The sequence below is a fragment of the Nyctibius grandis genome, chromosome 2 (genome assembly GCF_013368605.1).
Source record: "Nyctibius grandis isolate bNycGra1 chromosome 2, bNycGra1.pri, whole genome shotgun sequence".
NCBI classification, from domain to species: domain Eukaryota; kingdom Metazoa; phylum Chordata; class Aves; order Nyctibiiformes; family Nyctibiidae; genus Nyctibius; species Nyctibius grandis.
This window is the reverse complement of record NC_090659.1, coordinates 5,588,199-5,730,235: the sequence shown is the minus strand read 5'-3', so window position 1 is coordinate 5,730,235 and position 142,037 is coordinate 5,588,199. Positions and strand designations below refer to the sequence as shown.

At 49.0% G+C, this 142,037-nt stretch overlaps 4 protein-coding genes and 1 long non-coding RNA gene across 8 annotated transcripts in view; 3 read left to right on the top strand and 2 right to left on the bottom strand.

Annotated features, from left to right (window-relative positions):
- BCL9 (BCL9 transcription coactivator) overlaps positions 1–43,727 on the bottom strand; it is a 64,743-nt gene extending 21,016 nt beyond the window's left edge. The window contains exon 1 of one of the 3 annotated variants that reach the window (XM_068395165.1): positions 43,650–43,727. The gene's annotated coding sequence lies outside the window, so the exon portion shown is untranslated. Of the gene's footprint in view, positions 1–13,741; positions 13,797–14,846; positions 14,915–43,649 lie in introns of those variants that run through there. The other 2 variants (XM_068395167.1, XM_068395164.1) reach the window with 2 other exon arrangements.
- Positions 43,728–86,114: 42,387 nt separating this feature from the next.
- On the top strand, positions 86,115–103,015 carry POGLUT1 (protein O-glucosyltransferase 1). Its single transcript, XM_068425145.1, has 11 exons — positions 86,115–86,205; positions 86,545–86,635; positions 88,868–89,011; positions 89,652–89,787; positions 93,207–93,328; positions 94,602–94,661; positions 96,010–96,109; positions 96,875–96,933; positions 98,985–99,152; positions 100,498–100,554; positions 101,176–103,015. The coding sequence occupies exons 1-11, from the start codon at positions 86,115–86,117 to the stop codon at positions 101,330–101,332; spliced, it is 1,185 nt and encodes a 394-aa protein (XP_068281246.1). The 3' UTR covers positions 101,333–103,015.
- A 297-nt stretch (positions 103,016–103,312) lies between these two features.
- TIMMDC1 (translocase of inner mitochondrial membrane domain containing 1) lies at positions 103,313–112,454 on the top strand. Of its 2 annotated transcripts, XM_068425046.1 has the most exons (8): positions 103,313–103,423; positions 103,535–103,700; positions 105,563–105,651; positions 108,227–108,294; positions 109,578–109,656; positions 111,049–111,159; positions 111,479–111,598; positions 112,276–112,454. In XM_068425046.1, exons 1-7 carry the CDS (start codon positions 103,329–103,331, stop codon positions 111,576–111,578), a joined length of 708 nt encoding a protein of 235 aa, XP_068281147.1. In that variant the 5' UTR covers positions 103,313–103,328; the 3' UTR covers positions 111,579–111,598; positions 112,276–112,454. The 2 variants fall into 2 exon arrangements, with proteins under 2 accessions (XP_068281147.1, XP_068281145.1); XM_068425044.1 differs by having other exon boundaries at positions 111,479–112,454.
- Positions 112,455–118,457: 6,003 nt separating this feature from the next.
- Positions 118,458–140,225, bottom strand: LOC137677905 (T-lymphocyte activation antigen CD80-like). Its single transcript, XM_068425591.1, has 5 exons — positions 140,138–140,225; positions 127,203–127,541; positions 124,225–124,506; positions 122,092–122,217; positions 118,458–118,564 (listed from the first exon to the last, which is right to left on the bottom strand). Exons 1-5 carry the CDS (start codon positions 140,223–140,225, stop codon positions 118,458–118,460), a joined length of 942 nt encoding a protein of 313 aa, XP_068281692.1.
- LOC137677906 (uncharacterized) lies at positions 128,883–134,278 on the top strand. Its single transcript, XR_011050338.1, has 3 exons — positions 128,883–128,975; positions 130,154–130,761; positions 133,283–134,278. It is a non-coding gene; the product is annotated as an uncharacterized lncRNA (long non-coding RNA).
- Positions 140,226–142,037: the final 1,812 nt, after the last annotated feature.

Genomic DNA, 142,037 nt, shown 5'->3' with positions numbered 1-142,037 from the left:
TGTACACATGGTGTGTATGCACCTCTCTGTTAGCCTCTAAAACACGGGCAGGTTGAAGCACAGAGAAAGGGGCTGAGCAAAGACAGGATCTTTTAAAATGAACACCTTGATGACCACCTACAAGCATATTGACATGGAAAGAGCATGCAAGACTCTATGCCATACAAGGAAAAGAAGTTTCTTTGAGTAGCTTAGATTAATGTAAGAATTTAGGACCACAGGATAAACCTCCCAGAGACTAAAAGAATATCCTTAATCACCCCCGTGCAAAGGCGGTATATGCCTGGTCATATGAACGTAGCTCCACTGAGCCTACCTGTGCCCGCCCCTCCACATATCTTGAGAAAGACAGTGCAGATACCCTTCCTCCCATGCTTCCCCCCATCTCCAGCTCCTATCACCACACAGATGGACATTTCCCAAAGAACCAGTCTCTCCTGAAGTCCATTCAAAACAGGGATGGCCACAGAAAGTCCAGCCTTTTGCTCTCCATCCTTAAAAAGTGCAGTCAAGACAGCAACTGATAAAGCACAAAACAAGCCCAAAGGCTCAGAGAATAAAGTGGTTTATGACATTTGGCAACGTGCGCTTGCAGCCCAGAAGGCCAACCATATCCTGGGCTGCATCAAAAGCAGCGTGGCCAGCAGGTCGAGGGAGGGGATTCTGCCCCTCTACTCTGCTCTCGTGAGACCCCACCTGGAGTACTGCATCCAGCTGTGGGGCCCCCAACATAAGAAGGACATGGACCTGTTGGAGCGAGTCCAGAGGAGGCCACGAAGATGATGAGAGGGCTGGAGCACCTCTGCTATGGAGACAGGCTGAGAGAGTTGGGGCTGTTCAGCCTGGAGAAGAGAAGGCTGCAGGGAGACCTTCTAGCAGCCTTCCAGTACCTGAAGGGGGCCTACAGGAAAGTGGGAGAGGGACTTTTTACAAGGGCAAGTAGTGATAGGACGAGGGGTTAATGGCTTTAAACTGAAAGAGGGCAGATTTAGATTAGATATTAGCAAGAAATTCTTTGCTGTGAGGGTGGTGAGACACTGGAACAGGTTGCCCAGAGAAGCTGTGGATGCCACCTCCCTGGAAGTGTTCAAGGCCAGGTTGGATGGGGCTTTGAGCAACCTGGTCTAGTGAAAGATGTCCCTGCCCATGGCAGGGGGGTTGGACTAGATGATCTTTAAGGTCCCTTCCAACCCAAACCATCCTATGGTTCTGATTCTATGACATTTCTTCTGTAATCATTCCCTGCTCTCAGACAATGGTATCTTGACCAACTACTGTCTTCCTTCCTCCTTCTGACAAGCACATGGATAACCAACAGTAGCCATGATGTAAAGGCTGTTTAAGTAATAATTCTTTTCAGGTATTTACAAAAATAATTTTTAAAATAGTCTTTTTCAACAGACACATTGTCCACTCCTCTCATAACCATCACTTTTAAGAGTTGTGAGTACCACTAACACTTTATTCAAAAAGACAATATGCCCATTAAACTTTATTTTCAGTGCATCTAACAACACTTCAGTGTGTAATTAATACGATGTCGATGAACAGCTGTCCTAGACAGTGTCTGATTTTGTACAAGTCTTTCCACAACTTCTTCCACCTTTAAGTCTGCCCCTACCTCTTAGCAGCCTCAAGCTTCGCCAGGGGAGGTTCAGGTTGGACATTAGGAAGAATTTCTTCTCAGAAAGGGTTATTAGCCATTGGAAGGGGCTGCCCAGGGAGGTGGTGGAGTCACCATCTCTGGAGGTGTTTAAGAAAAGACTGGACATGGCACTTAGTGCCATGGTCTAGTTGACAGGGTGGTGTCAGGGCAACAGCTGGACTCGATGATCCCAGAGGTCTCTTCCAACCTGGTTGATTCTGTGATTCCCCAAAGTAATGGAGGAGCTGACACTTAGACACTGGTGAGCAGATTCAAGGTGTACACAGCCAGACACTTGAGGCCTATCAATTTCCCAGCTGCTACTATGTAAAAAAAACTCGAAGGACTTGGTCCACCCAGTACTAGAACAACCTCTTGTCCGATTCTGACACAGTTCCAGAAATCAGTTTGGGAAAAAAGCCAAAAGAAAAACTCGAAAAAAAAAACCCCAAAGCCTAAGCTACAACTATCCACTTCTGCAGAGGATTGCTCTGCACGCTTCCCCTTGCTGGTCACACCGTTTCAGCTTCACCAGCACTAGCGGCATTTGGAGGTGCAGGTCAGCCAGACTGCTGCCAGGGCATCAGGCACGCTGTCACGTAACCCGGAGCGCGCCACGACGTCACGCTGACCTCAGCTCAGCCTCGGTGTGCTCCAGCGCAGCTGCCAACACCAGTTCAGCTCCACCTATGTTAGCAATGCTGGGAGCAGTCTATGTACATTAGGACTGGAGTTTTAAGCACTTGACGTGGTGCATCACTTACCTCAGCAGCAGCCTGTCTGCTCCAGAGTTCCTACTATTGTTAATACTCAAAGATCGAAAGTTCTAGCAATAAGGGATTTTCCAATAAGTGTTTAACAGTTTTTCCCTAATATATCACAGGCTTCTGCATCTTACTACACCATATTGTGTCCAGTTCTGGGCCCCTCAGTTCAAGAAGGACAGGGAACTGCTAGAGAGAGTCCAGCGCAGAGCCACGAAGATGATTAAGGGGGTGGAACATCTCCCTTATGAGGAGAGGCTGAGGGAGCTGGGTCTCTTTAGCTTGGAGAAGAGGAGACTGAGGGGTGACCTCATTAATGTTTATAAATATGTAAAGGGCAAGTGTCATGAGGATGGAGCCAGGCTCTTCTCAGTGACATCCCTTGACAGGACAAGGGGCAATGGGTGCAAGCTGGAACACAGGAGGTTCCACATAAATATGAGGAAAAACTTCTTTACGGTGAGGGTGACCGAACACTGGCACAGGCTGCCCAGAGAGGTTGTGGAGTCTCCTTCTCTGGAGACATTCAAAACCCGCCTGGACGCGTTCCTGTGTGATATGGTCTAGGCAATCCTGCTCCGGCAGGGGGATTGGACTAGATGATCTTTCGAGGTCCCTTCCAATCCCTGACATTCTGTGATTCTGTGATGTTAGCGTTAGCCCCAGCATCAGTCAGCGTTACATGCAGGAGTCCAGTGGATAAGGCTGGAACTTTCCGCGAGCTGCTTTCATAGCTTTGCCTTCCGTCAAAACTTTATCTGCTTTTCAGGAAGCAGGTACTGTGTTTGGAGCCAGAGGCAATCTCTTTTCCCTTATTTCTCTGTGTTTATTTTTTCTAAAATGTAAATAGGGACATCAGCATCAACAACCATAGGCAAAAGACACTTGTATCAAGCTTGCCAGCAGCACATTCTTCAGAAACTAATCTGTGTAAGGGGAAGGAGATGGAAGTAATGGATGGGAAGACAAAATTGCGGAGACACCGATTTGTTCTTCAACCTGTAGTAACACCACACTGTTTCAGCAGAAGGCTTGGGAGAAATAAACCACCTATCAGTTCAGCATGGAAAAAAACAAGCACTTTTACTTTTGATTCCAGCATCCCTTCACTAGGCTTCCCGAATGAAAGATAAGAAAGAGTCCTCAGGCGTAACTCCTCAGGCTGCAACCTTGTCAGTTTTCATGAGCTAAGTGGGGCTGGGATGGGTCAGTACAGGCAAGACCTCCTCCGAGGAAAACCCAGTGCTGCAGCAAGCAGTAACTCCCCAGCATGCTGCAAGGGGACACCACATATGATGGCTGTCAGGATTGCTGGGGGCCACCCACACACCTTCCTTCATGTTAACCTTCACCTTAACAGGTATCTGGTCTCTCTCTCATCCCAAATGAGCAGTTTTTCAAGGCTCCCCCAAGCATCGCTACCTTCCAGCACTGCCCACGAGACCAGTTTTCATTCAGGACTGTCACCACCAGCTATCCCTCTGCTCTTCTGCCCTACACAAGCCCTCCTGCTGTTTTATAACACCAGCCACTCAGAACACCTACCACAGAGTAGGCATTTCCACAGGGGCAGAGCTGAAGAATTACTATATCCCACGCAGCTTAGTGCTGGGTAAGGTGTGTGTCAAGGGCTACGTGGTCCTGGTACACTGAACTTCTCATTCCTTTGCTTTTAGACCCACATTAGGCATGTTAGATGTAGGACAACCTTTAGAAACACAGCACAGTGCTTCCATATCCTATACTGGTTTCCTGGTTGTTCAGTGTAAGATCTTCAATAGAGCAATGACTCCGAGGAGTAAGGCACTTCAAAGAACTCCAGCAAGCAAAGACTGCATGTACACAGCACTCCACGATGCTACATGAGTATATCAAAGCTGCTGGGATGAAAAACTGACATTTGATAAATAACATGAGGTCACCTAAAAGATCTCAACACACTGCATGTAAAAGTGTTCTTTTGACAAGAAATTAAGCAATTGTATAATCAGGTCTATTATCAAACCTCCTGCTTTGACATGATCCTATAAAAGTATGAAAAGCATGCAACTCCAATTGCTGCGGGATCCTCCCTCACTCAACACAAGATGTACGTGTTTAATATTCTTCTAGTTAGCCACGCACGTACAGCAGAGCCGAACGTACTTCAAAGTAGTTACTGTACTGTATAAACAGCGCTACTTTCAAAGACTCATAACTGTCAAATCAAAGCTAGCTTTCACGAGAACATTCAGAAGCGTTTCTGCTGGATGGTGGCTATTTGCCTGACAGTTTCAACTTTCTCTCCCCAACCACAAGAAGGTTAAAAATTTTTATATATATGTATTTTTTTTTTAAGAGACAGAAGAAAGCGTTTTCTTGGTAACAAGCTGTCACGCCATTTTGGCCTGAAGTTCACAGAATCACAGAATCAACCAGGTTGGAAGAGACCTCTGGGATCATCGAGTCCAACCATTGCCCTGACACCACCATGTCAACTAGACCATGGCACTAAGTGCCATGTCCAGGCTTTTCTTAAACACCTCCAGAGATGGTGACTCCACCACCTCCCTGGGCAGCCCCTTCCAATGTCTAATAACCCTTTCTGAAAAGAAATTCTTCCTAATGTCCAACCTGAACCTCCCCTGGGGAAGCTTGAGGCTGTGTCCTCTTGTCCTATCGCTAGTTGCCCGGGAGAAGAGGCCGACTCCCACTTCACTACAACCTCCCTTCAGGTAGTTGGACTGCAATAAGGCCACCTCTGAGCCTCCTCTTCTCCAGGCTAAACAACCCCAGCTCCCTCAGCCGTTCCTCGTAGCTCAGACCCTCCAGACCCTTCACCAGCTTGGTCGCCCTCCTCTGGACTCGCTCCAACACCTCAACATCTTTCTTGAAGTGCGGGGCCCACAACTGGACACAGGATTCAAGGTGCGGCCTCACCAGTGCCGAGTACAGAGGGACGATCACTTCCCTAGACCGGCTGGCTACACTGTTCCTAATAGAGGCCAGGATGCCATTGGCCTTCTTGGCCACCTGGGCACACTGCTGGCTCATGTTTAGCCGCCTGTCGATCAGCACCCCCAGGTCTCTTTCCGCCGGGCCGCTCTCTAACCCCTCTTCCCCCAGCCTGTAGCGCTGCAGGGGGTTGTTGTGGCCCAAGTGTAAGACCCGGCACTTGTTCTTGTTGAACCTCATGCCGTTGGTCTCGGCCCATCTATCCAACCTGTCCAGATCCCTCTCTAGGGCCTTCCTACCCTCCAGCAGAGTTCTTTACTCCCTTCTCATAGATACATACAAAATGTGTTGGGAAACTTCAGTTCCACTGGCAAAAGTTCCAAGAAGAGTTTCTCCATACATAAGACTGCCTAAACTCCCCATGGTAACAGCTCTCACTGTAGAAGCTGTGGCTGCTCACCTCGACAGGCTACAGCTTTGTTTTCTATTACACTGTAAATACATTTCTAATAAATCCTCCAACAAACCCAGATTGGTACGTAGATAAAATACTGCCACTGCACAGGCAGCGGAACAGTGATATCGAGACACCTGAAGAAGTCAGTTTAGGAAAATGCAGAAAGCACAGCTCTGAGCAACCTGAAAAAGGGTCTACTGCTTGATCTTACCCAGTGTTTTCATCAGTGAACAACTGAACCAGAATTCTCCTTCAGGTTTTGCATATTCTGCAAAGGTAGCAAAGATGGCTTCATGCAACGTACACGAGCAGATTTAAAGCAATTTGTAGAGCGTAAGTGACATGGTTGAGTAGATAAATCGCAGGCATATTAAGAGCCACCAAATCCAACCTAACCTGGTTTTAAAAAAGCCCTCCTGATAAGGTAAAACAGATACCTGCACCCTTCGTTCAGAAGGCATAGAGGACAACAACAGGCACATGGAGACCATCCGGTGACCAGAGGGGTCAGCAATTTAAAGCTCCCTTGCTCTGCTACTATGCAGAGAGACCCACCAGAGAGCTGAGCAGGAAGACTACAGCGGCACTGCTTTCTTCAGAGGCCAAACAGCCACGAACGCAGGACAACCAGCTCGGAGTAATTGCACGTGCTGGGAGTTGAGCAGGCAGCTGTACAGATACCTGCGCCTGAATCACAACTGCTCGGAACCGAATACAGAATCACAGAATCAACCAGGTTGGAAGAGCCCTCTGGGATCATCGAGTCCAACCATTGCCCTGACACCACCCTGTCAACTAGACCATGGCACTAAGTGCCATGTCCAGTCTTTTCTTAAACACCTCCAGAGATGGTGACTCCACCACCTCCCTGGGCAGCCCCTTCCAATGTCTAATGACCCTTTCTGAGAAGAAATTCTTCCTAATGTCCAACCTGAACCTCCCCTGGCGAAGCTTGAGGGGCAAGCTCCCCCTCAATTCTATATGCAGTTAAATCACTGCATATATCATACACTCCTTTTACCATAGGTTGTACGACTAAGGAGCACTTAAAATCAGTGTTGTTTTCAAGACTACACCACCCAGTTTTCAGTGAACTCTCAGAGGACGTCGCTCCACCACCTCTCAGCCTCACTTTGTCGAAAGAAATTATGCCACTGGTAAAGCTTGCTTTCCATTTTCCCTCCTTCAAAAGCATTTCATTGATTCTGCCTAGGCTTTAAAAACAGACAAACAAGCCAACCACCTTAGAGTTCCACTTTTCATCTCCCTTCCCTCTTCCACAAGCTCTTTCTCAGAGGCCAAAGAAGAAAAAGCTCACCTCTGCTTTTAAGTCTGTCTGAAAAAAAAAAAGGATCTTGGAGCATGCCTATATCTACTCTAAATAGATAACATTCATTCTTCAGATATAATAAACTGCAATTTCATAATAGTCTCTCAAATAAATTCAACGAGTGTTGTCAAAGTAGATCAAAAACAGAGCACTGAAATCCGACTGCTGAAGACCAGTAAGAACAACCCACAGAAGTAGAAGTAAAACAACGTAAAGTCCGGTAGCAGCAGTTCACTTTTCGCAATAGCCACAGTTTACTAGCTCAGATGGGCCACCAGGATCCAACCAGAAGCTGATGCAGTTTAACGGCACATCTCACACACTGGTCTCACCCAAGTTTCCAGAGAAGTGTGTGAGAACCCCACAGCAAAGTCAGGCACAAGCAGCTATTCCCTCCCTCTCTTTCCCAATGTAGAAGCACAGCCGTTAGAGCAGACTAAAAATCAAGGTTTAGACCACAGGCTTAGTGCCTCTTCCAAAATTTCTCCTGTCACTGATTATGGTAATTGAATATTCTTCATATTCCTACAGACATCTGATCCTTTTTAACCCTTGTTGAATTCTTGCTCCTGATGATTCTCACAGCATGAGTTTCACTGCTTAATTGCAGCCACACTAAATAGTTCTATCATGAATTTACATATTCTGTATCATCAGACACTCTTGGAGCTGCGGAAACTTTTCCATAGCTAAACCACCACACTGTTCTTTTTGCCCTGGTTAAAGCTTCTTAAAGAGGGTTTCTCTTTTTATACAGTGCATATACGTTCAGAGATGAGAAACATTTTTGGCAAAAAGAACAAGGTAAGCTGAAAGAACTCTTCTCAGGCAAGGGAAGCTGTAACAAATAGGTGTAAATAACATTTAGCAAGTTTAGCAGACTCTTAGGGGTAGAGTTAGACAAGCACTCCTTTTGGCAGCAACGCTGGCTCGAAAAACTGCTGCTACCAATATTTCCTTCCACCCCTGCACCACACTGTCTGATGTGCCCATACAACCACTCGCGTGGCCAAACAGTGAACCAGTTTGGCAAACTGATGCAGGCTAAGTATATATTTTTCTTTTTGCCAGGCTCCTTATAATCCAGATCAGTTCCTTGAGCCGTTTCAGCACACGGCTGCTCCAGCAAGCAGCACCTGAACGCCACACACAGAGGGGTGGTGTAGAGTTAAAACGGGCAAGTGCCAACGGCTCCTCAAAAGCCAACTCTAACACTGCAAGAAATGCTCACAGGTACACTAACAGAGTGCAGCTAGGCCTATAGGTGATGGTATAGTCACAAAGTATAGCCCCGCTTCTTCAAAAATCTAAATTAAAAGTCAACATTGGAACAGTTCGTTTGGATTCAGCACACATTAAAATGTCACCTTATGTTTTGCTGTCGTTGTTAACTAGCATTCGTAAGGCTGCGTGGTCTTCGAGGCAACTCTTCAGAAATTTCCCAACAGATGGGGTTTTCTGCCCGAGTTCTTCAAGATTATCTGGAATTCCTAATTAGGAATAAAGTTGTTGTTCTTCTGCACTTGTATAGTCCCTACCACAAAGGAGGTCCAGCTCCAAAATCATTAAACTTTTAAAACAGAAAAACCACCTAACACACAAGTACAGGTACAGGGGAGAAGCTAGTTTAAATGGGACAGGCAGAGCAGTGCTCAGACAAAAATTCAGCAATGAAATCTCCTTCCATTCACAAATTGCTCTGAGAACCTGAGTTAACACCTTCATTTTGGCAGCAGGAAGACTAGAGGGACTCCAGCAGAGCTTGTAAGCAGGAAATCCAAGCCCATAGCAAATCTTGCTGGGTTAAAGGACTTCGTATCTACGTAAACAGACCACAGACCTTCCAGAGGCACGGAGATCTCTGTGAAGTCCAAGGCCACGCAAACTAGATGGAAGGATTTTATGAAGGCTGCCTGCATCGCTCTGAAGAAATTCTGGTAAACTTCTAGAAAGCAGAAGAGATCAAACCCTGCTAGGTAACACAGCTGACATTTAAGATGGGAATTAGTTTGAATACTCACTTGAGTGTAAATCACTCCACAAGATAAAGTTGTTGTGCCTTTTTTTTTTTCTTTTTCCGTTGAATTTATAAAAGACCAACAGAATTCCTAAGCCATAGGCATAGTTTGTAAGGCAACGTAATTGACACAGCATGTCAGGAACTCACGAGGAAAATAAAAGTCTCTAAAGAAACATGTAGAAATAGGTATGGAAAGTCAATATATTACAGAGTAGCAAGCCTTTGAATAGCTAGGAAATATGGATCAAAGGGACTCCATTCTTATCCACCTCAAACTTCTAAACTGTTCAGAAAAGCTGTTGTATATTAATATTTTAGCCTTGTGGCTTATAGTTGCCTTAGTTTCTATATTTGGATATTTAGTGACAAATGTAGTTTCTCTGGCTGTGGACTAACCCTAACTGAAAACAATCCAAGTACACGAACTGTGAAGATGAATTGCAAGATGGGGGGGAGAAACACAGGGAAGAAAGAGTCCACACCCGTTGTATTCATAATATACAGAAGAGATCTGCAAAGTTTCTGGTTGTATGAACAGAAACCTATTTATTTTTTTTCCACAATAAAATTCAGGTCCTGCCGAGCTTAGGAGATTGTGCTGACCGATAAACAAATTAACTGATCACAAGAGAAGAAAGCAAAACACCTCCCCCAAACCACAAAACCCTAAAAAGACACCTATACACACACCCCTAAGCCTACAAAAAGGTGGTTACAACAGTACTGTCATGGTCTAGCTACTTCCCTCACACCAGAGTGGATCGCAGTTTCTCCCAAAACATCTTCATTGCATCTATGAGCTAAATAATCTGTACTGGGAAAACTATACTGGGAAGTCGCAACAGAACTTGTACCAAACGTTGCCAAAACCAAGTACACACACACACAAAATACATCCCCAAAAGAATTTCTAGTGTTAACCTGACCAAAGATGAGCAGCTGAATGGGAGGGGGACTTCGACAAAAACTTGTTTAGGGTGGGTTTTTTTTTTGTTTGGTTTTGTTCACACTTATTTAACGTCAATGATTGATTACCATTTTGGATAAAGGAGGTCTTTGTTAGTGATTCAGCATCTCCACCCCTTCAATTAAGGTGTTAAGAGTTCACTACAGTGCAGTGAGACCCAAGATCCCCAGACCCCTGCCACAAAAAAAAAAAAAACACCAATCCAAAAAAACAGATCAACAAAAAAACCACCCACCCCACTCGGAAAACTCCAAAATCCCAAAACTGACTTCGTTGCTAACTCCAGCTTAAAAAAAGAAAGCTGCCTTTCTTTTGTTGTTTGAGGAGGGGCCAGCAAGGGAGACAGGGAAAGAATATGAGCCCCTGAGCCATTTTTATGCTCTAAGAAAAAAAGGACACATTCATTAAAAATAATCTCTTTGGAGATCACTGTCAAAAAGAAAAAAAAACAACCCCACACCACACAACCGAGCCATCATGCCCACTTGTCCCAAATGGCTACAGTACTGTAGACAGCAAGCGGGCATTACAGCCCCTAAGATAAAGCAGGAGAGAGGTAAAGAAAAAGAAGACAGGAATAAAGCTGTTCAGGTATGTTAATTCTCTCGTTCCATATTATCTTCCAACAAAACAACAAAAAAAATCTACATCACTTTTTTTTTCCTGCTTTTAAAGCTTGATACATTTAAGGATGCTTCAGAGCATCCTGTGATGTCTGTGTGGGCTTTTCACAGAGAAATCGAGGACAAAATACTTTCCAGGAAAATAGAAATGTTACTGGAACCCCTGAAAACTGGAAGAACTGTCTCCCCCGCTTCCTCCAACTGGATTTTGGCAGTAGAGCAACTAGTCACCAACAGGGAGGCTTAATGAGACAAACTTGGCTTGGCACAAGCTTTTCCTCTCTGCCCCAGAGTCAGTGAGGCTGATGCCCAAACCAAGGAGAAGATGTTACTTTACAAGGTAAGAGCTACAACGCTTGATGCTCCTCTCCCAGAAAGTGAGGTTCATGGTTATTTCCAGCCCAGTTTCAGAGTCCAAGTTAGGTCTGGCACCTGGAGAATAAAAGCATCTTCCTTTTCACATTGGTGGGCTTTGACTGGTTCCCCAATCAGCTCCCTACTGCCACTTACTATTTCACACTTTCTTTGCTGCGTGACAATTTTCTGATTTCTCTTTTTCACTATTAAACCAGTAACCACGTAATCATCCCACCTTAATATTTTGTATCCAAATAACAACCCACAGTTGACTGTCACATCAGATTCTTCCCATCTGTGTCCTCATGCTTTGTCTACCCTCCCAGAGTAACATCCACCTTCCACATCCCAAACATTCAGTTCTCAGAGGCCTTTTTAGTCTCATCATCCTGTCACCTACACAGTGGCCTCAGGGACAGAAAGTTGGACAGCACAGAAATGCAGGGTGCTCTCTCTCAACCCAGAAGTGGAACCTTGCTGCTTGCATGCATCCACCAGCCCCATCATTTCCCTGTGCATTTGGGGTCTCCAGTGGTTTTTTTTCTCCTTGTCATCCAACCCAAACACATTTTCCCTACCTTGTCAGCTACTGCTCTTCCCCACAATCCCTATATACAAGACCCCCTGCCACACTCTTAGTATCCCACAAACTCCTCTTGCACAACTATCCCACACGCCAGCCCAACACTACACACTTAGGTTCCCTGAACTATCTACACTGCTGCCCAGCTCTGGGCCCCTACAATTCCCTTTACAACCCTATGCACCACCTCCCTCATGCTGAAAGCACTTCCTACCCCATAGTCTGGCTCCCAATGCTTCCCCATACCACAACCCATCACTCAAGTCCCAGCTCCTCACATCCTCCCATCACTACCTCCATCCCTTCGTGTATCAATTTTTCTCCCCAGCATACCTCATAGTCCACATCTCTGCATCTGCCTCTCCTCATCCCTTCCTGCAAACACCCGTATTTCAGTTCTTCCTGCAACAAAGCCCCCCATCCCTTCCTCACAGAACATCCCTGATGACCTACTGTCCCACGTACCTTCTCCCACCCCGCCGCTGCATGCTTCACCTTGTACCCCACTCCTTATATCCCTACCGTAGACCTTTGTGCCCCAGCCCCTCACTTCAGCTCCACCACAGACTCCCCACATCCAGCTCTCACCCCACTTGCACCGGGCTTCTTTCTCCTAGGACACCCCCAATCCCAACAGCCTTGCCCCGGTGTTGCATCCCCTCCTACCTTATGTCCCAGTCCCTCACTGGGATTAAAAACCACCTCTAATCCACCCAATACCACCCTCTCCATACAGCACAGCCCCCAGGGCACCCAAGCACCTACTCATACAGCGTGGCCTCCAGAGCACCCCAGTGCTGCAACCCACAGCACCCCACACCCCTGCACACCCCACACCTCCACGTGGGAACCCAATGCCCCCCGCACAACGCAGGGCAACCCGCACAGTACAGCCACGCGGCCATCCCGTGCCCCCCAGAGGACCCCACACAGCAGAAGCCCTAGGGCATCCCCTGCACCACAGAGCATCCCACACACCCTTCCCACAAAGCACAGCTCTTAGGGCATCCCCTGCACCACAGAGCAACCCAGGACACCCCACACATCCCTCCACGCAGCACAGCCTCTAGGGCATCCCCTGCAAGCCAAAGCACCCCAGACACCCCACCCACACAGCCCAGCACCCAGAGCACCCCCTGCACCACAACGCAAAGCGCCCCATATGCTCCTCCATCCAGCACAGCCTCCGGGGCTCCCCGGGCACCCCAAAGCACCCCGCACATCCCCCCACAGAGCACAGCCCCGGGCACCCCCCGCACCCCACACATCCCTCCGCAGAGCACAGCCCCGGGCACCCCCCGCACATCCCTCCGCAGAGCACAGCCCCCAGGGCATCTCCTGCACCACGGAGCACCCCCCACCCCTCCATTCGGGGCACCCCCCAGCGCACCTCCCGCACGCCGGGGCACCCCCCGCACCTCAGAGCATCCTCCATCCCCCCGCCACGCAGCACACCCCCGGGGCACCCCACACCCCGCCACGGGGCCAAGCAGAGCCCCGGGGCCGCCAACAGAGCCGCCGGGGCGCCGCCGTCCTGGGGGCCGCGCTCCCCACAGCGGCCGCCGCCGGGCCCTCCCTGCGGCGGCCCCCCGGCCCCCCCCCCACCGCCCCCGGGCCTCCCCCAACTCTCAAACTTTGGGCGGGCGGCGGCTGCCGGTGCCGGTGGTCGCCCGGTGCCCGCCGCGCCGCCTCCCCCTCACTCACCGCCGGGCCGTGGGGGAGGGGCGGGGGCCGAGGCTCCTCTCAGCCCCGGGCGGGAGGGGGCGGCGCAGCGTCTCCCCCCGGCGACGGCGGGTCCTTCCCCCTCCCGCAAACACACACAGGCTCCATTGTCCGCCAGCGCCTCCCCCCCCTCCTTCCCGCACACATGGTACCGCCCATCGCAGCCCCTCTCGCCCGCTCCCGCTGCCACTCCCCCCCCCCCCCCGGCTTTTCCCCACATTGCTTCCCCCCCCCCCCCCCGCGCCTCCCCCCTCCCGCCGCGTCCCGCAACCCGGAGAGAGAAATGGTACCGCCCGTCGCGCGCGCCCCGCCCCGGGAATGGTACTGTCCCCTACTCACTCCGCCGGCGGGACCGCCTCTTACTCCCCGTTCCGGGCAGTGGTCTCGCCCGGCCCCCCCCGCCCCGCCCCTCCCCAGCGAGAGGGCGGAGCCTGCAGCCCTTCCCCCCCCCACCCTCCCGCCTATCGCCTACACAGTGGTAGCAGCCGGGCTCTTAAAGGGACAGGCTCGCCGCGGCGAGCGCCCCGCGGGAAGCAAAGCGCCACCCCCTTCCCTCCCCGCTCGCCGCGGCGCCGCCCCGGCTATTAACATAGCCTGGCCCCCGCCTCGGGGCGGGCCCGCCCCTCCGCCCCGTTTAAAGAGACCGCGCGCCCGGGGCGCTTCTTAAAGGGGCCGCCCCTCCCGCGCACACCTCCCCCCCCACACCTCCCCTCCGCCGAGTCGAGCGCCGAGAGTAACCCCCTCCCCCGCGCCCCGCCTGCCCCGGTGCCCGCAGCCGCAGGGGAGGCGCCCGGTGAACCGGGGAGGGGCCGGCGCGGGCCCCCTGTCAGAGCGGGGCGGCGGGAGCCGGCGCCCCCCCCCCCCCCGCCCTGCCCCGCCCGGCGGCGCGCGAGCACCTCGCGCTCCCCGGCGGCGGCGCGCGGGGCCCGCCCCCTCACGGCACCCCTAACGGAAACGGCGCGGGCCCCGCGCTGAGGGGGGGGGGGCGCCCGCCCGCCGCCGAGCCCTGAGGCCTCGCGCGGCCCCCGGGGGGAGGCGCCCGCCGGGACCGGGGGTGCTGCGGGAAGGCGGCGGGTGCCCTGCCGTGCCAGCCCTCCTCACCGCCGTCCTGCCCGGAGCCGCCGCGGCCGGCCAGGGCAGCTCGGCCGGGCGCCGCCTCGGCCTCACGGAGGGGGGTTGTACACGCTGGGAAGTCGGGTGGGCACCGGCAACCAGCAACGGGCGACGTCGTCATGGCGAAAGGGGCAGTGCCCGGCGGTGCCGGCTGGCGGGCGGGCAGGACTAGGCAGGACCGCCGTGGAGCAGCACGCTCGCTCGGCCCGCGGAGCCCGAGCACTGAATTTCCCTTCCACGTAGGTCTGAAGAAGGAAGGGGACGGCTGGGCACGGGCAAGGCAGGAGGAAAGCGGGAGGGAAGTTCTGGAGGCGAAGCACGTTTCTCCTACCTGGTGGCTGAGCAACTCGACTCTGCCCACCAGCTGGCAGCGGGTTGATGGAGCCGCTCTGAGGGATCTGAGGGCCTTTTCTGATGGGAGAAAGCACTGGGTTAAGCAGCAGTTTGCAACCGAACAGGGAGGAACCAGACAGTAATGACAAACAGACACAACCTATCGATTCCTAAATGTGCTCAAGGGCCCTATCCTGAGCAAACGCTCCACGTTTGGGGGATTAAACGTCAATGTAGTTTGAAGCCGGCTGGCAGTTAAGAGTTTTGAAGATTTGTAGCAATCCCCCGCCCTTTTCACTCTTCGACTCACTCTGTGAAAAGAGCACTTTCAACATCCACTGATCCTTCTCCTTCACCTCCACAAGACGTTCTTAAAATGGGCGATCTTGTGGGTTGTAAGGAAGAGCTTTCCAAACCACCGGTGGCACACAGCGGCACAGAACCGCTGCAGCCTGACTAGAGAAAGCAGGCGGGTCATTTTTGCATATCCGCGATGCCTGAATAACCTGTTCTGCCAATACAACAGAAGTGAATAGAAATGCAGAGTGTGTTCTCCCTCTCCCTTTATCCTCAAACGACCCACTCTTCACCTTGTCCAACTTTTAAGCAACTCAGCTCTTTGGAAGAAGACCCTTGCAGCACTGAGCATTCACACAGGGCGTTGCTCTGGCAGATAAAACCACCTCCTCTCTCTGCTCAGCCCCCAACCCCTAAGGGGCTTTTCCTCTCTTTGTCCCTCTCGTCTCCTTCCCTTGTCCATGCCCACTTGGTAACATCGTTACAGAACTCTTCACAGCTTCCTGAGCACTGCAACAGTAGCCAATTCACACCTCTTACTGTAGGTAGATAGATACTCTTCCTTGGAGGCGATACTTCGTAACAGTGGTTTTCAATCCCTTCTCATTTGCCGACCAGAGCCCCTAAACATTTTCCCCTGAACAGACTTTCAGCCCACTTGTGCCTCTTGCTTCTTTCCATCACTTTTACCAGACAAGTCCCTTGGGCTACAAGCTCCCAGGATTCACGACCTGAAGGTGGAAACTGTTGGTCTCTGGCCAGTCCTTCCACCTCATCCACCGACGCCAGCCCTACCTGTACCTTTCCACTGATCATGGCAGTACTTTCTAGAGCTGATGTTGGCAAAACCTGACTGATCAGCTCCACTTGAACCACCGCCACCTTTGTCGCCTTCAATTCAGCCCGCTCCTTTACTTGACGTACAAACCTTCTCTATTTTTACATCGATACGGGTCTTTTTTTGGTGTAACACCTACAATTCCCCCTCTCCTTTATGCATCCCACACCAGCGAAGGCTCAGTGGACTGACCCCAGGGAAGGCTGCAACAGGAGTAGCTGTACAGAGTAGACCAGCCAGGCAGCAAAACACGGTGTGAGGAACAGATATGCCTCACAGTGCCTTAGATGGAAGACCCAGTCCCACTCTCACCCACATCAGGGACCCATCGTGGTTTGCTTAAAAGGAAGTTTGGTTCCCCTGGGCAGTAGAGGCTGGGATTTTTCTAAGGAGCCTAAGGAAGCCAGGCACCCAACTTCCCTTTCCTGAAGGTACCTTTGAAAATCCTGGCCTGTGCTTCAATCCTGACACATCCAGCAGCAGCGATAAAACACGAGGTGTTAGCGGACTGCCTTTTTTGTTTTCCTCCCTCCTCCGACCCGGTACTTTGCTGTCTTGCCCTTTGCGGAGTTCGACCGGGAAAAGGAGTATAAAACGCTACTAGTTCGCAGATGCTGTGGTTCCTCCAGCTCCCCTCCCATCCCCCCGACCCCATCCCCCCACATTTCAAACAGTTATAAATGACTGTGCAACTCTGCAGGCAGCGGTCTCAAATAACCACACCAAGCCTCTCCCCTCCAACGGCTTTATGTCTCTTCCTTCCTCTCTTCGGGGCTCCCAATAGCAACTATCAAGGTGTTTTGCTTCACTCTTGAAGAGTTAAGTTGCTACTTCACCCACCACCTTTGGGAATCTGCCACAGCAAACCGAGAGCAGTGAATTCCCAAGGCAGGGCTTCTCAGCTGAGAAATCCCTCCTGCTGTCCTTGAAGGGTTTTACCATGGGAACTGACAACAACAAGCTCCCAAATGATCTTAACTGCCATGACAGGTTGTAAGGCAGGATTTCAGGTAGCGGAGCCCCAGACCACGGGACTGCCAACCTCAAGAGCATCCCTGCGTACCGGGGCCTGGCCCTCCCTCGGCCAAGCTTGTGAAAGCTGCTCCAGAGAAGCCAGCTGACCCGGCTCTTTAGAGCACTCCAGCATATCCAAGAACATCTTGGAAACATTACAGCTCTCACCACACTGCACTCGCTCTCTGCACAACTCCCTGGCTGCGGGAGGGACAGAAGATCAGTCTTTCTGCTCAAAAGCAGGGTCCTCTGCCATTAGAGCAAACCAAGCCGAAGGAAAGTTGCTACAGGAGCTCCAGTTCTGCAGAGCAGACAGATCAGACGAGACAGGCCAGCCAGTAAAATACATTTGCATTACACTTTCTATATATGGTTTAGAGCACGGCACACCCCAATCGCAGCTTTTATTCTCTTTAAGGGCCCAGCCCTGCAAACACTTGGTTTTACATGTGTAAGTAGAGTCCCACTGAAACACAATGGAGCTACTCATGCAAATAACGTTCAGAGCGTGTAGGGCTGTGGCTCTGTTGCGCTATTCCATCCGCAGCAGACCCAGTTTGAGAGGATCCTGTGCGCTCTCTCACACATTGCCGCTCACTTGTGCCAGTTAAACTGTTTCTGTAGCCACCTCATAGGTGAGCTGTTCAAACGATCCAACTTTTCTCTAAAAGCCCTACTAACAAGAGCAAATCCTTAATGCCAGACCAGCTCCAGTGTAGATTTCATCCCCACAAGCGGCTGAACTAGCACAACTGGAGGAGGTGGAAACATCTGAGGAACAGGAACTTTTGAAGATGAGACTGAGGGCAGGCAAAACAGTGACACGGAGCCTTAGTGTGAGAAGGCTGGAGGCATTACTCTCTTCTGAAGTTATACCCTGCTCATGACCATGCACTCTCTGAAGTGGAGCCTCTTCCCCAGCCGCACAGCCGTTCCACATGAAACGAGTTTCACCTCAAACACAACAGCAGATTGAGCCTTTTCAGTCATTAATGCTTAAAAACCTTCCCTCAAGAAAATCTGTCACCATTAAGAAGAATCTGCCAACAGCCACTACACCCAGGATCAGGGATGTGTGCTCCTCCTCGCAGGTAAAGGCTGTAGTCACCACGTGCATCTGTAGCCCGTACACCGCTGCTTCTGTGGTCAAAGGACCCCTTGCTATTAGCTTTGACATGGCACATTCGGGCCATGCGAAGTGTCCCCTACATTTTTTTTTCAGTTTATGGGCTATTTTATCTCTAGCAACTCTGTGCTGAAATTGCACCACATCTTTCCTGTCTGCTGAGGCAAGATTTCCCTCTTTCAGTGTGATTATAAACTTCCAGCAGGGAAGCTCCACTAACTCCTGAAGAGCTTTGCTCTCCATACTGCCTCCCCACTTCAGCATTCGTGTACACCTGCGCAAAGCGTGTGTACAACGCTAGCACTGTTGGAGGTGAAGAACACACATCATTAGGAGGATGTTTTGCTTTGTTTGTTTGCTTTAGGTTTGGGGTTTTTTTCCCTCTTTTTGCTCTGGTGTAAACGATCAGAGGAGCTGCAGGACGAGAGCGAGATCAGGCTCTGTGAATCTTTTTCTTACGAGCTTTATGTGGCTGCACGCTGTAATGAGCCTTCTCAAAAGGAAACTACCCATTCCTGTGAGGAATCCAGGTGATTACGGTTTGCATACCACCATGATCTCTCTGCATGGGCACAGGGGAGCTGCCTTCATGAACCTTGCTGCAGGATGAAGTCTAAAGCTGGACAGTGTGAAAGAGATGGGAAAAAAACACAGGAAAGGGTAGTATAACATCCACTGCTAACTTGGAAAAAAACCCTTCTTTCACAGAATCACACAGAACCACAGAATCACAGAATGTCAGGGATTGGAAGGGACCTCGAAAGATCATCTAGTCCAATCCCCCTGCCGGGGCAGGATTACCTAGATCATGTCACACAGGAACGCGTCCAGGCGGGTTTTGAATGTCTCCAGAGAAGGAGACTCCACAACCTCTCTGGGCAGCCTGTGCCAGTGTTCAGTCACCCTCACCGTAAAGAAGTTTTTCCTCATATTTATGTGGAACCTCCTGTGTTCCAGTCAAGGGATGTCACTGAGAAGAGCCTGGCTCCATCCTCATGACACTTGCCCTTTACATATTTATAAACATTAATGAGGTCACCCCTCAGTCTCCTCTTCTCTAAGCTAAAGAGACCCAGCTCCCTCAGCCTCTCCTCATAAGGGAGATGTTCCACTCCCTTAATCGTCTTCGTGGCTCTGCACTGGACTCTCTCTAGCAGTTCCCTGTCCTTCTTGAACTGAGGGGCCCAGAACTGGACACAATATTCCAGATGCGGCCTCACCAGGGCAGGGACTTTCAGAAAGTCTTTTATTTATTGTAAATCATTCCTAAAAGACTAGGAAAGCAGGCCTGGGAGAGGGGGGGAGATTGTTGTGGCTTGCTTTCTAGTTCAGTGTCTTTTGGTATTAGACATTGCCCTGAGCCTCCCCAGTTTTGCTGAACCTCAGTCCTGCAAATATCGGAGAACATTGGTAACTTGGTTTGGGTGAACAGTCCCTCTGCGCAGTCCCTCAGTCCTGGCTAACCGGGGAGGTCCCAGCTGACTGGAAGTTAGCAAATGTGACGCCCATCTACAGGAAGGGCCGGAAGGAGGATCCGGGGAACTACAGGCCTGTCGGTCTGACCTCGGTGCTGGGGAAGGTGATGGAGCAGATCATCTTGAGTGCTATCACATGGCACGGACAGGACGACCAGGCGATCGGGCCCAGTCAGCACGGGTTTATGAAAGGCAGGTCCTGCTTGACTAACCTGATCTCATTCTATGACAAGGTGGTCCGTTTACTGGCTGAGGGAAAGGCTGTGGATGTTGTCTACCTAGACTTTAGTCAAGCCTTTGACACTGTTTCCTACAGCATTCTCCTGGAGAAACTGGCGCCTCATGGCTTCAACAGGCATATGCTTCGCGGCGTAAAAACCTGGCTAGATGGCCGAGCCCAAAGAGTTGTGGTGAATGGAGTTAAATCCAGTTGTCCAAAGAAGGGCAATGAAGCTGATGAAGGGTCTAGAGCACAAGTCTTATGAGGAGCGGCTGAGGGAACTGGGGTTGTTTAGTCTGGAGAAAAGGAGGCTCAGGGGAGACCTTATCGCTCTCTACAACTACCTGAAAGGAGGTTGTAGCGAGGTGGGTGTTGGTCTCTTCTCCCAAGTAAAAAATGATAGGACAAGGGGAAATGGCCTCGAGTTGCACCAGGGGAGGTTTAGATTGGATATCAGGAAAAATTTCTTCACCGAAAGGGTTGTCAAGCACTGGAACAGGCTGCCCAGGGAAGTGGTGGAGTCACCATCCCTGAAGGTATTTAAAAGATGTGTAGATGTGGTGCTGAGGGACATGGTTTAGTGGTGGACTTGGCAGTGCTATGGCCTATGCCTAGGCCATGCCAGGCCTATGGTTAAAATACATTTCTGGATCTCCAGAGAGCCTTCCAGTTGATCTGCCCTCCTTCAAGACATTATCCCACATCAAAACTCTGATGTGATGAACAAATCCCACATATTGTAACATTCCAATTGCAGGAAGCTCTTGCCCTATTTAGAAAGTCATCTCTCAAGTCAATAAGCAGGTATGAGGCAAATACCACGCAGCCATAGAGATAAATGCTCAGCTTTATCTGCTATGATGAAAAAGGAAGGAGAAGAAGGAGGAGGAGAGAAGAGATACTGAATCAGAAGGGAAATCGGGTAAACAGAATCTGGGGAAATACATGCTCATGCAACACATGAAAAATATCAATTCATACTAAACAAAGGTGGGAAATTTTGGCATACAGGACACTCCAAAATCAATGTTTGCCCAGGAACACCGCTCCCACTACGCTGTCCCCATGTTTTACAGGGAACCACTAACATACACCAAGTGCTGTGGTGCTGCCAGGAGAATTTGGCTGCGGAATCGCCTGACCCTGGAGCCTTTTAAGATTCTCAGCCATGACTTCACACTCCCTTTGTATGTGCATGACCATCTTTGACTTCAAGGAGAAAGGGCATGGCAGCAGCTCAGAAAATCGCCAAACTCACCTCCTGCTTCCATTCAGCCACCTGCTGAGCCTAGTCCAAGACAGCAAGCCCTTTGCCTAGCCACGCAGCTACGTTCTCTCTAACGCCTGCCCCACAGCGCCAGAGCACACACGTGTGCACTTTCATGGTGTAAAACCAACGAAATGAAATTTCATTCCCAAAGGAATATTTTTGAGAAAGCCACGACCAGCTGAAGAAAGCGCCTTTCATTAGGAGCATCCTTCTCACAGGATAAATAGAAGGAAGCTACGTCTGCCCTCAGACAGACAGAAGAAGTCATCTGTTGCCAACACATACAACAGCCCTCTTGGCATAAGAGGCTTTTTGTGCCTTCCAGTGCTGCTCCTCCAGCGTCCGGCTGCTCAGGGTACCCGCTCGCTGTACGACAGGGCAGCGGCGCAGACTGGTTACACTCACGGACTACAGCTGCCCCTACAGTCAGCACACAGGTGTTGGAGGGTAAAATGTTGCTCATGTCTCTCCTGCAAGGCTACAATAAAATAAAAATAACTTCAGCATGATTTCCCCTCTAGATCGCACAAGAAGAAACTAAGCCCCCACTGTACTGCAGACTGGCCCATTAAAGCAAATGGTTAAATTCTGGCTATGAAAAAGTAGGCGTTGTTGTCTGTTTTGTGAGGCAGAAATCAATATTCCCGCCTCCTCTCCTTCTGTTATTTCACCTTGAGATACTCATGCTCAGATAGAAGAGATCTGCATCTTACTCGCTGTTACCGCAACTTTTCTCTCTCCAGTATTTCACAGGGTCACAAATGTTCTTGGCGTCCCAACCTGCCTGTGATTTACCGCTCAGCTCCCTAAACTGAACACCACTAGTGACTGAAGTAGTGACTGATTTTCCTTCCAAATCACACCATCGCAGCTATTTCTATTTATCTACACCCTCTATCTCAGTCATTTTGCTCCCTGTGCGCTCCAATAACAACCCTCTCTCTGCCACAGCCTCTTTCTTCTCTGGACCCCTATAATTCACTCCCTGGTGCTACCCTCTTCCATACCACGGTCATCTCGTATAAATGATGTTTTATTGTGAAATGCCCCTTCTGCTCTCTGTCTCCCTTTAATCTAACTGTGGGGGGTAGCTTGGTTAAGTCTATGAATTTGGGGGCAGGGGGTGAAGGAGGCAAGTCTGAAGGCAAGTCTGAAGCAATGTTGGCCGGGGAGAGACCAGCAGGGTAGAAGCAGCTAGCGCCATACCTCAACAGCTGCTCCCTCGACCAGGTTTCCCTTCAGCAGTTCAGATTCAGAGGCCTGGACCAATTCCTGCAGATCAGGTAGCACTAATGCCAGACTGACTGGGCTGTTCTGAAGAGCCCTCTTGGATGCAGCTCTGTCTACTATCATGCCTGCCTCTGTCACCTAAGGATTAGACAACTGCAATATGCTCTGTTTGGCACCACGCTTTAAATCCATTCATAAACTGAAGGCAGTGCAGAACACAGCACTCCGTTAGATAAGCCATGTCTCTCACCCACGATCATTCTCACATTTGTGCTCCGTTTTTATGCCATCTGACCACTGGTTTCCAGACAGATTTTAACACGTTCCTGTTGACATCCAGTGCCCTGCATACCAGAACCCTTCCCACCTGAGAAATCACCTCTTACGTTTCCTAGAAGCTTGTAGAAAAGACGTTGGGTATTCTTGCACAGGTACCTAGGAGAGTAGAGTTGAGGGTTGTTCAGTCTTTAATTTGCCATTGTTTGCTGGTGACAGTCAGATCACAGAATCACAGAGTCACAGAATCAATCAGGTTGGAAGAGACCTCTGGGATCATCGAGTCCAGCCGTTGCCCTGACACCACCATGTCAACTAGACCACGGCACTAAGTGCCATGTCCAGTCTTTTCTTAAACACATCCAGAGATGAAACTACTTGAGTTAGAATGAAGACAGTTTTCACTATGTGTCATCTTAAAATGTCAAGGGAGCTTAGACTGAATGGATAGGTGCTACCTGTTGTTTCAAATAGCTTTTGATGAAGAAAATACATTTCAAATCAGTCACTGATTTACAGGTGCTGTACAAAGACTGCATCAAACAGTGAGATGCCTCCAAAGAAAACAAACAGATTTTCCCCCTTGCTCTTTAGACATTGCCTTATCATCAGTGTGGTGCTGACTTTCTTTCTGAGAAGAGAAGGCTCAGAGGTGACCTTATTGCCATCTACAACTACCTGAAGGGAGGTTGTAGTGAAGTGGGAGCTGGCCTCTTCTCCCGGGCAACCAGCGATAGGACAAGAGGACACAGCCTCAGGCTTTGCCAGGGGAGGTTCAGGTTGGACACTAGGAAGAATTTCTTCTCAGAAAGGGTTATTAGACATTGGAACGGGCTGCCCAGGGAGGTGGTGGAGTCACCATCTCTGGAGGTGTTTAAGAAAAGACTGGACATGGCACTTAGTGCCATGGTCTAGTTGACAGGATGGTGTCAGGGCAACGGTTGGACTCGATGATCCCAGAGGGCTCTTCCAACCTGGTTGATTCTGTGATTCTGTGATTCTGTGATTCTGTGTGATTCTTCTGCAGTCATCATCGGCAGCTTTCAGATCTGCAAGATCCGAGATGACAGAGGACTATACCAACAAAAACAGGAGTCCTCATTATTAGAGGGCACTTGAGAGTTTTAGCTTAGCTACATAAATTATTCACTTTTGTCCTTCTGCATTTTAACTTGTGCACTTTTATGGTGCAAACTCTGGACCACTTTAGCAACAGATGTCATGACCGGACATAATTCTGCCCAAACATCTTGCTAGTCCCTCTCTGCTGAAGGTGTTGGCCTCTCACAGCTGAACTGCAGTAACAGACTGCGTGAATGTTCCTAGTCCATCTGAGCACAAAATCTGCCAGTTTATTTTAAATCATATCTGTTTATTCCCTGGCATGAATACATCTGTTTACAATACCTGCCTTGCAGGTCCTGAGAGACATCTAGGACAGCATGTTTCTTTTCTATCTATATCCTTATATTTTAGAGCATCCTTTTAACACGTGAGACGGTGCTGCATAGGGGACCTGCCTTGGTAGTGTAACTCTGATGGGATACACTCCCCGTGCCTTGGCTTGCTTACAAGATGGGCTGTTCCTACACACAACTTGTACCTTTTACCTGTCCTTTCTGTCACACCAAGACAAAATGAATTCCAGCAGGCCAGCCAGTGTGCAAGGAATGCAGGTAATACTCCGGCTACAGTGTCTTTAAGAACCACTTGCATTTTGGTAATTGCTTTTGTGTGAGTATCCAGCATCAAATACTGCAGCACAAATCTCTTGTAAACATTTAAATGCTGAAGTGCGGGTACCTTCCACTTAAGAATCAGATAACAAAGACTGCTGCTGCTTTGTCCAGCTAACACAGCTTCAGCCTGCCTGGGTCCCACGCGAGTCAGCTGCCTTCCTCATCCAGGTCCCTATTTCCCCCATGTGCAGAGACTGCAGTGTCCCCCATGGTGTCCCAGCTCTTGGTGCTGTATATGATGTTCAAAACTAAGCTTTGACGGTAATGAGAAAGGAGAGGAGGACTGAGCCTTACGATGGTGGACTCTGAAGTCACAGATGTGGGGAAGAAATAACAGTTGTTCTCAGACGCTATCAGTTCCGCATCTTGTTTCCATCAGGACAATGCTTCCCAGGCACTTATTCGAGCCATCCTTACAAAGCATCTCCCAAAGAAAAGGGTTTATGTTACTAGCAACACACTCCAAAAAAACATGTCCCCATCTCCCTGCTGCCATAAGCAAGCACAACTCCAATGATTTCAATAAAGCTGCGCTTTCTGCAGCCCTCAGGCTATAACACTCCAGCAAACAAAGCCAAATACTCTAAGCCAGATGCTTTAAGGTCTGAATCCAAGTCTTCAATGTCTCACACATACCATCCACCAAAAGATGGCTGAACCCACACCTTCAGCTGGCTGTCACAGAGCTCTTTCTCCCACCAGCAGAACATGGATCCCAGGGCCTCCTCCTGAGGCCCAGCGATGGCTGGCGGACCTCAGGCTGCTCCTCACGGGCCCTTCCCCTTTGACAGGGCAGCGGTACCTCACTCCTCTAGGCTCTGCGCTGCGTCGGCACTCCCAGCCTCCCTGCTGAGTCCTCTGCCCTCTCCAAAAAGAAACCCCGCACCCCACTCTAATGGCCACAAAGATGAGTTTGAGCAACAAAATGCTGATACCAAAACCAAATGACCTTACAATTTCAGCTGCTTACCACTCCAGTTTCTTCACTTCCCCATCACACAGCTTGTTTTCCCTTTACATCTACAACATCCGAACAAACACCGCTCCCTCCAAGCAAGGGACAGCTCGAGGCTGTTGCCAGACTAGGTTTGGGACCCACTGGCACACGCTGAAAGCATACCCGTGGCTCAGATGACAGCACACACTGTGGAGTAAGAAGGACGTAATGCTGGGTAGTTGCTCAGGACTGAGTGAACACAGCACATGAATGGTCTTTCCAGCTTCAGAAGGGGCCCCTGAAGGCCAGCAATAAGGGACTTTGGCTTGATAGTATAGTCTGGAGAACGTGCTGCACACAGATCCAGTGACTAATGATGAAAATCCGTAGGCAAAGGAAATGTTTTAAAACAGAGGAGGAAAATCTACTTGAAATCAATACCGTGAAGGTCTCTAAAAGAAAACGCTCTGCAAAAAAGGACACATTTGCCACATATCAATCTTTAATGATATCTTGTAGTTCTAACAAAGCCTTTCTTAAAAAAAAAAACAAAACAGATACTGTAATACACCTGATAGAGCAATCATCCTCACGTGGCAAAATATGATTTTCACACCTGGTAAACGAAATGATTCTGCTGCATCCCGAGGCCAGGGTTAGGGCTAAGGTGAGCTGTTAATGGAAGGTTAGAGACCACACAATGGCTCTTCAGGGAGCACCTTTCAGATGTTCTTTTCATGTAGGGTAGCACGCAGTGATCAGAAGGCACTGGCGGCACATACTAAAGTCACTGTCACTGACTGGTTCTAACTGTGCAGTCGCCAGTTGATAGCTGGGGCTAAGATAGCCTGCTTGCACGCCAGAGCTCCTCACACTCAGGATAAGGCTCGCTCCCTTGTAAGAGCGATCCTGTACTCTTTCATCTCCCTCCTGGCACGCCTTCTGCAGCACACCAGGGTTAACCGCTCACTCTCTCCTCGCAGATGAAGAGTGAAGCTATAGAGCAGAGACAACAAACTTCTCAACCGCATACAGCTAGAGCCTCTGACCTATTAAAAGGAAAGCACGCAGTGAAAATCAAGGAAAATCCTGATCACAGGCTGTGCTGGTAGGAACCCAAGGGCATTCAGAATCTGCTCTGTATCAGTGACTGCTAGGTGCAGGCAGGATGGCTACGCAATGTGCCAGTCACTCGGGAAGAAGAGAGAAGTGAGACCTGTGGGAAGCCAGCAGGCCCCGGAGGTACGAATATTTACCACAAAAAATCCGTGTGGAATCAGCAAGAGGAAGGGGCAAGGAGAAATGCACGACATGCTCTAGCACCAAACAAGCCACATGGCTTAACAAGACGCTTTAGAATATCTGGCTCCATAAATTAGACTGTGATTCCCAGTTCTTTAACTCCCAGCTCCTGCTGACTTCTGCAGATAAAGGGGATGTTTGGCACTCCCAAGATCAGACGCCAGATCGAATGCTTTTCAAGAAGTACACAGATGAGGATGTTCCTAGGGAAGAATGAGCTAGAGCGAAGCCTTCAAATAAGCACAAGGAGAACCTCCTGCCCACAGACAGGAAAGTGGTAACCTCCTTCACTTCCTCTGTGGCTTTAACCTAAACCACAACTCCTCCCTTTGGGTTAGGAGTCTCTTCCACTCATTCAGATGTTTGTCAGCTTGTCTCTCTCTAATACCCAGCATCCGTCACTGCCACAGAGGAAAAATAAGCTCTCCTCCTTTTTTCCTCTCTCCCACACCCCTTTGGCAGTTTCTTTCCTAAACAAGAATGGCTTCAATGCACAGCAAAGCAAGTCTAAACTGCAGCTCTTCAGGCACAGGCACAGAAATTAGCAATTGCAACAGGAGGGAGCAGGGAGAAAGGAGACGTTGGCATACAGGCTACACCACCATTTGGGAACGCTGGCAGTGAGGAGACGTTGCTGCCAGCAGGAATAGTGACACCAAACCAGCTCACAGGGCTTTTCCATGAGTGCGAGCACTCCTTCCCAGCCCGGTGTGCAACATCCCTCCTTCTCCCCCAAAGAGCTTCAGAGCATGGACGAGGTGCTGAAAGCAGGGGGCGGAGGGGGGAGAGTGCAGCGAAGAGCTGTGCTGCCATGGAAGAGGCCCTTTGCCCATGCATCTGGAGGTGAGAAGGACAGGCCCCATTATCCCTAGTGTGGAGCATCAATTAGGGAGAGGTGGCAGCTCCCTCCTCACTGAGATCCCATAATCTGCTGAAGGAAGGTTTAACGATGCGAGAGACAGCGGCTCCCACCCAAAACCCTCCTGGTCCAAAGGCTTAACCTTCTGATACCCAAATGAATTAAACACAAGATTTCATTTTACCTTCTTGAAGCACTTCATTTTGTCAGCTTCAAAACTTTTCTCCATTTTTTTTTCAAGATGGGACACGAAACTAGAATCAACTTTTCCCGAAAATAGCAACAGTTTTGGCAAATCAGCAATTTTCTACGAAAAATGTATCACTGGAGGAAAAGCCTAACAAAACCTAGTTCTATCATCTCCTCCCAGCACCGCACGAGAATATGCCTCCGTGGTGTAATTCAGCCTTAAGTTTCATAGCAGCTCTGATTCAGACATATTGCACGCACAGATATTAGAATATGCCTTTGACATCATGAGAGCAATGCAAAATAGTGTATACACAATATGGCCAAGCAATGCTGCTATGGAAACCCTTGCTCTGAATTCCCGTATATGGGCTGTTTAAATTCTTATCCCTAATACTGCTTTAACAGAATTTTGTGTATTTTATTTCCTTGCTCAAGTAGTCTCCCTCCTTTTGGACTCTCCCCCTTGAAAAGTAAGATGGTTTTGTGGGTGAAGAAGAAGGTGATGAGGTCTGCACCGCATTCCTGGTGCTGCCATACACACCAGCTCCATGAGCTAGAGCAAGAGAGCTAACTGGTTTGTGCCTCAGTTTCTGCAGCTGTAAAATGGGAATAAGCTGACATCTTACTTCGGATATGACTCAAACGTGCTTTGAAATCCTTTGTGACAGCCAGAAGATACACGCATCCTTATTCCTATTTGCTACTTTCCGTAGGCGAGGAGTTACTGTCCTCTACAGACCTATGCTGATGATCTCTCTATATTGAAGAACCAAATCAGGAAGTACAGTCGCCCACTCATGTAGCGAACAGATAAGTAATAAAGCAGCACACTTGCCAACTTCTAAGGAGGTGGTTTCTTAAAAAGACATAGGAAGCTTTCATGTTTTGAAGATGACTAATTTCAGAAAGTTCCCGTTTCGCTCTCTTTTTCTTAAACTTATTCAAAAGACGTCTGTTCACCTGCTCTTCTGCAGTGTCTTCTGCTAGGGAGGGTCAGACAGGTGACATTAGAGGTAATGACGCTGGAAGAGGACTCTTTATCTGTCCATCTTCTCCATCTGCAAGGTGCTGCTGGTGATGCTAGCGGTACCTTTAGGGTCTCACCCCGACAAGCAGAGGATGCTGCAGCCATCTCTGCCGACTGCTTCGGGGTGCAGCGCATCGTGGGACACACGGCACCACCTCCTGCAAAATTTGAGCAGAATGTGCAATCTAACAACCATCACCCAGTAGCCAAAGAAACTCACCTGTGCAATCGAGTGATCGCAAATGCAGATTACATTACCTGATGGTGTCATTGCCAGACTGCACATTCAAATAAGTATTTGTTTAACGGTGTGATATACAGATAGAGCTTATGCACTTGTGGCCAAATTCACCCCTGGTGTAATTTCCCTAACTCCAGCAGCAATTACTCAAAGGATTAATTTGGCCCACAGTGTCTCCTAGTATATGTGATTCATCATTTCTTTCCTCTTACAAAGAGTAATACACTGGTTCAATCAGTGGTGATGTCCTGGCCTCCTGGAGGCTGCCGGACTCCCTGTTTAATCAGACATAAAACAAATCACTTGCAGAGGCAGAGGCGTATAAGCGTGCTTTAATTACAATATTGTAACACCAATTAGAGATCTATCTAATCGAGGACTCAGTACTTCCTACTCGGGTATTACTCCCATGTTGGGATAATTACTGCTAATTAAGCTTGGAACTAATTAGGCCAAATGATCTCATTTATACCAACATAGATGACTTCTAGGAGTTCACGCACACAAAAAAAAATCCAGGGGTGATTTTATCATTCCTGGACTCATCAGCACTTTGCTTTTGAAATGGACTGTCCCACCCCAATGGATAAGCCCTGTTAAAACTCAAGTCCCAGATCTCAGATGATCTCAGATTCTTCCCAGGTAGAGAAATGCTCTCTGAAGGCATTTCAGTTGGTTGGCCCAAGTCATCACCAAGACACAGGGGATTAACAGAGCTGTGTCCCATCACGGCCTGGTTCATTCAAAACCTGCAGGCCACTCTCACACAGTTATGGTTACAACCTCTCAGTGCCCTTAGCACTACTTATACCACCACAACCGCTGCACAGAATAAGGAGGTTTGCTGGAGGGTGCTGTGCAGTGGTAAGACTTCCAATAACTTAAAAAAAAAAATTCTTAAACACACCGATAGCCATATGTACTTGTTGCATGATTTGCATCGATGCTGCATATAATTAGAGATTACATCTTTATGTCTCATCACCGTTTAGTAACAGTGGCTCAGCTGTGCTGTATGTGATGGCTGAGGGAAGAGGCTGACTTTAGCTAATAGAGCTCCTCGCAAAGCCCGTCTGTGCTACAAGATTCCCCAAGTCTAACGAAGTTGGCTTCACACTGCAGTCAGAAAAATAAAGGACAGCCCATGAAGATGTGTTTGTGTTGCAGCTTCTCCTCCTCCCCTCCAACCCCAAAATTTCTGCCCCAGCTCAGTGCTGAGGTTCTCAGGTAGAAGAGACACCAAGGCAATGATCATTTAGACCTGCCCTTGGCTTATGGAAACGGTCGCAGTCAATAAGTAGGGTGTTCCCTGCCTAACGTTGACGTGGCTGAGCTGGTGGGTAAAACAAAGCTTAAAAACAAAACCTCTGAGCACTGCGTTTTTGTCTGTGTATTTTGGGGACTATGAGTCGGCCAGGATTTCAGCTGTTGCTTCTCACCCAAAGATGGTTTGCGCCAGTAGCGTGATTTCCTCCTGCAGTGTTTGCTGAGTGAAAGAAGAATGCCACCTGCCAAAATACCAGTCCCATCTCTCAAAGTGACTGGACATCTCTTCCAACCTGATTGATTCTGTGATTCTGTGATTCTGTGACATCTTTCAAATGCAAGGGAGGACTCGTATCCAAGAACTGGCTGGGAGCACCCATCCTGGCATCCACCCGTCTGCACTACGAACTTTACAAACCTACATGGCCTCCTGTCCCTGGGTGGTCAGAGCACCTCAACACCTCTGCTTAGCCTGTCACGTCTGCTGAGGCTGCAACCCGGCACGTCTGTGCTAATGGACAGTACAGGTAAGTCAAGAATGGTTCGGTCACGTTCACTCCACAGGCCATCTCTTTCTGTACATCCCTTCTTCTGACTCCTGCCCCAAATTCAAGCCTTTCAGGATCTGCTTCAAGGCGCAGCATGGAGTAAAATCTGCTTTCTCTTTACTTTTGGCTTCTCTCACCAGCTGCCTTTATTACTCCTAAAGCTTCCTCCTAAACACTTCATTTTTTTTATGCTTTCTTGTACTTCAGGCTGGAATCCTGAAGCTGCTAAAACCAGGAATTCACCATTGTCTGCAGGTCTTCTTCCAGCCTGTCCCTTTATCCTCCCAGCGATCATTGTTCCCTGGTGAGTCACAGGCACCCCTGCTTCTCCCCTCCAAATGCCTCCCGAACAATCTCTTTTCCAAAGCCTGTCAAAACTGAGCCCAGCAGGATTCCCTCCACCAACCTGACCTGGTTACAATACCTCCTGGAACTGATCCTCCAGCTGTCTCTGAAATTTCTGTACAAGTGCCACTTCTTTATGCAGTACCATTAGCAGAAGATTAATAAATAATGCACAGGAATAACACAATCCCCAATAAACAACGTACCACTACTTCTCCTGTTTTCTTAAGTGAGCAACTCGGATCCTAAATCTGATCTCCCCCTCCAGTTGTTACCCAATCCTCATCTCAGCTATCAAACTCTCTCCTCCCTCCCCTGGCAAGCCTCATTCCTTTCTTCCCAGCTGCCAAGGCCCTTGCTGCTACCTCCTCCACCCCAATTATACTAGCAGACACGAATGCAAGCGTCCATACACGTATCAGGTTGCATGTGCAAAACGCACGTGCTTCCATACGCTCCCATACAGTAGCCCACGGCCCCCTGAACCGTATTTATTTGGGTATCATCTGCTGGAACACCTGCAGGAAGGGGTAAGTCAGAGGAGATCTTCTAATGGAAACAAAATCACTGAACGCCAAGTCCGAGCAAGGCAGTGGTAGATGATAGATGATCAGGGCAGTGCTCAGCAGAAGCACACATTGGGCCGCTCTGAATGGCATCTTTAGCGTTAAAAGGGAGGAATTCAGGAGCTTTAGAGCAGAAGTGCATCCCAACCGGGCATCAGACTCTAACAAATAAGACGCTTTACACTGACAGAGTGCCAGAAACCTCCTAACATCCTCCCCAAGCTCCGCATACAGGCGCCTCTTCAGTGGACGGTGGTTTGGATGGCACAAACCAAGCAAACAAGCTCCCTCCGTAACAGAGGAGGGAAGGGAAGCAACATCCTGGTGGAGGAACACCAAGTCACAACCACTACAGAAAGCACCATGAATACTCTCATTTGGGACTACAACAAGTCCTTCAGCACAGGGACTGTCTCTTTCCGCTGTCTGGACAGCACACTGCACAACGGGTCCCCAGTCCCATATCAGCACTTCAGTATGCAGTGTACAAATAGTTACTGTCACCAGTGGCCTGCAAAGAGAGGCCATCTCAGAAGGACCTCCCCAGGGCATCTGCAGGGGATGATGGAGGTTTGAGTCAGTGACCTGAGATCCAGTCCTGGGGAGCTTGCTGTGAGTCACAGTTCAGTATGTCCCTTTCCAGCCAGGATGTCCCCTTTCAACCCACCAATCTGGGAGGTTTAACACACGTTTTCAGAGCAAATCCCCTACTCCCATTCAGGGTCTGCCTACATGCAGAGGTCCAGTTGGTGGCCAGCCCTGTATGGCCCTATATGGCCAACCCTATATGTGAAAAGATGAGGCAGAAAGTGCAAGGAAACAGAACACAGGCCAGAAATAATCAAACTCTTGTTCTCCTGCAGTGCCAGCCACAGGAAAACATCCAAAGTCCCAGCAGCAAGATGGCAGGAGAGCGGGGACACCGGCCCTGTCCCCTCCCATCCTAAATATCTGGGTTGGTACCGGCTGCTTTTCCAAAAGGAAAGAAAAGGGGCTGCTGCTCACTGCAGGCAGCTGCCAGCTTCGTATCCTCAACCCTCCCAAGAGCCCTGGCTCATGCTCTCGTTGCATAAGGCAGGGACACATCCCTAAGTCTAGGGTTTAGAAATAAGATGTATTTATTTGTTATTATTTTCAGTTATCTGAGTGCAGCAAAGGTCACAACACTTATCTTCTGGGGTTGGTTCCTGCTCCCACTCATGTGATTCAAAACCAATTGAATAATTTCTTTTTCTGTACTTCTCAGACAGTAAAAATCCAGTGGGAATGAAATCTGATGCAGGGCATTTTCTAAAGAGGATCTGTGGGAAACAAGGATCCACCACAACGGGAGGAAGGGGAGGCCTGCGGGCAGCCCTGGGTACCTCCTCTCCAGTCCCCATAAGATGCCATGAAACATGAATGAAGATGGGTGGGGATGCGACAGCTTTTTACCTAAGTTCTAACCTAAGCTGATCTCGGGGACTGCAGTGGACAGTGTCACCTACATGATACTCAAGGACATAGCTGCGTGTCCCGTGCCCTGTACGTGGGCTGCTCCATGATCTCTGAGATTAATTTATGCAAAGCACAGGAAGACATGCTTCTTCCTTTTGAGGTGAATGACTTCATTAACCTTTGAGGAGCTTGCCAATAGTCACAGAATCACAGAATCACAGAATCTACCAGGTTGGAAGAGACCTCTGGGATCATCAAGTCCAACCATTGCCCTGACACCACCCTGTCAACTAGACCATGGCACTAAGTGCCATGTCCGGTCTTTTCTTAAACACATCCAGAGATGGTGACTCCGCCAGTCAAGTAGAAGCAATGGGACAATCACTCTTCTCAGCGAAGGGGGCTTCTGCCTCATTGCTAACAGCACATACCTGGGAGAGGCCAAAGACACCAGCAAACAATGGACGTTGATCTAGTAATACTCTGCCTTCCCCCTCTGCTCTCCCAGACACCTTCTGGTCCTTTCCTTGCTCTTGCAACGGTCCTTCTCCCCTAGCTGCTGCCAGCTCACAGCGTGACCAGAGAGACAAGGAAGCCAGCTGGGAAGGCAAATGAGGCAGAGGAACACCATTTTGGAAAGAGTCTGGAGAGAGACCTAGCCCAGAGGCAGAGCGGGAGGGAAAGAGCAGGTAGAACAGGTGAAGCAGGTATGGAGAGAGAGAGAAACAGCTGTGGGAAAAATGGGAAAAGGTGTATGGTACGTTGCATGGAGCGTGAGGGACACCATCTCGGCATGCTAAGCAAGGGTCAGTCTGTTGCAGAGACAGAAGGGAGAAATTGGGAATTCTCTGGTTAGGAGAGCTGAGGCTCGTGAGTTTGATGAGCCTGCAACTGAGACATGCCTGGCACGGGCAAATGTGGTGCTACCCAGAAATGGAGCTAAACTCCACTGGAGGCCCGAAAGTCACCATGCCCTGTCCTGTAGGACACTGGATGAACTTCAGCGCATGGCCATCTGCATGACCTCTTTGTGCCTTGCTGTCAGGAACACCTGATGAGCCCTCATTTGGCTGGCTCTCCCATCAGCCTAGCTGCAGCCGCTTCTCCCTGCCCTGAGGAAAGGACTTCTCCCTGCCACATGTCCCTGTTGTGGGAGGCCAAAAAGCCACCACTTTTCAACTGTTGCTGCTGGCCAGGATCCTTGCAGCCAAAATCCTGTCCCTGCAGGGAGGTGGTTAAATAGGCTGCATCCACTCCATCTGACTTGGAGGAAACTCTATCCCCCGTCAGATAGTGGGATAGCCTCTGCATGGGATCAGGTGGCTCTCTTGGGCAGATGGGAGAGGGCTTCTCCCTAACACTGTGACCCTGCTGCCCCTTAGCCATCCAAAGAGCAACTCTCTTCCCCTGCTAAGCACAGGTCTCCCAGGAAGAGAGCACAGCTGTCCCGACCTGCTGGGCGCTGGCTTGCTGGCTCAATGCAACTCTCCAACAAGAAGCAGAGGCCTCTCCAGACCTTTGGCACTAGTCCTCTCCCCCTTCCATCACGGCTTTCACTGGCAGAGCATGGGACCCTGAACTCAGCTGGGAGCAACGCAGCGGGACAGTCAACCTCCTCCGGACAACCACAGATGTCTCCAGGCAGGCAGAACACAATCCACGTTTTCAGGGCAGAGTGTCTAGAGCCAGGGAGAAGTTGGGGGAATGGGAGTAGCACAATGGGCCAGGACCAGAGCAAGTCACGAGGCCATGTCCAAGGAGGTAAGGTGACATCAGGAGATGAAATTTGAGACTACAGACTTCATCAGGCTCCCAGGGAGAAATAAAGCACGCAGACACTGAAGTGACAACTGTGCTGCAGCTCAGAACAAGACCCGAGGCAGCCCCGTCCAAAGCCGGTGGCACACGAGCAGAGGGAGTCTCACCTGGTTCCATCAGAGGGCAAGCTCCACCATGCCTGGCCAGTGGCCTGGCCATGGCCACGGCGGGGGGCTGTCTGGCCAATCCCATGCCCTGTTCTTCTCGCTCCGGCCCTGGCCAGCCAGGCTGCAGGGACACACAGCCAGAGACAACAAAAAGGGGTCCACAGCAGAGAGACGTGCAAGGGAGGAATCTGAGGAATAAACTAGAGAGAGGCGATAGGAAGAGCGTGCAGTGCATGGATAGTGGGGGAGGGTAGAAGATAAGGGTGAGAGAAGAAAATGACATGAACAGAAGGAAGGGAGCTGCAAATAGAAGGGGATGTGGAAACAGCAGAGTGAGACAGATTGCAGGAGCAGTGGAAGTAGAGGAGACCTAGAGGGACAGAATATAATAAGGAGGAGAGGAAAGGAGAGGAGAGGGAGAGGGAGAGGGAGAGGGAGAGGAAGAGGGAGAGGGAGAGGGAGAGGGAGAGGGAGAGGGAGAGGGAGAGGGAGAGGGAGAGGAGATTTATGGTCTCCCCACCAAGGAAGAAGAAAACCCTGCACATTTTTCTCCTTAGCTTTCAAAGGTTTTCCAAAAGCAGAGTGAAGAGTTGTCATCCTCATTTTAAGAACAGAGGAACTAAGGCGCAGAGAGAGAAAGGCAGTGAGATGGTAGAAAGGGGCTTAGCTCCCTACTTAGTCTTCCATCAAAGATACAGGTGAAGAACAGTCTTGACTTTCTTCCCCTGAGCACACACGAGAGAGACCACTACCCAAAGATGGTAGGAAGGGGGCCTGCTAGAAGAACGAGAGCTAAACCAAAGTAGCGTAGGAAAAAGAGCAGCACCTGTTCTTTTTCACCAACACCAAAGTCTCTGGAGATCTGGATTTAGACACATTCAGAGCAAATTGAACTAGAACACACCAAAACAACGTCTGAGTGCTTACGTGGAGAATTACCCATGGGGAGAAGATGTTTCAGTGTGGGTTCAGGTACTTGCCAACCCTACCAGCTTACAGACAGCTGCAAGGAAAACAGAAGTGAAGTGCACAGGAGGCTGTGCGACAGGGCTCACTGACAGCTTTCATCTGCAGGGGTTTTTTTAAATGTCTAATATTTATCCAGCTTAATTTGTACCACCTTTATATTTCAACCACCACTACAGAAAACAGGGTTTCTGTGCGTACAAGCAAACACCAAGCCCCCAACACCACGTATGCCTGAGCCCAATATAGCTCATAAGAGCCCTGAACGAACCAAATACCTGGTGCCTGTCTGCACTCCCATACACACACGGGCAAACAGAGCTTCCCAGTTACACACTGCACGCAGGAACCCAAAGGATCCGGTATTTTCCTGACCTCAGACAACACCACTTTATGGCTTGCTAGCACAGGAATTGTCTCGGATTCCCTCATCAATGAGTGACGAAGGCCTCTCTGCTATAAACTGATGTTAATGGCAGGTTGGGTACCTTGTTTGTTTATTGCCGAGGAGGAATGTTTGTCGTGGCTGTCAAGCTTATAAAAATATTCCCATGACTTCAGACAGCTTGGCATTTTTACATGCATCTGAGGGAGTGGGTGAATGTACAAATGAAAAATTGAAGAAACATTATTAAGGGAGGAAAGAGAATATCTCCTAACACCACCAAGACAGCTTAGAAAGGCCAGAGAGGTCACAGACATTTCTGAATAAAACGTATTTTTTTTTCCCCTGGGGGTTTCTGAAGAGCTGGCAATAATTAAGCATTACAACACCTTTCTGGAGTAGATAAATCAGCTGAGGCCATCTGAGGTTAAAGGACTTGCCCGTGATCACACACAGCAAACCAGTGGCAGAGAGGAGAATTGAACCCACGAGGCTTAGCTTCCATTACCCAAGTCCTACACACCCGGCTGACGTTCAGATCACAGGACAGGAGCTGTGCCGACTGCGGACCTGCCCGTCAAGCACAGGTCCTCCAAGACAGTATAGCAATGGGGCGAAAAGCTGAGCGGCACGCATCCACCCTAATTTAAAGATGGTAATTGTGAAAACAAGTGACAGAAGGCTGGGAAGCAGTGCCTAGTTACAAACCGTGGTGCCAAGTGGATTAAATATACATCGATAGATTCAGTTACAGCGAACGGCATGCAAAATGGAAGTGACTGCAGTCAAGGACCCAGGATAGCAAGAAACAACCCCAAAATATAATCACAGTTTTCGGGAGGAAGAAGTCCGTGCTTCCGGACCTTGTGGAGAAGGTGCAGCCTTCTGTCTCCAGGGGGACTGTCCCAGGCCACCCCAGGCAGTGAGCGGACAGTGACACCCAAGCCCCGAGGGCTAGTGAGAAGCCTGCTGGGCTCAGGTTTAGTGGGCTGAGAGAGATCTGTATCACCTAATGCCTAATGCCGAGCAGCCCTTTGTCACCGCTGTCACCAGAGAAGCCGGAGAGTGAAGTGGTGGAGAAAGTGAGCTATTCCCTGTCCCCCCCAGCTGCCCCCAGCTCGCCAGGGCAGGGCTGAGACGCACCGGCTGAGTGAGGAGTAGGAAACCTGTTCCACACTTCGATCTGTGCTGCTCTGGGCTGGAATAGCCAAGGACAACCTCACCGGTGTTGATATTCAGCCCTGCATCCATCTGTGCCCAAATGCACGCTCTGTTTTGGGGGCTCTGAAAGTACCGGATCTGGCAGAAGACAAGGCCAGATCCTGACACCGCTGACCAACTCGATGGTTCAATACTCCTTGTCTGCAGCAGGAACAGAAGCTCACCTCTTCACTCCCCTTCTTCACCCATGCATTTCCCCAGGATTTCAAAGAGTTATGAAATTATCACTGTAACTCCCCCCCCCCAACTTCATCCTGCACTTACCACGACACATGTACCACCCCAATCACCAGTAATGATTTAATTTCCTCCTTCTTCTTGGAGCAAAAATAGTAAGGATAATCATTCAGCACTCCATACACACAGCTGCCACCTGAAAAGCGCAGGTGAACGCAGTTAAATGAAAAGGCAAGTACAATCTCAGACCATTTTTTGTACCTGGAGAACTAGACCAGCAGTATTTTGCATGCAAGATTACAGGTCTGTGTGTAGTTGCATTTTCACATTCCATTACTGCAATTGCACACGGCCAGATACGTGCCTTAGCTGCAGCTTACAAAAGCAAATGCTGCTAAACATACAAAATCCAGCCCCCAGATGCACACGCACAAGACTAAAAAACTGGTCCTTATTTTTCTGCTACAGAAAAAACATGTATTTGGCAGCTGCCTGCCCCCTGCGCAAACAACAGACCAGCATATTTCCTTGCACTTACATTTGTGTGTTGATCCACATATTCATCCGAGCCTTCCAACAACCTAAAACGTATACAGCATTTTGCAATTAGAAGCATCTCAAAAATGCAAAAAAGGCCCCAGTTTTTGCATAAAAAATTCTTCTGCCAGCAAGCAACTGCAACCACCTCTCCAGCTAGAACGTACCGTCTGTTTTAAGGCTCCAGAGAAACACCGCGCTAGCGCTTTAAGACAGTAAGAGATGAAGGCTTTTTTTCATTTAAACTATAGGGGAGTTTTACCTAGATAGACTGCAATTTCCTGAGCTCGAGCCTGGCAAAGTGCCCAGGGCTAAGACCACCCCCTCCCGCCCCTTCTTTTGGCAAAAATTACCATGGTGTCTTTAATAGTCAGAAGTAGCTTTTAGGGCTTTGTTTTTACAAAAGATGCCGAGACAAACCTCAGCTGTAAGCGAGCCCAGGTACTGCAGAACTTCTTCCAAGCACTAAACTGATGCACGATGTCCTAAGCGTGCTATCCCCAAATACCCTCCGTAGGGATGGTTCAGTACTGAGTCAGAGGGAAGCGGACTGAATCACTAAAAGCCATTCCTGCAAACTGCTCTCCCCCCACCGCCACCCCAAGTTTACAATCTGAGCAGTGACCAGGTTGCGGTTAGCTTGGGAAAGCTGATGAGATCACAGTCTGGGGAGATACAGCCTCAGACGGCCCCACGTTTTTGTTAATCAGCTCCTTGTTTTGCACGGAGACACGGACAGCAGTTGTTATACCGGCTTTACCATGTGTTTATAATATTGTTGTTATGGGAATACATGTACAGTCCGTGTCACTGGCAAGTTGCGCTGCTTTCTGCTGGAAGGACAAAACAGGATTCACTGCCCAACAGAGCGCCGAGCGCGCACATACTTCTAGCAAAATTTATCGTAGCGTGAGTCACGCTCGGTGCAAAACCGCACGCTTTGTTCGTGCGATGGTGTGCGAGCCCGCTGTGCTGCCTGCACGGGAGCACGCGGCACTTCACAACTGTACGCAACAATTCGGTGTGCCGCTCCTTCCCTGGGAGGTGGGCAAGCACTACCCCCATTTTACAGATTTCAGCAGGAAGATCAGTCTGGGCTTTAAAGCAATTTGCCTAAGGCTGCCCATCAAATCAGTGTCAGCATCTCAAGTTCTGCGAGACCTCCATGTCCGAGGCCTCCGCAACCGAGACCTCCGTGCCCGAGGCCTCCGTGTCCGAGACCTCCGTGACTGAGGCCTCCGTGCCCGAGGCCTCCGTGACCTAAACCTCCATGCCCGAGGCCTCCGTGTCCGAGACCTCCGTGTCCGAGGCCTCCGTGTCCGAGGCCTCCGTCACCAAGGCCTCCGTGACCAAGGCCTCCGTGACCGAGGCCTCCATGCCCGAGGCCTCCGTGACTGAAACCCCCATGTCCGAGGCCTCCATGCCCGAGGCCTCCGTGTCCGAGGCCTCCGTGACCGAGACCTCCGTGTACGAGGCCTCCATGCCCGAGACTGCCATTTCTCAAACGGGACAAGTGAAGGATAAAGCAGGGATGACGTTAACTCAAACAGTTCTGTACATAACTTCGCATCACATAGCAAAAATATTTGCTTCCCCGTGTGTCCCAAAATGGTGTCCTAGGTCAGTGAGTTTGCTTACAGGGCACAGGAATAACGTGTTTGTGTGTGCGAGACTGTTATCAAAGCTATGATGCTCAAGATGCCTGCACCCTTACGGGCAGGGCAGGGAGCACCAGTGGTGCTCGCATCTCCAGTGGGTAGGAGCAATGTCGGTGGCTTGAGTGGCTCTGCCATGCAGGAGCTGCACTGAATAACCGCTGAGGAGAAATCCTCTCGTCTGACAGCTCCCAACGCCACAAAATCCAGGCTGAAGGAGTGAAATACACTTTGTTTACTGCCAGCCCCACCAGCTCCTGAGCAGCCACTGAAGATCTCAGAGGCGAGACCAGGTGACTGGAGCAACGCACAACCAGTTCAAAGGAAAACCGATTTACCCATTTAGTCTCCTTCTAGACATCAGCAAACAGCGTAAGGAACGGCCAACTCCCCTCCCTGCCTCCCCCCCGCCAACCCTGACACATTGCCATTTTCTGTCCCCGTCTCCATGCAGCTAGCCACATCCCATGCCGGAGTTGAGGAGCGGCGTGCAGGGCTTAATTGTGCACGCGCTCTCCAGGGAAGGGCGGCACGGGATGCAACCCGCTGTCCACAAAGGAGCGGAGGCAGGAGGCCAAGGCCGGTTATCGGCCTCGAGTCATACTTGCTGATCAGTGCGTCGAGGATTTTAAAGCGCGTAGCTGATCAGATCAGCAGCTTGTCCTAGAAGGAGAAAAGTGACATAAAATATGCACAAGCCTCCCTTCTGTCCTGACAGCAGGTTGAGTTTTCAGATGATGTGGAAACAGCTGCCTGCTCTCCTCCCCCCAACATGGTCTCCTCTCGCGCCTTTGCTGCAGTGCTGACGTCTTGTTCCCGACTCCAGAGACTCCGCTCCCTCCCCAGCCTTCGTGCCAGGGCTCGGGCCCTGGCCAGGGGGGCTCCACGCCACTGTTTTTATGCCTGCTCAGCCCTTGGCCTTTCTTCTCAGCATGCCAAGCGGGGACTCATTAGCGTTCCCCGTTGTTAAGCTTTTGTGGCTCAAGCCCATCCAGCGCCAAGCTGGAACAGAAAGGGCATCAAATCCCCATCCAAGGGGGTGTAAAAACTTCCCTGCGCTGCCAGCCCAGCTGGAATTCAAACAGGTGAGCCCGGAGAGGAAAGGTGGAGCACGCACGCGTGTGGTCTGCGTGTGCGGGAGCAGCACGCGGGCTCTGTCTGTGACGAGCAGGCGCTGCTTCAGCTTCTTCCCAAAGAGCGACTTCGAGTACGTTTGACCCGAGATCAGTCCTCTGCGTGTTTTTATGGCGCCGCTCGTGCACGCGATGTCTGTGGTATGTGCCTGTTCTGTCACGGGAACGCTGTTGCGAATGGAAAAGCTAAAACATGGCCCATACTGGTTTTAAGTCTCTGCTGCCCTGCACCTCACATCACAATTCGTGCTGATGAGAAATTGGCTGTCGAATACTACCAGTACCAGGCTGATAGAATAAGCTATTATGTAAACTGAGGAAAACACAAGAATTGTGCCGTGTCTGTGCAGGAACCGCACTTACAATATGTGCACGTTGCCCCTCAGGAGGAAAAATGTGCTACACAAGCAGGTGTGTTCGCACAAACTTGCTGTTTCCACGCGTGCAGAGGGTCAGGGTGTGCGGAAGCGCTGATGAAAAAGCTTTATTTCATCCCCACACATATTTTCACCAGGGACGGGTATTTCGTCTTTGCTGTTGCCAGATTCCAACATCATTAACAGAAATTCACAAAGGCATTTTAACAGAAGGTCCCTCTACCAGAGAAACCACCTATGGAAAAAGCAAGCCATAAGCTCTCTCCCCATCCCCTCAGCTGCAATCCCTGCCCGAGTCGCTATGACCCCGTGAGCTGGCTACAAAGATCTCTTCCCCCTACCAACTGCCCCAAACTCTGCCAAGTCAGAAAACTCAACCTCCGTTTTCTTCCATGCCGAAAAGTCCTGCCACATTCTATTCAGCTTAGCTATGCTCCGTCCTTGCTTATGTCCTGATTCAGTTCAAAATTCCCCCTCTTTTTAAAGCCCTCCAAGGAGCTGGTCCATGGTCTTCCTTGGACATCCTTCCTCCCTGCTCCCCATCCGTCAACATCCTCTCTCCGCAGGTTTTCCACCCAGCATTGGAACCGTAGGTGCCAGAGCCACCTCCTCCTCCCCAGGTCCAGCTGCCTGGAACAGGCATTTTTTCTCCCTACCTCATCGCCTGACAAGTCTCCTTTCAAACATGGTCTGATACTTCTCCCCCTCCTGTGACGATAAACCTCAGAGTCTTTCTCCCTGCTTCTCACATCCCTCCATCACTGGACTCTCTGACTCTAAAGCGTGCAGGATAAAGGTATCATGGAAAACGTTACAGCAAATCATGGGGTTTTGCTTTGATTCCTTTTCTGCTTATTTATTTTTTTTTTGAAGGGAGGTAACAAGTCAGAGAGAAGCTGGCTGAGATTTCTGCCGTACATTTTTTTTGCAGCAGCAAGATCCTCCATCTTCCTTGCTGGATTGAACGGGGTCTCAGGACAATTTAGACTCCCTCCCCCCATCTCCCATTCCTGCTCATATTCTTCAACACATGATGCTCTCCTGCCAGCCTGGACTGGGAAAGCACATATCCTCACTCTCTTCCCCCCCTTTCAGCTCCTGCCTCGCTTAGGTTGTGTCAGGACATGAGGATGACGAACATTCGTGCAGCTCAGATTCTTGTAGGTTATTTTTTAACAAAACAACTAGAATCAATGAAACCTGAATGATGGCAGATGACAAACTTAAAAGACCTCGCGAGGATACACCCAGCGTACCGGGAGGCTTTCTGCACCTCACGCCAAAAGGAAAAAATAACCCTCCAAATTTTCACCAGACCCAGTGCCGATGCTGTAACGAGGCCGGGTGTGAGGCTCGGGGTTTCTCTCCCCTCTGCCTTTTTTTATTTTTCGCTCTTGCACACTCTCCCCTCACCAACAGCAGGTTAACAGCCACAAAACCTCCAGCAAGCAAGCACGGCTTCACAGTGCTGCTCTCACCGCCGAGCCACATATTTACTCGCTGATAAACGGCAATTGTAAATACACCTCATTTCATCTCCCAACATCCAGGAGGGAAAAAAAACCATCTCCCATCCCCGCGGCAGACTTCCCGGCCCCGGCCGGCTCCGGAGGCCGGGGGATGGAGCAGTGACAAAAGACCCCGGCTCTCCGCGCTCCCCCGGGCCGCTCCCGCGGGGCTTCACCCCGGCGCAGGGCAGCGGGGGCCCCGGCCCACCCCCCCCCCGCCGCCCCCCCTAAAGCCGCCGGGGCAGAAGCCAACAGGTGGAAGGAGCTTTTTGTCCCTTCCGCGCTCGGTCGCGGCTCTCTTCTCCCCGCGCCGGTCCCGGGATCCCCCCCCGGCCATCGCGGTCCCTTCCCTGCGCGCAGCCGACGGGGGGAAACTGAGGCACGGCGCCGGGGGGGGGGGCGGCCGCCGACCCACCGCGGAGAAACTTTCCGCCCCCGCGCCGGGCCGGGGGAGCCGGGCATCGCGCCGGGGCTGACTGCGGCACACGCAGCCGCCCGCCCGCGCACACACACACACACACGCCGGCGCGCACACGCCGCCCCCCGCTGCTGGCAGCCGCGCCGAGCCGGGGGAGCCGGCGGCGGGGAGGCGGCCCCGGGGGCGGCGGCGCCAGCCATCGGCCCCCCGCCGGCAGCGCGGCGCGCAGGCTGCCCGGGGGCGGCGGGGCCGAGCAGCGCCGAGCCGGGGCTGGGCGGCGGGGCCGGCGCTTACCTGCCTCAGGCGGCGAAGGCGCGGAGCGGCATGTCGGGGGGCGGCGGCGGGGAGCGGGGGGCTGCCGGCGGCGCGGCCTGCGCTCGCCGGGCGCTAGGGCAGCATCAAGGCAACTTAGGGGGAACCCTTGCGGGGCCTATTGTCTGCGCGGGGCGGCGGGGCGGCGGGGCGGCCTCCCCCCGCGGGCGCCGCGGCGCTTGGTACGGCCCAGGCATTCATGCCAAGCGGCTTTCACACATGGAGGCTTGTCTCCAGCGGCTGCTGACAAGCCACAAACAAGACGTCCCCCTCCCTCCTCCTCCTCCTCCCGCCTCCTCCTCCTCCTCCTCCGGCCTCCTCCATGCGAACTCCCAACTCCGGTGACAGGCGGGCGGGCCGGGCCTCGCCGCCGCCTCTCCTCACCCCCCCCAGCCGCGCTCGCCGGGGCGCGGGGGCAGGGACAAGGCCGCCCGCCGCCTCCCCGCCAAAATGGCAGGCGCCGGCCCCGCTTTCCCCCCGCCGAACCGGGCCCGGGCCTCGCCGGGAGGGTGGGGGGTTGCCAGCCTCCCGCCTCCCTCAGCCGGCGTGCGGAGACCGGCGAAGTACCTAACACAAGTCCGCCGCATCCCTCCCTCCAAGCGCCGCCGCTAACGATGCCTTCCAGCGCTCCCGCTCCCCGGGGGTCGTTACCCGCAGAGGGGCCGAGGGAGAGTTTGTCCGATTCCCCCAAAGTCGCACGAATAACCTCGCACGCCCGATGGTGGAGACCCAGCCCCGGGCCCTCGGGGTCAGCTTCATCCCGCAGCCCCGAGCCCTCCTCACGGCGATGTGGTGGCAGGAGGCAGGAGAGGAGGATGAGGAGAGGAATCATAAAAAAAGAGCCCTCGTGAGCTCCCAAAAATTTTTGCAGCCCCCAGCACTGGAATGTCGGGGGCGAGGGAGCCTAGTTCTGCAGTAGGGAAGTCTTGGTGTCTCCAGGCATGGCTGGCTCTGACAACCTGAGACACCTAAAAAGGGTCTCGCCCAACAGCGGGGCCACGTTGGGTCTGGGCTCGCAGAGATTTGGGCAAAGTTTTTTCGGTGGCTTCAGCTCAGAGGGTTCCCTGGACATTTCAGGTTTGTACACTTTCTGTCCAACAAAAGCTAAACCAAAACAGCCGGCGTGAATCATTAAACTCTGTGCTGCCTTACGTATTGGGTTCAGCAGGGTTCACTCGGCCCAAAAAGCAAACCACATGACCGACTGTCATACGTTTCATAACGAAACCACAAAACTCAATCTCAAAAAACACATCCCTGTCCAGGGACAACAAAAGTTTTCTTCTGTGAGTCTCAGCGGAAAAGGTCTGCGGAGCCCAGAAGAGTGTTGCACAAGCATCAGCTGGTTTCGTTTAATAAAAATAATTATAATAATCATCATAATCACCACTTGGATAGCTTTTTTTTGTCCGATGATCTCAAAGACATTTTATTAACCCAGGCAAGTATTTTTATCTAAATTTAACAAGTGGTAAAACAGATTCAGGCAGATGAAGTGACCTACCCAAGGTCATCTTGTGAACCTGTAGCAGAAGGCAGAATGCACATCTTTGAACTCAAGTGCTCAACAGAAATGCCACTTCCCAAAAACAGAGCTCCTACAAGCCCCTCAAACTCAAAAGTTTTATACGAGTCAGGGTTTCACTGTGAGAAATTTTAACCAGGTCTAATTTGTAGCTTGGATACTAGGACAGATGCAAATGAGGTGCTTCCCAGGAAAGAGAAACAGAGGTCAAGCGGGGAAGGAAGACTGCAACCAAGAATGACTGGGGAGAAAAGAGAAGGGGAAGAGCAAAGTCAGGAGAGAAGGCTGCAAAATCAGAGACACTCTTACAAATTCCCCAGCTGGAAGAGCAGGGCAGTGCCAAGACATTGGGGTGAAAGAACTGAAGGCAACATGGAGAATATAAAAAGGGGGAAGAACTTACAGTCTAGAACTGGACAGGCAGGAAAATCAAATCAAACCATTTGCAATCAGGCACTTGGGAGTTGGTAGAGTGCGCTCTCACCAAAGCCTTGGGCAAAGGTGTCAGTCAACCCCACTGAGCGAGCAGGCTGCGGGAGGCAGCGGGGGCAGGCACAGAGTCCTCAGCAGGACTCTCACCTTGGCAAATGCTGGGAGCGTGGAACTACGAGTCCTCAGAAGAGGGTGGCTGCCACACTAATCCTGTTGAAAGTAGAGACTGATTATATGCAGAGTGGTCATCACGTCCAGCTTCATCTTCCGCTGTATCCTCAACGGGACATAGGGCAGCAGGGTCTGTAGCTGTGCATGCTCTCCAGAGCAAGGCTCTGACGCATCTCCTGAGCCTCATATCCAGCTCAGGACTTCTGAGTCTTTTAAGGGAGAACGAAAGCCTCTCCAGGTTGTCACAGGTTGAAGCCTGATCACTTCAAGTACCCACATTCTGCTAATGGGGAAAAACAACCCGGGGCCAAACTTACCTTCTCGGGGAACGGCCTGCTCCCAATAGATAGCCTTTCTCCACTGCTCCAAGTCTCGCTCTTTCAGGTCATTTTTGAACCTCGATGAAGATGACTTGGTCTTCTTTTCCAGTCCCTGGACTTCCTAATGCCTAATCAGCTCGGGGTGAGGCCATATCTTCTTGCAGCTGATGAGAGCTGCTGCTCTTGGCAGGGTGGATTTTCCCTCTTCCTTCATTTCCATAACATTTCTCTTCTGTTTACTTTCCCATTGCTCTCCTCATGGCCCCAATTCAGGACAGCATGTAAGCACATGTTTAATCTCATTGATCTCATGGCACTCCATGTACGAAGGAAAACATGGGTCCCTTTGCCCAGCGCCTGTTTATGAATTTTATGTTAAAGAGACATGACGTAGAAGTCAGAAGTGGTTGCTTGGGAGTGGACTGGAGTGTGGACTTTCCCCTCCTCTCCACCGAAACCCCAAACAGCCAGGCTGGCGATTCCTGCGGGTGCTTCCTCTCCGGTGTGTATGTGTGCCCAGGGAAGCCACAACTCTTTTAAGAAAATCATAACGCCCGTGGCAGATGAGGTGAGCACGTCCTCTCTCTCCAAAACAGCCGGCAGCTCTGGAGCTGGAGCATGTCCATAGGAGACACAGACAGGAAAGCCCTGGGGCAGAGGAGGCAGCACAGGCTGGGTCTTCCATAGCCACCATGGGTGCTTTAACCCCTCTGGACAACTGCACCTTAAAAAGAATCATCAGCCTCTCTGTGGGCTTGCACAGAGTCCATCCTGGAGGCTTGCTCCTTTAGGCAAAGAGGCTTTTCGTGGCCGGCTCCTCCTGTTGCTGCTGTTGTGCTTGGCCTTGTGAAGCAGGAGGCTTTCCCAGAGAGGTGCAGAGCAGAGCTGCTGAAACCGTAGTGCCTCACTGTCAAATCTGGTGGGCCTGAGGGGTCTGGGCATCCCCAGTACCAGGCATCAGCTGGGCAAGGCTTTGCAGGATCATGATTTGCACTCAGATGTCTAAAATTCACCTGTGTCCTGCTTTAGGAGACTAAGAGCTTTCTTTTATTTGGCTCAACATTTGTCAAGCAGGAATTACACCGCCCCTTTCTTGCACTTCTATTAGTTTAGATTATATGGTGGGGGGCTTTTGGGGGGAGCAGGGAAATAACACCTTTTCGCTATGTGCATGTACAATGTCTTGTATAATAGGACCCCGACCCCAGTTATACTGTTTAGGTGGCTGCTGTAAAACAAGTAGCATGTAATGGGATAGTCTAGCCTCCATACACATGAATATACCTACGTTTCCTTGTCTACCGCACTGAAGCATTCAGCTGTTCCCTCCTCTACAAATACATCAAGAATGTGTCAAAAAAATCCCTACGTTCATCCTGTTTCCCAGGCAGGAATACATACACCTGCACCATAGAGATGTTCTGCGCATGCAGGGCAGACCAGACACCTCTAGAGCATGCTGGGCATGCTGTGCATATGCAGATCATCTGCACAGCGTATGCACAGCAGGTCTGACAATTTTTGGATTCGTTAGACATAGTGCACGCATGCTATACAGTTCACCTCCCCAGTGTGCAGTTGACCTATCCTGAATTTCTGGATGCTCAGCAGCTTGGCTATCTGAAAGGCCTGGTGGGCATGTGGAAACTCTGGATAAACGCATGCAGTATTGAGATTTCATCCCAACAAAATTCCCAGGTGCAGAAAGACGAGATGCCCAAGAAATACACACACGTGGAAGCTCACAATGCTGAAAAAGAAGGGGTGGTTCATTCGTGCCTGTGCAGCAACCATCCATACCTCTTCTGATATATGCTGCTCTGCCTTGCCTACTACTTATTCTTCTCAGTCGAGTGCCCAGGCTGTTCTGAAAGATGGGAGTTTTGTGTCTAACTTTGCTACTCTGAACTTCCATGGCTCTCTGTGGTCGCCTGTACACAGAATCACAGAATGTCAGGGATCGGAAGGGACCTCAAAAGATCATCTAGTCCAATCCGCCTGCCGGAGCAGGATTGCCTAGACCATATCACACAGGAACGCGTCCAGGCGGGTTTTGAATGTCTCCAGAGAAGGAGACTCCACAACCTCTCTGGGCAGCTTGTGCCAGTGTTCAGTCACCCTCACCGTAAAGAAGTTTTTCCTCATATTTATGTGGAACCTCCTGTGTTCCAGCTTGCACCCATTGCCCCTTGTCCTGTCAAGGGATGTCACTGAGAAGAGCCTGGCTCCATCGTCATGACACTTGCCCTTTACATATTTATAAACATTAATGAGGTCACCCCTCAGTCTCCTCTTCTCCAAGCTAAAGAGACCCAGCTCCCTCAGCCTCTCCTCATAAGGGAGATGTTCCACTCCCTTAATCGTCTTCATGGCTCTGCGCTGGACTCTCTCTAGCAGTTCCCTGTCCTTCTTGAACTGAGGGGCCCAGAACTGGACACAATATTCCAGATGCGGCCTCACCAGGGCAGAGTAGAGGGGGAGGAGAACCTCTCTCTACCTGCTAACCACACCCCTTCTAATACACCCCAGGATGCCATTGGCCTTCTTGGCCACAAGGGCACACTGCTGGCTCATGGTCATCCTGCTGTCCACTAGGACCCCCAGGTCCCTTTCCCCTACGCTGCTCTCCAACAGGTCTGCCTCCAACTTGTACTGGTACATGGGGTTGTTCTTGCCCAGATGCAGGACTCTACACTTGCCCTTGTTATATTTCATTAAATTTCTCCCCGCCCAACTCTCCAGCCTGTCCAGGTCTCTCTGAATGGCTGCGCAGCCTTCCATTGTGTCAGCCACTCCTCCCAGTTTGGTGTCATCAGCGAACTTGCTGACAGTGCACTCTATTCCCTCATCCAAGTCATTAATGAATATATTGAATAGAACTGGTCCCAGTACCGACCCTTGAGGGACTCCTCTAGACACAGGCCTCCAACTGGACTCTGTCCCATTGACCACCACATGCATCCCATCTCAGAATCACAGAATCACAGAATCAACCAGGTTGGAAGAGACCTCTGGGATCATCGAGTCCAACCGTTGCCCTGACACCGTCTCATAATGGTTGTGATGGCTGGTCAGGATTTTTGCCTGTCCCTGTGTCCCTTGGAGCAGATGTTTTGAAATGCTGTGCTTGGTCACATTTTGCAGCACTTTGGAGAGTCTTTTGCTCAGCCCCACTCATTTTTCCCATTGTCAGTACAACCCATCTAATTCATTTGCCGTAGATGCTTCATTCCCGGTCAGACCTCAGACAAAATATTCTTAAGAAAATCTCAGGAATCCCATTATTGCCAATTTTCAAGCCATCTGTTACTTTTCTTAAAAGCCCCTGATCTTGGATTCATGGGCTTATGCAAGAATCTCAGCCTTCACTAAAAAAGTGACTTTTCTATCTCATGAAAGGCTCCGACACTGGAGTAGCAGGAAAGGACTCGGAAGCGATCGTGCATTTATTTTCAAGCCAGATTTCTGAGCTCATGCCCTGATTTGCAGGTCCTGCCTCTCAGCATTGCGTTCTGGGGGTGACGGTGCGCTGTTGGGCTGGTTTTAGACCTTTCTGCTGCAGACAGAGGATGCACCATGGAGTGTGGTGAGAGGAGGAGAAGGTCGGCTCTGGAGCAGCGCACTAGAGAGGTATCCTGAAGTCTTCCCAGCCGGAGCGGGGACTGTTCCTCTTGTTTTATTGTGGTGTCATGCAACGAGATGGTGCCGGTTGTGGCTGTAACCAGCAGGCGGAGCTGAGCTGAATAAACACGAGGGAGCTATTCATAGCCATGAAGAGGGCAGAGCACTCTTCTCCTAGCAACACAACCAGAAGAAGAGCAGAAGAGCTCTGCCCAACTGGTGAAGAAACGTGAGCACAAAATGTTGATGTTCCTCCCTTCCCCATCAGTTCCTGCTCCATTGCTGTGCGGTGCCTGGAGACCTCTCACCTGCCCTGCTCCCTTTCTCCAAACCCCTGATCTTAGTGATGTGCAGATGGTGTCAAGGTCTGTTTTCTGGGGTTTGGTCTTTGGGTGCAGGTATGTGATAAAGCCCATGGCAGGGGAATAATACCAGGTAAATGTGGAGGGATGTTTTGCAAAGGAAGCTAGCACACCCAGCCACTTGAAAAATTAGGCATGTAGTAGCAAGGTACCGACAAGTGTTCCACACACCTGTAACACCGCCAGTAAATCAGGCGAAAGCATTTGTCAGCTCGTCATTAGGAGAGTAATGAGGTAAGTACAACAGAATTTAGGGCAAGCAAAGAGGCCAGCATCCGTCACAGGAGATATCGCCAGAGACAAAGAGGAGTCAAAGTTTAAAAGAAAATGTATAGACTCCAAACAGAGGGAACCCAGTCCCTGATGAAGAGCATCCCTTGCTCTGACCTCTGCGTGGTGAAGACATACAGCCTCTGGGAAGGACCAAGCCTGCCTTCGTCCTGCTACTGCCACGTAATATCACTTCACGGCTTGGAAGTGATCGTCCCTCTGTACTCGGCACTGGTGAGGCCGCACCTTGAATCCTGTGTCCAGTTCTGGGCCCGGCACTTCAAGAAAGATGTTGAGGTGTTGGAGCGAGTCGAGAGGAGGGCGACCAAGCTGGTGAAGGGTCTGGAGGGTCTGACCTACGAGGAATGGCTGAGGGAGCTGGGGTTGTTTAGCCTGGAGAAGAGGAGGCTCCGAGGTGACCTTAGTGCAGTCTACAACTACCTGAAGGGAGGTTGTAGTGAAGTGGGAGTCGGCCTCTTCTCCCGGGCAACTAGCGATAGGACAAGAGGACACAGCCTCAAGCTTCGCCAGGGGAGGTTCAGGTTGGACATTAGGAAGGATTTCTTCTCAGAAAGGGTCATTAGACATTGGAAGGGGCTGCCCAGGGAGGTGGTGGAGTCACCATCTGTCACGGTTTAAAGCTGGGCCAGCTATTAACCAGGTGGCAGATGCTCTCTGTTAACCCTCTCCCCCCCCCCCAAGGGAAAGGGAAAGGGAAAAGGGAGAGAGACTTATGGGTTGGAAAGTTAAAACAGTTTTAATAAACTATAATAATGAAAAAGAATATAATAACAATAATAATAGAAATAACCAAATATATACAAATATGTACAAAACCAAGATCAAGAGCTTGGAAATCCTCCTCAGGCAGAGTTGCTCCCCCCAGCACGGGCAGAAGGGAAAATGCAGTAGCTCCCCCCAGCACGGGCAGAGGGGAAAATGCAGTAGCTCTCCCCAGCACAAGCAGAGGGGAAAATGCAATAGCTCCACTGCTATCACACCTGCAGGCTTTTAACTGGAGATTTGGTAAAGCTGGTACCAATCAGTGGGAGACAGGAGGGCCCCTCCCTCCTGGGCCCCACCTCCAGGAGGCAGTGGGTTAGTGATAAACAGGAAAGTGAGAATGACATGTATGGGATGGAATACCTTGCTGGTCAATCCTGGGTCACCTGCCCTGTCCACTACTCCCTGCAGGTACAACCCCCTTCGGCTCTTTACATGTAAGCAGTGACCTTGGGTTCTCTAAGACTATTTGGCCTGGTTTGAGCCAAACCAGGACATTCCACCCCTTATTCCATACCATTCATGTCATACTCAGATCACCACTACCTTTTCATTTTCAAATATATATATACATATCACTAGTCTATGAATCATCTTTATGCGAAAAGTCCATCAAGTTCATTTGGTTCAGGATTGTGGGTTTCCATCTGGTTAGCAGTCTCTCAGCAGTCTTTCTGGCTAGCAGTCTCTCTTTTGTCATGGTTCGTGCCCACGGGTTGCAGGTTAAAGATGTCAGACTCGATGAGGTTACTGGACGCCACTTGATGAAGCTAGCTCCGGTCTCATCACCACTATCTTAACCTGAAAGACACTTATGCAGCAACAACATAAAGTTCAGAATTAAGTAGTCTCACCCAGAATCAGATCACCTTCAGGGACACATCGGACTTCACCATCTTGCAACATCACCCACCAAGTACATCCAGGTCCCTGAGCAAAAGCAATCCCACGAATGGGTTTACCTTTGCCCGTTACAGGAAGAATCCAGACAGTTTTTCCCAATAGATTCCTTTCATGCACCACCGGGACTTTATCTCCTTCTACTGTATGTAGAAGGTCTGACTGAGCAGGGCCAGCTCGATTGATAGATCCCCTGGTGTTAACTAACCAGGTAGCTTGTGCCAAAGGCTTATCCCAGTTTTCAAAGGTTCCACCCCCCCATTGCTTTCAGGGTAGTTTTTAACAGCCCATTATACCGTTCAACTTTCCCAGATGCTGGTGCATGATAGGGGATATGATACACCCATTTGATGCCATGCTCTTTGGCCCAGTTGTCTATGAGACTGTTTTTGAAATGAGTCCCATTGTCCGACTCAATTCTCTCTGGCGTGCTGTGTTGCCACAAGATTTGCTTTTTGAAGCCCGGAATAGTGTTCCGGGCAGTGGCATGGGGCACAGAGTATGTTTCCAACCATCCAGCGGTCACCTCCACCATGGTAAGCACATAACATTTACCCTGGTGGGTTTGAGGCAGTGTGATATAGTCAATTTGCCAGGCCTCCCCATATTTATATTTCAACCACCGCCCCCCATACCACAAAGGTTTTAACCGTTTGGCTTGCTTAATTGCGGCGCATGTTTCACAATCATGGATAACCTGTGCAATAGAGTCCATGGTTAAGTCCACCCCTCGGTCACGAGCCCATCTGTGTGTTGCATCTCTCCCTTGATGACCTGAAGTGTCATGAGCCCACCGAGCTAAAAATAGTTCACCTTGTCCTTCTGTGGCTTCTGCGACTCGTCGTATGGGACTCCATACAGCAGCTTTCCACTTCCGATGCTTTCCTACAAGACGGCAGGATCCATTGGTGAACAGGGCATACTGCTTCTCATCCTCTGGTAATTCATTATATGGTGGGGCTTCTTCAGCACGTGTCACCTCAATTAAGAAATGGATTCGTGCTGCTCACAGGGACTGGACCTTCATTTCTCCTATTCACACTTGGGAAAAAGTGATTTGAGGCCCATCTACCCTGACTGGGGTCCTGCTCACTGGTAACTGGAGCAGCCATCCTCCTAGAAAAATTCTCTCTGGTATTTCTTTTAGCTTGCAACTCACGTACTCGTGCCTGTAGGGTACTGGTAGGTTGTCCATGCCATCTGCTCATGTCCTCCCCATAATCACGCAGGGCAAACCACAGGATACCTCGTGATGTGTTCTGTTTCCTTTGAGCTGGTCCTGTAGGAGAACGTTTTCTCTTAACAGCTGCAACGTGCGTCTGTGTAGGTAGAGAGTCAAGTTTATTCTCGATCCTGGACAGTTTGTCTGACAGTTGTTTAAATGAGTCCTTGTTCTCCTTAGTCAGTTTTTCCACAGCCGAGATGCGTGCCTGCAGTGGGGAAGAAATACTATCTTCATACTGTCGCATACAGTTAGCCATTTTGCCCACAGTAGAATGTGCCATATCATCTTCTCCCCATACTAATATTGACAATGTATGGGTATATGTCGGTGGAGCATTCTTCACAACCTTCCGGAACATGGATCGGTTGCATTCCACTTCATCAGGATCTACAGGATCTACAATGTCCCGTGGGTGTCTATAAATGATCTCTTGCACAGCCAGTTCTCTAAGGTAGTTAATACCTTTTTCTATAGTGGTCCATTTGCTCAGGTGGCTCATAACATCATCTTTATAAGGATACCTGCTCTTTACAGCTGACAAGAGTCGCCTCCAGAGACTGATAGTGTTTGACTTTCTTGCGAGCGCCTTATCAATACCACCATCTCTGGACAGGGATCCCAACTGTCTGGCTTCTCTGCCATCTAATTGCATGCTATCTGCCCCATTATCCCAGCATCGGAGCAACCAGGTAATAATAGGTTCACTGTCATAACGGCTGAAGTCTTTCCTTATATTTCTCAGGTCCTTCAGGGATAAGGAGTGGTAGGTTATCTCTACGTCCGAGTCCTCCTCTTGTGATAGTTCTGCTTTAGAAGGACCTTTCTTCTGTGATGGGTCTGCTTTAAAAGGACGATCGAGGAAACCCCCATCTGTGTTGGGCCCTAACTCTGCCTGAGAAGGGCCCTCACCTGGGTCAGGTGATGGCTCTGCCTTAGAAGGCTCTGAGTCATCATCCTCCTCTTCATGAGCTGATTTCTTTTGGTATTTCTTCCTGGTTACAGGAGCAATTGGTAGAGATTCGATAGATGCTGGAGTCTGAGTAGATGCAGTGGCTGTCTTGGGAGTGCTGAGAGTCTGAGTAGCTACAGTGGCCATCTTGGGGGGTGTAGCAGCTGTGGTACAGGCTGCCGAGGTTTCAGTGGGTTTAGGGGCTGTAGCGGCAGTACACACTGTAGGATCTGAGGTGGCTGCATAACACCTACAACTGTCCCTGCACCGATATTTAATCTTATCCCACATCAGAAACACATTCAGGACAACCAAAAATAAAAACATGCCACCTAGACAGCAGCATCCGAATTTCGCAAAATCTAGTGGAATCAGCTTGGCAGAAAAGGAGAAGGTACTATTTCCCAAAGTAAAACTGGAAGTGTAATCATTAACAGAATCTGCTAAAGGACGCCTGGAGCGTGCAGATGAAGTTGCTGCTACTGATTCGCGATTAAAGCTGCCCATCATTGTGTCATAGAGATAAGAGATCGGAATATTAACTGCCCAGTTTATCACAGCATAAATCAGTATCAAACCCCATACCAAAACAATACATTTCGACCAGCGCCCACTGCTAAACTGCATGTAAACATTCATAAGAAGCAAGCAATAACACAGTGCCCACGGCAGGTAAGGCATCATTGCAATACTCAATTGTGAAAGAAACTCCATAAAAAGATGAGATAACACAGCATTCAAAAATGACATCACCATCTTCACTATCTGTTTTAACTTTCCAACCCCTTGTAAATCTCAAAGGAAGAAATCTGATATTCTCTCAGCTGAGCTCTCCAGGTCTCCTCCCACCAGAGCCAGGATTCAACTTATCAGAGCAACCTGTTGGAGCTTCTCTCGTGCCCCACGTTGGGCACCAATGAATCTGTCACGGTTTAAAGCTGGGCCAGCTATTAACCAGGTGGCAGATGCTCTCTGTTAACCCTCTCCCCCCCCCCCAAGGGAAAGGGAAAGGGAAAAGGGAGAGAGACTTATGGGTTGGAAAGTTAAAACAGTTTTAATAAACTATAATAATGAAAAAGAATATAATAACAATAATAATAGAAATAACCAAATATATACAAATATGTACAAAACCAAGATCAAGAGCTTGGAAATCCTCCTCAGGCAGAGTTGCTCCCCCCAGCACGGGCAGAAGGGAAAATGCAGTAGCTCCCCCCAGCACGGGCAGAGGGGAAAATGCAGTAGCTCTCCCCAGCACAAGCAGAGGGGAAAATGCAATAGCTCCACTGCTATCACACCTGCAGGCTTTTAACTGGAGATTTGGTAAAGCTGGTACCAATCAGTGGGAGACAGGAGGGCCCCTCCCTCCTGGGCCCCACCTCCAGGAGGCAGTGGGTTAGTGATAAACAGGAAAGTGAGAATGACATGTATGGGATGGAATACCTTGCTGGTCAATCCTGGGTCACCTGCCCTGTCCACTACTCCCTGCAGGTACAACCCCCTTCGGCTCTTTACATGTAAGCAGTGACCTTGGGTTCTCTAAGACTATTTGGCCTGGTTTGAGCCAAACCAGGACACCATCTCTGGAGGTGTTTAAGAAAAGCCTGGACATGGCACTTAGTGCCATGGTCTAGTTGACATGGTGGTGTCAGGGCAACGGTTGGACTCAGTGATCCCAGAGGTCTCTTCCAACCTGGTTGATTCTGTGATTCTGTGATTCTGTAATGATAGACGCAGAGTCCTCAGCCCTCAGGACCACACGCTTGTGATTTCACCAGTCCATACACATAACAAATGCCCCTCAGATCAGCACACACGTGTGTTGATCTCTGGCACACCACGAAGAGCAGATTGTTGACAGACATCTTAGTTTTCCAGCAAGATTTCAATCTGCGAATTTACTAAATCATTGGGAACAAAAAAGGAGGGGGGGAATCAGAGGCACAATTACAATGTCTATCTGAAAGATGCATACTAGGCTCCCAGGTCTCTCGCAAAACATGCCACCACTTGAACTCCAGGAGCAATTATCTTTTATGAAGTTTGGCGAGGAGAGAGGGCCTCGACTCATGGTTTGCCATTTGGTTACAAACTATTTGCTAAACAGCAGGAGAATGATCAAACCCAGGAATCCTGGGTTCTGCTCCTAGTTATAGGATCTAAAGGTTAAAATAGCAGAGGGGCCAACTGAGTCACATCGATTTAGCCCATCCAGATGAAAGGCAGAGTAGCTGAAGGGGTAAGAGAACTGTACTCTAGTCTCTCTTTGTTTAATTGGGCATTACAGGAGGGTTAGACATGCAGGGGGTCACAGACCGAAGCCTTGGTCAGCAAATAAGGTTAGGAAGTGCCCTGAAATATAAGTGAAATAGCAATAGGGGAAAGGCAGCGATGTAAGGTGTGCTCCCTCCCTGCAGCCTCCCTGAGTCCGCAGGAAATTCAGCCTGGGACTCCCACTTCGTACACCTGATTCAGCTGAAAAAGCAAAAGCCTGGTACAGCTGAGAGTATGTGATAGAAACAATGATAAGAGAGAGCAAAGAAAAGGAACAATTGATTTAACACCTTCTTCATTTGTATTTAAATAAATAAAGATGCCAACAGAAGGCTCTAGGCACCTTACCACACAATTAACACAACTAAAGAGAAACCAAACTACGCACCACTCCCAAGCAGCATGAAATGATGATCCAGAATGTGCTCTGTCACCTCCCAGAGGAAAAAAAAGACTTGCTCCAGCCCTCCCAACCTCTCTCTCTAAAGGGTGCCATTTGTGGTATGTTTGCCCTGTGGACTTCTGCTGGGAAAGAGGGGCAGCACACCCCCGAGAGCCACTGCTGCCCTGCCAGGGACACCCCTCACCCTCTGCCTGCCCACGGACCGAGGAGACGGGCGATGCCCCCTCCTAGCGACTAGCGCATGGGAAGGGGGTACAAAGTGCTGCTCTTCTTTCTTTGGTAGTGCTTAGCAGGAAAATGTTGGCTCGCCCAAGACCCTGTTGACACTGAAGAATTTTGTTGGCCCCAGCATAACAAGCTGGAAGACTTCTGTGTCCGAATGGAAAAAAAAAAGAAAAGGAAAAAAAATTATTATTTCACCAGCAGTTATTTCACTAGCAGGACTGTTACAAGCTCCAGGCTCATAATGTTGTTAGTGTTTCCCCCACCACCATGCAGTTTGGATTGTTTCTGTTTTCCATTAGCATCTCTTGCCCAACGCTGCAGCTGCACACACACCCCTCTCCCCGCTGGTGGGGCCGGGGCTGGAGCTGACCGTTCTCCCTCTCCCAGCCCTCAGCTGAGCAGGGACAGCCAGCTGCCTTCCCCCTGCCTGCGCCCAGCACTGGCAGCGGGCGACCAGCACCAACACCGCTGCCCGTGCCGGGCACACATCAGGCAGGACAACAGATCAGGGACTGGGATGAGGCAGAGGAATGGCATGTACCAGTGTGTGTGATGGTCCAAAGAAACCTAGCAAAGCTGGAGTGTACACCTAGGGCCCGGGGTAAGGGGGTGCCGAGGCTGGGTGCCACAAGTGGGGACAGACATTAGGAAGCATTTCTTCTCAGAAAGGGTCATTAGACATTGGAAGGGGCTGCCCAGGGAGGTGGTGGAGTCACCATCTCTGGATGTGTTTAAGAAAAGACTGGACATGGCACTTAGGGCCATGGTCTAGTTGCCAGGGTCGTGTCAGGGCAACGGTTGGACTCGATGATCCCAGAGGTCTCTTCCCACCTGATTGATTCTGTGATTCTGTGTAAGGGAATTAAAACTGCAAACTGGTGTTTTATTGCTGATTTTTTTCCTGCCCAAATATCTGTTGCTACTATCAGACAAATGAACAACCATGGTCGTTGGAAGAAAACTCTGTTGCAGTAATGTCTCTGCTGTTGTTAGCCTGAGCTACCTCCTCCAGATTCAGCACGAGCTGGTATCTAGACTGTCTAGGTTCTTGCAGAGACACCGGGTGGCAAGCCCAGACTGGCATAATGCACGGTGTTGAGCACTGCCAGGTCAAAAGAAAGAGCCTACCTGTGTGGGCACAGTAAGGACCAGCGCAGTGGCTTGTTCTCCAGCCCTCTTGCAGATCTGGTGTGAAAAGGAGCGCAGCCTCTGAGGCATGTGTGAGCTGGGTACACGAGACTGACATCACCTCCAGCCTCGGTAGCCTGGCAGAGCTTGAAAGTACAAGTGGTCTTGAACCAGAGATAGTGGTTTTGCTAGGTTAATTCTTACATCTCCTCAGCTCTGGCTCTGCCCTCGTAGTTGACCTCTGACCATCTGCTCTGACAAACGTGTGAAGTCCTGCAGGATTCAATGACAAAGAGGAGGCTTTCAACACTCCAGTTACTCCCATTTGTCTCTGGGTTCTCTGCAGGTTCACAGTCACCGAACACAGCAATAACCAGAGTGATCCTTATGAAGCAAGGTAAGGTTTCCAAACTGGGGGCAGGTCCAAATGTCTTTGGAAGTCATAGTTGGATACATGCCTACAGTGATGGGGATGACACCTGGTGACAAAGTAGTCCTTTTGAAAGCTACACCTCATGCAGCTGGCAGGTCAGCCAGTGTCCCAAAGAGTCAAACTGCATGGTCCTGCAATGTTGGCCACCTCGGTGACACCGACACCTATGTAGTACAGAGAGTTAGCACTGCCGCTGCTAACTGTCCTGGAGCATACAGGCATAGCAGAGCTGGTGGGACATGAGTCAGCTTTAGTTCAGCACTAGTCCTGGTTCCTCAGTTCAGCAGTGTGCCTTCTGTAACAAGCCTTACCCTTACTACTCTGTGCACAGCTTCAAAAAGGGACCATGGCTCCATGGGATCAAGACCTGAGCTATGGAGGCTACCAGGCTTCATGGTGCTTGCACAGGCATAGTGGCTTAGGTCTTCAGCGGCGTGGACATCCTTGTACCACCTTTTGCATCACGGTGTCAAGATGTTTGCGATATCCAGGGGGAGCACACGGAGGAATGAGTGACATCAGGAGATTTGTTTCTGGGGCAGGAGAATCCAGAGGGCTTGCCCCAGAATGACCTTGGGTATGCTTTGTCACCTGCCCCAGTGCCAGGTATGCCTCAGCACACACACTCACATACTCCCAGCCTGGCAGTCGTCACCATATGTCCTCTCAGTGAGCGCTGCCCGGCTCTGAGCCTTCTCCTCGAATTTCTGTCACCCGCCAGGAAAGCTCCCGCTCTGTGGTTCCCAGTGGCCAGAGCTCACATCCAGCAAACACAGCCCAGCAATCCTGCAGGAAGGCAGCTTAAGTCAAGGAGCTGAATACATCTCCTCCCTCATCCAGCAATTATTCTGCTTCCTCTTCTCATTCTAGGTCCTCAGCTTGAGTGCCTCTGCCTCCTTGAACTCTGGATGCAGTCCCAGCAATGCTCAGCCCTGTGTGTCAGCTGGGAGCGCACACAGCCACAACACCAGGCACCATCCCTGATCCCAAACAGCACCAGCTGTCACCGCCTCGTCCCACTGGGACTCACTGGAATGGGGTTTCTCTAGTTCACGTGTTCTGGCTTCCCCAACCCTCAAAAACCCATCCGAGCTGTGCGTTACTCAGCAAGCCCCAGTCCTAACCACTGTCCCAGCAAGGACAAGCCACAGTTATTGTGCTGCCTGCTCGGGGGCAGGTGGTGGGCAGAACGAGGGGGTGACCCTCCCGTGGGACAGGGAAACTCCTGGCAGTCTCTCAGCAAGCCCCTGGGCAACGGGCTTGCCCTGTCCACATGCTGCTAGCGATCACTGCCCAGATGCCCAGCGGAGCTCCCCAGGGAGCTCCAGAGGCACGCGTGGAGGGGAGGGTGAGCCAGGGAGGGTAGTGTGGATGTACCAGACTTCTGTGGGAGCATGCATGGATAGAAACCTCTCCTATCAAGCATCTAGCCTTGAGATAGTATAGGCAACCTCGTCTGGCTCCCAGAGTACTCTAAACACTGACGGGGTGGATGTCAAAACTATGCCGCTTAGGGTGGAAAAGCCTGGTCTGCTTCCAATGTATGTCCACAGGAATCTCTTTGCTGGCTCCAGGGAGGACTGGGTTGGGGCCCAAGGGAAGGAGAAGAGACGGGATGCAGTGCCACTGTGGAGGAATCAACCTGCTCTTGTCAAAGCTGTGCAGCCGTTCTCCTGGAGGCAGAGGGAGCAGAGGGAGAAAATCCAGAAAGGGACAAACTGACATCTGGAGCTATCTGGCTCCATAATTCTTTGTCTCTTCAGTATTTATTGTTTGCACAACAGCAGCGATTAGTGCCCCTGCCAATGTCAAGGCCTCCCTGTACAAGGCACTGAATAGGCATAATGAGAAACAGCTCCTGCCTTGAGCAGCTCGACTGAAGAAGAGAGCGAGGGCACAGGGAAGGGGGACAGGGATGGGAAACAACTTGCTCACGGTGGCAGGGGCCAGGAGAAGAGCTGGGATCACAGACATGGGTCTCTCCGCCTCCCTTCTCTCCCTCTCCCCCAGCCCAGTGCCCTCGGCGATGAAACCACACTGACACTCCTCCACAGCTCCACACGGCTGCAGAGTTAATTAGTTAGGTCTGTGAATCTGTTAATTTCCAGGAGCGGTTCTTCCCTTACAAACTCCACACAGCAGGCATTTTACATCTACAGCTACAAGAGAAGCCTCTAAGCCCACAAACCTGTGTCAAGATTAAAAATAGGAAACAGTCGCAGTAGATGGGAAGAGAGTCGGGAATAAGGCAAGGGCAGGGCAAGATGGAAGCACTACAAGTTCTGCAGAAGAACGGCGGCTTCGAAAATATCCAATTATCTCCAGAGCCTGAGTGTGCTGCACGCTTGGTTCAGCACAGCAAGGTGGTAAAGAGGGTGGCTCAGGGCTACACAAATCCATCTCTAACAGTTATTTGGATTCAAGCACCTTAGACTCATCATTACTAAATAATTAGGGAGCCCATCCTAGCCCAGAAGTCACATCTTTCCACGTTGACTTAAGCTGAACAAGGCCCTTGCATTTCCATCCCACAGAATCACAGAAGCACAGAATCAACCAGGTTGGAAGAACCCTCTGGGATCATCGAGTCCAACCGTTGCCCTCACACCACCCTGTCAACTAGTCCATGGCACTAAGTGCCATGTCCAGGCTTTTCTTAAACACATCCAGAGATGGTGACTCCACCACCTCCCTGGGCAGCCCCTTCCAATGTCTAATAACCCTTTCTGAGAAGAAATTCTTCCTAATGTCCAACCTGAACCTCCCCTGGCGAAGCTTGAGGCTGTGTCCTCTTGTCCTATCGCTAGTTGCCCGGGAGAAGAGGCCGACTCCCACTTCTCTACAACCTCTCTTCAGGTAGTTGTAGACTGCACTAAGGTCACCTCTGAGCCTCCTCTTCTCCAGGCTAAACAACCCCAGCTCCCTCAGCCGTTCCTCGGAGGTCAGACCCTCCAGACCCTTCACCAGCTTGGTCGCCCTCCTCTGGACTCGCTCCCACTGGGGTCCAGCTCTGGGGCCCCAGAGGCAAGGAGCAGACAAGGCAGAGGAAGGCAACTGTGGGCAGGGGAGGTGGAGAGGGGCAACAACTGCAGCCCCCAAGAGCCCCTATGGAGACACAATGGGGTGTACTGGGGCAAATACACCCTTGGGGAAGGAATCCTCTGGGGGATGAGAGGCTGCAGGAGGGACCCTCAGAGAAGAGGGCTGGGAAGGGACGGCTAAGGCATGGGCAAGTGTTGGGCAGTGGGAAAGAGGGAGACAGAGAAGATATTTTGGAAAATGATGGAAGGGAGAGATTAGGAATGGAGAAAAAGGAGATGGATAGGTCTCTAGAAGATAACGCAGTAGGGAAGGAAGATGCTTTGGTGACAGGTGGTGGTGGAAGAACAAAGCAGAATAAAAGAGAGGCGGTGTGAGAAAGAGAGCATGACCAAAGTCAGGCTGAAATGAGAGACTGAAATAATGGTGGGGAGAGCACACCTCAGACAGCCTTCAAAAAGGAAGTGACAAAGAGAAAAAAGGGAAAAAAACCCCATAAAATGCAAGGGAAAGAAGAGGGGATATTTTGTCATCGAGTGTAAGGTGACACTGGAACCCAGTGACTGAAAACCACAGGTAGAATGGCCAAATTCCCCAACATGTGCTTGCACACCGCAGACACAAATAACCAGGGGATGCAAGGACCGCGTGTTAAACTGGGGTGATCCCCAGAAGAATGGCCCACGAGCCTTTCTACTGTGTTTTTGTGCTGGGCCTAGAGCTCAGGCACTGATCCACCCCAGGCAAGAAACCCTGTGTTGGTGCCCCCCGGCTCTGCAGCCTGCTGGGGGGAGGATGCTGCTGCCCTGCGTCTGAGGATGCCAGCCTTGGAAGCGCAGGGATCCTGCCTGCAGGAGCCAGGGCGCTGAAAATGTCAGACTGCTTTGAACAGCGAGGAGCTTCGTCTCCTCACCTCGGGTGCTCTGCCTTTCGCCTACGCCGAAGGCTTAAAACAGCCGCAGGGAGACAACGTGAACAGGACTTGGGGTCTGCCTGGGCTCCCCAGGATAAGCGCGAGGCTGGCCTCGACACGTAAAGAGAGGAATCCAAACGCCACACGTCTGTGGTCCCTGCTCCAATGCTCCTGGCAAGGGTATTAAAATCAATTTTCCCCTATAACTTCTTTTTTAATATTGCCAGCTGTTTGGGCTGGAAAATGTGACACAGGAAGAGTCTGTGGACATCTTGCTGAACAGGGAGGAGAGCGGCGAACATCAGAGAACAGCAATCACATCCCTTGTCATACAGACACCACCCAGGAAGACCAGCCTGCTGCTGCTCTGGAGGAGGGCTTGGGCAGAGGAGGGTTTGTGTGCTCTGCCACATGCAGTGGATTTCTTCACTGAGGGGATCAAACACATCGTTTACAGCTGCCCTTATCAAAGCCAATCTTTCGGTTTCGTTGGCCAAACTGGGGAAATCTCCCAAGTGCTTGTACTGCTTAAAATAAGATCTTATTCACTGGAGATTACGCAGAGCCATCTCTTTCCAGGCATATTTTGTTAGCAAGGGATTAACTAGGAATGTTGACATTTAAATTGTTGTCACTGCGTATTTGAGGCTGAGTGTACATTAATTACAGGGCAGTATGGCTCCCAGCCTCAAAGCTCCTTTCTACCAGGAGGAGGGACACAGGGCTGTGCATCCCCTGTGCCTGAGAGAGGTTCCAGCGGGGATTTCAAGGGGGCAGAGCAGGGGACAAGAGGAGAGTCCTGTGCTCCAGAGGCAGCCACTGCTAACACCACGTGAAGGTGAATGGGGCAGTGTACACTGACCGCAGCCACAGCCATTTCAGGTGCCCTGCAGACACAGGCAGGCATCATCTTTTCATATTTAAGGAACTGGGCAATTACTCGAGGTTCTTTGATTGCAGAAGCATTATCTATCTCAAAAAAGAAAAGGAAAAAAAAAAAGAAAGGATGATGTCGCTTCAGTGACTCGGTACGTCCTCTCGGTGCTCGGATGGCAGGTAACATTCGGGGCAGCGCTCTGCTTTCCTCCTGAAAGGTCTTCCCACCAATATCTGGCCTGGGCATCTCATGATTCTGAACTAAACCAGCTCGAAATATCAGTACAACCATCCATCAAACCTCATTCACGCCAGATTTCCAATCTCATTACGATCCGAAAAGTCACAGGGCAGAAATCCACAGCTTTGTTATTGTCCTAGTTATTTCCAGCACGAACGCGCTCAAAATACGGCCGGAGAAATGGTGCCTCGGTGCACGGACACCAGAGCTGCTCCGGTGCGGTTGTGCAGCTCCATTTCGTGGAGAGAGCGGCAGGGAGGGAGGCAGGGCTGCGTGCGGGGGGGGGACACGGAGCGGGCAGCGGGAGCGGGGGGGAACGGAGAGGGCAGCGGGAGAGACGGAGGCAACTCAAGGGCAGAGGCGGCAACAACGACCCCCCCCCGCCCCCAGAGGGAAAAAACAAAGAGAAACCGGGGAAAATTGAAGGGAAAAAAAAGAAAAAGGGGGGGAAGGGAGGCAAAAAGCGGGGCGGAGGGGGAAAGCCCGGTGCCTGCCCAAGGCTGCTGCGGGCGGGCACCAGCCCCGGCCCCGCCGCGCCGCGGGAGGCGGCCCCGCGCCTGCCCCCTGCCGGCCCCGGCGCGGCGGGACCGGGCGCCCCCTGCAGGGCCCCGCTGGCACCGCCCCGCTCCCCGCTCCGTCCCGGGGACACCCTCCGGGCCCGGCACCCACCGTCCTCGGCCGAGCCCCCCCCCCCGCTCCCCGCCGGCGGCAGAGCCGTGGCGAGGGGCCTCGAGAAGGCCCCGCAGCGCTTCCTGACGGCTGGCACCTCGTCCCCTGCAGCACCTGCCGCGGGAGGGCCTCCCGCTGCCTGTCCGGGACACGGTAGCTGCACGCTGCTGGCCAGATCTGGGAAGGAGCCCTGGTTGCCCCATGAGGGGAGCTAGATGGGTCCAGGAGCCCTGGTTACCCAGTAAGGGAAACTTTTTGGGTAGGTAAGACCCCCCTCAAGGGCAGTGAAATGGGAAAACAGACTGGGAGAGAGCTAATCACAGAATCACAGAATGTCAGGGATTGGAAGGGACCTCGAAAGATCATCTAGTCCAATCCCCTGCCGGAGCAGGATTGTCTAGACCATATCACACAGGAACGCGTCCAGGTGGGCCTTGAACGTCTCCAGAGAAGGAGACTCCACAACCTCTCTGGGCAGCCTGTGCCAGTGTTCGGTCACCCTCACCATAAAGAAGTTTTTCCTCATATTTATGTGGAACCTCCTGTGTTCCAGCTTGCACCCATTGCCCCTTGTCGTGTCAAGGGATGTCACTGAGAAGAGCCTGGCTCCATCCTCTTGACACTTGACCTTTACATATTTATAAACATTAATGAGGTCACCCCTCAGTCTCCTCTTCTCCAAGCTAAAGAGACCCAGCTCCCTCAGCCTCTCCTCATAAGGGAGATGTTCCACCCCCTTAATCATCTTCGTGGCTCTGCGCTGGACTCTCTCTAGCAGTTCCCTGTCCTTCTTGAACTGAGGGGCCCAGAACTGGACACAATATTCCAGATGCGGCCTCACCAGGGCAGAGTAGAGGGGGAGGAGAACCTCTTTTGACCTGCTAACCACACCCCTTCTAATACACCCCAGGATGCCATTGGCTTTCTTGGCCACAAGGGCACACTGCTGGCTCATGGTCATCCTGTTGTCCACTAGGACCCCCAAAGTCCCTTTCCCCTACGCTGGTCTCCAACAGGTCTGCCCCCAACTTGTACTGGTACTAATGTGTCCCTTTCACTATGCAGGCAACGTAGCACCACCACCAGAGAGTGAGGACAGGGTTGCCCGAGGAAGACGGACACAAGCTCACAGCCCACGTCAGCGTCAGACCTCAGCCTGCCCTGTACCTTTGCTCTCAGCACGTGTAAGGCAAGGATGATCCATAGGACCATCTTGAGGGATACGGGCCATGAAGCCCGGGCAAGGGGCTTGGGCACTGTGATGAGAAAGGCCACCAGAACTGAACAGGTCTTCCTACTGCCAACGGTGGAGAGGAGCATCTTCACTTACAGGGATAACCAGAAGTGGCCAAGGTGTCTGGAATCATTAATCAAGTAGTACAAGCTTTATGCATTTTATTTTATTTATTTTTTCCCTCTCTGTGTAGGGGTCTCCCTCACTACTCCTCAATCACCCTCAGCTCGGTGCTGGGTGCCCTTGCGCTGAGCACTGGGCACAGCAGCAGCAGCATGGTGGTTAACTGCCTCCCCAGGCCCTCTTGCCTAGGTGCAAAGTGAAGGCAGCAACTGCCTGTTTACAGGGGGAGGGTGCAAATTAGCCTTCTGGGAGAGCCACCCCGCTAATTTCCCTGCAGCTTGGGGAGGGGGGGGGGCGGGGGGAGACTTCCAGCTGAGGAAAACAACCAGGAAGGCGAGTATCTGCCATTTCCTAGGGGGAAAGGATTCAGAGGAGAACTGTCTAAGTCTATTAACTGATACTGGTTCGTGTGGAGAGATGGTGGCACACTGGCTTACTTCAAATAAATAGTCTGTTTCCACCTCTAATACCACCTTCAAGCATTCAAACCCAGCCACATAAAACTCCCTTCTTGCTCCCTTCTACATCAGTCTCTCACTGATGATTTTATTTTCATAACGGGAGACCTGAAGCGAGGTTTGCAGTAAATGAAAAGAACCGTGTCCATTTGCATGGTTGCATAATCACGTTATACAGGGATCTTTCAGACGCTGGAGAGCAGAGAGAGAGGAGAGAGAGAGAGAGAGAAAAGTGGGACGTCACGAGCGGGAGCTAAAAGCCAAATCTCTCGATGAGATCAAGGAATAGATGTGAAGTCAGTCAGATGGAGAAATGTCTGGATAGCTCTTCCGAACAGCGAGAGTCGCAGGCTTAGCTCGGAACATAAACAAAGCAAGATGTTTCTGGGGGTTGGGCTAGGTTTTGTATAAACTCTGTTTCCTCTTCCATCATTGAAACGGGATGAGAACAGCCTGTAGCCAGGATCCTTTGCCTCTCTGCTGAGGGCTTCCACAGGGCTCAGTTCCCAGGGCGGTCAGGCCAGGACCTTTCACCAACATCACATTCGCTGCAGAGCGAAAGAAAAATCACTCACGTCCCTGCTGCTGAATGAGAAGCTGAAGCCAAGCATTGCTGAGGAGTAGTATTATGTATTCCAGAACATACGTTTTCCTCTTACTAAACGGTAATTTACCAGCCCTGGCAATTTGCTCTTCCGGATTCCCCGGTGACCATCGGTTAGCCCAAGCCTCAGCCTGGGGTCACCAGAACCGCAGCCCTCTGAGACGGAAAGCATCACTCAAAACATAAACGCTATTAAACTGAAATGGCAAATTTCCACAGAAATGAAACATCCCCTGAAACAAAGGAAACCAAAACCAGGCAAGTGTAGCATGTCCTTTCTAAGGGTGAGAAATTAATTTTGAAACCTAGCATCACCCATTTACTTTCCTGCTACCCTAAAATTCCCTCCTCCCCTCCCTTACCCTGTTATTGAAGTGTTGGAGCGAGTCCAGAGGAGGGCAACCAAGCTGGTGAAGGGTCTGGAGGGTCTGACCTACGAGGAACGGCTGAGGGAGCTGGGGTTGTTTAGCCTGGAGAAGAGGAGGCTCAGAGGTGACCTTAGTGCAGTCTACAACTACCTGAAGGGAGGCTGTAGTGAAGTGGGAGTCGGCCTCTTCTCCCGGGCGGCTAGCGACAGGACAAGAGGACATAGCCTCAAGCTTCGCCAGGGGAGGTTCAGGTTGGACATCAGGAAGAATTTCTTCTCAGAAAGGGTCATTAGACATTGGAAGGGGCTGCCCAGGGAGGTGGTGGAGTCACCATCTCTGGATGTGTTTAAGAAAAGACTGGACATGGCACTTAGTGCCATGGTCTAGTTGACAGGGTGGTGTCAGGGCAATGGTTGGACTCGATGATCCCAGAGGTCTCTTCCAACCTGGTTGATTCTGTGATTCTGTGATTTGTTCTGATGTCAGTAGCAGGAGGGTAAGAACATCTCCACAAACATTTCATGGTCCACTTTGTAACTCAAGTACTTCTGCAAAATTTTTACAATCTAGGACATTTACCCATCCAAACCTTTTGAAATGTTTAACCATCTGAAGGATTTCTCAGCTGCTTCCTCGAGTGTGAAGTCAAACATCGCCTATCCTGCGGAAAAGGGAGAGTGGGAGGACGTGTTTTTTACATGTTGTGCCTCGTTTGCACAGTCGGATTTCTTGCTCATGGAGTAGGTAATGAATACGGTATTCAAAGGAGATCTATCCTCAGCCAGAGAGGACAATCTATCCTCAGCCAGAGAGGACAAGGGAGCCACGGGTGCCCAATCTCAATTAACTGCCTTACCCCTCGGTGCAAAGCTGTCATCACCAGCCCTGAACCTGTTACACGGAATAAAAGGCTAACGTGAGAGGCACGAGAGAGCCTTCCCTCCCCGAGCAACCTGCAGCAGATGGCAGCAGGAGCCTCCAGGATTTCCAGTGGCACGAAGCACGACTGCCAGGGGCTGCCTTCCCTTTGACGCTTGGGCCTTTTTGCAGCATTCGGGAAGCGTGAAGAGGCAACAGGCGAAACGCAAACCTGGCCCGCTGTGCTCACATTAAATTCCTCGACATGTGGTGTTTCACGCGAGTGGGATAGCTGTCAGACGTTGTCTCTTGAGGACACGTTCCTCCACGGGCTTGGGCTGCTCAGAAAATCCTGGATTCCTCTCCCAAGCCAGGAAGCTCCTGGTTACCCGTCTCTGCACCGCTGTGCCACAGTTCTGCCTGCTGCAACTGCACCGTGAATATCAGGGCAGTTATCTGTAACTCTGTGCTTAGTGTAGACAGAGCTTAGCTAAGTGTATCTCCTTCCACATCCTCACCACAGCTGCAAACTCCCAAGAGAAGAACCTAAACCCCCCAAGGACTTTGAACAGCCCCAAGAGTAGGACTGAAAAGTAAGCTGAGAAGGTTATGTCCAGAGTGCACACAGCTGTGGAGGCGAGGGACACACGAGTTACCTGCAAATCAACTTTTTCAGGCTCTGGAAGCAGACTAGGAGCTCTGGAAGCAGCCTAGGAGGTACATACAGATGCCACTTGCAGCTGCAAGCCACCTGACATAAAACGTGATGGATTTGGCACTAAAAAGGATAAGTAACTGTCTTGCAGATTTTGCAGGAAGTAATATAGTGCAAACCCATTGCTTGAGATGTGAGGGACCGAGTTGTCTGCAGCATAAAGATGGACAGGACCTTTGCATCTGATTTCCTACTAGTTTTCTGGCTGAGATGTCAAGAGGAGGAACAAGACAGTAATTTTTCATTATGAGAATCTTCCTTTTTGTCCTGGACCGCACCATGTACACCTTATACACTGAAATCAGGTACTAAGTAGGGGACAGCTCAGAGCAGGACTCAGTGAGGGACCTTTTGAAGCTGCTACAAAGACCTAACTCCCCAGCAAGCTCATACCATGCCCCAGGCAAAGGGGCTAGCCTGAAGTTGCGAAGGGGCAGAATTGGGGAGGGAAGGTGACTTACTTTGGCTCTGCATTGCTCAGAGCCTTCTGCTCTACTTGTGGCTGAACATGTCTTCTGGATGGCACCCATGAAACTGGTACAGAAGAGTACAAGCAACAGGCTCCCTCCGATCAAAGCACGATCCATGTAGAGAGCAGCTTTTGCTGCAGCAGCAGTCCGAGAAGGAGAGCTTCGGTAGCAGCAGGACACCCCAGATGTGCTGAGCTGTTAGGTATTGCTGATGGCTAAGGCTGACGCTAGGAGGGCAAGCACCAAGGAGCTCACCAAGCCACACAGCCATAGAAATCCTTCCCGCTGCAAACTGTGCTGTTCGTGATACACCAGTAGTGTAAACACCGGCAGACAGCTACAAAATCATCATAAGCCATGACAGCCAGCAGGACAGACTCCATGCCAGGATAAGTCACAGTGAATCAGAGCTGTATGATGCGGCCAGCATAGGAAATGGTTTTCCTGTTTCAAAAATGTTCGCCAGTGTAGCTGGAACAGAGGTAGGCAAATAGCAAATGTCTATGAGACAAACTGCCAGGAGAATAACGCTTGGGTGTACTGCATCAGCTCTAAAATTGAGCACTTTCCTCATCAGTGCCACTGCAAAGATGACCAAAACCACCACGAAGAGTAACACCTGAGGGGACAGGTGGTGTGGAAAGCCTAGGAAAAATGAATACCATTGCCAAGGTTGGATTTCCCATTTATGCAAAGATTTTTTTTAACCTACTGGCAAAAAGGACGCAAAAAAATAATCAATGCGTAGACAGTGGGAATATCCTGTGGGAAAAAACTTAGCTTTTCTAAAGAAGTTTCAAAACAATGGGCCAGATCTCCTTCAAAGTGACATTTAATCAGAAGAAAGAAATGGAGCTTCTCAGACTTAGTAAGGAAGTGATCCTATTGTTCTAATGTTATTTTGTTTTACTAACGTTATGAGAAATTGGCTCCCTCTGGTTTGGATTTTTCCAGACTGGCACAGGACAGATACAACAAATGAAGAACGCCAGTAGGACTATAAATGGAATAGAACTGTAGTTTCTACACTTAGTTATGCCTGTATCTCACATACCAGAACAAAGAAAAAAGGCGAGGGGGGAGCTATGTTGACATGGAGTTAGGGCTGAGAGTATGTGTTAGTAAATTTAGGGTAAGATACGTCCCAGAGCACTGTAAACCCTCAGAGCTTAACATTAACTTGGAAAAAAAATGAAATACCATAGCTCTGGAAATGCAGAATCACAAAAGATTGTGATTTTGTTGTACAGTGCCACAGTTGACCAAAAGCATGATTATAGTTACGTCATTTTGATGTTTGAAAACAAGGACCTTACCCTCTCCTGCCAGCCACCACGGTAATTCCCCATGGCAGTGGGAATCCATCTCCCCATTTTCAGATATCTCCATCTTTGGTTTAACCTTGAGGCTGAATTGCAAAATTTCTATTCGTAGCACATCAAATAGTTACTTACATCCACCCACAACAGTTTCCTATGATTTTACATTTCCATCTTTATCAATACATTTTTCAAATCTCTTCCATAATTTAAACATTTGAATATTCCCGAAGATGTGCATTTCATACGAGATGAGTTCTGCCACGTCAAAGATCTCACACTCACCGATTCCAACCTGTCTCAATAAATACTTACATGGGTATTTATTTTCCTTAACCTTAAAGCAAAGCAGCTCAGCTTTGTTGTGTAGACAATCCTTATATCTTCTTGGTTTTGTGAATTTGTATACAGATAAACAACATTCAGGATCCGACATTTCACTTTGATTGCAAGTTGCTGTAATTAAGAACTGGCGCTTTATGAATTTTAATAATCAGCTGTAAGTGGCACATTATCTCTAGTTCACAATGAAAGCAATCAAGTGGACAAGATATTTTTAGAGACATTACTGTGGTAATATTACATTAAGTAGTGGTTAGTACACTATTTTCACACCCAGTGATTTCACACATTAATGCGGCTATAGATCAGCGTTAATGACAAGAGTAAGTTATTTTTTCAAGTAGTATGAGAAGGGTGGTTAAAAGAGCTACTGGGGGTTTACACTTCAGCAGCAGGAGGGGCACCTCAGCGGGGCTGCAGTTGAAGATGCTCCAGCAGCAGGGGCTGCTTCCACTTTTCCTGGAGACCGAGGCAGGAGCCCCCGTTGTCCCGAATGGATATGGGTTAACGACAGGGGCAGCATTTTCTCCCTGCTTCTCCAGAGGGAAAGAAGGACAGGAGGGGAGAGCAAGGCAAAGCACCCCGATGTTGGCACTTAGCCCCAGAGCTGGTGAGAGGAATCACATACCACATCTTGCCCAAGGCTGCACTTTCAATGGGCACAAACTGAAACATGGGAAGTTCCATGTGAATGTGAGGAAAAACTTATTTTCTTTGAAGGTGACAGAGCACTGGAACAGGCTGCCCAGGGAGGTTGTGGAGTCTCCTTCTCTGGAGATATTCAAAACCTGCCTGGATGTGACCTTGTGCAACCTGCTGTAGGGGAACCTGCTTTGGCAGGGGGTTGGACTAGATGATCTCCAGAGGTCCCTTCTAACCCCAACCGTCCTGTGATTCTGTGATTCTGTGATTCTGCGATTCAGCAACACAACACTCCCCCCTTTCCAGGAGGGCACAGTAAAGAACAAATCAGAAACACCCTACGCCTTAAAGGAAAAAAAGGCAGGGAGTCTGGCACATTTTAAAGTTTCAGTGTATGCTACTCTGCGTGGATACAACACCGCTGTCTAGATACACCTGTGAATACAGACATCTCTTCTTTCAAGGCAGGAGGGACTAATGTACAAAGCACATGGCCCCGAAAGGAGCAGATTTAAGACACTACTGTCCTGCTGAAGGATACCAGTTCATCCAAAAACTGTTCGCCTGAAACTAGGGCTAATGAGAAACACTGTTCTGGGAAGGAGAAATTCTTTCTTCTTCCTGGAGTCTCAGATCTGGTATAAGAGGAGAAGCTCCAGCAGCCTCACCCCAGACCTGCAGGCCATTTTATTTTGCTGCAGAGATCCTTTGAGGACGGCAGAGGACGGCTCTGAATCCCAATTCAGAGAGCTCATCAGATAGTTGTACCAGAGAGAGAGTACGCTACGTTGTCTGGGTGTCACGGTGGCAGACGGCTGTTGTTACAGCATCTCGCATTCTGTTGGAAAAGCCCTCACAGAAAGCCAGTTCAGCTCCACAGAAGGTGGCACTCAGAAGCTGATGCCTCTTCAGCCAGACCTTGCTGATACCAGCATCATGGCAGCTACTGTGCAACTCTGGTTCAAACCAGCTATTGATGACAGGTCATTGAGAAAAATTATATGGCATCCAGACGCAGTGATACAATGGTCTCTTTTGCTCCCTCACGCAGCACCAGTTACATCCCAGTAACAGGCCAGCCCTCAAATTCAGTCCAGAATTATTGGATGTTAGCACAGAAAGATTACACCACTACTGGTTGTAGTGAAGTGGGAGTCGGCCTCTTCTCCCGGGCAACTAGTGATAGGACAAGAGGACACAGCCTCAAGCTTCGCCAGGAGAGGTTCAGGTTGGACATTAGGAAGAATTTCTTCTCAGCAAGGGTTATTAGACATTGGAAGGGGCTGCCCAGGGAGGTGGTGAAGTCACCATCTCTGGATGTGTTTAAGAAAAGACTGGACATGGCACTTAGTGCCATGGTCTAGTTGACATGGTGGTGTCAGGGCAATGGTTGGACTTGATGATCCCAGAGGTCTCTTCCAACCTGGTTGATTCTGTGATTCTGTGATACTGCTCGGTGATACAGAGAAGCAGTATGGAAATACCGATCAGACTTCATGTACATGTTAAAATGTCCCTTACAATGTTTGCCTTCTTTCTTACTTTTTTCATAGGGTAACCCAAGCAGCTCTGTCACAGAACAACCTGAAGTCAGAGAACAAGCAGAGCTCCAGGTTCTGCACCCCAAAATAAGAGAGGAATCCTACATTTGAGCAATAGGTAATGCCGTCTGGCCTACTCCTAAATTAAAGAATTATTTATTTCTCAGGATCTTATAGATGCCTTCAGAAAGCAGCATTTAACTACATATCAGGGGCCTATCGGACAGACTATATTCACAGAAGCATCTCTGCAGTGCACACAAAGGCTACAACTTGGAAAAAAAGGATGTTGAAATAAGAAATAGAAAGAACAGGAAAAGGTCTACCTGGGAAGGTGAGAAAAATACATGCTGTTAATATACCTTACAGAAAAATACCACATGCTGTTTGCTCATTGCCTAGCTTTTGAGGCTCTGCTGGGTTGTTTCTATGTGGAGAAGAAATCAGTTGCATCAGCAAAGTGTTTCTTGAAACACAGCCTCTGTCTTTCGTTCCCATCCCATTTCCCTACATGCAGTGGAAATGCACAAAGACAGGCGATCTCCTTGTACAGAAGTAGGAGACTGCCTTTGGAGCAAGCTCTTCTCTCGTCCCTCGCCAGGCCATGCTCCCAGCTCTTCCCACGGACCCTCCTGGCGACAGCTCCACAGCTCCCCATCCCCTGTTTTTCAAACAGGTCGTTTGAAACTAATGGCACATCGTGCTCAGTGCTGTGGCTTGGGGCGCCGACTTCATCTGTGTCCTCCCCACTACGGGAAAGAAAATGCAATTGCTTCATCGTTAGGTCAGACTGGCGATGATTAACATATCCATCTCTGCCTGTAATTAAAAACATAATGATAGGAAAATAATAAAGGATAAAGTGTATAACGGAGTGAGAGCATTCTTGATTATGTATCCAGATCTGTACGTATAGAAAGGGGTGGGAGTGTCGATCTGCTGGAGGGTAGGAAGGCCCTACAGAGGGATCGGGACAGGTTAGATAGATGGGCCGAGACCAACGGCATGAGGTTCAACAACAAGTGCCGGGTCTTACACTTGGGCCACAACAACCCCATGCAGCGCTACAGGCTGGGGGAAGAGTGGTTAGAAAGCGGCCTGGCGGAAAGAGACCTGGGGGTGCGGATCGACAGCCGGCTAAACATGAGCCAGCAGTGTGCCCAGGTGGCCAAGAAGGCCAATGGCATCCTGGCCTCTACTAGGAATAGTGTAGCCAGCCGGTCTAGGGAAGTGATCGTCCCTCTGTACTTGGCACTGGTGAGGCCACACCTTGAATCCTGTGTCCAGTTCTGGGCCCCGCACTTCAAGAAAGATGTTGAGGTGTTGGAGCGAGTCCAGAGGAGGGCGACCAAGCTGGTGAAGGGTCTGGAGGGTCTGACCTATGAGGAACGGCTGAGGGAGCTGGGGTTGTTTAGCCTGGAGAAGAGGAGGCTCAGAGGTGACCTTATTGCAGTCTACAACTACCTGAAAGGAGGTTGTAGTGAAGTGGGAGTCGGCACTAGCTAGCCGGGCAACTAGCGATAGGACAAGAGGACACAGCCTCAAGTTTCACCAGGGGAGGTTCAGGTTGGACATCAGGAAGAATTTCTTTTCAGAAAGGGTCATTAGACATTGGAAGGGGCTGCCCAGGGAGGTGGTGGAGTCACCGTCTCTGGATGTGTTTAAGAAAAGCCTGGACATGGCACTTAGTGCCATGGTCTAGTTGACAGGGTGGTGTCAGGGCAATGGTTGGACTCGATGATCCTAGAGGTCTCTTCCAACCTGGTTGATTCTGTGATTCTGTAATATTACACAGGGCTTTCTTCGCTGCCTCCTTTTGCCTTTCCAGAGTTAGTTATGTGTAAAATGCTAATTTGGCATCTGGTAGCACACGTAGAGGTGTCTCTGCTAAGTGCGAGAGGCACAGGGAACAGGTACTTTCCTCTCATTCCCTTACATCAAAATGCAAATTCCTCCTTTGGACTTTTGTGCAAACTGGGACTCCAGTTAGTGCGCTGTTTATGATTGTGCCACACATGGATACTTCAGAGGAACATGTAAGAGTGTCCCCAAGAATCATAAAATCATTGAGGTGGGAAGGGGCCTCTGAAAATTTCCTAGTCCAACCCTGGGCGAAGCAGGGTCAACTAGAACAGGTTGCTTAGGGCTGTATCCAGTCAGATTTTTCAATATCTTCATGGACGGAGACTCCTCAACCTCTCTGGACAAGCTGTTCCAGTGTTCAACCTCTTGTCACAGTAGAAAAAAAAAAGAAAAGGCAAAAAACCCCTGTTATCTTATGTTCAGACAGAACTCCTTGTGTTTCAGCTTGTGCCTGTTGCCTCTTGTCCTTTCAATATATACCGTGGAGAAGAGTCTGGCTCTGTCTTCTTTATTGCGCCCCCATCAGGCATTTATACACATTGATAAGATCCCCCTGAGCCTTCCCTTCTCCAGGCTGGACAGTCCCAGCCCTCTCAGCCTTCCCCCGTATAAGAAACGCTCCAAGCCCTTAATAATTTTTCTGACCCTTTGCTGGACTTGTTCCAGTAGCCCATGTCTGTGTCATACTGGGGAGCCCAGGACTGGACAGCACTCCAGATGTGCTTCATGAGTGTTGAGCAGAGGGGAAGGATCACCTCCCTTGACCTTCTGGTAATGCTTTTCCTAATGCAGCCCAGGACCTCTTGGCCTTCTTTGCCACAAGAGCACACTGCTGGCTCATGTTCAACTTGGTGTCCACCAGGACCCACAGATCCTTCTCTGCAAAGCTGCTTTCCAGCCTCTCAGCCCCTGTCCTGTACTGGTGGCATGGGGTTACTCCCACCCAGGGACAGAGCTTGGCATTTCCCTTTGTTGAACTTCATGAGACTCCTGTTGGCCCATTTCTCCAGCCTGTTGAGGTCCCTTTGAAGGGCAGCACAACCATTTGGAATAATCTGCCTTCTGCAGAGCGCTCTTCCTGATATCAAAAAGTTAGAGGTTGGCTTAAAATCTTGAAGGTATAAGGCATCATTACCTTGAAAAATTCAAGCACGCCTCTTGGTCATTTGAATGTCTAAGCACCCTTAGAGGTATGTCTGAGAGTACTTAGCTACATGCAGATCAATGTACCATCAGTATGAGATCACTGTATGGCTCAAGAGTCAAAAGTAGCAAATCAAGAGAGCTTTTTTCAAAGAAATAAAACCTTTAAGGAACTGCCAGGCTTTCTACAGAGGTCATACCTGTTCCAAAAGACTTAAATCCACAGGGTTTTTTAAAGAATCTGCTGAGACTAGTTCTGTAACACTCCAGCTTTAAGGCCAGGAGGTGTCTTGGCCTGGTAGCTGTCTGGCAGGGTGCCATAAGTACTTAAAGAATTTCCTTGAGCAGATTGTCTCCCTTTAAATGTTTATGAATTTTACAGCTAGAGCATGGATCTTTTACAATCTACGAGTAAATTGTGCTGTTAGGCATCTTCTATGCTTCCCCAGCCTTTGGAGACTTTTCTTCATAACAGATTTTAAACTTGGAACATTTCATGGTCTGTGAAAGCAAATTGTTCTTGATCATCAGTTGGGGGAGGGGGAAATTTCATACCCAGTGAAGTTACTGCTACTTCTCCATCAAACTGGAGAGATGCATCAAGCCAGATTTTTGTAGAGAACTCTCCCAGAACTTGTATTGTTCAATATTTTCATTAATGACAAGAATGAAGGAACACAGGCTGAGCTTATTAAACTTTTAGATGGCACCTTGCTAGGAGGGGCTGCAAATATGCTGAAAAACAGATTTAGTATTCAAAGCAGCTTTGATTATCTGAGAAAGTCTGGAAAAAAAAGATTTTATTCAAAAAAGACATGCAAAATTCTACAGTTACTTAGGAAAATTCAGCTATTCAAATGTAGTAGACAGGGGTAAGACTACAATGCCAGCATTGGAAGACAGGATTTGGGCTTACCATGGAAGCAAGCCCAGAATGAGCCAGAAATTCCTACTAGTCTGAGCAGGCTCCATCACTGCATGTCTTTAAGAAGAGGGCAAATGTTGGTCAAGAATGACAGGTACAGCTAGCCATGCTATTGCACAGAGGGATGGACTAGATGGCGTCCCAATGCATCTTTCAGTCCTGTTTTCTGAGTTTTCAGTGATACTGTACTTGACAAGAACAAAAGTTCCACTGCCTGTTTCAGACTGGTGGGCGACTTTGAGCCATGCCCTGTCATCGCTGACAGACTGTCTCAGTATCCCTTTTAAGACAGATCTAGCCCTCTGATGATAGGTGGTAACAAGAACACCACCAACTACTGCTTTTGGAAGTCTCTTCCAGAAGCTCTCCTCTCTGCACAGTAAAAACCTTTCTCAAATTTTCTACCTAAATAGCATCAAAATCTGTCTCGACCTTTTCTCTTTTATGCCCCTCACTTTAATGAGCACTTTTCCCCACACTTCCTACTTCTCTTCTAGTCTTCTCAATATATTTCAGTAACCAACAATGCTACCAGGACAGGATTTATCTTGCTTTGAGGACTGAATAATTCAAGTGCTTTTTGCCTTGTGGGAACTCTACACAACGCAGCTGCTTGCACCACGTGGTCCAAGGGCCTGGATTCCTAGCCAAAAGATATTCTTTCCAGTCCTGTTACAAGAAGATGTCCCCGGTTGCTGTAGAGGAGTACAAGCCATTTGTTGAACTCTGTGCCAAGTGGTTCAAATCTCTTCTGGATGCATGCATCTCTTGCTCCTCAGATCTTTAACAGCTGGTAATTATTCACCCTTTATAAACTGTAGTGTTTACCTGACAGGTAAGGTACAACTATTACTTTTGTAGCACAGGCAGTGCAGGGGGTGCTCTGAGGTCATGTGTTCCAGTTGCTAGCTTAGAGCCTGCTACACATTGATGATTAGTCTACAGCAAAACAAAGACAATAAGGAATGTAGCTTATGGTCTGCAATGGCCTTGAAAGCTTTTGATATATCTGGTGTCTCTGATGACCCTTCTATAATTTCCTTATCCTTTCCTAATCTCCCTCCATGTGTCTCACCTTTTATTTTTCCAAATGCAGGTAGAGGCAGATCAACTTTTTCTACAACCATCCCCTTTCCTGTTGGTGACAGCTCATTCAAGGTGGCCAAGTCCCTGAACTGCTCTCTAATCATCTGCTCTATAAGAACAAGTAAGATGTGATGCTCTGACATTACAGACAATGTGCTAGTCATTTAAATAGTGTAGTGGGATGCAAAGTTGCAGTGGAAGACTCAACCTCTAAAAGAGAAGTTCAGCTCTGATAACTGTTCGAGTCAATGGAACTGTAATAGGGATTAAGTTAGCCTAAAGACTTCCCTCATGCAAATTGTTCTCAGAAAGCAGGTCGCTCTTTCCCCTCAGCTCACAGAGACATGGGTACTAAAGAATCCAGCTGGTTCATAGACCAAAAGGTGTGCCAGGCCTGAAAGAAGCCTACCACAAGCAAACGGCTTAGTGAGAGAAAGGATTTTTTAAACCCCGGAGAAGTTCTGATTTGAATTTGCTTCTCCCTGATTTTAATACAAGCTTTAGCTGAACCAGAAAGAACATTCTAGATGACCAGCTAAGAGGGGTATCACCGTGAAGGGAAGATCCTACTCCTGGGAAGACATGAACTAGTAATGCTTTGGAAACCTTCCTATCCTATTAGATATGGAGTAAGAAGTTGTCCATCTCACTGCCACTTGAGACCCAGCTCTTATAAAGTTTGAGGAAACTAAACTAATCACCATTAGAAAACAAGGGTCAGTAAGTGATAATTAAGTAGCTTGGGGATCTATTAAAAAAACTTTAGAAATCAATGTTTACACTATGTAGTGACAAATTAGCTGCAATGGGCATTGTTAAGAAACCATTTTTATAAGACAAACACTGAGCGTGTGCACATTAGAAGAGTTCTCCCATGATTAGAAATCACAGAACAACTCATTTTACCCTGTCCCTAAATTAGAAACTTAATGCTTCAGTTTATTAGCAGAAGGAAATTCTATTACATTCAAGCAATGCTAACATACAGAAAAGCACAATTTTTGTGCAGCTCTGCAAAAAAAGTAGTTGGAATAAAGCTGCCCACAATTACAGTTCAATGCTTCAATGATTTAACAACTTGAATGAATTAACATCTATGGAGTCACAAACATCTAGGAATTCTTCAGTGATGACGGTCTTCAGGAAACAAAATAGCTGAAGCATTGACAGTGGTAGTGACAAGTGCTGGGACTTTAGGAGGAACTGGAGTCCTCTCAACACTCAGTGCTTTGGACATGAGCATGCCACTTGTTGCCAGTTGAATTAGCGCCTAAGAGCTCCCATATTCCACATTGTTCAGGAATTACTCCTAACCAGGAGCCCCAAAGAGCTTTGCATTAATTACTGTCTAAGCTCTAGCTGATTGGTGCTGTTCAGCGTGAGCCTCTGCACAATGGCATCTCCTCTGAGAGCTTCTGAGAGGTACAGGTCCCCAAAGCTTCACTGGGGAGCCAAGTTCAACTACACCCAACTAACGGACAACAGAAAGTACATACAAGCTGTCTGCTCCCCCCTGCTCCCCCTAATAAACATCCTGGTGTCCCAGATGTCCCATGTTGTCACCTGCGTCCTCTGGAAAACCCATACTGCGGTTAGTTAGCAAAAAGCCCCCTAATTCTAGCTGCTTGCCTTTCTGGACTACAGCCACTCTAACCTGACACTACCACCATGAAAGGCAGCAACTGACACTCTCTCACTGCCCTCCGGAATTTGGGAAACATGAATCCGTTTCTCCACAGCACGCACTGCCTACAACAACCACTTCACATGATCACAAGTCTCCACAGAGCACATCCCATCTGTAATTGTTGTTTCTTGCTGTTACTATGCATCTATATCACTTGTGAAACACTGCCAGTCCCAGACTACAAAATCATACCACATTTTTGTTCCACTTTTTCTGTTTACTTATCTCAACCGACCCACCCGTCTATGATATCAGTTTCCGCTAGCACAGATGTGACAATCCCCCTGCAACTGAGTAGTGCCAGAAGTACAACAGATTGATGCTGCCCCCTTTCTGGCAGTATTTCCACATCGCTTTCAACAGGCGTGGTGGGTTTAGGCACTGGGGATTAGCTGCAATACACGTAAGCTTGTAGTAAACTGTAGTCCATTGATTGATAGGCATTGTTGTTATGCAGATGAAATCCAGTGTTAGCAGCTACAAGCGACCTGCTCCCTTATAACGCTGTAATGCCTTCCTGTAAAGACTACCCGGTGATATGAAAATGGCTGCTCAGGACTCCCACATCAAGCTGATGCAAGCCTGCTTCGTTAACTTCCTTCTAGAGGGTGAGTGTTTTCCACCAGCACGTGCTCCTCCATTTAACATCACTTGTATTCCTGACTATTGAGGGAGGCAGAGACATCTTGTGCTGCCTTCAGGCTCTAAATGGCTTTCTGTATCTTTATTTTCCTGCAACACTTGAAGGATCAGTTTTCTTCATGCCTCAGAGAAGCGGTATCTAAATCGTTTTAAACTGAAACAGGGACAGAATAAACTGTGCAAATCATTTTCTAGTAGAACCTTAATTACATCCTGCAGTGTCTCGTCCTCAGCAAACCACTAGTGATAAAATTCTGCATTTCATTTGAGAACCGACAGGGCTGGGTTTTTCTGTTTTGTTTTCCCCAATCGACATGTACATAATCTAGCCTGGGACTTTGTTCCACAGCATTTTTGTCAAAGGCTCTAGAGAGTATGCCTGCAACTACTAAATCTTTCTCAGGTTCGCATTCAATTTGCAAGTTATACAACTGTAGCTAAAGAAAGAGACATTCTGTTTGCAGAAAGGTGTTTGCCAGATCCCCACTGGCAATGGCAAAAAGTGATTTATGATCACTTTTAGTTAACATGGCCTCTCAAACAGATTTTAAAAAGTCTTTACAGCCATGGCCTAACGCCAAGGCCTTTTTTTATAGGGAAATACTCAATTTTAGCTTGTGTTGGTGCCCTGCGACTCGAATGCAAAGGCAAATATTGAATACATCCTCTTGATGAGACAAAGGGCTTTTTACCTTCCAAATCTACCAGATCCCCCCATGCTCCACCATTACAAATCTGTGCCTTCTCCAGTTTGTCGTTTGATGACTTTTAATCCCTCAGTTTATCCTTCTGTTCAGGAGTCCTACATTTTCTTAACTCCTCCAAGAAAGGTGTATTTACCTGTTCCCTTTTATAGGGGTACAAATAAAAAGGCTTAAATATATTCCTGGCCCCACATTTGTATGTGCACTTACACACACAGTTCACACTAAAGAGGTGTCCCTCTTCCCTTTTGGGGCTGCTACACTCCGTTGCCATTACGAAAAACTCTTTGTAATACTGTCATCACTGTCATAAGCGCAGGCATCCCCTGGCACATACAAATTCCTCAAGGGAAACCACTGCAGTTCTTGCATCTTCTCTCAAGAACCAGATGTAGTTGGTTTGTGTTCCTCCCACAGCATGCACAAGTACTTAAACTTTGACCTCGGGCTTGAGCTACAGACGCCTTGCCCATGTTTTCGTGGATCCTCCATTGTTTCCACGGCCTTCACAAACCCTCAGGCTGGGCTGAGGGCTGGAGTACTGACTTCCTTCACTGGCAGACTTGGATGGGGCTTCATCAAGACCAAACTCTGGGATCTCCTGCGCTTGTTTTGCCCAGTCCAACTCAGCAGTTCTGCGGGCCCTGCAGAGTCTTAGTCTGAGCCTTAGTTCATGACCTCAGCGCTTACTGGGTGTCATGTTCTGGTACTACACTTCTCATGCAGTGCTCCAGTTGCTGTAACAGTTTCATAATTAGCTTTCTTTGCATAAAATAATTGAATATTCAATTCCAAACATTCCCAAGCCACGTACTGCAGATGTATCCAGCTTTCCTGAATCCTGAGAGCCACAGCCCAACACCTCCACAGGGCTGCATGTTACAGGACACAGCCCAGAGCCAAAGAGAAAAGAAGCTCCACAAGGAACTCACCAACAGCAAACAATCTTGACTCCCTAGAAGCCATGTGGCTTCTTATGGGAAAGACTGGGCTCAGCCCCAGAAGCCTTGGTAACGTCAATGACAGGTTTTGAACCTCAGCAGCCTGTGGAGCTTCCTTCCTCCCTCCACTGAGCTTTGAGACTACCTAAGCCTTTTGCAGCAGCCTGGTCCCACTGACGATCGAGTGTGAAAGCTATAGGAAGAGCCACACATCAGCTACCTCACAACTAATGGAAGCTTCATTTACAATGTCTGGATATTTCCCCTTTTACTAGCACCACCTTTTCCAGCTGCACATAAACCTTCTCTAGTTGTCCATACTTCTGGAGAACTTCAGCGCAGGTAGGATGGCCATTCTTCACATGGAAAATTCGCCATTATTTGAGGAGTTCAAAAAAACCTAGGACTTCCATTTAGCACAAAAGGATGAATTAAAGGAGAAAAGGCCCCACCAACATCCCTGCACAACCAGACAGCAGCAATTAGAAAAGCCAGACCACAGATCTGAGAGAAACTCAAGATCTAGAAAGCACATTTCCTTTAGCTCAGTCTTATAACCAGCTTAGAGAACTAAACTCTTTCTCAAGTACCCTTCTTCTAACCTATGTTGAATATGTAAAGCAAGGACACCAGACTTACAGCCAAGTGATTTTCCACTCCAGGCACATGGAACATGATGAAAGTAAATTTGTGGGTGTTTGTGCTTGATTTGGCAGAGAAAAAAAATGAGGGAGGGACTGTGTTTGAGGGAGGGTATCAGAGATCATAGCCAGATGCTCCTGCACACAGCTCTGGATTTGCAGGAAATTAAGGTGGTAGAGAAGGTGAGGCAAAGGCTGTGTTTGAAGTGAGAGTCAAGGTGTTCTGAAGCTTACAACCATCCAAGGTGCTTGAGGGGAACTACAGCGCATGCCAAAACCACACCACAGTGGCCCGGGGTGCGTTCATTATATGAAGCCTGAGAGAGCAGAGGCTGTAAATGGAGCTTCAAAAGGAGCTTCATCTTAAAGTCTTAGCTCTCAGGGCCTATTAAACATTTATGCTGACTACCACTCCTACTCTTTGCCTCAGAGAAAGCACCCGAAATAACCTTTGCTACAGAGAAAACTGCTACAGAGCAAACTACTACAGCTCTACTGGCTGTGTAGGAGACTAGCAGGGAGCTGTGAGAAATAACCAGGAATGGTGTTGGAACAGCATGCTGATGTCTCTATTCAGTCAGCCAGGAAAAAAGCAGGAAAATCTGGTCTGGAACCTAAGAAAGAAGACAGAAAACTGTGCTAGAAATAATGGGTGGAATAGCCACGTAGAGATGGCTAAGACTGAGGGAGGCCATTGGAGGCAAATATAGATATATAAAAGCATCAGGAATTTTTGCTTTTGCCTTACTTAAGGTTCACTTCAGACCAGCCTCCAGTTATGGATCCATGACTACTGCAGCTGTGAAAGGGTCAGTCGAGGAAAAGGAAGAAAGCAGACCCTATGCAGAAACCAAAAGGAAGACAGAGGGACTCTAGGAGAAGTTGGAAAAAAGTGATTAATTCCTCCAATTTACTTAAAAATTCTTTGGCTGTGCAACAGGAGTTTAGGATGAGACAGCCAGAAGTGCTCAAGCTTTTCACTCTAGGAAGCTGTTATTACTGATGGCAGATAATACACACAACATTCACTTATTGCCTCATAGCTCACTCATACAATCACTCAGTTACCCAGTTGGAGCAACAGTTGGAGGACAACCCCAACTACATACTCAGTAGAGGGCTGTGCTGACACACTAGCAGCTTACTGTGGGAAGTTCTGGGCCCCACAATTTAAGAAGGTTGTGAAGGTCCTTGAATGCATCCAGAGGAGAGCAACAAATCTGGTGAAAGGGCTGGAAGGCATGTCCTGTAAGGAGTGGCTAAGGACTTTGGGTTTGTCTAGTTTGGAGAAAAGGAGGCTGAGGGATGACCTCTTTGCTCTCTACAGCTTGCTGAGGAGGGGAAGTGGAGAGGGAGGTGCTGATCTCTTCTCCCTGGGATCCAGTGATAGGATGCATGGGAATGGTTCAAAGCTGCACCAGGGGAGGTTTAGACTGGACATTAGGAAGCAGTTCTTTACTGAGAGGGTGGTCAAACACTGGAACAGGCCTCCCAGAGAGGTGGTCGATGCCCCACCCCTGTCAGTGTTTAAGAGGCAGTTGGACAATGCCCTTAACAACATGCTTTAACTATGAACTGGTCAGGCAGTTGGACTAGATGATCATTGCAGGTCCCTTCCAACTGAAATAGTCTAGTCTAGTCTAGTCTAGTCTAGTCTATTCTTCCAAGTAGGTGTTCAGAAAATCCCTCAAAGTAATTTATTTCAACGGGTGCAGTCTTTGTCTGTATATAGGAGCCCCTGCCCTTCAGTCACACAACCCACTGCTGATACCAGCATTCACCTGTGGCCTTGCACAGATTGATCCGACACTTGGTGCCTGGAGTTTATCAGCTCTTGCAGATTCAGCAGGACTACTGGTCTCCAGAATTTATCAGTCCTTGGGAAACCTTCACACTCCTCCTCAGTACATGCTTTTCCTCTTTGGTCTGTTTTCTGGTAACTATTTCTCCATCCAAACCTACAGATACCTACAGGACCAATTCAGTTTCATATAAAAGAGGCCTTTATTACAAGCTTAGTTGGTGGCTTGTGCAGCTGATCACTCAGCATTCATGCTGTAGGTACCAACTTAACGTAAATGTATCTCCTTCCTATTAACAAGCAGCCACAGCACCTCCTCCTGGAATCCAAAACCACCAAGCTGGATCTGGGCTAGGAAAGATGAAGGTTTAGTGTTCACATCTGAATACACAGACCCCACAAAGAGGGAACAGGCCTTCCCACACTCAACTTAGGGAAGAAGCATCAATCAACTGGTCTGGATTCACGTTAGGACAGTATCTGCTTAGCCCCAGCGCTTCTTACCTACATTCATTTGGCTGCTTATCAGCGTGGCTGTTACATCCAGCACCGGATTAATGAGCCTGTCTCCTGAAAGTTGGCCACAAATGACCAAGCTGACCCCAACACTAAGTGGGGGGTAGTTCTGAAGACTGTATTCTTAGAAACCATTTTGTAACCATTCTTAGAAACCATTTACGTGTCTTAGGGACATGGTTTAGTGGTGGACTTGGCAGTGCTGGGGTAATGGTTGGACTTGATGATCTTAAAAGTTCTTTCCAACCAAGACGATTCTATGATTCTATGATAAAGAGAAGGTCCTACGTGGTACATCGATGGCACTCAACCACCCATTCTCAATCCTGCTGTTTCTCTTCTTTCCTGCAGCCCACAACCCTGAAGCTGCAGAGGAGTTTATACAAATCAATCTAAACCTTTATACCGTAACTATGAGATTCATGACTTAATCTTAAATGACCAAATTGAATCAGGCCTTGGCAACAGCAAGAGGCCAGGCCAGAGGAAGGAGCCTCTTACAGGCTGGACAAACTGCTTGATGAATTCGGGTGTCAAGGGAAGTTCCCCCTCAAAAAAACCCAAAGGGAGTGAGGGCCACCAGGTACACAAGATCTTCTTAAGGCTCGTGGGACTCCTGAGGTGCACACGAGCAGAGACAGAAGGTTGTTTGGAGAGACGAGCGCAGATGCACACTCAGAGCTTCTCCAGGCAGTGGGTATTTTTGCAGTACAGTCCCCATTTGCTGTAGCCCCCCCTTCACGCCAGTGCCTTTATTTCTGTTAAGCTACAAAAGCCGTCTGCGGTCACGATGTGGCCCTCCGCGGGGGTGTCCCCACACGCAGCCCTTGAGCGGGGAGGGACCGCGCCGCCCCTAAGACGCCGGGGGAACTACAGCTCCCATCACCAAGCGCCGCGGCACAACGCCCGCCGGTAGTGCCGCCATCTTTGTGCGGGGCGGGCGGCGGCGGCCGCCATCTTGGCTTGGGGCATCACCCCCCACACACACCCCCCTCCCCTCCGCTCCGCTCCCGCCGGCGGCGGGTCGCGCATGCGCAGGGCGGTGCTGGCGGCGGCGGCGGCGGCATGAGGCGGGCGGCGCTGGCCCTGTGGCCGCTGGCGGCGGCGGCGGTAGCCCTGTGGCGGCTGGAGCTCGCCGCGGCGGGCGAGCCGGCAGGTGAGCGTCGCCCGGGGCTCTTCGCGTCGCCCTGGCGTGAGGGTGTTGCCGGGGAGGGGAACGGGACGCGGCTTCGCGGCTGGCGGGGAGGGTCGGTGGTCCAGGCGGGAGCCCGTGAGGGCGCTGAGGGAGTCTCGCCGCTTCCTCCTCATCCGCTCGGCCGGGCAGCTCCCCCGGCACCCCGAGCCGGCTCCTCCCGGCTCCGCTTTCAGCCCGGGGACCCTCACGGGGTGCCCAGCCCCTCCTCAGCTGGACCAGAAATCCTCATACAGCTCCTGCTGGTTGTTCTGATAGTTTAATGGATTAATTCCTTTAACTCTCCCTTCCTGTGTACTTTAGATGCTAAATGGAAAGCAATAACTGACCAAATTAAGAAAGCTGTGGAAGGCTATAAGCCATGCGTAAAGGAGAATTGCAGCTGCCACCAAAGGTGAGAGATGGGTTTCCTTTTCACAGGCTTCTGGCCGTGAGAGGGAATACTTTTGCCAGTGCAGATGGGTGGGAATTAGCTAGAGAATATTTGGGCTCTAAAGTATCGCATCTGCAGCCACCATCGGTCACAGTGCTCGCAAGGAGGGAGTTATTAATGGCACTGTGTGAAACAGGTTGGCCTCCGTAGTTCCAACAGAAGGTGTGTCCACCTGCAGAGTGACCACTCTCCTTGTTGTCCTCTGTGACTGAACAACAAACACTATGTCAGCATTTCATATATGCACAATAAACCCACACAGAGCTGGTGATCTCTGTTAACAATCCACTTCTCTCAGTGCAATGTTGCTAACAAGTCTTTCCGATGGGCTTTTAAAAGTGGAAGAAATCGAGTATGTGCAAAGTATTCTAGATAGCTACATTAAGAAAGATCGTTACAGAACACAGGTTCATTTGGTGTGAAAGTGTGTTGTACTTTTAAGTGTTTTTTCTAGGGAGTTCACTGCATGTGAGAAGTGGAGTGATGGTGGATATTTAACTACCTTATTTCATATGAATAAAGCATGATCCAAGAGGAGCTCATTCAGGAAGACACAAGTCCTGTTTATTTTTTTATAACTATGGAGCATTATGCATGATGTCAGCGCTCTGACTTGAAATGCTGGCCTCATCTTCTTACAGTGAGTTTAATGCAGAGAGCTAGAGGCTTGTATGTGATGAAGAGCACTGTAGGCAGTACAAGTGCGGGCTGCTCTGTCTTGTAGACGTAGCTGAACCAAACTTCCTTGCTGTTCGCACTGACAGAGCACGGCTGCAGCGTGGTGAACACTACAGGTGCGTAGGTCATCATTGCCAAACAGGCAGGGATTGTCGGACTGGGTTTTTTGACACCTTTAAGCAGCATATTTATTTAAATGAGAAGAGGGAATTCAGGGAAAAGTCAACTTGTTCTTCTGCCTTTAGGATTAGGATTCCAAATGCAGAAACACAGATGCCCAGCTTTAAGCCTCCTATTTAAAAGTACTGGATGTGCTCACTCGTTTTGGGGCTGAGATTGAGCACTATATTGAACTTGGTTCATTTTGATAGTTGTTTTGGAGGTGTGTAAACATGCAGTAGAACACTGAAAGCCAGTACTTCCCCCATATAACAGATTCTACTTGTATCTAGTCTTCTGTGGCCAAGGACTGAAGGTCCTAACTAACTTGTTCGTTGCTACCTTTCAGTTGTCACTTGGGATACGATGACATGGATGTGCCATAAAAATGCAACTTTCTTCCTGTTCTAGCAGGATAGCAGAATCCTGGAGGTTGGAGGGGAACTCTTGAGATCATCAGGTCCAACCTCTCTGCTCAAGCAGAGTTGCCAGGACAGTGTCCAGTCAAGTGTTGAGTATCTTAAAGAACAGAGACTCCACAGCTTCTCTAGGCAACCTGTGCTGGTGTTAGACCACCCTCACGGTGGGATCACCCCAACGGTGTTGTATTAAACTATGATATTGATGCAGTGTCTACCAAAAAGCGGGGAGGACGTCTCCATGGCTGTTACAACAGTGTTAACTGCTCCAAGCAGTTAGATCTGGGGACCTTTAGACTAAATTTATATAAACTGCATCCTGCTTCTGTATTTTCTTATATTCGTTAGGTTTATGTTTTCATACTGCGTTCCTGGAGCTCACTGGTGATGTGCAGCTGTCACAAAACACATGCCACACAGGCCTCTCCTCCTGGGCTGGCTTTCGCTGCACACAGCATTACTTGGCAATGCTGCTCCTTGGGACTAGACTCTTACCTTCTTTTTTTATGTCTGATATAGCGTGACATTATGAGGAGTTTGGTCTTGGTGGACTATTCATGGAAGACTAGAGCACAAGCTTCACAACTCAAAGGTTAAGAGAGCTGAAGGCTTTTACCCATAACCTGACAGGGTATGTAAGGTGCTTTCTGGGAGAGTAACTAGAGTTGTCCGTGTTGATTTAGCCTCAGAGTCCTGTGCTGGGCTTTCCGTTTGGGCAAACAGCACATAGAGAGTCAAAGAGTGAAGCTTGGACCTTTGAGCCTCTGAGAAACAGCTGTTCCAAGTGACTTAAATTCTCCGTTATGCCACGTGTAGCAGAGCTCCTGGAAGCTACACAGGATTTGTTTTAGCTAGAAGTCTGTTCTGTATACTGCAGTAGCTTAATGCACAGTATCCTCCCTGTTGTACATAATAACGGCTGATTGTTTTGTTTCAGTGTCTGGAAGCAGGACCTGGCTCCTTTTCGAGGTGGCATTTCCAAGGAGATGGTATCAGACGCGGTGAGCCGGAAGGTTGGGACACACTACCAAATCATTGAGCACAAGTTGTACCGTGAGCAGGACTGCTTGTTCCCTGCAAGGTAAGAGCTGTGCAGAAGATCTCGTCTCCCTAGCTGGGGCACAGGAGTACTTCCAGATCTGCCAAGTTAGAAGTCACTGAGCACAATCACAGAATCACAGAATCAGTCAGGTTGGAAGAGACCTCTGGGATCGAGTCCAACCATTGCCCTGACACCACCATGTCAACTAGACCATGGCACTAAGTGCCATGTCCAGTCTTTTCTTAAACACCTCCAGAGATGGTGACTCCACCACCTCCCTGGGCAGCCCCTTCCAATGTCTAACAACCCTTTCTGAGAAGAAATTCTTCCTAATGTCATGATATTTCAGAGGTCTGAGTTCCTTATCAGAGTGGAAGCCTAGAAATTATGTATGAGGCTTAAATGTAGCAAGAGATAAGTGTCAGTGTACAGAAGGTTGGTTGATTGTGGGATCTCAGAGAAAGCTGCAGCTTAGGCCAGGTTTAACAGGATGGGTTGCTTCATTGGTGTCTGTACTGCATTGGGTCTTAGAGGCTGCTATAGGCACTTCCCAGCCTGCATCATGGTCTGGCCCAGGCTCACCATCTCTTCTGCTCCCGCGCAGAGAGAAAGGCCTGCGAGAGACCGCAAGGTTGCGCCTTCTCCTTACAGCTCTTTGCCGTGTGTCATTTCTCCACAGATGCAGTGGAGTTGAGCACTTCCTTCTGGAAATCATCGACCGCCTCCCTGACATGGAAATGGTGATCAACGTGCGAGACTACCCCCAGGTCCCCAAGTGGATGAAACCCGTTATCCCAGTCTTCTCCTTCAGTAAGGTGTGCACAGCTTTAACAGCTGAGCATTTGAGACATGCATGTCCTCCTCTCTCTTGGGAACACGTTTTTTGAGGATGGTTCCCCACAGATTTTCTGTGTGTCAAAATTGCTTGTTCTTTTTTTGCTCTTTATGTTTCCTTTCACTTCCAGTTTTCGGGCAGACAGACTTGCAGATTTATTCCATAGAACAGTTTTTCCCCTCATGAGCTCCTCTTCCAGGTCAAACAATGTACTTCTGCCACAGTGGAATGATGCACAGCTGGATGGGCTGTGTGCCAGCATCGCTGTCGTTTGCTACAACGCCTCTGTTAAAATTGTAGCCGTAGTTTATTAGCATTGTTAGGGATTTTTGATCATCAGTCAGGTGTCACACAGTTAATCTCATTTAATATGAATATTTTAATCCTCTTTTTTGGTACCACAGATGAGTGTTTCATATCTTCTTTTCTGTAATATTGCTGTTTTCTGTGACTCCTTTTCCTCTGGATTCCCTTTTCCACCTCCAAACGTGCACACACATAGAGACATTTGCTCTCTGTGTCTCTGTTCCCAGACTGGAGAGCCTTCCCGTATGTTTTCCTGCCTCTCATTGTTAAACCTGACTGTAGCATAGTGTCTCATCCTTTCCAACAAAATATCGTTGCACCTCAAGCTTCAGCAAATCTTGCTTTGCATTAGTGTGTGCCCAAATCCTGCACCCTCACTGCCAAACCCTGATCGTGATCCTGGCCTTGGCTGAAGCCCAGCAGACAGTAAGATGCAAAAAGAAGCAATAAGCCATTTGCCCTTGCTAGTTCAGGCCCTGTTCTGTTTTGACGGACTTGTAGCACCTTACACAGAATCACAGAATCACGGAATGTCAGGGATTGGAAGGGACCTCGAAAGATCATCTAGTCCAATCCCCCTGCCGGAGCAGGATTGCCTAGACCATATCACACAGGAACGCGTCCAGGCGGGTTTTGAATGTCTCCAGAGAAGGAGACTCCACAACCTCTCTGGGCAGCCTGTGCCAGTGTTCGGTCACCCTCACCGTAAAGAAGTTTTTCCTCATATTTATGTGGAACCTCCTGTGTTCCAGCTTGCACCCATTGCCCCTTGTCCTGTCAAGGGATGTCACTGAGAAGAGCCTGGCTCCATCCTCATGACACTTGTCCTTTACATATTTATAAACATTAATGAGGTCACCCCTCAGTCTCCTCTTCTCCAAGCTAAAGAGACCCAGCTCCCTCAGCTTCTCCTCATACGGGAGATGTTCCACCCCCTTAATCATCTTCGTGGCTCTGCGCTGGACTCTCTCTAGCAGTTCCCTGTCCTTCTTGAACTGAGGGGCCCAGAACTGGACACAATATTCCAGATGCGGCCTCACCAGGGCAGAGTAGAGGGGGAGGAGAACCTCTTTTGACCTGCTAACCACACTCCTTCTAATACACCCCAGGATGCCATTGGCCTTCTTGGCCACAAGGGCACACTGCTGGCTCATGGTCATCCTGTTGTCCACTAGGACCCCCAGGTCCCTTTCCCCTACGCTGCTCTCCAACAGGTCTGTCCCCAACTTGTACTGGTACATGGGGTTGTTCTTGCCCAGATGCAGGACTCTACACTTGCCCTTGTTATATTTCATTAAATTTCTCCCCGCCCAACTCTCCAGCCTGTCCAGGTCTCTCTGAATGGCTGCGCAGCCTTCCGGTGTGTCAGCCACTCCTCCCAGTTTTGTGTCATCAGCGAACTTGCTGACAGTGCACTCTATTCCTTCATCCAATTACCCAGGTCTCAGCTCATGCAGTCTGAACCCTAACACGATCTGTAACTATTGCCTAGGCCCCAGCCATCCCAAGACTCTAGAATTTCGATGCAGCATTGCAAGCACTGTCATTCAAGAGCCGTGTTCACTGCCAGATGCAGTAGTAAGGCTAGCTGTCTTGCCTGTTGGCCACTGCACAGCCTTAACTCTGGCCAGCAGGACCCACGTTGGTGCGGAGCAGGTTGCAGAAGTTTAATCTTTGCAGCCGTATTCATCATCCTGCCCCCGGGTGCCTTGCAGAACCCCACAAGAAACTGAGTTCTCCGGTCACCTGAACTGTAACCTCAGCCCTGTCCTTAACTGAAACACAGTGACCCGGGCACAGCTCGCATTTAACCGGCCCGTGTTAGTCGCTGCTGGAATGAGGAAGGGTCCAGGGTGCATTTTAAGGCTGAAAATGTAGGGGATTGCAGGATTGTCCTGTTCTGCACATCAGAAGGCCCATCCTGGGGTTGTGGTGGAGCTGTCATGGTTTGTTATCGATGCCTGTTTATAGCAAGACTGAGAAGGAGCAGGTCATAGAAGCACACACTCATTTCAGTTGGAAGGGACCTCAGGAGGTCACCCAGTCCAGCACCACGCTCAGAGCAGGACCAGCTAGATCAGGGTGCTCCAGGCTGTGTCCGGCCCAGTTCTGAGCATCCCCGAGGACAGGGTGTCCACAGCCAGCATCTGACCTCCCTCAGAATGAAAACATGTTTCCCAAGATCTAATTGGAATTTCCCGTCTTGTAATCAAAGCCTGTTTCTTCTCGTTCTGTCTCTGCACTTCTGAAAAGAGTCTGCCTCCATCTTTGAACTCTCTCGTTAGGTAGGAGGGGACAGCATTTGGATTCCCCCAAGCCTCCTCTTTCTGTGCATGAACAAACACATTCCTCAGCCCCTGTTTATCTGTCGAGTACGCCAACCTCCTAACTACCTTGGTGGCCTTGGACTCTCTCCAGTATCTCCAGGTGACAGATAATGGTGTAGGAAGTTTATTACTAGTGCAAGGAAGTGGCCTATAGTCTGGTTTCGTGAAAGGGTTTAGTCTTACTTCAGTGCTCATCTTCCTTCTGATTATGTGGGAATTTAAGCATCCAAATAGGAGTGAGGAACTGAAATTCTTACATGACCTGGATATTTGTTACAGTGAATTTTTAAGTGATCTGTAGGAAGGCTGGAATGAAGTGAAGTGTTGGAAACCTAAATGTCAAATTGGAAACCTAAATGTCAAAGTGTCTATAAGTGCCTCTGTCTCTGAGGAGATAATAAAAGCCTCTTAACTTATGATCAGTAGAAAACATTTGTAGCTACACATAGGCACAAGTCTTTAGCAAGGTGAGTGGAGCTTAGGTCTTCTGCTATTTACTAATCAGTTGTATCATGGATCTCTCTTGTTATTTTCTAACATGAAAGTCCTGTGTTGTCCTGCAGCAAGACATAAATCTTGCAAGACCTTTTTTAAATCATTGAAACATTTCAATATTGCGTGGTGACCGCAAAGCTCTCATGGCTGCTCGTGAAACAGTAACGGAGAAAGCTGACAGAGCTCTGAGAAAGGACATGCATTACTGGTGGGCTCAGTAAACTGAAGCAGATATTACTCTTATTCTTAAGTTACTATTCTTTCTCTTAAGACACCCGAATACCATGATATCATGTATCCTGCCTGGACATTTTGGGAAGGAGGACCAGCTGTTTGGCCAATTTACCCAACAGGTTTAGGGCGCTGGGACCTCATGAGAGAGGACCTCAGAAGGTATGTTTTGGAAATGGTTATACATGGGGGGGGGTGGGGTTTAATGGAAGACAGACTCACACTAAAGGCCATCTAGCACTGGACAGCACTAGGGCAGCGTTGAATTCTAAGACCATAGACCTGTTGGCCTGTGATCTGTCCTGCTGCCTCTCATTAACTACATTCAGCCCAACTGCTGTATAAGAATTCTCCATGGAAACCTTTGGGTGATGTAACCAGAAGTTATAATTAGCTTCTCTCTTTCCAGCACTTTAGTAAGGAATGCAGAGGACAAAGTAGACACATTTTTCATGCTGGCAGGGCCAGATTACTATCATTTTTGTTGGGATAGGGTTTGTCAATAAAGCAGCAGTTATCTTTTGCCTGCAGAAATCTCCCCTGACACATGGAAATATTTTCCTTTGTTTCCAACTACTTCTCTAAGAGCTGTGTTTTTTTCACGGCAGGGATGATCCAGGGTGTTTGTATAAGCTTCTGGAAGGGTAAAGGAAAGCCTTCTTTAGATCAGCTTTTACTTGAGTGTTGTTGTGCAATAAAGAAACCTGGACTTGTCCCTAAGCATCAGGAGTTATTACTGGTCTTGAGAGTAAGACAGAAGACATTTCTGACTGGAAGTCTGTCTGTTGGCAGGATCTTTGACTATTAGCAGAATAAGGGTCTATTTCCCATGGAGAGTGACAAAGTGTGCAACAGTAACTGAACACAGAAACATAAGAAGAAAAAAACCCACCTTGATGTCAATCACTTGACATCACAATGCAAGGCTGAATGTTTTCCTCTTCAAAATCTGAAGATCTATGGGACTAATCATAGCTGAAGCCTAATGTGATTAATATAATGAAGGTCCAAAGCATTTACTTATCCTTTCTCTCCCAGTGAACCCCACTTGTGTCACTGGATTACAAGCAGATGCAGAGCTTGACCTGTGCAGATCAGTTTGGGGCTCAGGACCTACATGTCAAGCCAGGTGAAACAAAAAAGTGCAACAAAAGAGTTTCCCAGAGGGAGGCAGGTGACTGCACTGACAGAAATAAGACATGTGAGCAGCTATTTTGAAGGACTCATTTAGATTTAAAACAAAAGTTATTTGGGAAAACAATGAACCCCTGTGTTTTAAATGCAAAACACCAGGCAGGTTTGTTTTGTTTGTGATTTCTATCAAAAATGAAGAATAATGAAAAGAGATTATGCTGTGAAAACTGATGACAGTGCTGTTTCGTGGTTATATTAACTCATTTATATATTTATGTTTATGTATAAACAATATTTTCAGATCTGCAGAAAAATGGCCATGGATGAAAAAAATCTCCAAAGGATATTTCCGAGGATCCAGGTGAGCATATCTTCCTACAGCAGGAGATTCTACCAAAATATGTCTGTGTGGAGAAATTTCTGTGTCTCTAAGACCTAAACAAATGTAACCCAGAGTGTATTTTTAAAAGTGAGGAAAGCCAGGCATTTTGTACAGCAGCATTTCCCCGTTAGTGATTCTCCATTAGGATTGCCATTTGCAACTAGTTTATTCTAAGAAGTCTAATATTGGAAACAGAAGTTGTGGTGGGTTTGCTATGTTATTTCTTAATGAGTAAAACTGTCCCACTAGGAACCAGCTTGTTTTGTTCTGTGAAGGGAACCAGCAGGTTCATGAATTTAAAGACTGGATATTGATGTGCATGCTTCTTGCCAGTGTGAATGCTTTGTTCTCTATGCAAGTGCTTGACAGGGAATCAACGAGTATTCTTGGATTAAGTTACCTGAGTGGTGTGGGATAAGAGGGAAGATTATTTTTGCCCTTTCTCCAGTGACAGTTTGCAAACAGTGTTAACCTCTACTCCTTTTTGTTCCTCTTCCATCCCCAATAGGGATGGATTTGATATCTTACTAGGTAGGCTCAGGAGATGAGGAGGAGTGTGTTTTAGGGATATTGTAACCTTGTACAGCCTTCCAGTACCTGAAGGGGGCCTACAGGAAAGCCTTTTTACAAGGGCAAGTAGTGACAGGACAAGAGGGAACGGTTTTAAACTGAAAGAGGGTAGATTTAGATTAGATATTAGGAAGAAATTCTTTCCTGTGAGGGTGGTGAGACACTGGAACAGGTTACCCAGAGAAGTTGTGGCTGCCCCCTCCGTGGCAGTGTTTAAGGCCAGGTTGGATGAGGCTTTGAGCAACCTGGAATAGTGGAAAGGTGTCCCTGCCTGTGGCAGGCGGGGTGGAACTAGATGATCTTTAAGGTCCCTTCCAACCCAAACCATTCTATGAGTCTATGGTTTATCAGTAGCATTTTAAATTAGTGTCAGAGGGATCAAGTGCTGAAGGTGCTTAGCATCTCTTGGCTCTCTCTGACTTAGAAGGGAGTTAAAGTATTTGGCACCCATCAGGATAATGCCTGAAGGAAAATACATCTTTGCTGATTTGTCCTGGGAATTACTTAAATAATACTATTAAATATTTAGTAAGTGAATAAAGAAACAGGACTTAAAATCATTTTTTGGTTCACATAACTCATTCTCTTCTGCTAATACACGCTTGGATAGAAATACACTGTATGGTAGGCACTTAATAATGTTTTTGGGGGACATAGGGAGGTCAGCTTCACAAAGAGGCAGGATCTTGAGTCCTATAGCTTGTTAGCTGTGTTGGGTCAGGTGGATTGGCAATGACTGATAGCATTTCTTTTGCAGAACGAGCCCCGAGAGAGATCCCCTCATTCTGCTGTCCCGAGAAAACCCAGAACTTGTTGATGCCGAGTACACGAAAAACCAGGCTTGGAAATCCGAGAAGGTGTGTGGGTGTTGTCTGTCTCCTGAGTGCGAAGGCCACAAAGGGTAGCGTTGCAAGATGGCTTTGATGATTGAGATGCATCTTGGTGGAGAGTTGTGGGCGATCCTCTAGAGCGGGGGAGGCTTGTAGTTCCTTTGATGGCCGCATCTCTCGGACGGATGAAAGGAAGGAGTCTCTAGAGCCTGGCAGACCAAACATTTTTCTCCCATCTACACTTTTTGTTCAAGGAAACCAGCACGTGAACCTATGCCAATCCCCTCCTCTTCCATTACAACAAAATTAGCCAGCTCTTACCCGTCTAGCCCCAAGCTGCCTGTGTGTTGCTGTCAGTCTTTTTAAACCTTTTTCTGTCATCTCCATTTCTTGGTCTCATTGTTGATAACTTTCTGATAACTTTTTAGTTCTGTACTGGTCAGTCCAGCTCTCTCCAGACAGACTTGGCTAATCCCGTTACGCTTGGCTTCACGTAGTCCACTGTCCCAAGCTGTTTTCCACTCTGTAGCTGCCAACTAAACATTATCATTTAATGTGTTTGTGCTGGCGTTTGCTTACAGGCAGTGCCTAATTTAGTGAACTTTTTTTCTTGTTTGAAGGGCTGGGAATTCTTCATCATACTTCTAAAAGCCCTCCAGAGAAGGTTTTCTCAGAAGTGGGAATGGCGGGTTTTGAGACTTCAGCTTTGTTTCTAACTGAGAAGGAAAACAAATATGAAATCACCATATAAAACTTACTGATTTTTTTTTTTTTAATTCTCTTTATTCTAAGGACACCTTAGGGAAGCCTCCTGCAAAGGAAATTCCACTGGTCGATCACTGCAAATACAAGTAAGAGTTTTGATTAGTAAAGCTGCTCAAGGGCAATGGGTTATTTCTTTCCTTGCGTGGTGTAAGGGCTCGTTTTATTTTAAGGTCTAATTCCAACAACCAGCTCCATGCAGACAAGAAAGCTTGTGAGCAGACTTAAGGCAGTTGAAAATGTGGGAGCTGAGCATGGCCTCTTTCAGTGTCAGCTTTCCCCTGTCAGCTCAGGAGGAATAAAGTGCTTTGCGGAAACTAAAGGTCTTAGATCACTAATAAACATAGAGATTGAAATTTTTATTTTATTTTGATTAAAAAGGCTTTCTATCAATTTTTCTTTATATTCCTGTCCCAAGCTGTGTGTTCAGAATTATTTTTTCAATGCTACAGCGACAGCATTACTGTCTTCAAAGACATGAGGAGCTAAGGAATCATGTCCTCATAGCACACTGGGGCAAGTGTTTCCATAGGAGAAGAGAGAACCTGGAATATGATTGAGCAGATACAGTATTGATTCATACTCTGTATGTTGTTTGGGAGAACGTGGTTTTCATTTACAAGGGGTTTTATTTTTTAGCTACTTTAGGGACAAGTTTTTGGTGTAATATTCCTGTGGGTTTCTGGGTAAAAATATAAGCTCTTAGTGTGTGTGCACTTGTTTGTCTATGTTTTGCTTTTTCTTTTGCTTTAAAATTACCTAGTTACGATTCTACCAGCTGGAATCTGCTGATACAAGAACTCAGTAATTTGGCTGAATCTGTGTTTTTGTGCAAATGTGATTGACGTGTCTCATTTTATATTTCACTAGACTGCTGCCCAGATTTCTCCCTTCTGTTACACACAGACTTCCCAGCTCCTGATACCTCCTAAGCCCCTCGTACAGTATGGGCTGAGACATTCTCACACGTTTTTGTTGTAGGCCAGGGTCTGGTGGGGTCAACATGAACTTGTCACTGCTTCCTTCGTTGGCTGAGGTCACGGATGGTGGGAGCTGTGTCTGGAATTGGACAGAGGCTTTTCCTTGCTTCCAGACCACTGTTCTTGTTACATCTCTACATGTATTTGTTGAGTTCCTAATATGACGAGCTCCTCATCTCTGCCTTGAGCTCCTAGGTAATACAAAGGATGCAAACTAATTTCAGATATACTCCCTGTCACTTACTGCTGAACTAAGTTTAGCTATAATTCCCATCTCACCTCAAATATATATAATAATCCCCATCTTGCCCAAAATAGCTTCATTAAAGGAAGAACTCCCTTCCCCCAGCCCAAAATGTTTGACTTCAAAGATTAGTTGTATGTACTGAGGGGTTTTACCCACAGGAAAAACAGCTTTCCATATAATTGGCGAAATGTGGGTTTAAAAAAGCAAGCAAGTAAGCAAACAAACATCCTTCTGAGATGCAGTTTGCTAAGAGAAATCCTCCCCCAGCCAAGCCTACTTTACTGACTTGGCAGAAAATACTGAAAACAAAATTGTGGATTCTTTGTTATCTGCAAAGTCCATCTGTTGTGTGCTAGCCTGTTTAACCTCCTCGGGTTGCATTCCCAAGTTAATATGAAACAATTAGATTCAGATTAAAGCAGAATCCCAGAGGGGGGAAAAAAACCCAAAAAAACAACTGAGACAGATGTGGCAAAGCAGAACAATGAACGAAAAAGCTCACTGCAAGACAACAGAGAATTGGGAAAAAGCTCCTCGTGGTACCAGAGTCTCTGAAGCGCAGAGTCACAGGGTCAGCATCCACCTGGTGACCTTCCATGCCTTGTTGGCAGTTGTCGGTGAGGCCTCTTCTGGTTTGTTGCGAGGAGGTGTCTGTATCAGAGGTAAAGCAGCACGCCTTGCTTCTCAACCTCAGCTTTGACAACTCACCTTGCACATCCCTAACTTAGCTCACCTTTCCCGTGAGGAGCTTCCAATAAAAGTCTTCCCTTTGTTTCAGCAAGAGGTGCTTGGTGCATTGGGAGGGAGACCCACCCCAGCTGCTCCCTGTGAGGGAAGGCTGGCTGCTGCTCGGAGCTCAGTTTCTTGCTCTTCAAGAGTAATCAGGTCCCTCTTTTTCCTTCTCCTTTTAAAGGTATCTGTTCAATTTCCGGGGAGTGGCTGCTAGTTTCCGGTTGAAACACCTCTTCTTGTGTGGTTCACTCGTCTTTCACGTTGGAGAAGAATGGTTGGAGTTCTTCTACCCCCAGCTGAAGCCTTGGGTTCACTACATCCCGGTCCAATCAGACCTCTCTGGTGTCAGGTGTGAGACCTCAGTGTGTTCAGGGGAGCATTGCATGCCACAGGAACACGCTGCTGTGTGTAGGTTAGATGATCTGGACAGGTTAGATAGATGGGCCGAGACCAACGGCATGAGGTTCAACAAGAACAAGTGCCGGGTCTTACACTTGGGCCACAACAACCCCCTGCAGCGCTACAGGCTGGGGGAAGAGTGGTTAGAGAGCGGCCCGGTGGAAAGAGACCTGGGGGTGCTGATCGACAGGCGGCTAAACATGAGCCAGCAGTGTGCCCAGGTGGCCAAGAAGGCCAATGGCATCCTGGCCTCTATTAGGAATAGTGTAGCCAGCCGGTCTAGGGAAGTGATCGTCCCTCTGTACTCGGCACTGGTGAGGCCGCACCTTGAATCCTGTGTCCAGTTCTGGGCCCCGCACTTCAAGAAAGATGTTGAGGTGTTGGAGCGAGTCCAGAGGAGGGCGACCAAGCTGGTGAAGGGTCTGGAGGGTCTGACCTACGAGGAACGGCTGAGGGAGCTGGGGGTGTTTAGCCTGGAGAAGAGGAGGCTCAGAGGTGACCTTATTGCAGCCTACAACTACCTGAAGGGAGGTTGTAGTGAAGTGGGAGTTGGCCTCTTCTCCCGGGAAACTAGCGATAGGACAAGAGGACACAGCCTCAAGCTTCGCCAGGGGAGGTTCAGGTTGGACATTAGGAAGAATTTCTTTTCAGAAAGGGTCATTAGCCATTGGAAGGGGCTGCCCAGGGAGGTGGTGGAGTCACCATCTCTGGATGTGTTTAAGAAAAGACTGGACATGGCACTCAGTGCCATGGTCTAGTTGACATGGTGGTGTCAGGGCAACGGTTGGACTCAATGATCCCTGAGGTCTCTTCCAACCTGGTTGATTCTGTGATTCTGTGTTTGGGAAGGCAGTTTGGTCTGTGTTGTGCTAAGGGCCTCCACTCCTAGGCATCACACAGAGGCTCTTGGAGGTCATGTTGTTTTCCCTTTATTACTGCCCCCAAAGAATCTTTTGCTCCTGTTACTTAGAGGGTTCAGTCTCACTGGGGTACGGAGGTCTGTCACCCTCACTGAAAGCAGCAGGCAGTAGGCACTTAAATCTGCAGCACAGATCAGGGTAAGAGGAGTGTGTCGCTGGGCCAGAAGTGTGTTAACTCCCAGATTTCAGCACGCTGTCCAGAACTGATAGGGAACAACTGAGAATGGCAGGTTTCTTCTGTGCTCTGTAACGAGGAGCACCAGTCCCTCGCTCAGTTGTAGGTCTTTAATCTCGTCCTCCACAATAGTTCATCGAAGGGATGATGTTCTCCATTGAATTAGGTGTTTCATAGCATTTTATTTTTCTTCATTTTAGGGAGCTGTTGCAATTTGTAAAGGAAAACGATGCCTTAGCACAAGAGATTTCAGAGAGGTAAGTTGTGTGTTCTTTCTGGCTGTCAGGCACTCTTCTTCCAAAACATGTTCTTAGGCAGCTTTTGGAGGGGTTACCTATCAAATACAACCTAGTATTAATAGGGTGGAGTAGAAATGATTCTCTGCAGTAATATCAGCAGGGTTGGGGAACTCGTAACGAGCAGGGGGAAGCGGAGAATAAGATTGTACGCTTAGGCCTTTGGTTCAGGTGTGACCCATGTCAGGAACCCCACCGAAAGCCATCGGAGGGTGGGAGCTTTCGTCTCAGGATGAGGTGAGTTGACCCCTGGGAACTGTGTCTGCATTATGGATCCAGGCTGGCAGCGACTGCCTTGTGAAGCAGCGTGCATCACCGCTGCTCAGGCTGTATCTGATACGTGAAATCTGGTCTTTATTATCCCCGATAACAAATCCCATCCTGAGGATAACAAAAGCGCTGCCACTGTCAGAGCGGTGAGCGTGAATGAAAAGTGTGAAATTAAAATAGACGGTACGGAGCGGTGCGTGGTGTTTCTCATTTGAGACGCAGAAGAGTGAAAGTCGATACACGCGTAAAACAAAACCAAAGACTCTTGTAGGAACTGGAAATTGGTTCTGACTGTGCCTCGTGTGTCTCTAGGGGACGCCAATTCATCACCGAGCACTTGCAGATGGAGGATGTCTCTTGCTACTGGGAGCATCTGCTGTCTGAGTATTCCCAAGCCTTGACTTACGAAGTGAAGAGGAGGAAGAGCTACAGTGAGATCAGTTCTGAGCGGCTGAAAACAGAACTGTAGAGACTTCTCTGTCTTTCTCTTCAGCTCAGAGTGATCTCTGGAAATCTGAAGATCAGTGTATCTTCTTTCCTCTTTTCTCAGACTCCTCATCCCTTACGCTAGAGAACAGCAATAGGCTAACTTTGAAATTGCTCCCGTACGGTGGGACCGGGTTGTGCTGTTGCTGTAAGAACACTAAGTAGAATGTTGGATGACGGCTACTTAACGGGGTGGTTATGGGTATGCCTGGAAGAGGGTTGGTACCATTTGGGACTTGGGTCCTTCTGAGACAGGTAGTAACTGAAATCCCCTTCAGTCAAGGGGAAGCCTTTCTGTTAATTTTACTGGACTTTTTACCAGGCCCTTTGTACTCATGAGCAGGGCACACAGGCTGTCAGCTACGCTCAGCTGGGAGGTGGGTGCCCGTTTTTGGCAGATGGTCAGTGTTTTCTCACCTGTGTGATAGCACTTGGGGTATTAGGTTCTGTGACAGAAGCAGGTAGTGGGATTTGGGGTAACCTTTTTAGATAGCTTAGTTGTCTGATGTTTATGTCAGGTTTTTAAAGAGGTTGATGGTAAGGCTTTGATTGGACAAATGATCCTTGCACAGGTGAACTACCTACCTCACAGGGGAGCGGCCCGGTGGTGGTGATGATGTTGCCACAGGGCGAAGCCTGAGTAGCAGACAGATGGTTTGTCCTCCGACAGATGAGCTGGGTGCCTGCACAGCCGTGCAGAACTGAGCCCCTGTTCACCGGCCCTCACTGGTTGGCTGCCCAGACGTCCTAGGACTCCTAAGAACCCAGAGAAAGTACACGCAGAGGTAGAGTCAGGTCTTTTGTTTCCAGATGTTCACAGATTCTCTGCTCTGATCTCCTCCTATAATCTTTCTGGGGTTGTTTTTTGTCGAGGGTTTGGGGTTTTTTTTGAGACTGGTAACATGTCTGCTCGCTTCAGTGTTTGCTTTTCCTCCCACTGCTGTTACATTCCTTTTCTCATCTCGTTCAGTCTGGCTGAGGGAATGTCTTCAGCCACACAGTGGCAGCTACTCCTCACATTACTCATGAGTTCAGTCACAGGTCGCTTGTGCTCGCTGTATTTAGGCCCACTACAGGCTGCTCAGCCCCGAGGGAGCGCCGCTTCTCAAACGCTCTGTGGGCCCTGAGCTGAGAGGCCTGGTAGGAAGCAGCATCTTCTCTGGCATCTTCATGGGTGCTCAGAAGAGCGTGGGCAGCACCACGGGGTCCCAGGAGGGCCACTGCTTCTCGGGGGAGCACCTTTGATGAGGAAGCGGCCTCGAGCCTTGGGGAGCAGCATGTCAATGGAGGGGAATGATGGTGCAACAGCTCGAGATCTCTTTGGATCAGAGAAGAAAACACTACAAGGACCTACAAGGACACATGTAGGTGCACGGAGGCCTCGCAGCCCTGCCAAGCCCTGGTATGGGGACAGAACTGCACATGTATTCATCGAGTGGGGTGTGCTGGTTGTGTGACCTGGGTTATCCCAGCCTGCGAAGGAAACAAAGCGGGGTGTTAAAATAGCCTGGTTTCTGAGGAAAAGAACTGTGAGAGTGGAAGGGGTTTTCTGGGGGTGTATTTTTAGTCAACGGAGAGACAGCGCTCTGAGAAACTGCGACGGCCATGTGTAATATTTTTAAACCGTTTTTAATGTGCTTTTGGAATAAAACAAAGGAAAAGGAAGTTTTGTGGGATGCATCATTGCTTAGTCAGAGTTGTAATAAAAGCTCCGGGTAGCGTCGTTCTGGTTTTTCACGGCGGTATTTAGGGTGTCTCTACTTCCAGTCTCAGGTGCCCGTGGCTGGAAACTCCCCCTGGGCAAGCGCCGGTGTCACCGGGGGGCTTTTCAGGCCGGTTGCTCTTAGAGAGGACGAGACCCTCGCCTCGCCCTGCGGGGAGCCGGGCGCCCCCCGCCGCGGCCTCCCCTCCCCGCCGTGCCGTGCCCCGCCGGGGGGCAGGGGGCGCTGCAGCCGCCGCCGCTGCGGGCGGGGAGGGCCATGGCGGAGGGGATCGGGGCCCAGCCGCGGTTCGGCCGCCCCGCGCCGCCGCCGCAGACGGGCTGGGAGCGGCTCAGCGAGCTCTGGCGGCTTGAGTGAGGAGCGGGGCGGGCCGGGCCGGGGCGGGTGTCCGCGGGCGCTGGGCCCGGCGCTGCCCGCCGGCCCCGCCGTGCCGGCCCGGCCCAGCCCTGCCCGTTCCCTTGCAGCGAGCGGCAGCGGTACCCGGAGGAGACGGTGAACATCGTCAAGTCGGCCTTCACCGGGGGAGTCGTCGGCTGGCTGTACGGCGGGCTGCCGGCCTTCTACCACGCCCGGAAGGCCTTCATCGAGGGGAGCCACGGCGAGCTCTTCCAGAACCGCGCCGATGCGGTGGTACGAGCCCCGCGGCACGGCACGGCCCGCCCGCGGAGCCCCGCGGTGGGGGGGCGGGGGTGACACGGGGGGAGCGGCCGGGGTTCCCGTCGGGGGAGCGCAGCGTGCCCGGGCCTCCCGGGGGGGCTCCCCGGGGCGTGCCGGGCCGGGCACCTCGTAGAGCCTCCGGCTGCGGGAAGGGTGCCGTTGGAGGCTGGGGTTTGCGGTGGCCCCAGGGGCCGTGGGGGTTGGCAGGACACGACACGCAGCTCCGAGTGCCCGCAGGGGTTTGGGGCTGCCCGGGGCAAAAATACCGAGGCGTTTGCTGTGAACGTGTAAATGCGGACGGTGCCTCATCTGAGTTAGCTGCTCCGTCTTACCCAGATTCTGCACGGTTAACTTAAAAGAAATTGTCCTTAGTTGCAGAAGAAGTTCATAACAGCATTTACTGTTCTGTTAAATGGCTAATTAATATGTCTTGAAAAGCCTTTTGGCTTTTAAACTTTAGTATGTGGGCAAGAGACTTCTCTCCGTAGTGTCACGCTGGTGGTGTCCTCTTGGTAGTGTGAGTTATTTTAAGACCGTTTAAAATTCTTTTAGCTTATCGCTACACCTCACAACAAAGAACATTTGTGACGTTTTATAGATGTATTTGAACTCTCGGGGGTTTGTTATTCAATTAAAGTGTTGGTTACCTGGATTATGAGGAAGAAAACCCCTTTAAAAATCTGCCTGATTTTACATCATTCTCTATTGAGATTTGGCCCCTGACAAGGTATCGGTGCCTGGCTTCACTCCCTCCTTCTGCTGACTCTGGTGTATCTGCTCCTGGGCACTTACACCACTGGAAGAGACAATTTATTTTCTTTCATGGTATTAACTGGAATATTTTTATTTTTTATGAAGCTTCTGTTTATCACGTCTTTTTAAAAGCCGCTTATTGCCAAACTTTTAATCACCAGTGCTAAACTGCTGAGCTTGATGGTCTCTTAGCATTTAAAGTAGGTGGTTGTTATTTGCTTATTAAGGTTATTATTTATCAATGGTTATTATTTATTAATACTTATGAGCTCATAATAGTGAAGAACTGGTTTCTAGTTGGTCCCCCCTTTCTTCTCCTCTGCTACTATCCCATACTGTCCTCAGCTCTCCCTGTCCCCCCGGATGTGTTTCAGCACTGGGATTAGAAAGACCAGTTGACGTTCCAGAGGAGGGCGACCAAGCTGGTGAAGGGTCTGGAGGGTCTGACCTCTGAGGAACGGCTGAGGGAGCTGGGGGTGTTTAGCCTGGAGAAGAGGAGGCTCAGAGGTGACCTTATTGCAGCCTACAACTACCTGAAGGGAGGTTGTAGTGAAGTGGGAGTTGGCCTCTTCTCCCAGGCAACTCACGACAGGACAAGAGGACACAGCCTCAAGCTTCGCCAGGGGAGGTTCAGGTTGGACATTAGGAAGAATTTCTTTTCAGAAAGGGTCATTAGACATTGGAAGGGGCTGCCCAGGGAGGTGGTGGAGTCACCATCTCTGGAGGTGTTTAAGAAAAGCCTGGACATGGCACTTAGTGCCATGGTCTAGTTGACAGGGTGGTGTCAGGGCAACGGTTGGACTCGATGATCCCTGAGGTCTCTTCCAACCTGGTTGATTCTGTGATTCTGTGATTCTGTTACAAACTGGAGTTAGTTCTTGGTGTTCCTGTTGGTGGCTGGGGTAACCGTGAGCGGCTTTTCCTCTGAAGATGGCCAGTATCATCCCTAAGGGTCCGGGTGTCGTTCCCAAGCAACATCAGTCCCAGGACCCATCGTGCACACTCTGGGTTGCAGCGGACTGGTGGTGCTGGCGAGGCGGAGCGGGGCTGTGGTCTGTAACCTGTCTCTTCTCTCCCCCCAGCAATCTGCACATCGGGCTGGTCTCAGGAGTTTCATCCGCTACGGCTGGCGCTGGAGCTGGAGAGTGGCCGCTTTTGTGACAATATTCAAGTAAGTGTTTCCTGATGGTAGCCAGCGAAGAGCTGGCTTCTGCTCAACCACTGGTGGCAAGGAGCCCTTCGTGCCGGCAGTGCTTGTGGCTCCTTGAGGGAGTAGTGGTGACTGATTGGGGCTCAAAGTGCTGTGTGGGCAGCGAGTCTGATTGATAAGGCATGAACATGAAGAGTATTTAACCTTTTATAATTATCCCAGCACTCACATCTTCTAATGAACCAACACAGACGCTAAAACTGGAGAAGCCCTGTTCCTTACATCTAATCCATGCTGTCACTGACTTGAATGCTGTTCTTCCCTGTGCTTGATGGCTTCTTTCTGCTTTTGCTTCATCCCTTTTTTTGCTTTTTTCTCTGGGAGAATGTTACAGGGTGGTGGCCGTTTCCAGCAGAGCTTTCACAGAATCACAGAATCAACCAGGTTGGAAGAGACCTCAGGGATCATCGAGTCCAACCGTTGCCCTGACACACCCTGTCAACTAGACCATGGCACTAAGTGCCATGTCCAGTCTTTTCTTAAACACATCCAGAGATGGTGACTCCACCACCTCCCTGCGCAGCCCCTTCCAATGGCTAATGACCCTTTCTGAGAAGAAATTCTTCCTAATGTCCAACCGGAACCTCCCCAATTTCTATCCCATGCTAATTTTTCTCCTTTTTGTGATGTCGTGTTACTCCTAGTTTGTATACACTAGCATTACTCACAATTCTCTGTTCTTGTCTTCAAATGGTTGCTGATGATCATCTTGTTATTAAGCAGTCGCTGAACTGAATCAGAGCTACCAGTTGTGTGTAGCTCTTCAGGCCTTTAGATTCTTCCTACACACACAACCGACACAGAGACAGTGTTCTGCTTCCCTGATTTTCTCCCTCAGATGTTTCAGTGCATTTCTGACAACACAGCGGCAAACTAAGCATGCTCTTCCGAGTTAAGCCTTTTAAACTAGGAGTATCTCCTTCCCTGACATTCAAAATAGTAAATTTATGTGTAGTCCTAAAAACCTGCATTGACCACGTCCGCAGGTGTGTTCTGTTTAGATTCCCCTTCTGCTTTAAAGATACCAGTGGTACTGACTGCCATCGTTTTGTATTTCCATCGCCCTGCTTTTTTTGTTCCTTTCTGAATTTCTTCCTTGATTTCTTTCTGGGAGCTTTTGATTTCTTTACATTTTCCTGGGCTTGACATGTAACCTTGTCATCTTCCACCAGACGTCTCCTCTGCGGCCAGGTTGTCGTCCTGTTTCACCACCCCTTTGTAAAAGGCTTTGAAAGAGGGTAGCTGCCACTCAGCGTTAATTGTTTCTGTCGAGTCCAAGTTGAAGGTTCCGGCCTGCGGTTGTGTGAATTTTGAGTTTTGCAGTTTAAACCCAGATTGTTTAGTTTTACGTTGTACAAAGGCTGGGGTGACGTTACAGCGTTGGGAAGGATTGCTGTTGGCATGTAGATGTCATGTAGGAAGCTCACCCAAGTGCTGGGGAGCGTGTGGCTGCTGAACTGAGAACAGAGAGCGTTTGGGGGCTTAACTGATGTTTTTGGAGGAGATGGTGTACCTACCCTCATGCTGCAAGAGTAGGTGACCCTGCTGACGTCGTGATGTCGTGACGTGACGGTCTAGGGAAGTGATCGTCCCTCTGTACTCGGCTCTGGTGAGGCCGCACCTTGAATCCTGTGTCCAGTTCTGGGCCCCGCACTTCAAGAAAGATGTTGAGGTGTTGGAGCGAGTCCAGAGGAGGGCGACCAAGCTGGTGAAGGGTCTGGAGGGTCTGAGCTACGAGGAACGGCTGAGGGAGCTGGGGTTGTTTAGCCTGGAGAAGAGGAGGCTCAGAGGTGACCTTATTGCAGTCTACAACTACCTGAAGGGAGGTTGTAGTGAAGTGGGAGTCGGCCTCTTCTCCCGGGCAACTAGCGATAGGACAAGAGGACACAGCCTCAAGCTTCACCAGAGGAGGTTCAGGTTGGACATTAGGAAGAATTTCTTTTCAGAAAGGGTCATTAGCCATTGGAATGGGCTGCCCAGGGAGGTGGTGGAGTCACCATCTCTGGAGGTGTTTAAGAAAAGCCTGGACATGGCACTTAGTGCCATGGTCTAGTTGACAGGGTGGTGTCAGGGCAACAGTTGGACTCGATGATCCCAGAGGTCTCTTCCAACCTGGTTGATTCTGTGATTCTGTGGCCATGACTTAGCTCTAGGGGTGGGGACTGTCTGCATCAGGTAAGATCTTACTGACACACGGACTCAGCTGCTGGGGGTAAAGGTGCTGCGTCAGGACTGACTGACTGACAGGACCTTTTCATTGCTCAGTTCCTTTTATCCTTGCATATACGATGGAAAAAAATATCTTTGATTAAAAAGAAAAAGAAAGAATATCCCAGATCCAGGCCGGGAATCCTGGTATTCCCCGGCCTCTGGCTGCGCAGCTGCCTGCAGTAAAGTCACAGAGATCACGGCACTTGTGGCTGGCGTGTTGTGCTCTGGACAGATTAGTGAAATCCAGCTTTATTTCAGGCTGTGTTGTGCTACCTGTCTTTTTCCCTGTGCAACTGCTGACTTCTTCTGTGCCTTATCTTTGCAGCACGGTGAGCACCGGTCTGTCTGCGTACCGCAATAAAACCACCATCAGTAATTTCGCTTCGGCGGGAGGTAAGACTGCTGTAACCTTGTGTGCCTTTCTCGTCACGAGCGAGGGTCTTGAAGGGAAAAGGATAAGCAGAAGTCCACATCTCTTGGATTTGAGCAGGTCTCTAGTGTCTGTGCTCCTGGGTTTTGTGACTTTGCTCTGTTGTTTAGCTGCTGCGTGCCGTCATTTGTAACAGAGATATCGACGCGCTTCTGAAACCGTTGGGGAGTTTTGTGGGTATCAGTTCATCTCCAAAATACTTGCTGGAGTTTTTTGGGTGAAAAATACTCGAGTAGGGTAAAGGCAACACTTGGTGCATAACCTGCTCTCATAACCACCTATTTAGCAGGGAAAGCAGTTCTTGTTTCTGCTCTTTAGAACAGTTTAGCACGCTGTTTATAAACTACCCTTTTCATGCTAAGCTTTGTGTGTGTACTTTTGGCAACAGGGCTCTGGGTAAGTGATCTCCTTGTTCAGTTTTTCAGGCTTTATTGCCCTTACAGTGGGATACATGTTTTACTGATCTTTTCTGCCTTACATGGCAGCTACTATTATTAGCTGCTGTTGAATAGGAAAAAAAAAAAGGGGCGTGAGGGATCATGTTCCCTCATGTTCCCTCCTGAGCCTGGAGAGAGCTCGGTTTTACTTTCATAGATACTTCTTAGCATTTCTCGGGGAGTTTTTCTGAAGCAGAAGGAGCTTTGTGCAGTGACCATGTGGTTAAAGACCTGGGGAAGTATTGCAATAACAGCTCAGCTCTGGCTGTGGCAGTGCCTGCCTCTCAGGCTGGGGTGACTGTATGGTGAGGATCCCTCCCGCTGGCCACGGCGCTTGGTTTCTGCTCTCTTAAAAGTGGGTGTCAGCTCATGGAGAGGAGAAATGCAGCAAAGCAGCTCCCTCCGTCTGTATGTGATGGCTGGTGGGGGGCTGTTCGTGGTTTCAGTGGGTTTGGTGACTTTATTGCAGTCTCCAACTACCTGAAGGGAGGTTGTAGTGAAGTGGGAGTCAGCCTCTTCTCCCGGGCAACTAGCGATAGGACAAGAGGACACAGCCTCAAGCTTGGCCAGGGGAGGTTCAGGTTGGACATTAGGAAGAATTTCTTCTCAGAAAGGGTCATTAGCCATTGGAAGGGGCTGCCCAGGGAGGTGGTGGAGTCACCATCTCTGGAGGTGTTTCAGAAAAGACTGGACATGGCACTTAGTGCCATGGTCTAGTTGACATGGTGGTGTCAGGGCAGCGGTTGGACTCGATGATCCCAGAGATCTCTTCCAACCTGATTGATTCTGTGATTCTGTGGTTTTTTTAGCCTTCACAGGAGCCCTTTTCAGGATGCACTTGGGCCTGCAGGGACTGGCAGGCGGCGTCGTGTTCGGAGCAGTGTTTGGGTGAGTTGTGACTGCTGCAGATGAGTGACCAAGACACAGCTGCTCTTTAAGGGTGTTTGTTAGACGGTGGCCACACACACCAAGCCTTGAGTGATCAATAGGGCTACAGAACCTTCCCTTCCTCTCCTGCCTTGAGGAATTTTCTGTATCTCTCTTGGGACCGCATAATGATGACTTTTCATCCAACCTTTAAACTGTTTTTTTTTCCTTCTTTTTTTCTTTGTACGTGTTTTGCTGCTTCCTCAGTGATAAGAATTCAGTGCTCTCAATGGAGCATCTTACTTGCTGCTATTTGCTTATTAGAGGAGGCACTAAGTACTGTTAAACAGTCCTCCTGTCCCCCTTCCTTGGTGTGGTTGCTGATGAGCCCAGTGGTTGTGTGCAGAACATCTGTTTTAAGGAACTCTGTTGTCTGTGGGTAAAGGCAGGAGTGTAAGAGATCCAGCTTCTGGGCTCCCTTCTCAGCTTCATCAGCAACTGCTCCTGTAGCAGCTCAGAATCCAGCCGGTGCACAGGGGGTGCTGGATGTCATGATGACACCTTTTGAAGAAGGGGGCACCCTGGGAACTGCCCCTAGGTTAGGAATCTGTGTAAAAATGATTTTTTTTTACAAAATAGGCTCAATCAAAGCCAAAATGTGGAACAGCAGCCATTAGGAAATGCTGAGGAAGAAACTGTGTGGTTGGGCTGCACAACCCAGGGCTGTAAGGTGACACATCTCTTCATGTCTATCTTGCAGTCGTGTATCTCCTAAAGCTCCCTGGGGCATGGAGGAACCCATGGTTCTCTCTCAGGGGCTCTGTCCATTGGGACAATGACCTCTTAACTCAGGAGAAGTCTGACTTTTCAAGCAGAGTTGGGATTTCTTCTCGAAGTACTGACTTGTGAATATCCTCACAAGTGAATTTGGGGGTCCTGTCTGGACAAGAGAACGAGCTTTACATGTGCTACTTGGCACCGTCAGGATGGTGTCAGCTGTGGGCATGCCTGGAAGCAGCCTAGGGAGCTTTACCAGTGAAAATACAAGTACCTCCAGAGCTGGACAGAAGCTAAGCAGGGGTATAACTGTCTAAATTATGGGTGAGGTGATCTGCGGGGGTTGTTTGGGCACCTTAAATCCTTCCACCCCTTTGCCCTGTGTGTGCCTGTCAATGAGTAAATTCAAAATATGGCATTGAAGGGGCTGCAGTGAGTCATAGCTGAAGACAGGCTGTTTGATGGCTGGCAGTAGACTAGGAGTACCTTAGTCTGTGGTGTGGTGTGAGTATTGGGGAACGTTACGCTTCACTGATCTGGTGGCTGGCCCCCGCATGCTCCTTTTGGTGATGCCAGTAAGTTATTACTGTTGTGTGTCCCCTGGGTGACTTGTGACTTTTCTGCTTCCTCCTCTAGGATCCCTGCAGGGGGCCTCTTAATGGTAATGCAGAAACTGGCTGGTGAGACCTTGCAGGAGAAGAGAAATCGTGAGCGCAGGGAGCTGTATGAGCAGAAGTTAGCAGAGTGGTAAGGAACAGCTCTGCCTGTTCAAGTCTTTGGTTAGAACTATGTCTTAGTCTGTGTGGTTCAAACGTTTACAGAAACCACGACACACTAGGGTTTCTAAACCTGGGTTTGTCTGCCCTTCAGTTTTTGGTGTGTTTCACATAGAACTGCTGATTTAGTCTTGGGGAGAAAAGGCTGTGACAGTGGTTGTGTGACTTATTAAACTCACAAATAGTGCCAGTTCTAGAAGAAACTTTTCAAGAGTTGGGATTCTGCAGTGACGCCTTTGTGAGGAGGATACAGGCATAAAATTACCTTGCACTCTCTCGTCTCTCCTTAGGCAATCCAGGCTCAGTGTGACTGAAGTCTTAGGCCAAATGGAAAGCAACGCCCAGGGAGGACCGGAGATGGAGAGAGCAAGAGAATCTAGTAGCTACTGAGTCTTCCCCAGATCTCGGTTGTAAGCAGCTACAAAGTATTTTGATTCTGCTCATAAAGTCTTCAGTCAAGAGGTCATGGAAGTCTTTTGTGAATGCAGTTATATCCTGTGCACTCGTGAAAAAGCATTTTGCTGAAACTGTTGTTGATGGATGCATATCACTGCACAAGAGCTTGGAAGGGCCAAACCTGTTCCACCTGAGAAGGAGGAAATGTGAACTCTGCAGACTAGGAAGTGTCATCTAGGTTTGGCAGGGGGTGAGGGCAGCCCCAGAGCCTGGTCTAGAACCCATTTCAGTGCTGAAAATGTCCAAACCACCAGCGATGTAAAAATATTCAAGGTAAAGGAGCCTATGAATAATTCAGATGCTAAAGGTACCCTGACTCCAAGAGCTAATTATGCTGTGGTGAAAGCTGCTTTTCAGACAGCGCTTGAAAAACTTTCTGTCAAAGCACAACAGAGGCAGCACGGGAGCAAGTGGTTCTCCTCCTCTCACCATCACCCTGCCACAGCTTGACTTGGTCTGACTGGGACCAATGCCGTTTTGCTGACAGTGGTTTCTTCAGGCTTTTTGGGGAAAAGCACACTTGGTTTCTACAGTACATGGGGTATTTTGTAGTCAATGTTGAGGAAGGGTGGAGGAGCTGGGAATGATACGGAAATACCCTGAAAAAGACAGGTTTTGGGTTCCTCAACAGAAGTGTCCTGAGGGGGCCACAGAGAGGATGACCTGTTTCTGGTGGTGATGGTGGAAGAATTGGCACTGTGGACAGTTTTAACAACAAGAAAAAGGCCTCTAATTTCATTTGAAGGTTGGGAATTAGGGGGTTGCCTTTGGGGTGAAAGTGGTTCAAGACAATAAAACCATCGAGCAGTGGCGATTGTGTGCGTAAGTTCTTTATGTTAGTACAGTGTTTGCATTAGAGAAGTGTATGTGAGTGATACCCCATGAGAAGAGCTCTGAGATCCCACCAGCCAGCACTGAAGTCTGGTGGCGGTGTCAAACCTTCATCTATCTGGGCAGTAACAAAGACAAGAGCCAGGAGAGTGCCAGCTCTGTTTATTGTTTTGTACCACAGATCAACTGTTAAGGCAGAGCTGTTACCTGTGGGTAGGGCTGAAGTTAATGTAGTAATGGCCAGTACCCAGAAGGGCCAGGTGGCCCATCACCATTGCCCTCAAAGCAGAAGGTCAGAATTCTGGTCCCCTTTCTTTGTTGGAGTTTGTTCTCCTGTTAAAGAGAATTACATGCAGGCAGGGGCTTCGGGTCCCTTTCCCACAAGGAAAGAGGAGTCAGTCTGTTCTGGTTCAGTGCTTTTCTCTGTCACAGCTGATCACTGTTGATGGAAATATGAACAGTCGATTCCACAGAGCATATTCCACCCACCCAAAGCAGATTTTTGCCACAGCTTGCTTCCAGGAAGGTGGTGTGTTTTTTGACTTCTGAAGTGAGCATTTTATTTTTTAAACACCTCAGTGTAGTTCATTTCTCAATTGAAGAAATACGTGTGTTTTGGGGTTGGCATCAACCAGCTTTGATTTTCCTTCTCTATGTGTAAGTGGAGGATCTGAATAAGCAGAGGTATGGCTGTGTCTCTCCCCCTTCCCGTTTTAAGCTGTGCATTGGTGACAGTAGTGTTATTGTCCTCTGCCCCCTCAGAAAACATCATAGCAGGCCTTTCCCAGTCACATTTTTGCCGTTGTGGTTACACAGCGATGTTTTATCTTCTTTTTTTTTTTCCCTCTTCTTTTTTTGCTGTTACATCCCCACCCAATATCCCCCATTCTTATCTACACAGCAGTTCTGGTGACGTTTAGCTGTGTCATTGCTCAGCCTTTTTCTATTCCAATTTAGTGGTATTTGCTGTGATGTCTAAAGAATACTAATTTTCTCGTGTCTGACGGTTGATGCGGGGATATTCTTCCATAGGAGGGCAGGCAGAGCCAAGGTGTAGCAGTTGTGTGGATTCTTTCTCCATGTAAGGAAGGGCTGCTAGATGTCCTTATGCTGCACATGAGCAAGGGGAAGCAGAGACTTCCATCTACACTCGAGATCAGCAGCCATTTTTTGCTCTGTTTCCTGCTGAGTTTAGTTCCTTGCACTTCCTCATTTCTTGTATTCAAAGTCACTGTCCAAACAGGGAGTGAAGAGCGGGTTCAGAGCTTATTTTTTTAAATACAAATGTAAGGGATTTTTCACACTCCCACTCCCTTCCTGCCCACCCCCCAGCAAAAGCCCAGCACTGGAGTTATCGGTCCTCCACTTCCAGAGTAGATAACACAAGGAGCAGGGACACAGTGAGAACATCTTTGGCTGGATTTTGCTTTTGTGGAGAAACCTGCATTTGTGGGAGGGAGGAGGAAGACCTGTTGCAAACCGAGTGTTGAGCACCATAGCTACACTGCTCAGTTAATCCCTGTCAAATTGACAGACGTGAGGTACGTGGAAGTTACAAGGTGGGTACCTGAGTGCCATTTTATCATTGCTGTTGAGTACGCCAAGCAGAGCTGTGTTTTGATGCCAGTTGTACCTGTTACAGCTTTGCCAGCCTCCCTTGATGCCACACAGCGTATGTTTTCAGCAGCTGCAAAATGGTGGCTGGGGCTCACGTGGGGAGTTGAAAGGCTCTACCACTTCCCAGCACATAGAACGGACACCTTTTATTACTGAGGAAAGGAAACTGAGTTTACCATTTATTTTTTAATACAATTAAAGGAGGAACCCCGCGAAAAAATGTTATATACAAAACACCTGTGATAAACAGAGCAGCTCACCTGGTACAAAGACCCAGGTATTAAGCTGAAAAGGTCTCACAGAAACCATTTGTGTGCAATTCACTGAATACAGCATAAGGCAACAGAAAAACGTGATTCATAGTATAAGTGCTTAAGAAAAAAAAAACAAAGCAAATAACCTGCCCATCAAGAATATAAACCCAAACTGTTGCTAGACATATTTGTCAGTGAAACTTTTTGTTTCCTTTAGAAGGAGTTATTTAAAGTGTCACAGGAGTCTGTGGTGATGCAGAAATGTTTGGCACAGTGCAAAAGACAAACCCTTCTCCAGGAGGCTGTGCAATCATCAGTCAGGAGCAGAAGCAGAGCGTGGGATAGTCAGAGGGAAAAAGTTGTGCCGGTACAACTGTGGTGTGATTGGCAAGGTGGAAATGCCTCGTGATCATAGCAGGGAAGGAAGCACAATGTTGAAAACGAGCAAAGTAGATACAAAAAGAGGGTGTTCAGCGTGCAAGAAGCTAGGAGTCTGGGCTGGAGAGAACAAGCATAGACTGAGAGAAGAGGAAACTTGAAAAGTATGAAACACCATTGCCCATACACCAAGTCCTGCAATAAGGTCAGGCTGCCTTTTGGAAACACTGCTTTGTGTGTCACCTGTGTTCTGCCTGCAACCAGAATGCACAAGCGCAGAGTATTGTTTCCTTATCACCTGCCTTGTCTCCTTTTCTCTGTCAAAAAACCCTCTGTAAGAACGTTCTGAAGTTCCCATTTCACTTCATACAATGAGAAAGCAGTAAAAAAGCTGATGGGACAGCATGACTGCAGGATAGGAAGGGAGCAGTGTCTTATTTTTTAATAGCGACTTGATCCCTGAGCCTCTCATAGCTCAATCCTCTATAAACTGCTTCTAGTCATCCTATTTCCTCCAGAAATTTCTCTCTCAGTATGTACCTGCTAGAAAAAAAAGTGAAATGGATGGCATATTTCTTTGCTGTGTCCTAGCAAGGAAAACAGCTCAAGCAACAAGGCATCCCACAAAGAGGATGGCGTGGTGCTGTCAGACTTTGGTCTGCCCTGCTAACTGCGCACGTGGGTAGAGCAGTAAGGGAATGGTACAGCTTGGAGTGGGACAGAGCAGAAGGGAAAAACAAACCTGTCAAACTCAGGGCAGGGCTGAGTTAGGTTAGTATGCAGAGTTGCTTAGGAAGCTTGTTGGGGCTCGGGGCTTTTTCCTCTTTTTCCCTCAAAATGAGAAACCACTTTTTCCTACACAGTAGGCAAGAATATCACCCAGATCAGATGAGTCCTGGCCAGTGTTAGCATCCTGTAGGGAACTTCCTTCGAGTCCTGGCTGGGTAGAGAGAACGTTGGCAGAAAGCAGCAGCATTCAATGCAGAGTAAATCCCTATGTCGCTGTGAGAGGCTCCCAAGAATCTGGATAGCCTGCCCTAACAAGTATTCCTAGGCAAATGTACAAACAAAAGCAGATCTATGCTTATGAAGCAAAGCCCTGAGTTACATTTCATTACAGTAGATACATGTGAGATAACCACTGAGTGTTACAGAAATTTAAATGGGGCTTTACCAAGTGTGGGTAGGGAAGAATGCATATAAAAGCTTATACATGTGTATGTGCACACATGCACTCACATGCACCACCACCAGCGGGCTGCACTATGTCAGGTGTGCTCCTGTATCTCAGAGTAATTTAATGGAGGAGCTGTCCCTTGGTGCCTGGGTTGGCGAGGCCGTCCTTTCAGGAGAGGAAGGTTACGAGAACTTCTGCCACTGCTGTAGGTAAGCAATATTAGTTAGCTGTTAGGTGTGCCGTCAGTATGTATCATTCCCTAAAGTCTCTAAGCATGAGGCATAAAGGCTCACCACAAGGTGCTTTTTTCATTAACAGTGTGTGCATTATTGCCTCTTTAGGGGAGAAGGGGCATGTATCTGTAATGGTCAAGTCCGAATCCAAAGTCCTCCAGCACAAAGAACAGTACTGGCAGATACCCGTGTGAGGCTGAATACGAAAGAAGTTTTAGCTGCTCCCAGTCTCAACATGGAGGCACAGCCTGACTTGAGACTGTGTGTCGGGGTCTGGGGTCTCCCAAAGGCCATCTCTGTGTTACTAGAGGGGTAGGTGGGCCTGGGCCACCTGCTAGGGCTCTGCAGGCCCTCTCGTTTTCATAGAGGCAGCATCAAAGCCAGAGGATCCCAAAAGTGGACTGATAACGCTGGAGCAGCACAACGCTGACGACTTTCTTCTGCCCCGTTGCAGGAACATGGAGGGTCTTCCCAGTTGGAATTCCAGTGACCCCATTGCAATGAGACCACCCCACCCATTCTGTGGCGTAGGTGGGGTTTGTATGCATTCACACGAGGTTATGTTGTCAGTCTTTTTGAGCAGTTTTTTACTGCTGTCATCCCCTTTGAGAGAGCCAAAGGGTCAACGCCATAAGCATTGCTGTACAACGGACAGTGGGGACTGCAGTGCGGAGTACACAGGGTGAGAAACCTGAGGGACACAAAGACAAGATTTTACTGATATTTTTCCCCCCTTCTTCTTAATCACAGAATCAATCAGGTTGGAAGAGACCTCTGGGTCTTTTTAATCCTAAATGTAACCCGGAGTGTTGCAGAGCCAAGACGAACGGGCATCACCTGCGATAGCCCTCCACAAGAGGGCCCCTATTACAGTCAAGACAGGGCTGTTGAGAGCGAGACAGCTCAAGGCAGGCGCTACTGTGAGCTACAGCCTGGCTCATGGCTGACTGTGACAGCCTTTGGACCGTGCAGAGGTGCCATCCCTCTGCGATGTGAGGATGGCTAACGAATGCGCTAGCGTTAAGCAGCAATAGGACACGGCTCAGTGCATCACGCAGTTACGAGGTGACAGTCAGCCACTAAGGCAGCACGGTGTCCATCCCTGTCCACAGGCAGCAGCCCTTCCAGGCCCTGGAGTTGGGAAACACCAGCCACTTACAGAAAAAACCTGGCAAACTTTTATAACAGAAGAGGAATGCGGCAGAATGGATTTATTGAGTAGGTGAACTCCTGCCACTCCCGTCACAAAACCCCCCAGAATTCATGCTAACCAAGGCTGTAGTATCTGTTCCAGATAGGGCCTTCCCCAGAGGAAAACATGAGTGGGTGGTCAAGTCTGGAAATGAGACGAGTGGCCTCAGTGATAGTTTCCTCTCCTGCGCATCTCAAAAATGTTAAGCTTTTAGATTGCTGCAACGCACAGCGTGACAAATTCATGACTTGTAGGACTCTGCAGCTGTTACTGTACGGCGTTACCCTGGCAATTCAGCATGCTGTGGTGAGAGCAGGAAATGCAATCACCTGGATAATGATCCGAATAAGAACAGTTAGCTGCTCATCTTTCCTTAAGTCTCTTGACTTGAAAAATGTCTTTTTGGAGGACACAGCCCTGAACACAGCTGAGCTTTCAAGCCAAAATTAATATAATGCTTTGTAGTCATAAAACCTTGATAAGCCAGACTTGTCCCCAGCCCATCCTTCACAACACCTCATTATCAAAAGTGACTCCTTTTAAAATATGAGTGTTTCCTGGGCAAGTCTTAGAGGGGGAGCTTTTCCTTCTCCATTCCTCCAGGTGCTGAAGGGAATGGAGATGTCTCAGAAGTGGACTGGCATTGCTGGTCTTACTGGGAAAGCTGGAGTCATTTGCTCGTTGTTCACCTCTCCCTCACCACCATTTGGTTAATCCTTCATTTCTGTCATCACTGATGTCCCCATGTTTGTGCATCAGATCAGGCACATGGCTCACGCCATCCATGCAGGGCCCATTCTATGGAGAAAGCAGCTTGGCAGCCCAGGAAATTCAGTCCTCTAACATTTTTCACTAGATTCATTTCTAGAAATTTGAAATAACCCAAACAAAGCAATGCCCCACAACCAACACGAGCATCATTCCTCTCGTAACCTGACCGGGAGACACCATATGTCTGAGTTGGCAATAGGGCCCTACTGCTTTTATTTACCCTAAAGGACAGGACACACTCATATTAAAAGCCATAGATGGTTTTGTGAGCTAACATAGCACAAGAATCTAATAGTATTTGAGAAGCTGTTTTGCCAAGAGAAGAATGGTGAAGAAAACCTACCTGCAAATGTGATCTGGTCATAGAGATGATGTTTCAGATGTCACTTTATAGCTCACGGGTGGCTTCATACATTCTTTCACACCCTCTTCCACTGAATCCTGAGGCTTACAACAGTGAGAACAGACTGAAAGAGAAGATCCCTCATTAGTATTTGGAATTCCAGAAGACATAAAAGTGCTGAATCCAAATGTCTTCTTCAACAAAGTAAGGTATAACCAAGAGTGGGAAGAAAGGAGAGAAGAAATTAAAGAAAAAAGTCTTTTAGGTCTAGTTACTTCTATTCTTCCTTGGCAGGACTCATCCCTGCAGTACATCTGGATATGGCTGGCTGTGCTGGTTTTGGCTGGGATAGGGTTAATCTTCATAGTAGGTGCTATGGGGCTATGTTTTGGATTTGTGCTGAAAACAGTGTTGATAATACAGAGATGTTTTAGTTACTGCTGGGCAGTGCTTACAGAGAGTCAAGGCCTTTTCTGCTCCTCACACCACCCCACCAGCGAGTGGGCTGGGGGTGCACAAGAAGCTGGGAGAGGACACAGCTGGGACAGCTGACCCCAACTAACCAAAGGGATATTCCATACTGTATGGTGTCATGCTCAGCATGTAACACTGGGGGAAGAAGAAGGAAGGGGGAGACTTTCAGAGTGACGGCGTTTGTCTTCCCAAGTGACCATTACACGTGATGGATTCCTGGGGATGGACGAACACCTGCCTGCCCATGGGAAGTAGTGAATGAATTCCTTGCTTTGCTTTGCTTTACCTGTTAAACTGCCTTTGTCTCAACCCATGAGTTTTCTGTTTTACTCTTCTGATTCTCTCCCCCATCCCACTGGGGGGGGGAGTGAGAGGCTGCGTGGTGCTTAGTTGCCGGCTGAGGTTAAACCATGACACTGGCCCATAGCCATAGTCTGCTCTGACAGAAAGCTCTGTTATGTATAAATGTTATCTACGTAGTGTCATATGGATAAAACAGTTCTCATTAGCACAGGGCTAGGACCTCCGCCTGGCACAAAGACAGGTTGCTACATGCTAAGATAAGGTCAGAAGGGAAATTGTGGTAAAAGCTACAGGTGACTAAATGCAGTTTACCAAGCGAGTGAGAGAACACCAGTGTTACAACCAGCCAACCAGCTCTTTCAGTGCTTTAAAAGGAGTTCAGACTAAACAGGTCCCCTTCATATCTCAGCATCTATGAATGACTTTTGTTTTAATAATTCAAGTTGGATCTCTCTGTACTATTGCAGCAAATTGTACTTGCACAAATTTTACAGCATGGATCCTAAGCTGTTCTTTAAGTGACCTCTAATCTTGATCTAATCTCGGTACTTTGTGTTAAATTAATTGAAGAAGCAAAAAAAAAAAATCTGGAGAGTTTCCATTCTTAAATTACTGCAAAGATAGGCTCTGAGCTCCTCAAAGTAAAAGGGGTTGTGAACCTCAACAAAGCATCTGCATGTTTTGGTCACCACCACAATCACGCATCTGAGAACTCTTATTTCCGTTCTGCTCTATCTTTCTATTCTTCCCTCCCACACTTCAGCTCCTTGAAGCATGGCTTTTTGAGCTCAGAAACCACTCTTAGCATCAAGGCAGCTCCTGACTCAGCTTTCCATATTCCAGAACAACAGAGGTACTCTCAGACCTATTCTGAGCTCCCACAATAGCTCTTGAAAGGTGACCTGTAGCAACACCAGCAAGAAGCACTCTTAGGACAGGTATAGGACAGATAGGTGGCAATGCACAGCAGCACTGAAATGTGACAACTGTACAGACTGAGAAGTTGGACTGAAGCTCTAGCTTCAGTTTCTTACAGCATACGCCTGGTCTGGAAAGTGGCTGCACAAAATAGCACCAGCTGACTCAGCAAATCCGCGCCCTGCGCATATTAGGAACATGGGACTGAAAGGGAAATTCCAGTTTATGCAGCCATGTCCCATGCTGTTGCAGGTGATCACATTCAGCCACATTGGAATGCTTTCTACATCTACTTTAAAAGCAATTTGGTTTCTATATAAAAGTCTATCCCAGAATGCTCCAGAATCTTACTAATGTAACAGTAAGGAACCTTTTCATTTCCAGCCTGTATTTGTTTAGAGCCAAATCTTCCAATTCCAGTTCATTTTCTCCTATAATTAGAAGTTCATTATCCATGCAGCTAATAGCACAGGCTGTGATCAGCTGTGATTTTTTTTCTTGATTTCAACCTGCTTGCTGCTTTCCCATTGACATAGCCCCAGGGAACAGCAGGGGAGAACCAACACTGGTGTCATAGGGGCACGAGTGGAAAATGAGGAGGTGCAGAGGTGTAGCCAAGAGTCACTGCCTTCCAGAACCTTGCTTTCTTTGTGATAAAACACCAAAAGTAGCCCAGCCTGACTCAGTGGTCACAGTTTTTGAAGGGATGTGGTTGGTGAGGAGGGGAAAGGAAAAATAGTAATTCTATCTCCACACCTCTGACCTGGGAGTGAACTTGTCTGAAGTTGAAATAGAGGGAGCAGAAGACACAAGCGTGACAAGCTGACCAGTGTCCCTTAGTGAACTGAGTCCCTGCTGCCTAGCAAATAACCTCTTTCCAATGGGGGATACCACTGCAACCGTAATGAGCTAAGACACTCAGACTGGTGGCTTCTGGTTTAAGTGAGCTGAACATAGAGCACTCTCAGTGTGGGATTCTTGTCTCCAGACTTGACTTCCCCAATGACCTGACAGAACTTGATTGGTTGGTATTTATAACGTGTTGCAAGGCCTGCTGTCTTTCTCCAGGACTGCTTTTCAAAGCTGCTAACAGGGCACGGATAGGACATCTACTGCTGTTGACTTGGATGGCTAGCTGCCTTTATAAATCCATTAGATGTCCACCCACATCTTCAGGGGCTTTCTGGCTGGGTCACCTTAGACATGATTAGGAGCAACAGCTAACAGATGAGTTTGTTGTTTTTTTTTTGAGCCACAAAAGAAAAATCTACTCAGCTGCCAGCTAACCCTGAGATGCTTGAGGTCCCCTTTGCCATTGAAAAACTCCTGGAGACATGTCTGGAGTTACTGCAGACTTCATAGGGTGGGACAGGGCACCTCACCTGTGCCATTTTCGGCCACACAAAGAAGACAAATCCATCGCTTCTGATTGGGGTTCTCCTGAAAGTGGGACATTGCTGTGCTTAAATCCTTTCTGTGGCCCCTAGCACTATGTATTTTTGTAACTTTGGCTCTGTGACTTTTCTGAGGGACTGTCTAAGTAGGGTGTGTAGAGAGATCCCATTCTGAAACTGTCAGCGCTCATCCGTATCTATCATGCTCACCAAGATCCTTGGCATCTTCAATGATCTTAATACATACAAATGGACCTTTGTGAATCTCTTCAGTTATGTATACCCCTGATTTTGGAAGTATTCTGATCTGCTGTCAAAACTCTCCATCACCTCTTCACTCTCAAACCTGAACCCTAGTTCTGCCTGCACACAAAATGTAGGAAAGTCCTGAGCTGGACTTAGATTTTGTGGCAGTAGATGCTGCATGAAAAAAAAAAAAAAGGAAATGAGAAGAAGGTACAAAAATACCTAGTGTGTCAGTATAGTTTCTATAAATGTGTATTTTACATAGAAACTCCATAAGCAGTAAGAGACTGTGTCTTGAAAAAGCAGCTACACTTACCATGCCGTGCGAGGTATCTTGCTGCTAGGGTGATAGCCAAAAGGAAGACAACAATGATGATACTTGAAGCAGCAATGACATTATAAGGTGGAGGTACAGCAGGGGCAACGCAGTCATTCGTTTTTTCTGAGGCAGAAGAAATAAAACATAAATAAACGGCCAGACAACATATTGGCATTTTCATGTAAGAGCAGGTATGTGAATTCTGGTGGTTCTGGCCAAATTCTAACTCAGATATTCAGCCTGAAAATTCACCTATTCAATAAACAAACAAAGCTGGCACCTAAATTTCTTCCGTTCCCCCACGTTTGCTATGTGCTGAAATTTTTAACACATGCAGAGAATCTGAAATTCTGGGTCTTTGTCCAGAACAGGACAGAGACAGGCAATATTTAAACCCACATAAGCTGTTTTTAAAGAAACTGGTTAGGCTTGGTGGAAAAGTCCGAGTCCATATCTAGGAAACTTCCATTCTGAAAGGTATTCTGCAGTTTTTCTTACTGTTTTCACCAGATTTATGCCTGATTTTTTTCCTTCTGCATTCACAGGTGATGGAGAATGATGCATTAAACAGACTAGAATAGACTTTTTTCTGCATGGCAGGAAAAGAGTGTTATGGCAGAGTTCATTTTCAGTGGATCTGGAGTCTTTGGCTTTTCACCACTGGAGATGACCATTCTGCCACTTGGACATTAGAGTAGGTGACGGGCCATTCTTGTACAGTACAGGACAACCCCAATTCAACAGAAGGGACAGACTTGGTGCATGTTCATAAGTCTTTAGATTTTCATCATCTGCATCTGGCACAATTAAGCATCGTTCAAATTCTAAGGCACCAGCCTGATCCACTGCACCATCTTCCCCTCCACTGCAGGGTTTGCCTCCTATGTTTACTAGAGGCTGTATTCTGTCTGGAGCTCCGTGTTCGTGAAAGATTTGTTTGGAGGACCATTTCCCTCATACCAAAATGGGAGTGGTTCCACATCGTAAAAATAAAAAAGCGGGGGGTTTGTGACTGCTGTTGTCACTGTTGATTGCACCCTCCTCTGAGAATCTCTGTGACAACGGTGTATGACTATTATTACTTTTTTTTGTTGCTCTCCTTTTCTATGTGGTATGATATTCATAACCTTCTTCCATCACCATCTCTAGGGATATTATGCACTACATCCAGCAACCACCAATATTCATAAAGCACTAGTTTCTGGCATTTGTCCTGAAGCTGAATGGCACCTCTCCTCATGAACCCCTTTGATTTTAGTAACATTGATGAATAAGGTACAATCCCCTAGGAAAAACAGTGCTTCTCTAGCTTCCCTTGAAGGTGCCCTTATCTCTACAGTGAAAACATCGAACCCAGAGACATTTCAGAATACTTTTGGTAACAACATAAAAAAAAAAAATCCTTTTGGCTTTAATAATTTTCTTGCAAATCCCCTTCTATTGCAAACCATCTGGACTGTGGTGTGCTGCCTTCCTCATGCTGTTTCCACCTGTGCCTCAAGCTTTTCAAAGTACAGACTTATCTATTATCTTATCACTTTTAAGCCACGAACAGTGATGGAATTTTTTCTGTATGGGTTAACCCTATATTAAATATGTGTATGAAAGCAGAATTTTTTGTCTAGACCCCAGCTGACAGTTTCTGTCACTGAAGCAGGGACAAACACGCTTGTTAAATGAGGAAATTATTTTGAAGTGCAACTGGTGGCTTTTAAGGCACACACATTTCTCAAGTCCCTCCGTTCGAATACCAGGTCTGTGTCACGCCAACTGGCAGTAAGACCGTGCTGGTACAGAGGGGCACTGAATGGTGGCAACCCCAACCTGTGGGAGGCACGAAGGCTGACATCACCAGATCACAACGGGATCCAGCTGCCATGTCAGCCCAGCTGTGACTCAGGGTAGAGCGGCAGGAAGCCAGAGCCATCTTTGCTTGTCAGTCACTGTCGTAACTCTCCTCTCCTACCCCTGCTGTCTTACAGCCTTTGAAATATTTCAGTGTGCAACTCACAGGCAGGATCGTTGGGTCATCCTTGCATGAGCAGATACATGAAATCTACTGCTTTCTCAGAGGCAACTCAGCAGATTCAACAAAATGGTTTTGTAACACAAACTATTAATAAAACCTACTCAGAAGCAAACTTGTGGACTTGGCAAAGCCATTGTTTTCAATGGAGCAAGTGAATATGACATCTTCGGTCACGTTGAGCCACAGTTCACCAGTGACGTTGTACAGGCTGAGGCTGGACTCGGACACCCAGGTGACATTCCACACCACAGAGATGTTGTTGAGGGCTCCAGAGATTGTGGATTTGGGGAAACCTCCATGAGAAGAACATCTTACCACCATCTCAGTTGATTCACAAGAATTAGCGGATACTTCTGCTGTTATGTTCGGCTTACTGAAGTCAGCTGAAGCAAGAAAGATTTAGTTACCATTCTGTCAGATTACAGCGAGGGCTGCAGTCCTGATCACCCATGGCCAAAGCAAAGACTCCCTCACAGTGCATTCTTCCTCTATCATAATCTGTTTGGCCTTTCTTGTGCCTTAGCATTCTCCTCACAGCCTTGACTGGATATGGCTTTGGCCTTTGCTTCTTCTCCTCCTCCCTGGGCAGTACACAGACTTCATGACCCCACCTCTCCAATGCTGCCATTTCTCCCTACATACAGCAGTTTGTGGAACAACAGAAGGAATCATAAAACAGGTAGGAAAAATACGGGACTGAATAAACATCCGTATTAGCAGCAATGGTAGACAATTTCCTTTTCCCTCCCTCATTAGTCCCTTCCCAGAGAGAAGCTCACAGAGGGTCCATCTCTGCTGGGAAAGGAGGTGAGTCGCATGTTGGTCTCTCAGCTGGGATGCCCAGCAAGAGACTGAATTGCATTTTCTGCATGAGAGCCCCTCCAGAAGGTCCAGCTGAGAGCAAGACCAAGTTATACTAGTCATCACAAAAATGCATAGCAATACACAGGTCCTCTCAGACCATGTTCTGACTGGACTTCTTTCTCATTGCCAAAGACAGTTTTCAGAGGTTTCCCACCCACACAGCTTGTTCCATGCCTTCTCACCTGGTCAGATGTATTGCTATAAGTGTTTGTGAGGCTGCATGGTGAAATGGATGAGAGGACTAATATGAGGGAAGAAGGAGAAGAAAGGTGGTGTCCTTTTTCGCCTGCTTCCCTTTGCCAGTCTGGTTCACTGTGTTACTGTAAAGAGTTGCATTGGTACAACTGAGGATGCCCACGGGTACAGCCCAGGGTGCGGAGGAGGAGGCAAGGGTGGCAAAGAAACTATTTGAGGCAGCTCTCCCACTGGAAAAATCTCTGTGAGAGCACATCTTTAGCAAGAGAGGCACCAGTCAGAAAAAGAAACTCAGCACGTGGCTTCGTGGTGGGCGTGAGTCACACCAACACCACTGCTGCCAAAGGGACCAAATTCTCCCTCCCACCTCTGCCAGCTGTAGGCCCGTAGCTTGCCTACCTCCTCAGGCACTAGCCCCAGCTGTGGCAAGCCCAGGCAGAGAACCACAGCAGCTTGGCCAACTCATTGCCAAGCGACCTTTTTTGGAGCAGCTAAGGTTTTGTCTGTGATTGCTCCCTGCCTGACTCGCCATTTGACCATGTGGCTGCTGGGATAAGGCAGACAACCTTGCGGTCATAACTCGTCTTCCACAGCTTCTGCTGACCATGAACCCGTGGTCTAAGCTACCGAGTAACTAGTAACTAGTGAAAGACACTTGCTCAACATTGCACGGCTGAGCAGTGGCAGACAAGGAGGTACAGGGATTTCCTTCCAGGCCCACTATCTGTCGAGCAATACGGCGTTGACATCTAGTCTGGAAAGTCCCTTCAAACCTCCCAGCCGGCTTCACCGAGGTTCCCTGATCAATCACCAGGGAGTGACACCTTTCTGCCTCTCTCAGGGTAGCCGGATTCCAGCAGGGCTGAGGGGAGCTTTCCCTTTGCTAATGCCCACAATAACTGATCTCTACTTTTCCAAAGGGAGCAGAATTCTACCACAATTATTAAAACTGGCCTGTTAAGACAGCAAAGGGATTTCTGGAAGGAAAGAAATTGGAGTATTTGCAGGGAGGAAAAAGAGATCCGTCGTTTCACATTTTTCATGCAGTTAACTCCCCAGCCCTCCCAGCTACAAACGGTGCTGGCAGTACACTTCCCTTTTTTCATATCAGTTCCCAGAAATATCACTAAATTTGTCTCCTTGCACACATGCCCACCATGCTCAGACAGGCAGGCAATGGCTGAACCTCAGGAGCTTGGTTTTTTTTGCTGACAAATCTCATTCCAGATGGGGAATGCTCATTCACTGGCTTGTCTGGAATATTCCTGGAACTCTCTGCTGCTAAATGTATTCAAATGTATGTATATATTTATACGTGTTACCAGTATCTCTGCCTTTGGTTGAAACCAACCACCACAAAAACAGTGATGGAAATGGAAAATAATGTCAACGGAACTTTTTGTAGCCTCCAAGAAAAGATTCAGATTCGTTTTGAGCAAAGGAACTCGAGTTGTTTCTTTAATGTAAAAAGCCTCAAATCTCCAGCTGAGTTCAGCTTTAGGTTGTGGACCTGCAGTGTGGCCGGCAAGCTGGCCAGCCCCCCAGAGAGCCTTGGCTCCCCACGGGTTGGATGCAGGGCTGAGATGCTCCTGTGGCCACAGAGAAGCAATGCCACCCCATTCCTCTTTTGGCTTGGGTGCTTCCCGTGCACCGAGGGCTTCGTCTCTGCTTTGCCCAAAAGACAACAGGGGGCAGAGGCGTTGTAGGGCACCCACCAGTAGTGGTACCTGGGGAGGAGTCCTGGGAGGGGTCCTTGCCCAAGAAGGTGCCATCAAGTGGAGGATGGTGGGCTGGTGGTGGGAAAGGCGAATTTTCTGTACCTGGGGTAGCTTTGGAAAGGTAAGGAGGGAAGCTGCTAGAATAGAAATACAGGGGCCTTAACACACCTTCCCGTACTCTTTTAGGCTTCCTGATGAAAGTCTATCTATCTGCTACACTATGACTAAAGCTTGGAGGAGTGTCTCTTACTCCCAGAGTTTGGCAATGGAAAGCCTCAGGTGTCAGGAAGCAATCCACCTACCTGTAACAAAGAGGGTGACAGGCTCATCACACAAAACAATTGAGTTCTGTGAAAATCTGAGGTGCTGAACTACACACTGGTAAGGGCCATTGTCCAGGATTTCCACAGGGGAGATCCACAGGGTGAGGTTCCTGGTGCCCATCTCTGTCCGGTTCTCGTACCGCTTGTGCTTGCAGATCTTCTTCCCCTCTGCATAGGCAAGCACTACCTCTGTGGTGTTCTTCTGCCAGTAGACCCGGTAATTATGTAGGCTTTCCGAGCTGGGAATTTCGTGACAACAAGGCAGGCCAACGTTTTCCCCCACTTTGCTTTTGACTACTTTCTTCTCCAGTGCATAGCCTGTAGGTGGGGGGGCAAAGAAAAATCAGTGAGACAGTAGTATAGCCTCGTGCCAGGACCTGCAGCACAGAGCTCACCTCTTTTGGCTCTGTCTGCGCCCACTAATGCACCTCAGCACCCACCAAGCTGTTTACAACTCCAGCTCTTCACTGAGGGGAGGCCTGCCTTGGCATTGCCTTTTACATGATGCGCCAGTCCTACTTAGGATCCCGAGCTAGCAGGCACACAATGATTTCTGCATGGATTACTGAAATTTTGCTGGCCCCTTAAAAAAAAACACACCTCGGCGTAAAGAATTGCCATTATTCATGTTAAGGGATAAAAGCATCCATGCCAAACTGCTGCAATCTCCTCTGCTCTCCCTTTTCAGAGCTCAGTGTTTGGAAAGAGCGTGTCACCCTCCAGTGTGTTCCCTGCATGCCAAACAGGGCCAAATGGGCTGTTAGTCTGGGGGTTTGGGGGTTTTTTTTGGAAGGATTTTTTTGGTAAAAGAAAAAAAAATCTGTACTTGCAACCAGCACTGGCATTCCCCAACGCCTGCCCAGTGACCATGTCGGTGCCATACCTTGTGTGCAGGAGTGTGCCTACAATAAGCTGAGGCCCTTGCAAGAGGGACATTAGGTACAGCTTTGACCACATTAGCTGCAACCCTTCTGCTTTGCACTACGACTTCTGTGCACGCTGCTCCTGTGATCAGCCCTGCATTCCCACTCGCCTTCCTCTTTCCAGTGGGCGAGCGCTCGCAGGGGCCAGGACCTGACACGCGAGGGAGCAGTCTAGCAAGGAGCTCCTGCTGCTGCTGGAAGAGTGACCCTGTACTGACAGAATCACAGAATCACAGAATCAACCAGGTTGGAAGAGACCTCTGGGATCATCGAGTCCAACCGTTGCCCTGACACCACCCTGTCAACTAGACCATGGCACTAAGTGCCATGTCCAGTCTTTTCTTAAACACCTCCAGAGAAGGTGACTCCACCACCTCCCTGGGCAGCCCATTCCAATGTCTAATGACCCTTTCTCAAAAGAAATTCTTCCTAATGTCCAACCTGAACCTCCCCTGGCAAAGCTTGAGGCTGTGGTCCTGTGCACAGGGCAGATGGTTGGGCTTTTGCCTGGGTTTGTGCAACCTTCAGGATGATGCTTACTCCTGTGCACCCTGCTTTGTTAGTCCAGAAGGTCGGGTTGCTTTGTTTGCCCTGCTAGCCTCAGTCTCACTACCTTAGCACCCATCTCCGGTAGTGGAAGGGGGATACCAATCTGTCTGAGAGCAGAAACACAAGGAAATAGCTGGCCTCAGGACAGAGAAGATTCAAATTCCCTTTTCCTTCCCTGCAGAACAGATCTCAGTAAACGCGTCTGAGAGAGAAAGCGGGAAAGTCCTGACCGGGCAGTGTGTCACTGATGGGGAGAGTGCAGCATCAGCCGTCGGTGGAGGTGAGACCCCATGTGCAAAGCCTCAGCCTGAAGTGTGAACTAACTGAACGCTTGACAAAGCTGAGCCTAAGAACTGCCACCCACCTCCAGCAAAGTCTGGCTGATGCCGGCTCATGTGTTATTGTCACTGCTAACGCCTGACCGCAGCCACACTGTACACAGGCACAGAGTGCAGTGCTCGGGGTGTGACCGGGGTGCTGTGACATGCAGGTTCAGCTGAAGTGTCCGAAACAGCCACAAGCTTCTTGCCCGCCAAGGCTCATTTGCCCCGGCACAGCCTGATCTTGGGGCAGCACTGGGGCTACTCGATGAAGTTTAGCCCAGGCAGAGAGCCTGGGACAGAAGGTGCAATAAGTTTTCACCCCCTTCCCCTGTGACACACCTACCCCTGTCCCACCTACACACTTTTACATTAAATCCATAGGAAACACACTGAAAAATACTGGGGAAGTCCTGGCAACATTATGGAATGCTTTAACACTCATTAAATAGAAGACGTAATTAAATGAGCAACTTCTCATTTAACTGGTTTCCCTCCACTCAGCTACTTCGTTGGTCTTCCAAAGGGAAAGATTCAAACACCATTTCAACCCCCTGCACTACCTGTACTTCCCCTTATAACGCATCGCAGACGGAGCAACCAGACTGGGGCGGACCAGGAGCCCACTCAGCCCGCTGACCTGTGTCAGCCAGCAACCAGTAGCAAAATGGTAGAAAAAGCAGTTCTTCCACACCGTGTGGGATAAAAGTGCCATGTCCTGCCAACCTTTTTCAGCCAGGAATTTAGGGATTTCTTGACATCAGCAGTTTAATCACCACTGCTAGACCTACCCTTCAGGAATACTTCTTGCCCCTTCAGGAATGCACGTATATTTTTGGCTTCCACAACATCCTGTCACGATGAGTTACATGGTTTGATTACACGCTGTGTGAAAAAGCATTTCCTTCTGTTCACCTTAAAAGCAGCCCACCTCAGGCTGTGGTTCTTGAAGTTCCTCCTCCTCTATGTCTGCATGCATTTGTGTGTGTGTGTGTGTGTGTGTTTTTTCCCTCAACCACATCTTTGCTTGTTCTCACAGTTCAGCTCTTACTATTGCTGGAGGGACTCACAAGAGCAGCCAGTCAAACCTTGGGATTGTGGAGCCTGATGAAGACAAATTTTCTATTTTCTTTTGCAGCTCTAGGGGATGAGTAGGCGTACAGTAAATGTCAGGGTGACATCGTATCATGAGTTACATGAGGTTCTCCGTGCCTTGCCCCTAAGAGTCTCCTCTGCAACCAAAAGGAGAACAAAAACCTCCTCGGCAGTACATGTGCAGGGGCTGGAAACTCCTGCTGATGTCACATCTACCCTTAAAAGGCTCTGCACCCTTGAAACTGCAACCTGAATGCTGCAAGTCTGAAGGAACCAAAGTCCACGAAGAGTCATTCAGCCCCACAAAAGTCCCCTTTCACTTTAAAGCTGAACTGCAAAGCAAAAATGAAAATCCAGTTCTGTCCCATTTCTGTGCTGAATACTCTCTGTAACCAGGCTGTGGGGGAGGTATCCACCGTGGAAATACTTTTTAATGACTTTTCTAGAAAAAAAAAGATCCCTTATCTTCCCACTCCCCCTGAAGCCCAACCGCTCCCCTGCTGTGCTCCATCACTACAAGCCCGTGGTGTGTGGCGATGCTGAACCGATAGAAGGGCTGACTTTCTGTTCCCCGGGCAGAAAAACATGTTTCATTCAAACTACGCCTGTTCTGCAGATGCCCCACACGGCAGGGCTGAGGAGAACGGAAAGGTGAGTGTAAAGAAAACCCATCCTTCATTGTTCACTCTGACAGCCAGCCAGCAGGAGAGCTGTTGAGCCTGTATCCCTATTTCCTTCACTCCTCGCCCAAGTTGTGTTTCAGAAATTGAAGAGATCTTGGTTATCCTAACCACACATACAGTCAGGCAGTACAGGAGAGCAGATGGCCTCTGGGACAGACATCCTGCAGACACATTTGACTGTAACAGGCAGTAAAAGACCATGCAACCCTCTAGAGAAGCACCGTTGAACAGTTGGAAACCTTCAGATAATTCCAGGTGAACAGAAACCCCAAAGCCATTCTCTTTCCCCCGATTCCCCATTCCTCTGCCCTTCTGAACTGCTTTGCCTTTTTTTGGTCTTACCTTGTGTTACCTTACTTTGCACACAACCCACAAAGCAATGCACATGAAGGGAAAGGTCCTTCTTGGGGGGGCCTGGAGTCCTTTGCCCCTGTGTAAGCAGCAGGTAAGACAGTGGACCTACCCATTTTTTTGAGCGACAGTCCTGCAAAAAGCTCTGAGGCAAATTGTCAGTAGCCCTCCAAAACTGGGAGGGTCAAAACAGCCTTGTGTTGCTTTTTTTTCCATAAGGTTCCCTATTTATCTTTACAAGAGAAGCTGGTCTCTCTACTCTTGAATTATTGGCATCACTGACTTTGACTAGGACCATGCACCCACTCTGCCGGGGCGCCGACACCTTTCTTGCCTTCAACCTGCGTGTGGGCCGGAAAAAGGGCCTTGGGGCGGCTGTGGGAGGAGGTGCACATCATGTCGTGGTGAGGCAAGGGCACTTCTGGTAACTGGGGCTGGGCCAGCTGAGGAAAACACGTCTCATGGGGCTGCGGCTTTCTCCTGGCAGCCATCCCCTGGGGTCAGTGTGGGAATCACACCCAACAGTCCCTGGGTAATTCTGCGGCTCAGGCCCCTCATTTTCTGTGAATAGCACACGCTCCCCAAACTTGCAGGATTTATTCTTTGAGGACAACGCAGTATTTTACAGGGATTTCCGAGCAAGACAGATAATCAGTTGAAAAACTGAGAAATTTTCGAAAGCTGAGTCTTTAAAGGACTCGACACTCCCCCTTGGTCTTTTCTTTGCCCCAGGTGATTTTTACCAGTGAGGAATCAGATTCTCCCAAAGCTTTCCATGGAGTTAAAATTCAGCAAACGTCCTGTGCTACACTGGAATATGTGAAGAAACGCGTTGTATTTAAATCAGTGTTGTGACAGTCTCCTCTGAATACACTGATCACAGAAAGACCCGGCTAGATGCCCAGATAACTTCTATGCGGAGACATCATTTCAGCAGTGCATAAAAACTCTGTCTTCCTCTGTGTTTCACTGTAAAGACCCCGTGCAATGAGCAAGATGGGATGAAACAGAGAAAAGTGGGTGCTGGCAGGCCCTGCTGGCTGTCCTCTTTAGGAGGTTAATATGTGATGGCATATTAACCTATGCATGAGTGCCTGGCAGGCCTCCTAGGCTCCTTCTACCCAGAGGCCACTCCAGCAAGTAGAGGCATGCGAAGGGGGTCTCAGCACACAGAGAAAGGAGGAGCAGCCCTTTCCCCTGGCACAAGCCAGAGCCCAACCTTCCGGTCACAAACCACAGGCCTGCTGCTGCTCTAGGCTGGTCTGGCAAGGCAAAGCAGCTGCAAACCCAGATTGCTTCACCCATGCCACGGTGACCTCTTGCGAAGTCATGTTCCCTTCCTCATGCCAAATGCAGTGAGAGAGAGGAGCAGAAGAGAAGGCGACCCAAAGAAAACAGCAACGCGCTTCATTCGGCAGCAGCAGTTCCACACAGTCTCGCTTCCCCGTACCCGCTCACACTAGTCAAGCGTGCCTGCAGCAATTAAGGGACAGGATTAATCCTAGTTTACGATGATGTCATGGCAGGCCTGAGGTAGGGAAATGGTTTGAAGAGGTTTTTCTAAAAGTTCATCTCAGCTTGCTTCTGCGCCGTAACCTCTGGGCGCCCTGCTTGGACCAGTACAGCAAGGGCACGGCACCCCTTACGTGGCTTTATGCACTTCCCATCTTCACATTCCTCCTAAACAAAACAGTAACCTTGCTTTGCCCAGCTCTATACTTCTTGATTTGGCAACGACTGTCATATCCCCACGGTGTTTTGGTGCCTTCATCAGCCTTCATTCCATTTTAATGCTGTGTTGTTTCATGTGCAAAGCCTTTAGTGAAGAAATCCTTGAAGTCATGAAGCGGCTGTGGAAACCAGAGAACACCTCCCTGTGTCTATACACACCCCATCTTTGGGGGTGCGCACTAATCCTATTTTTTTCCAGCAACGTGCTGACTCGAGGCCCTATTGGTGCCAAACAAAATTATCGATATCTTATTTGCCTCCCTGAGCATACTTTGATAAGCAGTGATGGACTGTAGGTAACACTCATTTTAGAGTGGTTCACAGGGCGCTCTCAACACATGTCGGTATCTGATGTGGGCATCAGTACTCCTGCTGAAGCCCTCCTTCCATCTGTGTTTCCTTTGCAGGTTGCAGACTGAACACTCTGCTTTCTCCAGTCGTAGTCACTGCTCACCAGAAAGCAGATTTCACACCCCCTGATTGCCTTTTTGCCACGAAAGCCAGCGGGGCAACCCAGCTGAATGGAGAATGAGAGGAAGCGCCATTACTGAGTCACTACTCTGTTAAAAAAACTGGCTTCAGCGCGAAGGAAACTCCATGAATCACAAAAAAGTTCCACAATCCGCAATCAGCGACTGAGAAGACGAAAGGGAATCTGAGATACTTTGGTAAAGGGGCTTGCTGCAGCTCTGGAGCAGCTCCAGCCAGCTGGTACCTCTCCCTCTTGCTCCTGCGATGCCCAGCTCATGTTTCGGTACTTCTTGAGATAAAGATCTACTGCTTTCTGAGTCACCACTGCCCCGGCTGGGACAAGCCCACTGCCTGGGTATGTCCAGTCTGCTTTGCTTATAGCATGAGTAAGATCGCAACTCTTTGCAAGTCAGTTGGCAAATTTCTAATCTTGGCACTAGCCAAGGTCAGATCCAATCAAGGAGCTGGAGATGAGACGCCAAAGTACTTGGGGGTGGGACTGGGGACTATATCATGTCTTAAGGTCTTCCCCTTCGCTGCGGAGCCCTCCGCATAGGTGTTGCTCGGGGAGCAGAGGAAGGAGATAAGCTTGCTTATCTCCCGTGCATGGGGACAGAAGGATGTCTTTGACTTGGGGAAAGGAGTGAAGGGAAGAGTCTTTCTGAACCTTCCCTCTTTCTCTGTTCCCAGCACGTGGAGTGGGTGACCTTGGTAGAATAAAAAAGGGCAAGGGGGACGCTAAATCTGGATGTCCTCAGAGGGTTTGCATATTTTACTTCCTTTTGAGATCAAATTCCTGCAACTGGCTCAGCACTCTTACGATTTCCCAGTTTGGGGGTAGAAACTAGATGTGGCAGTTGTGTAAGACAGGACTTTGGGAGAGATTGTCGCACACAAAGACAAAAATAAATTTGGTAATTTTTTCCCCTGCAGACTCTGTCCCTTGCTGACTGGATCACTTTGCACTTCCTCTATATTTATCTCCCAGCTGAAGATGTTGTCAGACAATTTTCCGAATTCCTCCCGTACCACTGCCATGCATACTGCTGTCCTTGCAGCACAGCTTGTGAAGTTGAGGTCCTCCCCACTGCTTAAGGCTGTAGTTTTCTTCAGTGCTTGCCAAATCTCACTGCCTCTCCTGCTCCCCAAGTAGCCAGCCCACTCTTGAAACTAATAGAAGGTGAAAGTGCCCAATAACCAGGAAAATCAAGTGCGATATCTCTCACATAAGCCCACTCAAAATTACAATTGTTTTTTTTTTTCTTCTTCTAAATTACTTGCCCACAGCCATAGCAATATTCACCAGTGCAGCTAACAACACTACATGCCTGCGAGCCATCATCTCGTTATAGAAACCTGGTCCCTGCTCAGGCACTAACTCACAAACACTCTGCAGATGACAACCCTGACAACAACCCTGCAGCTGGAGGAGAGATTAAACAGCCCTATATAAGGGTGCAGCATGGCGAATGGTAATTAACTGCAGGATGACTAAGGAAACGAGACCAAAGCAATCCAGAGGTGTCTGAAAGCTATAAAAGCCGCGGAGGGAGTGAAATGAGAGACTTGGGCACGGTCTGGGCGCATCGCAGGGCAGGGTGGCGCGGGGAAGGGGCTCTCTCGGCTGGTAGGAAGCAGTGTCTGACAGCGAGGTCTGTTCAGACTGCAGCACTTCCCCCCGTGCAGGGATGAAATCCTTGTCTGCTGGGCATTTAAAACCACACCGGAGGGTACCTGCTGTGGTGAGAGCAGCCTTGGGCAGAGGGACTTGCCTTGATGGTCTTTTCTAACAACTTTTTATACGCTACGGTAGCATTCTGGGCTTGCCAAAAGGTGAATGTCTTTTAGGTGCAATGTAGCTAGAAATGCCACCTTTAGCCAGCAGTCAGCACTTTTATTTTCAGCCAGGGTGTCCCCTGAGACCAATGATATTTTAAAAGCATAACAGTGAAAAAGCAGAAGCAAAGCCTGTGGCATTTCCGTGTTGGGAAAAATTTACATATTCTCAAATGACCTCCTGAGACTCCCGATGGTGCTGTCCCTCCAAGGGGACAGAACAGCTACAATTAAACATAAAGTTCATCTATTTAAAAACAAAATTGACCTCCTTTCACCAAGCAAACAGACTTCACTGCGTTCAGCACATTTGCCTTGCCACCTCACAAAAAATACCACGTCTACATGCGTGCAGTGCTTTTAGTAGGAAACACACGTTCAAAAGGAAGGAGAGTTTCTCTGAACGTGGAAACTCTCCTCCAGCCTGGCACAACCTCAGGGTGCAGCCAGACAACAAATTGGCATTGATCTCACGCCTTCCCCACACCAGCAGAGGGAATCTGGCTCCCCTTTCCCTTCCAACCCCACGTGCTCCCACTGGTTTCCTTGCAGGGCTCTCCAGAGGCTGGTTCAATGCGCCACATTGGTGTAGAACAAGGGGAAAAAAAAGAAACTTTTTGCTAAGCTGGAAGGCAAATTAGATCATCCAGGGATCAGACACGTACCAGAAGTAGTGCAAAGGAGAGGAGGATCGCGTAGCCAGAAGCAGAGGAGAGGAGCAGGATTGAACCTTTCAGTAGCAATGACCTGTTTGGTCCCTTCAGCTGTGCAGCCCATCTCCATCCACCTCTGGAGTACAAAGAGTCAGGTGTAAAAGCAAACTGGCCCTGAAGAGAGCGGGCTGACCCCCACCAAAAGCTAACTCATCACAAGCGAGGCAGGGGGATAACTCTGTCAGTGGCAGCCTTCATTTATATATGTCAGGTTAATTACGCCCATTAAACCACACTTGTAACTCAGAATTGAGGCAGCAACGAGCAGGGAAGGTGTGAGGACATACAGGGTGGCAACTTCTGCTGGTAACAGCCCCAAACTTTGCATGTTTAAATGCAGGAATGGCTGACATTCACATTGCAAAAAGGTTACAAATGTCTCAGTGATCCAAGAAATGCAAAAAAGCTGTTGCCCTCAGAGCGATGTGAGCTCACCGGAGTTATCTGGGTTCATTCTGATCTAACTGGCAAAAGGAAACAACATGGGTGAAAGGAGTGTTCGACCGGTAGCTTTACAAGCTCAGTGTGCAGGTGTATAACTGCATTTTGACCGTGTAAGAATGTAACTTGTCTACATTTAAATTTCTGTGTTTTCTCTAAAGAACCCTTTAATTTAAAAAAACACAACAGAAGAAATACAACAGAGTCTATAAGCAAAAGCAGGAGCCTTTGGTTGGGTTTCTGTTTCTCCAGACATGCTGTTACAGCAGGTTTCGTTCTGGATAGACAGACAGACAAAAAAGCGGTCCTTAGTTCCACTGCTCTTCTTTTTTAAGCAAAAAGACATTTATTTTCTGTATGTCCGGAACAGGATGAGACAGAAACTTTTCCGAAGAAAGGAATTAAAAAACCAGCTGAAGGCAGCAAGAGCAATAAGACAGAAACTCAATTTGCATCCAGTGATCAAGTGGGCAAATCTGGTACGTAAAGAAAACTTCTGCCATCTCCACCATGAAATCTGCCCTAGGCACAGCCCATACTGGAGCTGGCATGGAAACTAGATGCAAAGCACCTAAAGCACATTGCTCGACACTTCAATATTTGGAGGTGGCCAGGAAACAAGGAATCTTGCTCATTCTCAGCCCTCTTTGTCCCTTTCTGAAACCCAGCTCGACTCCGAGCTCTTTATGGGCAGTAACATGCGAGAGGGGGTTCCCAGAGTGAGTTACTTGTGAGCCAGCGCTCGCTCGCAGTGCGGAGGGAAGTGGATATTCCCCCGGTCCCAGCTCTCCAATAACTCAGAAAAACTGCAGGGATTTTCCTCAAAACTTCCCAAAAAATTTCACTGCTGGGAGGAAACCAAGAACTGGACCTTCCCCAGTCAGATAAAAAGACTCCAGGGAAGCCAAAAAGGAATAGTCCATGGACAAAACCTACGCCACGTTTGCACGCAGGGCAGGGAAAGGTCGTACTCTGTGACTTCTAGCAACATTTTCCTAATACAACAAACTGGCACTAAGAACATCCTGATATTCATAGGTAGGTGTGAAAGTGCAATGGCAGGAGAAAAACAAGTCCATGGGGATACCAGCAATGCGTCCAGACTGTAAATAAATAAGTTTGTGCTGTAATCAAGGCTGTAATCAAGGTTGTTCTGCCACTTTTCCACTGTGCTGAGACAGCAGGGTGTTCACGCACATCAGCATCTCCAGCAGCAGATGACATCTCAGAAGCAGCTCTAAATTACACTGGCATTTCAGCGAGTCACCTCAGGTGAACCCCAGAGTCACAAAATTCAATTCAAGGGGAAACAAATGTATCTAAGTAGCTTCACATACACTATTTTCTATGAAATACAACCTTCAAATCATCCTTTTTAATTAAGACCCTCTTGAAGCCACCTTCTGCTACGATATAAAAATTCAGCCCAGCATTCCCTATTTCACTCACGTAGAGCATACAGAGAGCACCTGCTTTCATCCTAGCATGCTGCTTGACCTTTCGGAGCACTATGGCATGGAGGTGTGTGAGCAGCAGGACACGTGGGCTAAACCCGAGGATGCAAGATGTAGCCACAGGCTCTGGGTGCCAGCTTTGACTGTGCCTTGATGTGGTCATGACCAGTCCCACATGGGGTCAGTTATGTAAATCCTGACCTTGGTGACTCATTTAACAACGCGTGGGAAGCCACTGGCGGGGCCATGGCAGACACCCTTTCTGGGCTTCACCATTTTGCTACGACAAGGTCAGACGTTGGTCCTTGTGATCCCTGTGGGTGACCTAGGGAAGGCATCACCTACAAGGCCCAGTAAAGCTTTTAAAACCACTCGTTTGTAGGTACTGTAGCATGTATTTTCAAGGGTCACTAACGTAGGAATACCTCTTCTTGGAGAGAAAGGTGGCAGGGTGTGTACGCGTGCATACAGGAGAAAGAAAGCGCATCAGATGTGCTGCCCTTGTCAGCCTGCCAAGCAACCCGTTCCTGAGGCACCAGGACTTCCACAGGCTCATTGTGTGGGAAGCATCTAACAATTATACCCAAAAAGCTGATATATAATGCTTCTAAAAAAGCTTTTTTCCACTCTCTCTTCGACAGAATTAAACCCCACAAATTTGTAATCGATCAGATTTGGAGAAGTCAGTCTTCTCAGCGACAGGATGACCAAACACTCCTGGCAAATGGATTTTTGCTTTGTGTCTCCCAGCCCAGGCACGTCTCTCCATGTCTCCAAGCCCTCGGTGCCACCATGCTCCTTACAGCCCCCTCGCAGCTGCCTCCTGCCCTTTCTGTCGGCTGGGCACGAGGAGTGGCAGCGTGGGCTCCGGCTGTTTGGGTACTGCCCGTGGCTAGCCAGGGGCTTCCATGCAGCGGGCAAGGATGCCACATCTCTGTCAGCTCTGCCTCCCTGTCAAATTTGGTTGAAACTGGGCAGGAGATTAGAAAGTTATGAGCACGGGCCTAAAGGAACAGATGGAGAGATGGAAAGCAGGATAAACTATCATTCCCTTAGTAAGCCATATCAAAAAAAGTACAACTACAGGAACATCTAGTTTTCTGTTACCAAATACCTGTTTCTAGTGCTGGATATTAGCATGCATCAGCCTGTATATCCATGTATTGCCCATCCTCGGACTTGGAATCAGCATCCTTTTTAGAGAAACTACATGACTGGCTAAATACCACATGCTCATAATTACATTAATAACATACTGCAAGATCTTACAGTATGGAAATAGAAACAGTTCTGCACATGATGGATTGTTTGCCCATTGCAGTATGGGCAAAACACATCTGTGCTTGACACATACTTCACAAGCACAGAGGCAGGGGAAGGTGTGTGGGTGAAGATGGGAGACCAGAGATCTCACAAGTGGCATTTGAGGTGGTTGCTTTCTTTACAAGTGAGATCTGCAATTGAATCCCTGTTAAATTCTCTGAGTTTTGTTTTAAGATTCTGAGACTGAAACTCAAAATGAAACTCAGCATCAAATATCTCCCAGTTTCACAACACCAGCACGAAAACCTCTTAATTTTGCATCACTTGATTTTTAATCAAAGCCTCAGTTCAGCCTGGGTTTGCTCCAGAGTATCGTTAGCTGCAATGAAACACTAAAATTGCCAATAAACACAACCTATTTTGCATCCACAACGAATCCCACCTGAGAAGTGAGTTTTGTGTGGTTTCAAGGTTAACATTTCACACAGCTCAGAAGACTCAACCCAAGCCTCTTGAGGTCAGGGGGGACCCGTAGACTTCAGCAAGCTTTGCAGCAGGTCCTTGGAGAGGACAAGGGATGGTCCTTGCAGTCCTCCGACAAGCCCTTGGGGGACTTGTGTTGTTGGAGAAAGCACTCCCTGTGCGCTGCGCTGCAGAGAGCCCTACAACCCGCCACCCTGCCCTGTCTTCCCCACCACACACTCACTTTTAGCCATCCAAAAAACTGCAGAAACCGCCCCACCGCTGAAGCCGAAGCTCAATGGGCCGCACCACATGCTTGCTGTGGATGTCAGCCACCCCAAAAACACCCTCCTTGCTCACGCTCTGCCTGGGGTGGGTGACCACCTCACCCCTCTGGGAGCCGGCAGCCTGGTGCAACCAGGCTCATGGTTCCTCAGCACTCGCCACCGTGGTTAGCAAGCCAGCCACCCCCAAGCCCTGGCCAGGCCTCAGCCCTGGCAGAAGACACCAGAACGAGCACCCTGGGGGCTGCCATCCCCCAAAGACGGGCAGGCAGGCGCTGTCACCCGCTTGGGCCCAGCACATCCCCTCCCACGCTCCCACGCCAGCTGCCCCTGCTTACCTAAACTAAGGCAGAGCAGCACGACGAGCCCGAGCCCCAGCCACCTCCTCAAGGCCAGCGCCGGCAGGGCGGCGGGCAGGCACGCCATCTTCCTCTGGCTCCTGGGCTGGGAGGAGAGGGGGGCACGGTTAGGGGAATGGCGCCCGAGGAGCCACAGCACCCGCTGCCGCACCCTCCGACTTCCTGCCTGCCACCCCAAAAAACCACGAGCACAAGCCTGGCCCGCCCCGCTTCCCCAGGCGAGCGGCCCCCAGGCCACCCCCTGAGGCAGGAAGGAGGCAAGGGGGCTCAGTGCCAGGCCATGGGCGCCCGGCTCCTGCCACGGAGCCGTCGAGACGCTCACTGCCCGCCGAGGCTCAGGGGAAGGCCGGGCGGCGGGCGGGTGCTCAGCCTCATAAGTCACCCTTACACCCGCCCACGGCTTCCTCGTAGGGCGTGTGTAAGGCTGCAGCCTGTGCCGCCTCCACCGCCCCGGGACAGGGCACGGGTGCCGCCTTCGCCCCTTGGTGCCAGTTTGGCTGCACCTCCAGCAATGGGGCAGGAGGGCTTCGGGGGCAGAAAAGGGCCCTGTCTGCAACCGGCAGGCGTCGGGTGTGAGTGTCGGGCAGCACCGGCACCGGTGGGGCTTCTCAAGTTGGAGTTTAAAATGCAACTAAGTTAAACACCTGATGCTATAGAGGGAATGATCCTATAAGATTATATCTTATATATAAGATACAATATCTTACGTAAGATCCTAGAGCACAAGTCTTATGAGGGGCAGTTGAGGGAACTGGGGTTGTTTATTCTGGAGAAAAGGAGGCTCAGGGGAGACCTTATCGCTCTCTACAGCTACCTGAAAGGAGGTTGTACCAAGGCCGGTGTCGGTCTCTTCTCCCAAGTAACAAGCGATAGGACAAGAGGAAATGGCCTCAGGAAAAATTTCTTCACGGAAAGGGTTATCAAGCAGTGGAACAGGCTGCCCAGGGAAGTGGTGGAGTCACCATCCCTGGAGGTATTTAAAAGACGTGTAGATGTGGTGCTTAGGGACATGGGTTAGTGGTGGGCTTGGCAGTGTTACGGTAATGGTTGGACTTGGTGATCTTAAAGATCCTTTCCAACCAAAATATCCTATGATTCTGTATTTGAAATAATAAAAAAAATACACAGCGTCATTTCATGTCCAGCTGGATGTAATCCATCAAGTTCAGTTACATAAAGACAAGTTAAGAAAGACAGATTAAGCTGCATGTGTTGGCCATCACAGCTGAGCACCTGGGCAGGGAGCAGCCGCCAGACACACCACCAGGACCAAACGGGCTCTGGAGAGCATCCGCCACCTTGGAGGGAGAGATGGAGGCAGTGCTTGCCTTCCCAGCGCCAGGTCCTTGTCCTCCAGGAGGCACACACTGCTCGCCCCTTGCCCTGGCTCCCTGGCTGGCCCAGGCTTTGGATGGGGCAGGGCAGAGACATGGGCTGTCCTTGCTCTAAAGCTTGGAAGGGCAGAGCCCTCACAAACCCGAGAAGCCAAACAAAACCAGTCTGAAGCAAATCATAAGCAGAAAAACAAATCGCTTAGTAAATAAGAACCCAAGGGAGTAAATACACGTTAAGTGATGCAGATTTGTACAGGTAGTGCACACTCTCCTGCAAAATAAAACAAACCCTGGCATAGTGTAAGGGGTTATATTTAGTTGTAACAATCATGGCGAGAGGGTTACACACCAATAAAAACCTAATTTTCTTCAGGGGAAAAAAATAAAGTGCAAATGCAAACCAAGATTAAAATAATTTATTTAAATGCAGATTTCTGGCTTGCTGATTTGAATTACTTTGATCTAAAGCAAATTCATCCTTTTTAGCTAAATGATTTGCCACTAATTTGCTCCAGTTTTTCTTCAGTATAGCTGCCTTGGATTAG

Coding starts and splice junctions, on each gene's coding strand:
- POGLUT1 (XM_068425145.1), top strand. CDS start 86,115: ATGAGGCGGGCGGCGCTGGCCCTGTGGCCGCTGGCGGCGGCGGCGGTA. Junction 86,636..88,867: donor AATTGCAGCTGCCACCAAAG/GTGAGAGATGGG, acceptor GTTTTGTTTCAG/TGTCTGGAAGCAGGACCTGG. Junction 96,110..96,874: donor AGGCTTGGAAATCCGAGAAG/GTGTGTGGGTGT, acceptor CTTTATTCTAAG/GACACCTTAGGGAAGCCTCC.
- TIMMDC1 (XM_068425046.1), top strand. CDS start 103,329: ATGGCGGAGGGGATCGGGGCCCAGCCGCGGTTCGGCCGCCCCGCGCCG. Junction 103,701..105,562: donor AGAACCGCGCCGATGCGGTG/GTACGAGCCCCG, acceptor CTCTCCCCCCAG/CAATCTGCACATCGGGCTGG. Junction 109,657..111,048: donor GTGTTCGGAGCAGTGTTTGG/GTGAGTTGTGAC, acceptor TTCCTCCTCTAG/GATCCCTGCAGGGGGCCTCT.
- LOC137677905 (XM_068425591.1), bottom strand. CDS start 140,225: ATGGCGTGCCTGCCCGCCGCCCTGCCGGCGCTGGCCTTGAGGAGGTGG. Junction 127,542..140,137: donor GCTGCTCTGCCTTAGTTTAG/GTAAGCAGGGGC, acceptor CCCCACCTACAG/GCTATGCACTGGAGAAGAAA. Junction 124,507..127,202: donor TGTCACCCTCTTTGTTACAG/GTAGGTGGATTG, acceptor TTCTTGCTTCAG/CTGACTTCAGTAAGCCGAAC.